The following is a 144,179-nucleotide window of genomic DNA, read 5'->3' as shown; positions in this document are numbered from 1 at the left end:
TCAATATATACCATTGCACTGCTTGAGAAAGTTCCACACTTGGAACGAAACGTTGCCTTTTCACTATACTGTATATATATGTACAGTATATACTGTATATATATATATATATATATATATATATATATATATATATATATATATATATACACGTATATAAAAAATCAGGATGGTGGGCCATCCAAATCTTGCACCGGGGCCCAACTGACTCCGATCAGACCACTGTTTAGGGCCACACTGGCATCAACTATAAATCACAAGGTGCTTGAACATTATATTGCTTTTTGGGTGGTTTAGTGGAACAATTGTTATGTGGACTGATGGCAATTATATGGAGCCTGGTAACCACAGTATATAATTAATAGGAGGGGAAGGACATCTCATAATGTGAGTCAAATCATTCTGTATTTGCACAAGCTATTAAAATGTAAAAAACACATTTATGTATCTACAAGTGACATGGACGCCAGAACCCATCATATATAAAATTAGATGAAGGCCCGCCATACTGGCTCCATTTATGTGGCCTAGCAGAGCTGATTGTGCACAAATCTCTTGGTTTGCTTACAGGAACGTTTTACCAAAAGACAGAGGCAAGCTTGTGAGGAGCCATAGCACTCCGCAAAGGAAGGGCGGCAGCACCTCCTTATAAATTAAGCACCACTAGAATCAAATCAAATGGCACAGTTTAAACTTACCTGAGGGCGATAAAAAGATGTTCCTCTGCCGAAATACAGCGCCTAATTGTTGTGTTTAGGAACTAAAGGCCAGGATGAAGCTCCTCCAACAGGCGATCATTGGTTACAAGGTGCATGCGGCAAAATGAGAACAATTTGTCAGGGTTGCGCTGTAGCTCCCCATACAGCCAGTAAGAAGTGGCCATTAGAGACCCGTTGGCTAAGCAGAGGATAAACCCATAGGTTGAAACGCCTCCTTGGATCCACATCACCCTGCGTAGATCTCCAAATCACCTTGATACCACCCAGGTCTGAAGAACCCGCTCACCAGGGGTGAAGGATAAATTAGCCATATTGAGAGCTTGGTCAATACATCAGACCAACAATGAGTATTCACTCTGGGATATCCCAACATAATGGATGTGGTCTAATCCTATGACCTTATTGGGGTTGTTTTTATAGGGTTAGGATCATAGAGGACCTTCATTTTATAGGAAATTGAAGCAAAACAGACTAGAAAATCAGACTAGAAAAATTGCACTCAGGGATACTGGAGGCTGTGACTCTGTTCACTCATGTGTTCAGGCTAATGAGGAAAGGGCTTTACATGACAGTAGATAAAGCTGAAGTCTTTCTGTAAAGCTGAAATCCCCCAGCATTCCCTGCCACTTCAGTGTCTGTGCGGAGCTTACTCTGATCATTTGCATTAATGAGATGTCATCAGCCTCTGTACATTCATCTGATATAGGAATAACAAAATACCTTTCTGCGTTACAAGAGCTCATCTGATTGGGAGCCATCAATCCATCCAGCTTTCTGATTGTTTCCAAAACTTACCAGCAGAATTATAAATGCAGTTATTCACGTTTGAATCATCATCATAATAATAATAGAATGTGCTACAGTGGTTTCTACCTCTATTTCCTTGGTCCATTTTGTCGACCGAAGGACTTGCCAGTTTTTTACAATAGTATCAGCAGGAAATTATCATTAGATGACTAGTAAACCTGTTGCCAGGTAATCCAACATAGCCCCCACCACTGATTGGCAGCTTTCTGCCTATGCACAGTGTAGACAGGAAGCTGCCAATCAGTGGTGTGGGTGGTGATATACAGAGCTCAGCATTCAGAGAACCGCTAGATCTGCCGCAGATAAAACAGTGATGTTATTAAGTAGTAGCAATAAAATACAGCACTCCTGGTAATTGTAGGTCCCCGGATAGGATCCCAATCTGTATCAATCAAATAGTAGAAAGAATCCGTCACTCTGAGGTGAGTAGAGTGAAAAACGTGAATCTTTTATTGCAGTGGTCCATATGGACAGTGTGTATTACATGTAACGTTTCCATCATCAAAGACCTTTGTCAAACATATACTGTAGAGGTAACTGAATCGCCCTCCCTGGGCTATGGGGGATACTCGGAGCCGGGCCTTGCAGATGTCGCGGGGATGCAGTCGTGGCCTTGGCCCGTTCCGTGCCCAGGGCTGTCACATGAAAAATATGGGCAATTGGATGAGTGGTTGTTTGACTTCGCCACCTGTGGTTTCTGGTGAAGGCCACGAGCGCTGCAACAGTCCTCTGAGGCTGATGTTATGGCAGCTCAGTTTGGTACTACTCCCCACAGGCGGAGTAGGCCTCAGGGCAGTGATCAATGAACGATCTGTGTGGAGGTATGGTGGGTGCAGTGCCGCGCAGGAATAAACAAGCGGAGGCGGTGGATGAAGTCATCCTGGTCTTTACTCACTTTAGATGTACTTTCAGCCGCAAAGCTTCTCTCTGCTACACATGGCGTACTGCGGCCACCGGGTAGGGGGTTCAGCACTTCCCAGGTAGATCAAGGGCACCTGTCAAGACCCCGCTGGTGTGTTCCTCTCCTTTTTCTCTCCTCCCGCTTGTGTTCCTCCTTGGGATCCACTAAGCCGCCGGGCTTTTCCAACAGTGACGTGAAGTACACAGTCAGATATCGGGAGCCGGTCACCCCTCTTGCAGAAGGAATCCCTCTGGCTAAGCCAGAGTGAAGAATACAGGTGGCGACTCCGCTCCGTCCGTATTCCCCTGGGATCCTTTTGCCTGTGGAGCCTATCTCCTCTGCTCCCCTCCAAGGCCTTCTTAGAACAGGACCCTGACCGGGCAGAGAAACTGGTTAACCCTGACCAGCTCCTCGTCTCAAGGCCAGAGAACGAGGACCGTGAATCTTCAGCCAGCTGCAGACTCTTGCTGGACCCTGACAGAAGACCACAATCAAAAGACCTTGAACTAAAGATGGCCATTTATTATATATGGTTCTATAAGTGCTTCCTGTAAGTGTTTCCTCCACCCTCACCCACTACTTGGTTCCCCCTATCTTTGGTTACCCCCCATCTCCTCTATCCCGGGCCAGGGCAGCACCCTGGTGCATTTAGGCCCCCTACAGGACAGGAGTGGTGTAGTGTTGAGTGCGAAGTGGGGTTCTGAGTGATGCTCCATCCTTACTTGGGAGAGGAGATACCACATCTCTATCTGACGTGCAGTACCCCTGTGGCGACTGAACCCTCAGGGGCGCCACACAACAAATAAAAAAACAAAAGACTTAACATCAGAAATATAATACAGAACATGAAACTATAAAGATAGATATGACGTAATGCTTAAGTGAGGACCACAAGATCTGGCAGATACAGACACCAAGTCTATGAGCAATGGTGAAAAATATATATGTATTGCAGTTTGTAAGAGCCACCAAACAATATACATGAAGACCAGGGTTGGAGGTAGGCAGGTCCCTAACTCCAAAATATATATAGTGTAGAAGATACTATGTCTCTATGGGGAAATAAATATGCAGGGTACAACGCAAAATAGAAATAAGCAATACTTAACATGGGACTATAAAAAATGAAACAGATGGTACATAGAAGGTGGGGGGATTGAATGGTGGTCACAAAGAAGCCCCAAGTCCAAAGTCCACTGGAGAGTCCTGATCTAGAACTAATTTATCCCAAACTGTAAAATAAGATACAAAGCGGAACCTTATCATATACAGTACAGACCAAAAGTTTGGACACACCTTCTCATTGAAAGATTTTTCTGTATTTTACATTCACACTGAAGGCATCAAAACTATGAATTAACACCTGTGGAATTATATACTTAACAAAACAGTGTGAAACCACTGAAAATATGTCTTATATTCTAGGTTCTTCAAAGTAGCCACCTTTTGCTTTGATGACTGCTTTGCACATTCTTGGCATTCTCTTGATGAGCTTCAAGAGGTAGTCACCGGAAATGGTCTTAGAATAATCTTGAAGGAGTTCCCAGAGATGCTTAGCACTTGTTGGCCCTTTTGCCTTCACTCTGCGGTCCAGCTCACCCCAAACCATCTTGATTGGGTTCAGGTCTGGTGACTGTGGAGGCCAGGTCATCTGGCGTAGCACCCCTTCACTCTCCTTCTTGGTCAAATAGCCCTTACACAGCCTGGAGGTGTGTTTGGGGTCATTGTCCTGTTGAAAAATAAATGATTGTCCAACTAAGCGCAAACCGGATAGAATAGCATGCCATTGCAAGATGCTGTGGTAGCCATGCTGGTTCAGTATGCCTTCAATTTTGAATAAATCCCCAACAGTGTCATCAGCAAAGCACCCCCACACCATCACACCTCCTCCTTCATGCTTCACGGTGGGAACCAGGCATGTAGAGTCCATCCGTTCACCTTTTCTGCGTCGCACAAAGACACGGTGGTTGGAACCAAAGATCTCAAATTTGGACTCATCAGACCAAAGCACAGATTTCCACTGGTCTAATGTCCATTCCTTGTGTTCTTTAGCCCAAACAAGTCTCTTCTGCTTGTTGCCTGTCCTTAGCAGTGGTTTCCTAGCAGCTATTTTACCATGAAGGCCTGCTGCACAAAGTCTCCTCTTAACAGTTGTTGAAGAGATGTGTCTGCTGCTAGAACTCTGTGTGGCATTGACCTGGTCTCTAATCTGAGCTGCTGTTAACCTGCGATTTCTGAGGCTGGTGACTCGGATAAACTTATCCTTAGAAGCAGAGGTGACTCTTGGTCTTCCTTTCCTGGGGCGGTCCTCATGTGAGCCAGTTTCTTTGTAGCGTTTGATGGTTTTTGCAACTGCACTTGGGGACACTTTCAAAGTTTTCCTAATTTTTCGCACTGACTGACCTTCATTTCTTAAAGCAATGATGGCCACTCGTTTTTCTTTGCTTAGCTGCTTTTTTCTTGCCATAATACAAATTCTAACAGTCTATTCAGTAGGACTATCAGCTGTGTATCCACCAGACTTCTGCACAACACAACTGATGGTCCCAACGCCATTTAAAAGGCAAGAAATCCCACTTATTAAACCTGACAGGGCACACCTGTGAAGTGAAAACCATTTCCGGTGACTACCTCTTGAAGCTCATCAAGAGAATGCCAAGAGTGTGCAAAGCAGTCATCAAAGCAAAAGGTGGCTACTTTGAAGAACCTAGAATATAAGACATATTTTCAGTTGTTTCACACTTTTTTGTTAAGTATATAATTCCACATGTGTTAATTCAAAGTTTTGATGCCTTCAGTGTGAATGTACAATTTTCAGTCATGAAAATACAGAAAAATCTTTAAATGAGAAGGTGTGTCCAAACTTTTGGTCTGTACTGTATGTCAGGCCACTAACGGATGGAGCAGAACATGAGGAATGGGTGGGAAAGCAGGAGGGGTAGTTTTATTGTCATAAAAAAACAGAAGAGAGAAAGAGGTGGAAAATGAAACCATGCTAGGAGCAGATAAAAAGTGTAGAGGAAGGGAAAAAAACATAGGAAAAGACTTAATAAGAGGAAAGAAAAATACAATAAAAATGAAAATGAAAAAAAATAAAGGAAAAAATAAAATTAATAAAAAATAAAATAAAATAAAAAAATAAAGATGAAAAAAGGGGAAAAATAAAGATAAAAGATGAAAAATAAAGAAAAATAATGAAAAATGAACCATAAGGAATAAAAAATAATAGGTTATTCAGAAAGAATAAATAATAATAATCAAAGAAATTAAAAAATATGTAGCAGCCCGATGTGCTCCAGGTTCCTAAATACATGGGATGATGAGATTCCTGATATAAAATGGATCAAGAAGACTGTCCTCCTGTCTTGAATAATAAATACTTTGATCTCTGTAATATTCACATAATTCCGATACTTCAATGTCCTATATATTAATACTAGATGGTGGCCCGATTCTAACGCATCGGGTATTCTACAATATGTACGCGGCCGACCGGGTGCATCCAGCAAAGCGTTGTTTAAATTTGGCGCCAAAATCGCTGATTGGTCGCGGCCGGCAACCGCGACCAATCAGCAAAACGGTGTTTAAATTTGGCGGCAATATCGGTGATTGGTTGCGGGTGGCGGCCGCGACCATTCAGCGAACTGTGTTAGTGAGGACCGGAGAGCTTGTTTAAATTTGGCGCTAAAATCGCTGATTAGTCGCGACCGAGACCAATCAGCAAAACGGTGTTTAAATTTGGCGCCAATATCGCTGACTGGTCGCGGCCAGCGGTCGCGACCAATCAGCAGAGCGGGGTTTAGATTTGGCGCCAATAATGCTGATTGGTGGCGACTGCGACCAATCAGCAGAGCGGTGTTTAAATTTGGCGCCAATCTCCCTGATTGTTCGCTGCTGGCGGCCGCGACCAATCAGCAGAGCGTTGTTTAAATTTGGCGCCAATCTTGCTGATTGGTAGCGGCCGCGACCAATCAGCAGAGCGGTGTTTAAATCAGCGAACCGTATTACTGAGGACCGGGCAGCATCGCCGTCCCTCCCTTCACACTTGCCGTCGGGAGATCAGCGGCCCAAGCTGCTGATCTCCCGACAGTAGCCGCATGGAGGTCAGCGGCGCCGCCCGTCGGGGTACTTGTGCTGCCAGCAGCGGGGAGATGAGCAGCTAGCGCCGCTCATCTCCCGGCTGCATCGCCGCTGACTTCCGTCCGGCAGATGAGCCGCTAACGGCCGCCATCTTTTTCTGAAATCCCGCGTCGCTGATTGGCCCAATCAGCGACGTGGGATTTCCTGGACAGACAGACAGGATAAGACGATTATATATATTAAATATTTTACTGTATTGCAGTTATCTATTGTTAAACGTGTGATACAATACCTGCAACATTGTTTTAAAATGGATATTTACTGATGTTTATAACAGGATTCGGATTTCTATCTTATTGCTGTATGTTTGTAACATTTATTATAAAGAATTCTTCAAGAAACGAGTTTAAAAAAAACAATAATAATTCTGCACACATAGATATTCTCATAAGAAAGACAAAACCTCACTTTTATTTTCCTAAATATTCAGGGTTCAGGTTTATTAACGTTTTAAATTGACCGACTGCACTGGAGTTGTTCAATATTAAAATGAATAATCAAAAATGCAAATTGAACACACAGTGCATATATATATATATTTATTTATTTATAAGCAAAAGTTTGGTTCAGCATCCTCCAAATTTGATATCTATCTATCTATCTAATCCAAAAATATGGAGGCAGCACACAGTTGAAGAAATTTTTTTTTTTATTATTTAATAGCCCATGTGGCGACGTTTCGGTCCAGTATTGTGCACCTTTCTGAAGCTACATGGGCTATTACATAATATAAATTTTTCTACTTCATCTGTGTGCTGCCTCCATATTTTTGGATTATATAAGAGGACTGGTATATAACAGGGGGCTTTTCACCTAAACTTTTTGCTTGTGCTGTTTTTTATCTTTTTTCTTATCTATCTATCTATCTATCTATCTATCTATCTATCTATCCATCTATCTCATTGTGAGGTGAGATCAGAATGAAAATGATGTCACAAGTGATGTGATGACATCACCGCATTCTATATCCCAGTGTTCCGGCCTAAGGGAAATCACTGCCTTACAGACTCCCAAGGGTGAGGCAGCCCCTTTTGTTTTTCGTCACGAACGAAGCAAAAATTGATTATAAAATGGATAAAGAGAGAAGAAGAGCCCATAGAGATCGGGTTCTCAGTGAGAGGAGAGGATTAAATGAAGAGCAGGTACCATTGTTCGCTATTGGGCGAAAAGGCTTTATACTACCGGACGTGGACACTGACGCCTCAGAAATGGCGTCCAAACGTCAAACTCTGGACAAAATGAGAAAGACCAAAAGACATGAGATCCTTACAGAGAGAAGGAAAATGGAGACCCTCACGGAGTCTCACTCTGCAGCCTCCGCTGAGCTTCAGAGGGCCATACTTATCGCCTTGAAAAAACTCGGAGATCTGGTCCCTGAAATACGGAGGAGGAACAAAGATGCCATCCTCAATAAGAGGAGAAACATCAGCGCAGAGTTAGAGCTGGAAGAGGTTCTCCAAGAGACACCGAGACAAGTGACATCCTCCAGATCTGAAAGTCTGGAGGCACCGAAACTACAAAGAGTGGCAGCCCAGAAGAGGATCCGGAACAGCAGAGACTGGGTTGTCCAATGTAGAAGACGTCTCATCTACGCTAAATCCATTATAAATGGGAATGGTGCATTGCGGAGGTCGAGGTCATCAGCTGAAAACATCTCCATCCCAGAGAACAAACAGCTGAGTGTTTCTCCACCAAACACATCACTGGATACAGATGGACCAGGTAAGATGGATCTGCTCAGTGTAATAAGACTGGGGGTGAGGAGGATTATACTCCTAATATTATGTACTGGCATCAATTATCAAAAGTGCAGAAAAACAGTCCTTGTTGCCCATAGCAACCAATCACAATGCAGCTTTCATTGTTCCATAGAATGTTAAGAGATGGAATCTATGTTGTGATTCATTGCTATGGACAACAGGGACAGTTTTGCTATTGGACAGTTTTGATAAATGAGAGCCCAAATATTAGACATTTCCTGCTCATTTACATAATGCCATTTAAAATTATAATATTTTCTCTGGAGCTACATTTGTTAACCCCTTATTGACCAGGCAACCTTTTTTTTTCTCCCCCTCCTTTGAAAACCCATAACTATTTATTTATTAATTTTTCTGGCAATGTAGCTGTATGTGGACTTGTTTTTTTAGTGGCCGAGCTGTAGTTTTGAACATTATTTATTTTACCATTCAATGTTCTGGAACACGGGGAAAAAGATTTAATCTGTGGTAAAATTGTGGAAAAAAAGTGATTCCGCCATTGTTTTTTTCTAGATGTTCATTGAGTGATAAAAATGACCTGACAAAATGATTCTCCATGTCAGTTACAGCTATGATACTGCTGAACTTGCATAGGGGTTTCTAAAAAATACTTAAGAATTTTATTTAAACAAATGCTTTGTGTGGCCATGTTCTGAGACATTGGAACTGTGTGATTGTGATCGCTGGATGGAGATGTGTGAGGGCTTGATGATTTTTTGCGTGGTGAACTGTAGCTTTTATTGATACCTTTCCTGGGTAGACAGGACATTGTGATATCTTTTTATTGCAATTTTTTAGGTGGATACAGCGCCCCCCAAAAATGCAATTCTAATGTTTCATTTTTTTATCATGTTAGTGTTCACTGTTTGCAATATTTAATTTTATATTTTTGCAAAATCGGACTTATGCGGATGTCGTGATACAAGATGTGCTTATAAATATGATTATAATTATGTCAATTTGGTGATTCAAATATTTTTTACATTTTCCCTCTTTTTTAAACTATTTTTTTTTTATTTACTTCACTTTTTAGTTTCCTTGGGGGACTTAAACCTGTGATTTTCTGATCGCTTGTACTATATACTGTGGTAGAACTGTATATAGATAAATTGACATTCTCGTATGAAATTAAGCCAGGCTGGTCTTAACACTAGGCCAAAAGTGACAGACTGGGGCTTTCAGCAGTAGGCCCAGGTAGTCATTTTAAACAATTGACCCCCTGCAATAGTGTCCTGGGGGGTTAATAGGTGCTGGTGCACTCAAATCGGCAATAGCTTCATTTAAATATCACTGTCAGCATTGAAATGGTTAAACTACAGTAATTGGAGTGTGCTCCAGTCGCTGCAGTTATAGGCAAGTGGCAGCTATGTAATACAGCCAGCATCTGCCTGATATGGTGCATGCTCAGCTAATGAGCCCGCTTCATACATTTTATGCACAACATGACAAACATTTCCATTATGTGTTCGCAAAGGGTTTAATAAATCTTGTATTTTCTCAGCAGATGGAGGCCTTATGATACCCCCTGACATAGCAGACATGCCAGCAGAAGACCACGGTGATGCTAGAATCTGTATTTCACCCCTGAGAGAAGTGGTCAACACTAATAATACTATTGACTTTGACAGCCTTGACTTCCAGAAAGTTCTTGGAAAGGGAGGCTTCGGAAATGTAAGTGTGAATTTATCCTCCACCATGTTCATCAATGTATCCTGCACCAGATGCACAGGAGGGTTGTACATATTCATTACAGGATTCTCATATGTAATGATATATGAGATAAACTAGTGAACTACTACACACTAATAGATGGGAGTTTGGTCTGATCTGTTGTGATTTTTCTCCAGGTCATCTTGGCATTAGATCTGGTCAATGAAGGACTTCAGGCCATTAAAATCATGGACAGAAGTTATTGTAGAGAGGACATATTCTCTACAGAGCTAGAAGTCCTGAGAATGGCTGCCGGATGCCCCTACCTAATGACTATGCGGGGGTTTATGGAATCACCATTGGAGTATGTGATAGCCATGGACTATATGGCCGGAGGAGACCTGTTTGACCACATGGCAGATTCAATGCTGTTTAACACAAGGACAACAAGGTAAATGTCTTATACTGAATATTAATAATCCGTTGCCCTCGCACTGTAGTCCTAGAGCAATGGACAACGACAACAGGAGAAAATAATGACATGAAAAGGACACGTGTGTGATCTCCTCATGTTCTCTGTATGATTGTGCATGTAACCACTGATCCATCCTTTCTACTCCACAGACTCTTTGCGGCAGAGATGGTGTGCGGACTCCAGTTCCTGCATGAACGCGGCATCATACATCGGTAATCATTTCACCTTCATAAATCTGTCACCTGTGACTCTCTGTTGTCTCCTTACATATCTATTGTAGAAAGTTCTTTCCATGAATTGTCCTCACAATCAGTATCTGCTCCTTCTCCCTGCAGTGACCTGAAGCCAGATAATATCCTCCTCCAAGACACCGGACACATCAAAATCTCCGACTTTGGCTTAGCAGCCATGAATGTATTTGAGGATGGCATAGTGAAGAACAAGGTTGGCACTAAGGGTTACATAGCGCCCGAGGTAAGGAACATCTCTGTGTGATTGATGCCAATAGTAGGATTGAGGGATAATCTGATCCCATTGTATCCTGCTGATATCTAATCACAGACCGGTCCTCATAGTCTCTGTGTGTAAATCCCCTTCCCGGTATATTAAGCTCCTCTCCAATCTCATGTTTCCACAGATAATGGACAGTAAAGGCTACAACCATCTGGCAGACTCCTTTTCCTTCGGCGTCATCTTATATATAATGAGTGTAGGTGACCAGCCATTCTATTGCAAAGGCACAATGGATGAATACCACCAGTCTCTGCGTGATGACATCCCTTATTTTCCACCTGGGATCTGCTGTCATACCATGGACATCATAAAAGGGGTGAGTAAGATCAGATGGATAAGTATGATGGGGGGATTACTAAATGAGATAGAAGATAAGATGGGAATAGTCCATAGACATTGTGTAAAAACTTGTCAGTAATAATACATAATATAATGACTAATGGTCTCTATCATTTTCTAGCTTCTCTGCAAATCTCCATCTGCCCGATCTGCCATTACATCATCCATCAGATCGCATCCGTTTTTCTATTCTATAGACTGGAGCGATGTGGAGTCCGGCAGAGCCGACCCACCATTCCCATATTGCTATGTAAGTACAGCACATACAGACATCCATAGTGTTATCACTACCCAGTAACACACTTACCCACTATACACCTTATCGCTATATCCCCCTAGTACTGTATATACTGTATGTGAGGGGCTGATTCTCAGACGTGTATATTTCTCTTCTTACAGCAGGAGTATTAGGCTGATAAAAATCAGCCCCATTCCAGCAACATCCAGGAATGAAGATTTACATTAATCGGATGAGACAATTACACTGGACTTTCTTATTTACCGGACTGTGACAAACCTACCAAGCTTCCACCACATAACATCCAAGTAGATTTGAGCACCAAACATCCAGGGATTTATTCCGATCGCCATATTTGGGGTCAGGAAGGAATTTTTTTCCCTTGATATGAGGATGATCCAGCAACGAGTCCTCAGGGTTATTTTTCGCCTTCCTCTGGATCAACATAGCAAGTAATTAAAGGCTGAAATTGAAGGACTTCTTTCAGCCATACTTGCTATGTTACCATCTGGACGACTCATCTACAATGTGGTGGTAAGGAGACGACTACAAGATATGGACATAAAGAAGGAAGCGGCTGCTCCTTCTCCTACTTGGCCATGTACAGACACAAGGAAGCGGCTGCTCCTTCTCCTACTTGGCCATGTACAGACAGAAGGAAGCGGCTGCTCCTTCCTCTACCAGGCCATGGTCAGACAGAAGGAAGCGGCTGCTCCTTCACCTTCCTGACCATGGTCAGACAGAAGGCCATATGGCTAATCGCGATGCTGAAGGAATCCAGGAAAACTCCAACTATACAGATCACAAGTCACACATTCCTGCTCTTCTCCTCTCTCATGTGTGATCCAGACCTGGATGTCCAAAAGCGGCAAAAGTGTAAGCCGAGGCCTGAGGAGCGGAATCATCTGCTCCTTTCTATAGAAAGTCACTGTATCTACACACTTTCTTTTATCATCATTGCAAATTTGTAACAACTTTATTGCACAAATATATATATATATGTATATATAAAACATCTAAGTGTCTTTTGTGCGTTTGGTTAAATTCTTCTCATATACAGACCTGCTTTTTGTTATTTTTATTAATATCATGATAAGGACAAGGTATTTTGGTGCCTTAGGCAAATGAAGCTTATGGTGACCCCCACCAAAGGAATAGGCAAGAAACTGAGGTAACAGGACCCCTAATACTGCACCTCCTCCCTCCGATCAGTCCGATAATAATCTCTGACGACCACTTCCACTCAAATTATTACTTTTCTCACCAAAAAAATACCAGCACAAGTAAAAAAAATGTGGCGTACTTTAGGGATGAGGCTTAAAAGGGAGCGCAATGTCAAAGTTCTATATAGAATCGTTCATTGTTTGTGGACCAATTACACATTACAAGGGACAAATAGCGATATTCATCCCTGATATTCTATATTTTACATGTCCTACCCAAGGATACTGATGGAAACTAATATAGCTGTTAGTATAATGGAGGCCGTGGGTTTCAGTTAAGGTCATGTGACAGATGCAACTTGTAACAAAACTGATGGCGTTTCTAGTGCCGTATTCCTGTGTGGCGCCATCCTGTAACAGAGAACACACCGGAAGTAGCCTGCGTCTTGTTGGAGTTACCGGCAGGGGAGGGAGCTGATTACAGCTCTTTTGCTCCTGTCCTGGGCAGCGCTCAGATTGTCTTAAAGAGGCAAATACAATTCAGTGCAGAGAGGGAGCGACAGGCGGTGAGCGGTGTTAGTGACTCACTGAATGCCTGTGACTGGAGGAAGGGGCCGAAACAATGTCATTTTTTTTTTTAAACTGAGCCCCCTCGGGGAGACAAGGGGTAGCGCCCTAGGCTAGTGCCTACCCTGCCTACCTGTCGAACCAGCCCTTATTATGAATCATGTTTGATAATTTTTTTGTGATCTTTATTAATTCATTCTTCGTTCACTTTTTTCCTAATAAATACTATAATCAATGTAGTCTTGACCTATATTTATATCTGTATATGGGCACTTTGTGGTGGTAACAAATCCACATTGTATCAATTTTTCAAAGACCCCGGTGCTGTCATCTTTTTCATATGTTTTTATTATTTTCGAGGAGCTTTTCCAGCCTAATGGCAATGTGCCCAGGGCATTCTGGTTAATACCAGATGAAGGGGAACGCAGTCTCCATTATTTGATTGGACTACACATGATAGGATGAGATACACAGCTCAGCAGACTGTATTATTTGATTGAACTACACATGATAGGATTAGATACACAGCTTAAAGGGAAACCGTCACCAGAAATAACGCTATTAGCCTGCACATATGGGGTTAATCTGCAGGATAACAGCGTTATTATGCTGCCCGGCGCCTGCACTCAGCCAAATACGTGCAGAATCAAAGCTTTCCTGTATTATAAAAACACATTTAAAATACAGCTTCAACATCTGCACCAAAAACACATCAAATAAGGGAGAAAATTCATAAAAAAGGCAGCGAAAATGCAATAATGAGTATTTACTCTCTGTGTGAACTCGGCCTTAAAGACACCAAAAAAGCCAGATGTCATATAGTGATGCTTATGTAAAAATGAAAGAGTTCTGATTAATGTGGCGTCCCTGCAGGTCCAGTTGCCACAGAGGTACTGCATCTCACCCAGAGGTGTGGTACCCCACTCTTAGGTAAGGATGGAGTACTACCCAGGACCCACACATCTACATCCAACACTACACCACGCCAGACCAGCAGGCGGTGCAATATGCACTTGTTCACTGCGGAGCCCTGTCCCTGGCTGGAAGGGGGGGAACCAAGAGAGGGGGAACCATGTAGTTTGTGTGGATGGAGGAAGAAGTTCAGTAGAGCACAGACTTGGAGTCAGGAGAAAGAGTTGAGTGGAGAGGAGTCTGTGAGAGCTCAGGAGGAGCTCTGCTCAGGAGAGCAAGGAGGAGAGAGAGAGAGAGGAAAGAAGAGAGGAGCAGTGAGGAGGGTTCCAGGAAGACAGAAGGGATCCCAGAGGCACGGCGAGTGCAGAGGCAACCCGTGACCCCGAATTCACGCTGACGTGGAGGGATCAGGCTGCAGAAGGGGACCGGCCCCAAACTAGTTGAGAACAACCACTCTCAGCTAGCCAACCGGAGGCAGCAGCATTTTCAAGGTGTTGCAGCCAAAATCCACAATTACATCGCCGAAAAGGTGGCCGCATAGGGTCCAGGGGACTGAGAGCACGTCGCCCGACAAGACCCGAGGCCACTAGCTTGGGACACTGATTGTGAGGTGCAGGGCAGGAGGGTGAGAGCCAGCGCAGTGAGACGACCGAAAAAGGTACATAGAACGGGGTCCCGTGTAAGTGCTCCTGAGATACCTGAGGGTTTGCTGGACCCCTACCCCGGAGGACACAGGACGATGTTACACACCGGTAACTGTAACCTGGAGTCTTGAACAACTGTGAGTGAAACCTGAAGACCCACTGTGTCCTTGAATAATTGATGCGCCATCAACTGCCCTGCACTACACTGCACCGACAACATCTACCTCATAAAATCACCATCTACACTGCCCTGGAGCTAAGCTCTGCCTGTGGAGAACTGAACCAACTTTGCTGCGTCACCATCGGCTCCAGTGGATCTGCACCGCAGCGGTAGCCCTATATAGCCGCATACCACAGGTGGCGTCACAAAATATTATTCTCCAAAAACTTTATTCCCGTTTTACTTTTCCTTTAATTGACCGCTCTGGGTCGCGGACCGGGTCACCGCCACCATGACATCCCCAGCATCGACCGACCCGGCTACCGAGTACCCCACGGCCCAGGGGGCGCTTCAGATACAACTAAAAATGACAAAAATAAATCCAAGTCCCAATTTGAGATGAGCGGATCGATTTGCAAGACTCCGGTTCATGTTCCAGGGCAGTGGCACCTGGCAGGTAGACGGGAGGCCTGCGGATCTCTTACATTCGGAGTCTCTAGGACAGCCTTTGATTTGTCATGACTGTTATGACATCATCAGTCTGTAAAAAGTTGACTGTAAAAGTTTGAAGTTGTGAAATAGGACCTGCTGTACTATGAATGTTATGTGTTGTATTTAAGTTGATTTTCTCCCCTAGAATTAATGCAAACTTTTCCACTCTGATTCCTGCAGAATTTTAGAGAAAAACCTCCTTATAAATTGGAGTTGTATATACAGTTGACACCAGAAGTTTACATACACTATATAAAAAGACACATATGCATGTTTTTCTCAATATATAACTTGAAATCAGAATAAACCTTTCCCATTTTAGGTCAATTAGGATTACCATAATTTTTAATATTTGCCAAAATGCCAGAATAATGAGAGAGAGAGAATGTTTTAAGGCATTTTTATTACTTACTACAAAGTCAAAAGTTTACATACATTGCATTAGTATTTGGTGCCATTACCCTTAAACTGAATGACTTGGGTCTGACTTCCACAAGCTTCTCACAATAGTTGGTCGGAATTCGGGCCCATTCCTCCTGACAAAACTGGTGTAACTGATCCAGGTTTGTAGGTCGCCTTGCTCACACCTGCCTTTTCAGCTTTGCCCATAAATTTTCAATAGGATTGAGATGAGGGTTCTGTAATGGCCACTTCAAAACATTGACTTTGTTATCCTTAAGCCACTTTGTTAGCATTTTGGCAGTATGTTTCTGTAACATACCTGGCGGAGTCCTTGCATAGTGGTCCATCTCCCACTGTGCAAGAGCGCGCACTTGATCTCCAGTCCAGTCTGCTAGCCTGGCTTCCCTCCATGCTGTTTGCTTGCCTCTGTGTCTGCTGCTTAAGGGCGGCGCCCGATCACTTCCTGTTTCTTGTACCTGCTGCAGGCACACCCCTTGTGTGTTCTCAGCCTATTGCTGTCTGTCATATGCTATTTAACCCATCTGCTCCAATGAATCCCTGCCTGAGCATTGTGTTTCATTCAGTGTGGTCTTTCACTCTGATTGTGCCAGGTCCCCTTCTGTGTTCTCTTGTCTGCCTATCCTGGAGGCTGTATTTCCAGGCCTGTCTGAACACGCTCCTTGCCTGTTCGTCTCGCCTTCTAGGGGCCGCATACCTAGACCCGCTCCTGTATCTTGTCTGTCCTGTCTGAACACGCTCCTGGCCTGTTCCTCCCACTTTCTAGGGGCTGCATTCCTAGACCCGCTCCTGTATCTTGCTACTGTGTCTGTTCTTGTCTGTATACTCTTCTAGCCTGTTTTCCCGTGTTTCTCTACGTCCGTACCTTTCCTTTTTCTGCACAGTCTGAACTCGTACCTAACTCCTGCTCGTTGTCACTGTACTCCCGGTTGTGAGTTTGTGGTCCACTCGCTACTTCACTGCAAGTACCCTGTGGGTATCTGGTTCTGCCTTTCCCTTCCTGTCTGTTCCGTGTGAACAGAGCCCTGTTCTAGCCTGCTCTGCCTTTGCTCACTGCTCCGGCGGTTCTAGCCTGCTCTGCCTTTGCTCACCGCTCCGGCAGTTCTAGCCTGCTCTGCCTTTGCTCACCGCTCCGGCGGTTCTAGCCTGCTCTGCCTTTGCTCACTGCTCTGGCGGTTCTAGCCTGCTCTGCCTTTGCTCACCGCTCCGGCGGTTCTAGCCTGCTCTGCCTTTGCTCACCGCTCCGGCGGTTCTAGCCTGCTCTGCCTTTGCTCACCGCTCCAGCGGTTCTAGCCTGCTCTGCCTTTGCTCACCGCTCCGGCGGTTCTAGCCTGCTCTGCCTTTGCTCACCGCTCCGGCGGTTCTAGTCTGCTCTGCCTTTGCTCACCGCTCTGGCGGTTCTAGCCTGCTCTGCCTTTGCTCACCGCTCTGGCGGTTCTAGCCTGCTCTGCCTTTGCTCACCGCTCCGGCGGTTCTAGCCTGCTCTGCCTTTGCTCACCGCTCCGGCGGTTCTAGCCTGCTCTACCTTTGCTCACCGCTCTGGCGGTTCTAGCCTGCTCTGCCTTTGCTCACCGCTCTGGCGGTTCTAGCCTGCTCTGCTCTTGCTCACCGCTCCGGCGGTTCTAGCCTGCTCTGCTCTTGCTCGCCGCTCCTGGCAGTTCTAGCCTGCTCTGCTCTTGCTCGCCGCTCCAGGCGGCCTTGTCCTGCTCTGCTCTTGCTCCGAGCGGCCTTGTCTTGCTCTGCTCTTGCTCGCCGCTCCGGGCGGCCTTGTCTTGCTCTGTTCTTGCTCGCCGCTCCAGGCGGCCTCGTCCTGCTCTGCTCTTGCTCACCGCTCCGGGCGGCCTCGTCCTGCTCTGCTCTTGCTCCGGGCGGCCTTGTCCTGCTCTGCTCTTGCTCGCTGCTCCGGGCGGCCTTGTCCTGCTCTGATCTTGCTCGCCGCTCCAGGCGGCCTCGTCCTGCTCTGCTCTTGCTCGCCGCTCCGGGCGGCCTCGTCCTGCTCTGCTCTCGCTCACCGCTTTAGGCGGTCTTGTCCTGCCCTGCTCTCGCTCGCCTCTCTGGGCGGCCTCACTCTGCTGTGTTTGTCCGCCACATCTGTGGTTCTGTTCCTGAGTCCCACTGTGTACTGGGTCCTATCCCGCCTGTGTTCCTACCTGCTAGCGCCTCCTTGTCTGCACTCTAGCCGTGCTTGCCTGTACCCCCCTGCCTGCATAACCGCCTGTCTGCATACCAGTCGTGCCTGCCTATACCCACCAGTCTGTGTGCCAGCCTAACCTGTCTGTTCCTGTATTCCCCTGTGTCCGGGGTCTGTCCTGGAGTAGCACCTGGTCCCTCTGCTCGGTTCCTCCTTGGTGCACTGGCGTCGTATGCCGTCGTGCGACCCTGGTCGGATCGGGTGAATACCTAGTTATGCCCCTCCAGGCATTCACTCTCCGGCATGGTCCAGTGGAATCGCACGCACACGCCGCTCAGCCCGGGCGTGTGCATTACAGTTTCAGGTCATTGTCCATTTGGAAGACCCATTTCTTACCAAGCTTTAACTTCCTGGCTGATGTCTTGAGATGTTGCTTCAGTATTGTCACATGATCTTCTTTTCTCATGATGCCATCTATTTTGTGAAGGGCACCAGACCCTCCTGCAGCAAAACAACCCCACAACATGATGATGCCACCCCCGTATTTCACAGTTGGGATGGTATTCTTAGACTTCCAAGCTTCTCCCTTTTTCCTCCAAACTTAACGATGGTCATTATGCCCAAAAAGTTCAATTTTAGTTTCTTCAGACCACAGGACAAGTTTCCAAAAATTAAGGTCTTTGTTCCTGTGTACATTTACAAACATTAATCTGGTTTCTTTATGTTTCTTTTGGAGTAATGACTTCTTCCTGGCAGCATGGACTTTCAGCCTATGTTGATACAGTACTCGTTTCACTGTGGATATTGACACAAACTTATCAGCTTCTGCCATCATCTTCACAAGGTCTTTTGCTTTTGTCCTTGGATTTATATTCACATGTTGGACCAAAGCACGTTCATCTCTGGGACACAGAACCCATTACCTTCCTGAGCAGTATGAATGCTGGACATTCCCATCTTGTTTGTACTTATGTATAATTGTTTGTACAGATGAGCGAGGCACCTTCAGGTATCTTGAAATTGTACCCAAGGATGAGCCAGACTTGTGAAAGTCCACATTTCTCTTCCTGATATCTTGGCTGATTTCTTTACACTTTCCCATGATGCTACACAAAAAAGAAGTGTGTTTCAGGTGTGCATTAAAATACATTCACATCCAAATTGTTTTTGCTCTTAATCCTGATTATTTATATCTATAACGCCACTGCTTAAAACCGTGGTCAGACGTGATATGATATTACTTCTGTAATAATCGTGACATTTTTTGGAGCATGCCAAATTTTACCCTCCATTTAAAGTCTGCAAGTTATGTGTTGTTCAACATATTCACACTTGGTCGCTGACCAATGCCACATCTATAAGGCCACTGCCTAAAACCATGGTCATCAGACATTATCCGATATTACTGCTGTAATAACCATGACATTTTTTGGAGCATGCCAAATTTTACCCTCCATTTAAAGTCTGCCAGCTGTGTGTTATTCATGCTATTCACACTTGGTCTATGACCAATACCACATCTATAAGGCCACTGCCTAAAACCATGGTCATCAGACGTCATCTGATATTACTGCAGTAATCATGACATTTTTTGGAGCGTGCCAAATATTACCCTCCATTTAAAGTCTGCCAGTTGTGTGTTGTTCATCCTATTCACACTTGATCGCTGACCAATACCACATCTATAAGGCCACTGCCTAAAACCGTGGTCATCAGACGTCATCTGATATTACTGCAGTAATCATGACATTTTTTGGAGCGTGCCAAATATTACCCTCCATTTAAAGTCTGCCAGTTGTGTGTTGTTCATCCTATTCACACTTGGTCGCTGACCAATACCACATTTATAAGGCCACTGCCTAAAACCGTAGTCATCAGACGTTATCCGATATTACTGAGGAGATAATCGTGACATTTTTTGGAGCAAGCTACATATTACCCTCCATTTAAAGTCTGCCAGTTGTGTGTTGTTCATCCTATTCACACTTGATCGCTGACCAATACCACATCTATAAGGCCATTGCATAAAATCCTGGTCATCAGACGTGATCCGATATTACTGCAGTTATAATCGTGACATTTTTTGGAGCGGGCCAAAAATTACACTCCATTTAAAATGGGCAAAACGCTTGGCAAGGGACAGTGAAGTGGACGTAATGGTGATGGTGCACGCAAAGGCCTATGCCGTGGGCAAGCTGAAATTATGTCTGCTGAGTGAGCACAACAAGCACCCACATCATGGTCACCCTATCTTCCTGTCCCACTTTGTAGGGGGCAGCGGAACCCCACACTTAAAGCCAGAGCAGTGTGAAAAGGTTGTTGGTTGGATAGCATATAATGCTTCCAGTCACTTTGCCACCACCACCACCGTCTTTCACACTGTCCAGTCTCAGTAGCCATGAGTATGGACCACATATTCCTCACCCTGATCCTCCTTACTCCCACTATGCCGAGTGCCCAGAGACAACTGATCCCACACTTGAACGCTCAGAAGAGCTGTTTACTTTCCCATTTATAGATTTGGGCCTCTCTCCTGGCCCGTTTCAAGTGGGGCAAGAAGAGATCACATGTAGCTATGCCCAAATATTTGAGCAGCCATGGTTACATAAAGGCGACGGTCGAAAAGTGCAATTACTGTCGCAAGAGGTGGATGATGATGATGAGACACAATTGCCAGCGAGTCAGAAGGAGGCCCAGGGTGCATACGGGGAAGACGAGGTGGGACATTTATCACGAGGAAAGTTGCCAGTCCAACTGTTAGGTCTTCCAGAGTCTGGCTCTTTTTTAAAAACTGTCCAGTTAACCCAAAAAAAGGCTATTTGCAAAATCTGCCATGCCAGTGTAGCACCCTGAGGATTCGGCTGCTACAGGGGTATTGCACCTCACCCAGAGGTGTGATATTCCACTCCCGGGTAAGGATGGAGTGTGGAACTGAGCTCAGTAGGCTGCATGCACTACATACATCCCATTTCCGGGGGACAGACCAATGGTACTCCCACTAGAGAAATGTGCAGGTACGACAGCGTCTGTCCCTGGCTGGAGTGGGAGGGGGGTGGAACATCCCAGTAGTGTAGGGGCAGATAGGGGGAGCAGTCTGGGTAAAGCTAGGAGCTCATTGGGTGCTGGTCACCTGAGCTCACACATAGAGGGAGTATATAAGGTGGGAACCATCTTAGAACGGGGTCTTTTGTAGAGGTTTGGTCAGACAAGCAGAGCAGCTCAGCCAGCTCCAAGGCCAAGAGAGAGAGAGAGGAGAAAAGAAGGACCCAGAGGGGGAGAAGAGGGAACTCCAAGAACCCAAAATTAGACCAGCGGGTGAAGAGTTGGCACAAGGGTACCGGATCCCAAGCTGGTGGAGGGCACTAATCCTCAGCCAGAGACCGGAGGTCGTGGGCAGGATCTGCCACGACCACCCACTAAATCCACCCGGAAGGCAGACCAGGAATAGGGTCAGGGAACCCAGAGACAAGGGTTTACCAACAAGAGGCCCGAGGGAGCCGGACTTAGGTGGATCCCTGGTGGGGAAGGCCAGAGAGAAGGAACGTCAGAAAGGGAGCTCAGGATCACGCTCCAGAATTACTTGGGAGTTGGCCGAGTCCAGGACCTGGTGGACGCAGCACGGCTCGGGCGGTCACTCAAGGCCGGAGTGACCAGAACAACAGCAGTAAGTAAAGACCCTGAACTGCACAGCCCAACTCTGAGTCTCATTACCATCCTCCCTGCACCTCCACAACCACCATCCTCTACACCTGACCCCCTGAGGCTATACCCCTCCCGTTGGGGGTTATACTATCTGAGCTGCACACACATCACCAGCCTCAGCGGACCCTGCTGCAGCGGCGGCCGTATTGACCGCAATTCAACGGGTGGCGTAGTCGACATAAAAGAACATCTAGTAACATCTATAAGGACTGCCACACACTGAGCTTGACACCCTGGGCACGGACCGGGTCACCGCCACTCGGAGACTACAACCCCCATCCGATCCGGCTCCGGGTATCCCCCAAACAACACTGGCCCAGGGGGCGCGTCAACTTTGGCGTAGTCGGCAGGATAACGTGCCCGCAACAACCGGGTACTGCGTGCCTGAAGAAAAGTACACCGTTACCTTAAAAAGAAGTCTCCCGCCGGCACCGGAGGGTCCCCGCCAACGGACCCCATCACAGGTCGTTTCCCGCCGGTTGTCCGCCATTTGCAGCTTTTTCCCGCCATCCATGGAGTTTCCCGCCACTGGGAGACGATTCCCGCCATTTCCAAAGATTTCCCGCCTTGGAAGAGCGGACGCCATTATGGGCGTGCCAGAGGGTGGCAAGAGGCCACCTCCCATCGTGGGCCAGGTCGAAGAATGGCGCCAAAAGCGGAAACCGCGCCCACCAACAGAGACTGTGATGCTGGAAGTGTCCATCAGCGTAAGAGAACTGCCCCTGGAACTGACAATCACAAAGTTGCCCCGGGACCACCTTCAATGTGGGCGGAGACTGAAGAAGAGAACGAAGATGGGTGTCGCCTGGAGCAGTCTGGAGAGAGCGCACCCGGAGACAAGAAGTCTGGAGAGGAGTCCAGAGAAAGCCTACCCGGAGATGGAGGGAGAGTCAGGCAGCACCGACCCAGTGGTCAGGAGCCTGCTACAAGCCACAACCCCACTAGGCCTAGTGGAGGTCCTGGCACAGCTCCCCCGAGACCGGGAGTGTGCACAGACTGCGCTGGAGGGCCTCGCACGGAGGATGGCCCGGGTGCAGCGAGAGACGTTGGCGGAGTGGAGCCGAGAGATGGCCCAGCGGACCGAAACCCGTCAGCGGAGCACGCCACCCGAGACGAGGAGACAGACCGCCTCTGAGGATGGTGCAGGAGGACTGAAGGCCGGAGACGGCGCCGAGAAGGGAGCTGAACGGACGGAGGCAGGTAAAGGGGACGTCACTACCCCGAGCCGAGAAACCGTGAGCCTGCCCCAGCTCCCCGTCGCAGAGCCCGAATTTCCCCCTGCCGTGCCCGTCGCTGCATCGTCACCGTGCCAGACTAGGCCTCAAGTAGAAGCCGCGGCCGCGACCCCTGTGACGTCACACGCCTCGACCCTGAGCGCGACCAAACAGGAAATACCATCGGCCTGGTCGCAAGGTCTAGTACCTCCGGGCGCCGCAATTCCAACAGCGCCCCCTACCTCCGCGGAGCCACCGGCCTGGTCGCAGGGCCGAGTACCCCCGGGCGCCGCCGTCCTTACGGTGCCCTTTACCTTTAGGGTGCCCCAAGCCTGGTCGCAAGGCCTGGTCAACCCGGGCGCCGCTACCATCAACGCGCCCTCAACATCTCGAGTGCCGCACCTGGGCGAAGATCTATTTGCCCAGCACACGTGCCCGGATGGGCAGCCCTTTGTATGGCCCCAGGAGTACTACCAACTGGAACTCCAAAGAGCAAGGCCCCTGTGCGAGCCCCTGATTCCGGCTCCGAAGCCCGTCAGGAGAACCCCGCTCCCGCTAGAAGAAACACAATTCGAGTGGGACCCCACCGGAGGAGACCTCATGGGGTTCACTCAAGAAACGCGGGCAGCTGCAGCAGAGCGAGTGGAGTGCTGCCGCCAGCAGTTGGCAGCCTTTGAGCAAGAGCGGAAAGAGAGGCGGATCCGTGAGCAGCGGCTGCAGGAACAGAGCGCAGGGCAGAAGAGCTGGACCAGGAGGAACCCCCGTGCAGCTCATGGTCCCCGTACCACCGGGACTGTGATTAAATTCAACCTGCAGCATGGGTGTGGCTTCATAAGAGACCATCATACCCCCGGCGACGTCTTTGTAACCCGCAGAGACGTAGAGAGCCATCTGCCGGAGGGACACAGAGGTCGTGACCTGTATGTAGGGGACGAGGTCACCTTCACCCGGCACAAGTGTGCCAAAGGACCCTACGCCCTCCATGTGCATCGCCTGACGGAGGAGGAGCTGCGGTGTGAGGAGGAGCAAGAGGACCCGGATGGGTCTGAAACTGAAACCAACCAACAAGAAAGAGCAGGAGGACGCCGTCGTTGAAGTACGGTAGAGAGAGACTGTATAAAGTTGCCCGTCGGGGTACCAAGAACTGTTGCTGATTTAAATATGTCCCCGTTGGGACAAGAGTGAACTGTTAACCCGTGTGTCCCTATTCCCATTACCTGGCCGAGGACTGAGAGCGGCCATACCTCCCTTTGTATATAGTTGCGCTTCCTAAAGCGCCCCCTACTGGTTTTATAGGAAAGCCGAGTTTTTCAAGAAAAGACTGTCGCACTTTACCCGGTCACAAGTTGCACTGTGACCGGAGGAACCAGAAGCAAGAATGTTATTTATGAAAAGTTTTATATGAAAAGTTTTATGCAGATAGATATATGATGTTTTATATGTTTATATGTTTATGTTTATGAAAAATAATTGTATGTTTTGGATGTTTTTGTCTTTAACAGCCCGAGGACGTGCTGTGATTTACCAGGGGGGAATGTAGCACCCTGAGGATTCGGCTGCTACAGGGGTATTGCACCTCACCCAGAGGTGTGATATTCCACTCCCGGGTAAGGATGCAGTGTGGAACTGAGCTCAGTAGGCTGCATGCACTACATACATCCCATTTCCGGGGGACAGACCAATGGTACTCCCACTAGAGAAATGTGCAGGTACGACAGCGTCTGTCCCTGGCTGGAGTGGGAGGGGGGTGGAACATCCCAGTAGTGTAGGGGCAGATAGGGGGAGCAGTCTGGGTAAAGCTAGGAGCTCATTGGGTGCTGGTCACCTGAGCTCACACATAGAGGAAGTATATAAGGTGGGAACCATCTTAGAACAGGGTCTTTTGTAGAGGTTTGGTCAGACAAGCAGAGCAGCTCAGCCAGCTCCAAGGCCAAGAGAGAGAGAGAGAGAGAGAGAGGAGAAAAGAAGGACCCAGAGGGGGAGAAGAGGGAACTCCAAGAACCCAAAATTAGACCAGCGGGTGAAGAGTTGGCACAAGGGTACCGGATCCTAAGCTGGTGGAGGGCACTAATCCTCAGCCAGAGACCGGAGGTCGTGGGCAGGATCTGCCACGACCACCCACTAAATCCACCCGGAAGGCAGACCAGGAATAGGGTCAGGGAACCCAGAGACAAGGGTTTACCAACAAGAGGCCCGAGGGAGCCGGACTTAGGTGGATCCCTGGTGGGGAAGGCCAGAGAGAAGGAACGTCAGAAAGGGAGCTCAGGATCACGCTCCAGAATTACTTGGGAGTTGGCCGAGTCCAGGACCTGGTGGACGCAGCACGGCTCGGGCGGTCACTCAAGGCCGGAGTGACCAGAACAACAGCAGTAAGTAAAGACCCTGAACTGCACAGCCCGACTCTGAGTCTCATTACCATCCTCCCTGCACCTCCACAACCACCATCCTCTACACCTGACCCCCTGAGGCTATACCCCTCCCGTTGGGGGTTATACTATCTGAGCTGCACACACATCACCAGCCTCAGCGGACCCTGCTGCAGCGGCGGCCGTATTGACCGCAATTCAACGGGTGGCGTAGTCGACATAAAAGAACATCTAGTAACATCTATAAGGACTGCCACACACTGAGCTTGACACCCTGGGCACGGACCGGGTCACCGCCACTCGGAGACTACAACCCCCATCCGATCCGGCTCCGGGTATCCCCCAAACAACACTGGCCCAGGGGGCGCGTCACCAGCATCATCAGGGGCAGCAAAACTACCAGCCTGACCACCACCAGCAAGCTCAGGCACATGACAGCAAAGCACCCGACTAGTAATGCCAGAGTCCAGAAACAGTGTCTAAGGGTGACAATACTGCCTGTACCGCTGTTGTGCGTGCACGCCAATCCTCTGTCCATGGTGCAGGCGAAGATGCCTCCCGCCCTGCACCTGTAGTTTGACACTCACAACCACCACCATCAGCAACCACGTGCACATCCTTGTCCCAGGGCTGCATTCATTTGTCCCTGCCCCAGTCCTTTGAACGCAAGCGCAAATATGCAGCCAACCAACCACAGGCCATAGCACTAAACTGCCACATTTCTAAAATGCTTGCACTTTAAATATTGTCTTTTAGGCTCGTGGAGACGCAATCTTTCTTCAACCTCATGGTGGCGGCCATCCCTCAGTACTCGGTTTCCAGCTGCCACTATTTCTCCCTGTGTGGTGTCCCTGCCTTACACAAGCACGTGTCCCAGATCATTAGCCGTGCCCTCAACAATGCAGTTACAGGGAAGGTCCACCTAACCATGGACACATGGACAAGTGCTTGTGGCCAGGGACGATACATCTCGCTGATGGCACACTGGGTTAATAGGGGAAGCCGGGACCCAGTCGGACGGAACACATCCTCCTGACGCCAAGGATTGTGGGCCCTGGGTCAATCAGGGTTGCCCCTACATTATAAAGCTCCTGCACCTCCTCCTCCTCTTCAGCCTCCATCTCCGAAATTACCACATCAGTAGGAAGCTGGAAGCACTGCAGTACTGCATCGGCCAAGTGGCAACAGGCTGTGCTGAAGCTGATATGCTTATGGGACAAACCGCACACCTCTATGGTGTTGTTGACAGCTTTAACAGAGCAGGCAGAACTTTGGCTGTCACCGCTGCACCTACAGCCAGGCATGGTGGTGTGTGACAATGGCCAGAACCTGGTGGTGGCTCTGAAGCTTGGCAACCTCGCACAAGTACCATGCCTGTTCCATGTGCTCAACCTAGTGATTCAGCGGTTTTTCAAAACTTACCCGGATCTGCCGGAGCTGGTTGTCAAAGCAACCCCACAACATGATGATGCCACCCCCGTATTTCACAGTTGGGATGGTATTCTTAGGCTTCCAATCTTCTCCCTTTTTCCTCCAAACTTAACGATGGTCATTATGCCCAAAAAGTTCAATTTTAGTTTCTTCAGACCACAGGACAAGTTTCCAAAAATTAAGGTCTTTGTTCCTGTGTACATTTACAAACATTAATCTGGTTTCTTTATGTTTCTTTTGGAGTAATGACTTCTTCCTGGCAGCATGGACTTTCAGCCTATGTTGATACAGTACTCGTTTCACTGTGGATATTGACACAATCTTATCAGCTTCTGCCATCATCTTCACAAGGTCTTTTGCTTTTGTCCTTGGATTTATATGCACATGTTGGACCAAAGCACGTTCATGTCTGGGACACAGAACCCATTACCTTCCTGAGCAGTATGAATGCTGGACATTCCCATCTTGTTTGTACTTATGTATAATTGTTTGTACAGATGAGCGAGGCACCTTCAGGTATCTTGAAATTGTACCCAAGGATGAGCCAGACTTCTGAAAGTCCACATTTCTCTTCCTGATATCTTGGCTGATTTCTTTACACTTTCCCATGATGCTACACAAAAAAGAAGTGTGTTTCAGATGTGCATTAAAATACATTCACATCCAAATTTTTTTTTGCTCTTAATCCTGATTATTTATATCTATAACGCCACTGCTTAAAACCGTGGTCAGACGTGATATGATATTACTTCTGTAATAATCGTGACATGTTTTGGAGCATGCCAAATATTACCCTCCATTTAAAGTCTGCAAGTTATGTGTTGTTCAACATATTCACACTTGGTCGCTGACCAATGCCACATCTATAAGGCCACTGCCTAAAACCATGGTCATCAGACATTATCCGATATTACTGCTGTAATAATCATGACATTTTTTGGAGCATGCCAAATTTTACCCTCCATTTAAAGTCTGCCAGCTGTGTGTTATTCATGCTATTCACACTTGGTTTATGACCAATACCACATCTATAAGGCCTAAAACCGTGGTCATCAGACGTTATCTGATATTACTGCGGTAATCATGACATTTTTTGGAGCGTGCCAAATATTACCCTCCATTTAAAGTCTGCCAGTTGTGTGTTGTTCATCCTATTCACACTTCGTCGCTGACCAATACCACATTTATAAGGCCACTGCCTAAAACCGTAGTCATCAGACGTTATCCGATATTACTGAGGAGATAATCGTGACATTTTTTGGAGCAAGCTACATATTACCCTCCATTTAAAGTCTGCCAGTTGTGTGTTGTTCATCCTATTCACACTTGATCGCTGACCAATACCACATCTATAAGGCCATTGCCTAAAACCCTGGTCATCAGACGTGATCCGATATTACTGCAGTTATAATCGTGACATTTTTTGGAGCGGGCCAAAAATTACACTCCATTTAAAATGGGCAAAACGCTTGGCAAGGGACAGTGAAGTGGACGTAATGGTGATGGTGCACGCAAAGGCCTATGCCGTGGGCAAGCTGAAATTATGTCTGCTGAGTGAGCACAACAAGCACCCACATCATGGTCACCCTATTTTCCTGTCCCACTTTGTAGGGGGCAGCGGAACCCCACTCTTAAAGCCAGAGCAGTGTGAAAAGGTTGTTGGTTGGATAGCATATAATGCTTCCAGTCACTTTGCCACCACCACCACCGTCTTTCACACTGTCCAGTCTCAGTAGCTATGAGTATGGACCACATATTCCTCACCCTGATCCTCCTTACTCCCACTATGCCGAGTGCCCAGAGACAGCTGATCCCACACTTGAACGCTCAGAAGAGCTGTTTACTTTCCCATTTATAGATTTGGGCCTCTCTCCTGGCCCGTTTCAAGTGGGGCAAGAAGAGATCACATGTAGCTATGCCCAAATATTTGAGCAGCCATGGTTACATAAAGGCGACGGTCGAAAAGTGCAATTACTGTCGCAAGAGGTGGATGATGATGATGAGACACAATTGCCAGCGAGTCAGAAGGAGGCCCAGGGTGCATACGGGGAAGACGAGGTGGGACATTAACACGAGGAAAGTTGCCAGTCCAACTGTTAGGTCTTCCAGAGTCTGGCTCTTTTTTAAAAACTGTCCAGTTAACCCAAAAAAAGGCTATTTGCAAAATCTGCCATGCCAGCATCATCAGGGGCAGCAAAACTATCAGCCTGACCACCACCAGCAAGCTCAGGCACATGACAGCAAAGCACCCGACTAGTAATGTCAGAGTCCAGAAACAGTGTCTAAGGGTGACAATACTGCCTGTACCGCTGTTGTGCGTGCACACCAATCCTCTGTCCATGGTGCAGGCAAAGATGCCTCCTGCCCTGCACCTGTAGTTTGACACTCACAACCACCACCATCAGCAACCACGTGCACATCCTTGTCCCAGGGCTGCATTCATTTGTCCCTGCCCCAGTCCTTTGAACGCAAGCGCAAATATGCAGCCAACCACCCACAGGCCATAGCACTAAACTGCCACATTTCTAAAATGCTTGCACTTTAAATACTGTCTTTTAGGCTCGTGGAGACACAATCTTTCTTCAACCTCATGGTGGCGGCCATCCCTCAGTACTCGGTTTCCAGCTGCCACTATTTCTCCCTGTGTGGTGTCCCTGCCTTACACAAGCACGTGTCCCAGATCATTAGCCGTGCCCTCAACAATGCAGTTACAGGGAAGGTCCACCTAACCACGGACACATGGACAAGTGCTTGTGGCCAGGGACGATACATCTCGCTGATGGCACACTGGGTTAATAGGGGAAGCCGGGACCCAGTCGGACGGAACACATCCTCCTGACGCCAAGGATTGTGGGCCCTGGGTCAATCAGGGTTGCCCCTACATTATAAAGCTCCTGCACCTCCTCCTCCTCTTCAGCCTCCATCTCCGAAATTACCACATCAGTAGGAAGCTGGAAGCACTGCAGTACTGCATCGGCCAAGTGGCAACAGGCTGTGCTGAAGCTGATATGCTTATGGGACAAACCGCACACCTCTATGGTGTTGTTGACAGCTTTAACAGAGCAGGCAGAACTCTGGCTGTCACCGCTGCACCTACAGCCAGGCATGGTGGTGTGTGACAATGGCCAGAACCTGGTGGTGGCTCTGAAGCTTGGCAACCTCGCACAAGTACCATGCCTGTTCCATGTGCTCAACCTAGTGATTCAGCGGTTTTTCAAAACTTACCCGGATCTGCCGGAGCTGGTTGTCAAAGTACGCCGTCAGTCTGCCCATTTCGGAAAGTCAGCTACAGCTTCCACCACACTCGCTGTGCTTCAGCAGCGCTTGCAGCTTCCAGCTCATCAACTGGTGTGTGATGTCACCATACAGTAGAACTCAACCTTGCATATGTTGGGGAGGATTTGTGAGCAGCAGAGGGCAGTCGTTGAGTACCAGCTTCAATACGCCTGTCGGTATTCAAGTCAGCCTCCACACATAAGAGCTGATGATTGGGCATAAATGTCTGACATCTGTGCCATCCTCCAAAACATTGAGGACTCCATCAAGATGGTGAGCGGCGATGACGTCACCATCCTTCTTCTCTGTCTAATGAAACGCTTGTTGCTCACAATTAAAGAGGAGGCATTGCAGGCGGAGCATGATATGGAGCAAGGAACTATACAGGTTGATGCTACACAGCCTAGCCTCATCTCATCTCAATGCAGGTTGGGTGATAATGAGGAGAAGGAGGAACAGGAGGAGGAACAGGAGCTGGTTTCATGCGCTACAGATGTTACTACCCACACAACATTCATACCGCCTGGTCAGCGTGGATGGCGTGAGGAGAGGGAGAATGAAGAGGTGGAAAGGTGGAGGATGAGGAGGAGGAAAGCATGGACAGTCGTCCTCTTTGTCAGGAAAGGGAAGTCTTGGCTGTTGGCAGTCTGGCTGTTAGAATCTATGTTGTTTTACTATCGGCCATCTTGTTGTGGTTTGCTGGCTTCTAGTCTTTTCCTCTGGTGCTGGGTGTCTTGGTCACGTGATCTCTTTACTCTTTATTACTTAGCACCTGTCTCCCATTCCATGCTGCACATCAGTGTTGTTACGCTTGTGCTCTGGCTAAGTAGCCTTGTTAAGTTCTTTGTGCTTTGGACAATTGATTGCTTGGGACTTCTTGTTCCACCAGTTTTGTTCCCTTTTATCTTCGTTTCTGCAACTAACTTTTCTGTTAGGAGGTCTCCAGTTTTGCTCCCAGTCCTTAGATCTTTTAGGGACCCCTTTTCCCCTTCCTTCATGTCTTCGTTTGAGTTCAGTGCAGGAGTTTAGGTGCGGCTATTCATAATAGGGCACCCACTCCAGCGTAGGGTTAAGCTGAGTCTCAGTGAAGGGACAGCTTTTCCCTCCTATTCCTTAGTTCTAAGTTGCAGTACATAACAGTATGTCCCGCCCTCTTTAAAAAAAAAAAAGTTTTGTTTTTTTTTCTCCTCTCCTCTTCCTGGGTTATCTTCAGTATGTGTACCATCCAGGAGCTTGCTCAATGCTTGAAAGGATTGACTCTGGAGGTTGCCGATCTTCAGCAGTACATGAGTAAATACCCTGCAGAATGCTATGAAGAACTTAAGGTAGGATTACCTGAGTGTTTCTCGGGTAAACAACAGAATTTTTTTTCATTTAAAAACGCTTGTTTGTTGTATTTTCGGCTCAGACCTAAATCTTCTGGGAGTGAACTACAGTGTGTAGGCATTATTATTAGTGATGAGCGAGCACTAAAATGCTTGGGTACTCGTTGCTCGGGTCGAGCACATTGTAATACTCGGGTGCTCGACCCGAGCAACGAGCCCAATGTAAGTCTATGGGAAACTCGAGCATTTTTCAGGCGGCTCCACCCGGCGGTCTGCAGAGGGCCTAAAAATTTCCCAAATCGATGGGAACAGTGCCCAAATGACATGGGAACAGCATGGGGAAGACCCCTGGAAGCATTTCTGACTCCCAAGTCACTGCTGTCAACAACGTTGTCAGAGTATTACGCCACTTTTACGGACTCACAATAAAACATACAAAAACAAAACCAAAATGGATTTTCCTGGGAAATATATTAAGGAACATCCTTTCCAGGGTAATGACTTGTATATATGGCAAAATAAATAACCAAAACCAAAAATACTCCTCCACACCTTGGGCTATGTTCACACGTAGTTTTTGATGCGATTTTGCACTTCTGCATTGCTTTCAGCAAAGACAAATGCATACACTGGGAAATGTCATTTTAACATTTTACAACCTTATCTGGCCATGTGGTGTGTGACACATCATCAGACACATGCATACAGTGCTGAAAAGACATGGGACCAGCATGGGGAAGACCTCTGGAACCATTTCTGACTCCCAGGTCACTGCCTAAAAGTGTGCCCATCATAAGTGATTCTTGGCGCATGCGAAGATGCCTCCCGCCATGCACCTGTCGTTGCAGACATCACCGTCCACGTCCTTGTCCCAGTGCAGCATTCAGTTTTCCCTACCCCATTCCTTGGAATGCAAGCGCAAGTATGCAGGCAGCCACCCACCCACAGGCTGCAATACTATACTGCCAAATTTTTGACAGCTGCTTGCACTTGAAATGTGGCCTTTTAGGCTCGTGGAGGCGGAAGCTTTTCATAACCTCATGCCTGCGGCGGCCGGGTGTCCATACTCGGTCCCCAGCTGCCACTGTTTCTCCCGGTGTCGTCTCCGCCTTCCACAAGCATGGGTCCCACAACATTACCAGTGCCCTCCCCAGTGCACTTACTGGGAAGGACCGCCTAACCACAAACACGTGGACAGGTGAATGTGGCCAGGGACGGTATGGAGCCACTCCACAGCTTTTTTTGCTGAGAGTTGTATTTAGCTCGGCGAAAGGTCTGGCATAGAGGGAAACCATATCTATTCTGGGTGTCATTTCTCCGTCACCAGGTTCCGGACATTGATACACACGACCATGCCTGGCTGTATGTTCAGCGGTGAGAGCCACAGATCAGACTGCTGTGTTACAGCTTTCAACAACTCTGCAGCGCTGGGCGGTTTGTCAATTAAGTATTAAGCATGTTATCTTCAGCACAGCCTGTTGCTGCTTGGCCAAGACAGTGCTGCAGTGCTGTCAGCTTGTGACTGATGTGGTCATTTCGGAGATGGAGGAGGAGGTGCATGAGCTGAACAATGTGATTACATTGTTGCTAAATTGGTGACGCTGTTTTTTATACTAAAGAAAGATCCTATTGTTTTGTTTTTTTTTATGTATTTTTTTTTATGACAAATGCATTCACCGGGAAATGTCATTTTAACATTTTACAACCTTAGCTGGTAATGTGGTGTGTGACACATCATCAGACACTTCCTGTTTTATTTATGATGGAGGGACTCTGAAAGTCATAAAGCCTATTTTTATAGGGACATCAGACGGCCCTTACTATTCTTAAAAGGCCAGCAGTCGGCCCTAGCTATTGTTAGAGAGCCATCAGCCGGCTATGCTTTGTTGTTCCCATTATTAACAAGTGGGTCTCCTATACTGTTATAGCTTATCCAGTGACTGCAAGGGCTGCCAGAAATTTGGATGCAACCCAATACCCCTTTGAAGAGACATAGAGGAGGGTCTCAGTAAAAAAATGTTCCCATTATAAAGGATCGGGTCTCCTATAAGTGGTAATGCCCATGCTGTGACTGCAAGGGCTGCCAAAATTTGGGAAAAACCCCATTAAGAATTTAAAGACACATAGAGCAGGGCCACAGTAACAAGGTACGACATGTTCCCATTAGAAAGGAGAGGGTCTGCTATACAGTTATAGGGTATGCAATGAGTCCAATGGCTGACAATTTTAGGAAAAAACCCACTAAGAATTTAAAGACACACAGAGCAGGGCCACAGTAACAAGGTACGACTTGTTCCCATTAGAAAGGAGAGAGTCTGCTATACAGTTATAGGGTATGCAGTGAGTCCAACAGCTGACAATTTTAGGAAAAACCCCACTAAGAATTTAAAGACACATGGAGCAGGGCCACAGTAACAAGTACGACATGTTCCCATTAGAAAGGAGAGAGTCTGCTATACAGTTATAGGGTATGCAATGAGTCCAACGGCTGACAATTTTAGGAAAAACCCCACTAAGAATTTATAGACACATGGCCCCGGAGCTGGGCTCACTGAGTGACAGGACACCGCTCCTGAGCTCAGCTCCGGGGCCCGCTCGCTGGTGCGGCTCATTATCCCTGGCTCCTCAGCATCAGCGGTAAGAGAATTAAAGCTAGGGACACATAGGACATGTGAGTATAAGGATTTTATTATTTTATTCTTATTTTTACAGGTGGACACTGCGGGAGCAGACACTACTACCCTCATCATTGTCTCCTGCTGGTGCTGATCGCAGCACCGGTAGGAACCATGATGAGGGCAGTGTTCAGCACCCCGCGCATGGGAACAGTGCTAACTGTACAGTGATTCCCAGGCACCGTTCCGTGTGATCTTGATGCTGCTCAGGGGTGGCACATGGTTGCCACATGTGACACACAGGGAAACATGAGACACGGATATCTCTGGTACCGGTTTATACCGAAATATACGGACATGTGAAACCGGCCTAAATCGGCTGCGAAAAATCCTCCGAATAAACAAACTGCTCAATCGTCAGGTGAAATGATCTTTTGGAATGCACACAACATTATCATTCTTGGCACAAGACTTGTGCTGCCGAGAACAATGACAGCCAATGAACAATCGTCTAATACAGATCATTCAGAGTGTATCTGAAGCGCAGTATTCCTGTGTAAATTGTCTATTAACCCCTTAGTGACTGAGACAATTTGGACATTAATGACCAGGCCAAATTTTTGAATTCTGACCAGTGTCACTTCATGTGGTAATAACTCTGGAACACTTCAATGGATCCCGCTGATTCTGAGACTGTTTTTAGTGACATATTGTATTTCATGATAGTGGTAAAAAATTTTGATACGACAATTTGGTGAAAATGTTGAAAATTTTGCAATTTTCAAACTTTTAATTCCTATGCCTTTAAACCAGAGAGTTATGTCACACAAAATAGTTAATAAATAACATTTCCCATATGTTTACTTTACAACAGCACAATTTTTAAAACATATTTTTTTTTGTTAGGAAGTTAGAAGGTTTAAATGTTGACCAGTGATTTCTAATTTTTCCAACAAAATTTACAAAACTATTTTTATAGGGACCATATCACATTTGAAGTGACTTTGGGAGGCCGATATGACAGAAAATACCCAAAAGTGACACCATTCTAAAAACTGCACCCCTCCAAGTCCTCAAAACCGCATTCAAGAAGTTTATTAACCCTTCAGGTGCTTCACAGGAACTAAAGCAATGTGGAAGCAAAAATGAAAATTTTTTCATAAAAATTTTACTATAGCCCCAATTTTTTTATTTTCACAAGGGTAACAGGATAAAATGGACCACAAAATTTGTTGTGCAATTTCTACTGAGCATGTTGATTCCCCATATGTGGGGGAAAACTATTGTTTGGGCACACAACAAGGCTTGGAAGGGAAGGAGCACCGTTTTGACTTTTTGAACGCAAAAAAGACTGAATCAAGAGTGGATGCCATGTCACATTTGGAGAGCCCCTGACATGAAAAACAGCAGAAACCCCCACAAGTGACAGCATTTTGGAAACTTGCCCCCTCAAGGAATAACACATTTAGATGTGAGAACAAATTTTTTTTTTTTTTTTTACAAAAACACTGTTTTAGCACCAAATTTGGACCCAACAATTTGTTCTGCAATTTCTCCCGCATGTGGCAGAATTCTATATGTGGATATACACTACTGTTTGAGCACCCGGCAGGGATCAGATGGGAAGGAGCGCTACTTGGCTTTTAGAACGCAGATTCCTTTTGAATAGATTATGGGCTCCATTAGTTTAGCCCCTGAGGTGCCAAAACAGCAGAACCCCCACCCCCAGGTGACCCCATATTGGAAACTCCACTACCTAAGGAATTCATCTAGGGGTGTAGTGAGATTTTGAACTCATGGATGCCTCACAGAATTTTATAACATTGAGACATGGAAATTTGTCCTCAGTAGCGATCTGGGAGTCAGAGATGCTTCCAGGGGTCTTCTCCATGCTGTTCTCCTTCCATTCAGCACTTTTACCATCCATTTCATCATTTTCAGTGCCCCCCAGACCTCCTTGTAGGGTCTTCTGGAAAAATGCTTTGATTTCTCATTGACGCTCATTATACTCGTTACTTGAAATGAGCATCCAAGCATTAGAAATTGTTTAGGTCGAGTAACGAGCATCTGAGCATTTTAGTGCTCACTCATCTCTAATTTTTACCTGTGGATTTTCAGCATTTTATGCAATGCAATGCAATTCTGACTTTAAACTCTGAATGTCCACAAGAAAATTGACATGTTGAGGATTTCAAACACACACGGCTGGTCAGTTTACGCTATGTAAAAAAAAATTAAACAGTGGACCCCAGGATGGGGGACATTATACAAGGAAGGGGCCTAGGATGGGGGTTATTATACCAGCAAGGAGCCCAGGATGGGGGACATTACACCAGGAAGGGGTTAAGGATCGGGATTATTATACCAAGATGGAGGTCATTATACCAGGAATGGGCACAGTATACCAGGAAGGGGTCCAGGATGGGAGAAATTATACTAGGAAGGGGCTGGGAATTCTGGGACATGGTTATACAATGGAGGACATTATAACAGGAAAGGGTCCATGATGGTGTCAGGATGGTGTACAATATTACAGTAAGGGGCCCAGTACAGGAGACATTACACCAGGAAGCCCCCATGATGGGGGACATTATACTAGGATGGATGACATTGTTACACGAAGGTACCAGAATGTGGAACATTATTACAATAAGGGGTCAAGGACAGGGGACATTATACCAGGAAGAGGCTCAGGATGGGGGACATTATTACTGGAAAGGGCTCAGGATGGAGGACATTTTACCAGAAAGAGTACAGGACAGGGGACATTATACAACCCCTGGCAAAAATTATGCTTGGTCTGAAAAAAATTACCCTTACTGAGTACCACATTTTTAATCTTGATTTCTTTTAGTGTTTCTTAAAGCCCTAAAGTTGCCATTTGAAATGACTTTAGTTTTGTGCCATGTCTGTGATCTGCTTTTTTTCAACAACATTAAACAACTGAATGAACATCCTCCGAGCCCGGTGATTCCATAATTTTTTCCAGGGGTTGTAATAGGAAGAGGCAAAGGATGGAGGAAATTATACCAGGAAGAGGTGTAGGTGGAGGTGACGCGCCCCCTGGGCCATGGGGTACCAGGTGCTGGGCCTATGGATGCCGGTATGGGGGATATCACGGTGGCTGGCCCGGTCCGTGACCCAGGGTGGTCAGTAAAAGGGGGAATATGTATAGGGGATTTGGAAAGTTCTGGAGCCGTCCTCTGGAGCTGGTGTTACGGCAGCAGGGATGGTGTGGCTCTCCACAGGTAGAGCTAGCTCCAGGGCAGCGTGAGGTGTAATGGATGGTGGTGCAGGGAGAGACGGCAGGATGGTCCCGGAGGAAAGAAGGACACTCACACGGGGGTAAGCTTCTGTACCTTTACTGGTGATGTTGCAGGCACGGTCCAGGGTACTCCGGACAAAGGCGCACTTTTGGACACTCCCTAGTGAGCGGGTATAGGGCCTCCTGATCCGTGGCTTTACTCGCTAAGTTTCTGACCTGCCTGGAGCTTGGCCTAGCTTGGTTGCTGTCTCTCTTTTGCACCTGCTGACCTGGTGGTAGGGCCTACTCTTGCAGATCACTCTCCCTGGATGCTGGGGCCTCCGTGACTCCTAGCCCTGGTACTGCAATCAGTATTTGGTGAACCTGGGACCTGTAGTCCTCCAGGGGTTCCGGTGGTTCCTACTGGGTATTGAGGGTCCCTGTAGGCGCGGACCCGGTGTCCGGTATATATCTCGGGGTGAGCCTGGTAAGCTCCTCTGCCCCCTTGGCTACTTCTTCCTTCTCCTCTATCCTTCGGCCACACTCAGGGCCCTCACTAGGCCTTCACACGTGCTGTAGGCCTTGGCTCGCTAAGCACAGCAGCCAGCTTGCTGCCTCTTCGCTGCTCTCTGAGCGTCAGCACGCTCTCTGCTCAACTCTGAGCTCTGTCCCTCTCTGTGTCTGAGAGACTCACTAACTAGACTGAGCTGCCTGGCTCCACCCTCCCTTTATATATCCCTGAAGGACTCCCTCTGGTGGTCTGAGGTGGTAGGGTGGAGGTGTGTGAATGTGTGAGGGCCTCTTGTGGAGAAGTCCATCCATGCACCCTTCTGGGTTCTGTGGCACCAGTGCACAGCAGGGCGCCACAGAGGGACATTATTACAGGAAGGTGGTCAAGATGGGGGACAATATTAAAGAAAGCGGCCAGGATGGGGAATATTGAAAAATCATTGCAAAATGAGCAGAAATGCAGACATGCATTGCACACTTAGGTATAGTTGTGAGAAGAACCAAATTTGTTTATATTATGTGATGTATTGGAATTTATGAATGTGTCTATCATAATGCAATGGCAATCTGAACTGTGGGTACAGTATAGAAAGTATAGAGTAGTAAAGGCACAGACAAGTGATGCGAACAAAGGATGATTATTTCCTCCATCAACAGATGACTTATGAAATAATAATAATAATAATGAAACAATTTATATAACATAACCATTATATCCCTAAATGTATTACACTGTAGTAAAACAGATAACCTTTCCTAAGGCTAGGGTCAAACAAGCATATATGTCTCATCCAAGGGAATTGGGTCGATTAGACAAATCACACTCTGATAAAACTCTAATTAGAGTTTTATCAGAGCATGATCATAGTGTGTTCCGATTCTGTTGGATGAGAAGATGGAGAACAAAATTTCTCCATCTTCTCCATTATGTCAGTCCATGAAAATCGGACTGCACTCAAATGTAATCTGAGTGCAGTCCAATATTTTCCTTCGACTCATAGACTTGCATTGCCAAGTGCGCTCCGAATTTTGGATCAAACTAGGACATACTGCAATTGTTTTCCTCGGACTAGCTTTGTCTGAGAAAAAAATCTGACATTTGCACAGCCCTATACAATAATAATGATCTAAGTGCGATCCTATGTTTTGTTGGATCACACTAGGACTGATAATACGGTTGTCTGCTCAAGCCCTTAGAATAGGTTATCAATGTAAGAGTGATTGGGGTCTGACACACAGAAGCCCCACACAGGGCCAATTGTAGCTTTTCTGCAATCTAAAGGTCCGTTTACATGAACTGGCCAGTGGCACTATATGACCGCTGATCAATAAACTAAGTATCAATGGTTGTTTCAGTGGCAGTTTACGCAGGCAGACCAAAGCAAACGATGAAAACTGAGTGATCGATCATAGTTCTCGGCAGTGTGAGACCTGTTTATCCAGGACGATGCCAAGCTGAGAATGATGATCTTTTGTTTTGCACAAAATATAATTTCCCCCGATGAATGAGTGTTTTACTGATTTATGGAATGATTGGCAGCCTGATTACACGTCAAGATAACAGTGAAACCAGCGTTTTGAACAATGCTTGCTCCTTACTAAGTGGTTTGTCCCTCACTTAGGGGCATCTCCATTTAGACTGTGATTGATTCTTATAATTGTTATTATTGTTTTTGCCGTTTTCATTTAAGGTATTTATTTCTATCATAATTCTGGATGATTACATCGATATGAAATGTTTTGCTGTAGTTTAATCATGGTTCTTTGAATTTCCCCATCATGTCTGGAGTAAGTAGTGACATTTGTTGTCCTATATTGCAGCCCTGTCTGCCTGTGAGATGGAAGCTGAGAGGAAGCTGCAGACATGTCAGTTATAAGCGCACACAGCTCTGCAGTGAGATCAGGAGAGCAGAGAGCGGCCATCACACATCACACTGGGAACTCCCCTTCATGTGAGATAAGGAGGCAGAGTTATCTTCCAGGCAGCGTCGTCCCCAGAGCCAGGAAGAGGTCATTTACATAAAGTGATAAAAGATGATTTATCAACAACAAGGCATCAGATATGAGGCATACAGGCATCACTCTCCTCTGCAGTCCATAACCTATATGCCCATATTAATAGTTTACAGCAGGCCAGAATTGCTAATCTGGCGCACCGGGCATTTTCCCAGTGGTCCACGGATGTGTGCATTGTAGTAGGCCACGGGGCCCGCTGATCCGGCCACCGGCCTGCTGATCCGGCCACCGACCCGCTTTTCTGGCCGCTGGCCCCTTAAATCTGGAGGCACAGCCGGGATTGGGGCGCTCTGCGCCTGCACGCAGGGTTCACTATTTGAACCGCTGCATGCGTCACATATAAGAACACATCAGCGTTCTCTGTGGGAGGAGAGCGCGATCCTCTCTCCCGCCTTTACAACACCGGCTGCAGCTGTTGGTGCAGCGCAGCCCGGTGCCGTACCGAATCAGGAAGCGGATCTCTGCAGCTCTGCTCCTACCTGGGTGAGTACAGTGGCATGATGATGTATGCTGTTGTTTAGCCAGTAAAAAACATGTTTCTGGTACCCAGGGGTGGGGGGTGGGGGATGACCTCTGGGGCTGGGGGCTTACATATGGGGCTAGGGGCTGACCTCTGGGGCTGGGGGATTACTTATGGGGCTGGAGGCTTACTTATGGGGCTGGGGGCTGACTACTAACTTCCGGGGCTGACTGATGTGTTTATGGATCTGTGATACATATTCAGCAGTTGCTGTGTGTCCTATGTGATGTATATGTGTCTCCTGTGATGTGTGTTTCATAATATAGTATAATGTGGTCTTAATTATAATGTAAAGTTGTGTATATACAGTACAGACCAAAAGTTTGGACACACCTTCTCATTTAAAGATCTTTCTGTATTTTCATGACTATGAAAATTGTACATTCACACTGAAGACATCAAAACTATGAATTAACACATGTGGAATTATATACTTAACAAAAAAGTGTGAAACAACTGAAAATATGTCTTATATTCTAGGTCCTTCAAAGTAGCCACCTTTTGCTTTGATGACTGCTTTGCACACTCTTGTCATTCTCTTGATGAGCTTCAAGAGGTAGTCACCGGAAATGGTTTTCACTTCACAGGTGTGCCCTGTCAGGTTTAATAAGTGGGATTTCTTGCCTTATAAATGGGATTGGGACCATCAGTTGTGTTGTGCAGAAGTCTGGTGGATATGTGTCACCCTGGCCTGGATGCCACAAGTGTAATTAAAGCTGTGTCTGAGAGCAAGGGGGAGGTTCTTTAGTCAGGGGAACATTAGCATGCAGTACCTCCTGTCTCAGGCCAGTAGGGGGAGCAGGCTGCCCCTATAAAAGCTGTTACTGGGGGCAGGGTTAGAGAGAACTGGATGGCCTGTCTCAGCACTGAGACTTGTCCCAGAGCAGAGCAGGGACAGAAAGTTGTATTGCACCTAAGAGGAAGTGTGGCAGGAGGAGAGCCACAAGCCAGAGACAAGAGGCGAAGAGAGCCTGTCTTGGCAGATAAAAGACTTACTTTACCAGACTTTGGTGTCTGAGGCTGGGAGGATTCTACATCCTCCAGCAGATAACCAGTCCGCAAGGGACTGTATATTCCTTGGCCTAAGAAGCCTGGAGGCCCTGCCACAACCGAAGGGACCAGTAAAGCCGTACAAGGCTGGGAGCAGAAAGGAACCCACGTCGCAGGCCAAACAGGTGAGAATACACGGAAAGCTCGGAAACGTGGGCTGTTACCCTATAACGAGGAGATAGCCAGAAGGAGCGCAGAAAGCACGGTAGGCCTACACCCTCACCCTGACCAGGGCCAATTTCCCCGTTGCTCTCAGACATCCAGGTCCCCTCCTAGCTGGGACTGTTTATGAGTCAGTTTACCTGTTTCAGTAAAGACCCTGGACTGCAACCTATTGTCTGTGTGCTCCTTCGCGCCTCCAGCACTACCAGTACTGGGACTCTCACCACCATCACTCCCACCATCCACTACACTGCCCTGGGCCGCACTCTTCCCGTGGGGAGTCACACCATCCCAGCTGCACACATCATCAGCCCCAGCGGTCTGCCTTGCAGCGGCGGTTCCTAATGACCGCAAATCCACGGGTGGCGTAGTCGGACATAATCAACAACACATAACGGACTACCACTGGCCTGACCACCCTGAGCCATGGAACCGGGTTGCCACTACTACTCCCATCGTTCCCCCTATTGCCCGGATCCGAGTGCCCCACGGCCCAGGGGGCAAGTCAGATACACAGCTGATAGTCCTACTGAATAGACTGTTAGAATTTGTATTATGGCAAGAAAAAAGCAGCTAAGTAAAGAAAAACGAGTGGCCATCATTACTTTAAGAAATGAAGGTCAGTCAGTCCGAAAAATTGGGAAAACTTTGAAAGTGTCCCCAAGTGCAGTTGCAAAAAACATCAAGCGCTACAAAGAAACTGGTTCATATGAGGACCGCCCCAGGAAAGGAAGACCAAGAGTCACCTCTGCTTCTGAGGATAAGTTTATCCGAGTCACCAGCCTCAGAAATCGCAGGTTAACAGCAGCTCAGATTAGAGACCAGTTCAATGCCACACAGAGTTCTAGCAGCAGACACATCTCTTCAACAACTGTTAAGAGGAGACTTTGTGCAGCAGGCCTTCATGGTAAAATAGCTGCTAGGAAACCACTGCTAAGGACAGGCAACAAGCAGAAGAGACTTGTTTGGGCTAAAGAACACAAGGAATAGACATTAGACCAGTGGAAATCTGTGCTTTGGTCTGATGAGTCCAAATTTGAGATCTTTGGTTCCAACCACCGTGTCTTTGTGCGACGCAGAAAAGGTGAACGGATGGACTCTACATGCCTGGTTCCCACCGTGAAGCATGGAGGAGGAGGTGTGATGGTGTGGGGGTGCTTTGCTGGTGACACTGTTGGGGATTTATTCAAAATTGAAGGCATACTGAACCAGCATGGCTACCACAGCATCTTGCAGCGGCATGCTATTCCATCCGGTTTGCGTTTAGTTGGACCATCATTTATTTTTCAACAGGGCAATGACCCCAACACACCTCCAGGCTGTGTAAGGGCTATTTGACCAAGAAGGAGAGTGATGGGGTGCTACGCCAGATGACCTGGCCTCCACAGTCACCAGACCTGAACCCAATCGAGATGGTTTGGGGTGAGCTGGACTGCAGAGTGAAGGCAAAAGGGCCAACAAGTGCTAAGCATCTCTGGGAACTCCTTCAAGATTGTTGGAAGACCATTTCCGGTGACTTCCTCTTGAAGCTCATCAAGAGAATGCCAAGAGTGTGCAAAGCAGACATCAAAGCAAAAGATGGCTACTTTGAAGAACCTAGAATATAAAACATATTTTCAGTTGTTTCACACTTTTTTGTTAAGTATATAATTCCACATGTGTTAATTCATAGTTTTGATGCCTTCAGTGTGAATGTACAATTTTCATAGTTATGAAAATACAGAAAAATCTTTAAATGAGGTGTGTCCAAACTTTTGGTCTGTACTGTATAGTGTAGAGATGTTATATGGTATGGTGCTGTGTACATAGTGTAGTATATAGTTTGGAATCCACACTATATACACTGGCACATCCCTACACTATAGAATATATATAGTATATAAACAGCTCGACTCTATATTCTTTTGCACAGTATATAGTGTGGAGCTGGGTATATAATTGATTGTAGAATATATTGTGGAGCTGTGTATGATTTGTATACTTCCCCTGCCCTGTATACATGGTGTCATTCTCAGTATCTGCTCTTATTTTGTTTGCGTGTGTGTGTACATACATACACGCATAATATAATAATATATATATCTCAACAATCTGATTAATTGTCAAAAAAATGGAGGACTCTTCTTTATTAGCCCATGTGGTTATGTTTCAGATTCATGTTCTGTTATGGAACTGAATTGTCGTCATAGAGGCTGGCATCTGCAGGGTACAAATGTATATATACACTGCACAGTACCACTCATCCTGTCCTGTATATATACACAATGCACAGTACCACTCCTCCTGTCCTGTATATATACACTGCACAGTACCACTCCTCCTGTCCTGTATATATACACTGCACAGTACCACTCCTCCTGTCCTGTATATATACACTGCACAGCACCACTCCTCCTGTCCTGTATATATACACTGCACAGTACCACTCCTCCTGTCCTGTACATATACACTGCACAGTACCACTTCTCCTGTCCTGTATATATACACTGCACAGCACCACTCCTCCTGTCCTGTATATATACACTGCACAGCACCACTCCTCCTGTCCTGTATATATACAATGCACAGTACCACTCATCCTGTCCTGTATATATACACAATGCACAGTACCACTCCTCCTGTCCTGTATATATACAATGCACAGTACCACTCCTCCTGTCCTGTATATATACAATGCACAGTACCACTCCTCCTGTCCTGTATATATACACTGCACAGCACCACTCCTCCTGTCCTGTATATATACACTGCACAGCACCACTCCTCCTGTCCTGTATATATACACTGCACAGTACCACTCCTCCTGTCCTGTACATATACACTGCACAGTACCACTTCTCCTGTCCTGTATATATACACTGCACAGTACTACTTCTCCTGTCCTGTATATATACACTGCACAGTACCACTCCTCCTGTCCTGTATATATACACTGCACAGCACCACTCCTCCTGTCCTGTATATATACACTGCACAGTACCACTCCTCCTGTCCTGTACATATACACTGCACAGTACCACTTCTCCTGTCCTGTATATATACACTGCACAGTACTACTCCTCCTGTCCTCTATATATACACTGCACAGTACCGCTCCTCCTGTCCTGTATATATACACTGCACAGCACCACTCCTCCTGTCCTGTATATATACACTGCACAGTACCACTCCTCCTGTCCTGTATATATACACTGCACAGTACTACTCCTCCTGTCCTCTATATATACACTGCACAGTACCGCTCCTCCTGTCCTGTATATATACACTGCACAGCACCACTCCTCCTGTCATGTATATATACACTGCATAGTACCACTTCTCCTGTCCTGTATATATACAATGCACAGTACCACTTCTCATGTCCTGTATATATACAATGCACAGTACCACTCCTCCTGTCCTGTATATATACACTGCACAGCACCACTCCTCCTGTCCTGTATATATACACTGCACAGCACCACTCCTCCTGTCCTGTATATATACACTGCACAGTACCACTCCTCCTGTCCTGTACATATACACTGCACAGTACCGCTCCTCCTGTCCTGTATATATACACTGCACAGCACCACTCCTCCTGTCATGTATATATACACTGCACAGTACCACTTCTCCTGTCCTGTATATATACACTGCACAGTACCACTTCTCCTGTCCTGTATATATACGCTGCACAGAACCACTCCTCCTGTCCTGTATATATACACTGCACAGTACCACTCCTCCTGTCCTGTACATATACACTGCACAGTACCACTCCTCCTGTCCTGTATATATACAGTGCACAGTACCACTCCTCCTGTCCTGTATATATACACTGCACAGCACCACTCCTCCTGTCCTGTATATACACTGCACAGTACCACTCCTCCTGTCCTGTATATATACAGTGCACAGCACCACTCATCCTGTCCTGTATATATACACTGCACAGCACCACTCCTCCTGTCCTGTATATATACACTGCACAGCACCACTCCTCCTGTCCTGTATATATACACTGCACAGTACCACTCCTCCTGTCCTGTATATATACACTGCACAGCACCACTCCTCCTGTCCTGTATATATATGCTGCACAGCACCACTCCTCCTGTCCTGTATATATACACTGCACAGCACCACTCCTCCTGTCCTGTGCATATACACTGCACAGCACCACTTCTCCTGTCCTGTATATATACACTGCAGGTCTTTTTTTTATTGATAGAATAAGTACAGTACATGACAGAACAATAATACATTACAGGACACCAAACATATGAACAAAACAAGACGACAAATCACAGAAAATAGAAACAAAATAAATCCCCCCAGGAATATATACATATACAAGAAATAAATATTATAAAACCTATAAAACCTCCGGCCCAGCTTCATTCATACTACTATATACAATCCCACACAACGCTCACACTGTCCTATTCACACATAAAACACCGTCCTATATACAAGATTATATACAATAAAATGCTAGAAACACAAAACACTAAACCTAATATAACGTATATACAACCGGAAACTAACACTAACCTACTGGTCCCACTGCCTGACCTTACAGTCACACCCTTACCGCACCTCATTCACACCACAGAAAACCAAAAATAACAATATATACAATAGTGACATGAACAATTTTAAACCTTTTTTTGTTTTGTATATTTTTTTTTTTTGTATTTTTTTTTTAATATTTTTTTTGTAATTTTTTAATATATATATAAAACACACACCTACACTAACTATCCCGCCACCCCTGATCCAGCTCTGGCCACAAAGTTCAGGATTACTCCGAGCTAGGATCAGACCCCAAAGTTTTTCCCCAGGCGGGGCCTGGACCAGGCCAGATCAGTCCTCTTATCACCGCTGATGAAGAACTTCCCCAAATCCCCCACCCAACCTAACTAAAACCCCCTATTATACATTATATACAATATATACAGAACACAACCTACACACTCACCATCCAAGGCTCAAGTTCGATGCCGGCAAACCTTCTATTCAGGAGACAGAAATACAAAACAAAAATCTAGGGTGGAAAGACATCAGCCCACCACCAGGATATAGGAGTACTACCGGACTAAGGCACCCTGAAGGAAAAGCCCCTCCAGAGACGGGCCGCCCTCCGGGCACCCAGTCTTTCATACTCCAGAGAATGTACCTTCACCAGGTCACCTAGGATGTTCCTACAGACTTCATCTACATGGAGGATTTTACTCTGCGTCGAAACTAAAACTCGTGCGTTCCACGTGAAATACCTGACCACTGCGCTGACTATGAATAAAGTGTCTCGGTCCCTTCTCCCAAGGTCTCCGAACGCTCCATAGGCCCACCCGGGGTAGGACAGACTAGCCAGCCGCAGCCAACCAATGGAAGTCCCCACCCTGTTGTACACCTCTGTATTAAAGGGACAATGAAGCAGGAAGTGCTCCATGCTTTCCAGCACGTTAGCACAAGCCTCACGGGGGCAATTCCTGTCCTCGGAGCTCCTGTACTTCAAATTGTCCCTCACATACAGCTTACCATGGAAGCAGCGCCAAGTCAAGTCCCAGTACTTCTCGGGGATCCTGCTAGAATTTAACAAACTCAACCCAACCTCCAGATCCCGACTTGGGCAGTCTTTGAGGGCCAATGGACTCTGAAAATGAGAAACCAAGACCCTCATATCGAGGAGTTTCCTCGGGAGGGACCTCACCTCCCACATTCCCAGACCCCACCGGCGGATTATTTTCAGAAGCGGGGTAACATAAGCCGGGAGATGCCCGTGTGGTGTGCGAAGATCCTTCAATCTTCCCCCTGTCTCCCATTCCTGGAAGAAAGGCTGAAACCATCCCTTGCAGGAGAATACCCACGGAGGAGCCCTCTCTTTCCAGAGGTTTGACACGTTCACTTTCAAGAAGGTGTTCACTAGGAACACCACGGGGTTCACCATATTCAAACCCCCTAGTCTCCTCGTGTGGTAAGTGACCTCCCGCTTGACTAGGTTCAGTCTGTTACCCCATAACATCTGGAAGAACAGACTGTAGACCCGTGTCCAGAGAGGCTCTGGCAAGACACAGACGCTGCCCAGGTAGATTAGCAAGGGGAGCAGGAAAGCTTTGCACAGGCCAACCCTTTCCCTCAGGGTCAAAGAACATCCCCTCCATTGGTCCACTCTTTGGGCGACACCTTTGATTCTGCCTTCCCAGTTTTTCGTGGAGTAATCACCCTGGCCGAATTCGATGCCCAGGACTTTGGCATGTTCTTGGGGTTCGGGGAGGGTGTCCGGAAGATCAAACCCGGGATCTCCGCCTCCCAGCCAGAGACTCTCACACTTATCCTGGTTGACCTTGGACCCGGATGCTCCGAGTAGCGCTCCACTCGCTGCCTCCCCTTGCGAAGAAACAAATACGGTGACATCGTCCGCGTAGGCCACCACCCTCAGGATAGCCTCCGGTGCCGCCCCGCCCATCCGCACCCCCGCCAACGGTCCACAATCGATCCTTCTGAGGAAGGGATCGATTGCAAACGCGTAAAGCAAAGGGCTAAGAGGACAGCCCTGACGGACACCGGATCCTACCCCGAAAGGTCGTCCAATCCACCCATTCACCAGAGGGAAAGTCTCAGCCCCTGCATATAAGGTCTTAAGCCTGTCCACAAACCCTCCAGGCAGACCATACCTCAAAAGAGTGGACCAGAGGTACTCGTGGTTAACCCGATCAAAGGCTTTTGCCTGATCCAAGGTCAGCAAGAACCCCTTCCAGAGGCCCGCCCTGCCTTGCTCCACGGCCTCTCGGACACCTAGAACAGCACTAAAAGTGCTACGGCCAGGAATGCAACAGTGCTGAACCTCCGAAAGGAGCCGGGGTGCAAACTTCACCAGCCTGTTGAAAAGTATCTTAGCCAAAATCTTCCTTTCCACATTGAGAAGTGCTATGGGACGCCAGTTCTCAATGCGTTACGGATCCTTACCCTTTGACAAAATGATCAAAGCTGACCTCCTTAACGATCTCGGCAGAGTGCCCGAGGAGAGACACTCGTTAAGCACCTGAGTCAAGAGGGGGACCAAAGAGTCCCTAAAGGTCCTAAAGAACTCGGATGTTAAGCCATCCGGACCTGGCGACTTTTTGGGCCTAAGCCCATCGATCGCCAGTCTCACTTCCTCTTCTTTGATCGCTTCTGCCAAATCGCCCAGCGAGAGGTCAGCCCCTGGCTCAGGAACAGATTCAGTCAGGAAAGCCGACATCCCGTCACGATCAAGCTCCCTCTTTCCCAAGAGGTGCGAGTAGTAGGAACTGACGACCTCCAAGATCACTGACCTGGACCTTCTCAGGGACCCCGTACTGTCCACCAGCCCCGTCACTATCTTACTATTCACTGACATCTTACAGTTTCTGTAAGGGTCGGGCGAGCAGTACTTCCCGTAGTCCCTCTTGAAAACCATAGATGCGTGCCTATCGTACTGACACCTCTTCAGCAAGGACTTCACTCTGGAGATCTCCTCGCGGCTACCTCCAGTCAAGACAAGATGCTCGAGTTTCCTTCTCAGGCTCTGATACAGGCGATCCCTGTTCAGGCTTCTGAAGTTCGAGAGCTGCCGGAAGAATCTCGCCACCCGATTTTTGAACATCTCCCACCACTCTGACTTAGTGTTACTTAGGCCCAGCAATGGTACCTGGTTCTGAAATAATTCCTCAAAAGAACGTCTTACAGCTTCTTCCTCAAGGAGTGACGAATTCAGCTTCCAATAACCTCTTCCCATCCGAGGAGTCTCTGTAACGTTCAAGAAAACATAATCAAACAGTGATCGGAGAACTCCACCTCCACAACCGACAACGGTGAAGAGACGGCCTCCTCCTTCAAATAAAACCTGTCTAGCCTAGACCTGCACTGACTACCTCTAGAAAAGGTGAATCCCGTGTTGCCCGGGTTGTGCCGGATGTGGACATCCACCAGGCGAGCCTCACTCACTATCCTGTTTAACGCGACCCAGTCATAAGACAGCCGGTCTCCGGAACCTCCTCTATCACAGGATCTCGTGACATTGTTGAAATCCCCTCCGAAGACCACCTGCCGACTCGAAAATAAAAAAGGTTTGATCTTCAGGAAGAGACATTTGCGGCCCCACTTGGACTGGGGACCATAGATGTTAATGAGCCGAAGCTCTTGTCCCCCCATGGAGACATCTAGGATCAAGCATCTCCCCATTTCTAATTCGATCACTCGTCTGCATTCAACCGCTGCGGTCTTAAAAAGGACCGCCACCCCGCTATACGGCTCCGCCGCAAGAGACCAGTAGGAGGGCCCATGCCTCCACTCCCGCCTTGCTTTATGCAAGGTTGATATATCGGTCAACCTGGTCTCCTGCAAAAATAAAATGTCGGCGTCAAGTTGGCCGAGAAAATGAAAGGCCGTGTACCTTGCCGCATCTGACTTTATGCTGAAAACATTAATAGTTGCCAACGTCAACGGGGTGGGTGCCGCCATCATGAATGGTTGAATTAGATAGCCTTTTTCTTCCCACCACTGACAGTCCCAACCTCTTCCTCCGATAATGACGGGTTTTTAGTGCGCTTAAGACAAACAGACTCGTCCATTCTCTCCTTACATACATTCTTGCCCCCGTCTGGTGGTCCTGGGTTAGTCGTCCCCCCAGAGGGCTTTGTATTTGCCCCCGAGAGGAAGACCCAGCCATCTCCTGAGCCCCAACCACCTTGTCCGCAACCTCCGGCCCCGGGTCCCCATTTCCCCCCTGCAGAGGGAGGTCCTGGAGAGCCCCGAACCGGTTGGAGAGATCCACCAGAGGGGGGGCGGCTGAACCCTCCAATGGCGCTTGGATCACGGCCAGAGAGTCAGAGGGGTCGCACTCCAAAGAGGCAGCTCGAGACCTGGTCCCCCTCCTACCTCTGGCCGTTTTCCTGTTACCCTTTTTCTTTTTCTGTGACCACTCCCCCTCTCCCTCATCTAGACTGTCACCAGAAGAGGGTTCCTGGGAAGACGTGGCGTCCTCTCGCTCTTCCCTTTCAAGTCTCTTGACCTCCTCGCTCAATTCACTGTCTTTAGGATCCTCAGCTGCAAGTGAAGTACCTGGGTCAGAGTTTAGGGACATTACTCCCTGCCCCCTGTCCCCACGGCGCTGCTCCTGCCGCCTGATGGTGGATGGCGGCAGCTTGCTCCTCACCGGTTCCCTGCCTCCCCGCCTCTACTGGTCCCTTCACCGGCAAGATTAGTCCTGGCTTTCGCCTGTCCCGCACTCGCCGCTTTCAGGACAGCATTGGCGAAGGAACGTGGAGAGCGACTGAACGGGTGACCGAGGTCACCACACAAGTTACACCTAATCCTGCGACAGGCAGCAGCAAGATGACCAAGGTCCCCACACAGTGCGCATTTCTGGGTGGTACACTGCGCACTGAAGTGTGTGGGGCTACCGCACCTGTGACAGACCTTAGGCTGCCCCCGGTAGAAAATCAAGATCCTATCCCTCCCCAAAAAGGTTGAGGAGGGGATATGGGTAATAGTGTTTCCCGAAACCTTCAATCTCACCATGAAGGTCCAGGCTCCTGACCAGATACTATGGCCATTCAGATTCTTTTCGGGAATATTGGTGACCTCTCCGTATCGACTCACCCAGGTCGTAATGTCCATACAGGAAAGCGACTCGTTACTAGTCAAAACGGTCACTTTCCTGACTGAATCTTGGCGGGTTATTGCCAGGGGAAAGAGACCATGCCATTCGGGGTGACTCCGAGCCAGCTCATGGCGAGACCAGAAAAGCTCAAGGCCCTCCGGTCTCATGAAGCTGACATCGAAGTAGGAGGTCCCGTAGGGATGGATCAAGGCAAAGATGTCATATGCCGCAAAGCCCATCCCCAGCAGGAGCTCAACCACCTTCCACCTATCAGGACAGGCATCCTTGCTTACCCACTGGAGACGGACCACGTTCCTATGGTTACTCCTCTGCCCCGTTGTCGACAGAGACCAGACAGTCTCTGCCCCTCTATCTCGGAAGGCTGAAAGACCATGTCTCTCTATCCAGAAAGACAGATCAACCTCCCTCCCCTCTATAGTGATGGAGCTCTCCCCTCTCCTCAGGGCGTCCAGGAGCTGCTGTTGCAAGTCACCATCCCCAGGGCCACCAGACGAGGGCGCACTACTACCCCCAGCACTGACAGCTCCTGAATAGCTTTGGGCTGAAGCCCCCGCCAATGCTGGGGGGGGCAGCGGGACCAGCACCTACTTTCCCCCCACCAACACCAGTGCTGCTCCCACCATTCACTTCACTACTACTCCCACCATTCGCAGGACCATTACTCCCATCATTCACTCCACTACTTCTCCCACCATTTGCTGCATCACTACTCCCACCATTCATTCCACCACTACCCCCACCATTTGCTACATCACTACTCCCACCATTCCCACTACTCCCAGCATTCATTCCACCACTACCTCCACCATTTGCTACACCACTACTCCCACCATTCCCACTACTCCCACCATTCACTCCACCACTACTCCCACCATCTGCTCCACCATTACTCCCACCATCTGCTCCACCACTACTAACATCATTCACTACACCACTACTTCCATTCCCTTTACTTGTCACCCCATTACCTCTGCTGTTCTCTGCACCTTCCACAGTCACCTCCATTCCTTCCTCCCTTGTGTCTGGTGTCTCTGCACTCACACCTGCTGGGCCGGGGGAGGGGAGCACTTCCAGGGACTCCTTTCCCTGCAGCACCACACCCTTTTCCCTTTGGTTGCTGCTGGCTTTCTGCAGGTCGTCTCCTGGAGCGCCCTGCCCCCCTACTGCAGCATTTTGGTCCTTGTGCTGGGCAGACTGTTTGTTGGGCACCGCTGCCCGCCCTGCACCCACAGACTTTGGGGTCTTAGTGTCCTTTTTGGGCGCTGGGGCACACTGCCCCCCTGTCGCAGCAGTGTGCCCAGTGTTCCCCGCAGATGTGTTTTTCACATCCCTCCCGGCCCCCCCAGCCCCGGTGATAACTGGCTTAGCCGCAGAGGGCAGGGAGGGAAACTCCACAGAACTTCCTATGTCCGGCGCTGTGAGTACCTCCACAGCCTCGCCCTCTGCACTGTTCCCTGCACAGATGGCAGCATCGCCGGACATCCTTCTTCTCTCCCCACCTTGCCTCTGCCTCGAGCCCACTGCAGAGCCCGTGTCTTTAGGTTTGGTGGGGTTTAAACAGAAGGTGGCAGGCACAACATCAGACATTGGTACATACTTGTAACTCACCACCTCCTGTGCGGCTCCTCCGGTCTTCCTCTTCCTCCTCTTGGTCTCCTCCACTGGTTTGTTCTCACCGAAGGAAAACCGCGTCAGGTCCACTGGAAACTCCAGCAGTCGGACCTCCCTCAGCAATCCTCCTTCCTCCTCCTCCCCCAACACTCCAGCCTCTGCTGTCGGAGTCCTCTGCCCTGCAGGGAGACCACTTGGGCTCCGGCTCTGCCCCTCACTGGCTCCAGCAACTGAAACTCCAGTCACCTCTTCATCCTCCTCCTCCTCTTCACTAAGGACGCCGGTTGGCGGTTCTCCTGAGGTGTTTAACCCCTTCATTTCTGAGAACCACCGCTGGTTCTTAAACCTTTCCAGGAAGGGACCTGCGCTTTTCTCAATCCCCTCCCGGAGGAGCACTAACCTGACCACCTCGTCTCTGAGGGCTTTAAACCTCTGGGAGGTCGCGGGTCTTTCGTTGTTGGACGCCCGGGTGTTCAGGACCCAGGCCTCCCTCAGCTCCTCTTTCAGCTGGGTTAGTGCTTTGCCGGCGTCCTCGTACTCTCGCAACGTGGCGACCACTCGGGAGGAGAAGGAACTTGTGGACTCGCAAGAGCTCATCTCCCCCCAGGATCTTGCTGGGCTCTTGTTCCTGGGGCCTGGGGTGCCCCGGTCTCCCTCTCTGGGCGGGCGGTGAACAGTCTCGGGGTTGGAGTAGGTGGATGTACTCTTCCTCACCCTTCCCGATCTCCTCACTCCCTTCTGGGCCGGTTGTTGAGGCTCCTTCTCCCCCGCCGACATAGACCGGGGGATAGGAGGCTGGGAAGCCATGCTGGGAAGCCAAGTTTTTCCGGAGCCCCATAGAGAATGAATGGAGCAGCAGTTGATCCCTGACTTTCCACTCCTTCCCGATCAGACGATGGCTCGCAGCGGTCAGACCCCACGATCAGTAAGTGATCACCGAGCCTGTGGATAAGTGATAACTTGTTTTCTACAGACATCCCCTTTAAAACACTTAACCCCCGGGGACGTATTAGTACGCATATTTGCGTACCCTCCGTTCAGTGAGGGCTGCTGCGCTGAGCCCTCACTGAACGGAGCACATGTCAGCTGATTCTTACAGCTGACATGTGCCAGTAACAGCCGAGGGTGGAATCGCGATCCACCCGCGGCTGTTAACCAGTTAAATGCTGCTGTCAATCTCCGACAGCAGCATTTAACGCGCGCTTCCGGGTAGCGCGTCATAAGCCCCGCCCACCGGCGACCCCGTCACGTGATCGCGGGTCGCCGATGGGCGTGCATGACAACCCAGGGTCTGCAGCAGACGCCTGTGGTTGTCATGATCTTGTCGCTATGAGCGCCACCTAGTGGTCGGCGCTCATAGCACAGGACCATTTCTGCTGCATGCAGGGGACCTGCTCGTCCCCTGTATGTAGCAGAGGCGATCGGACAGTTACTGCTTCTAGTCTCCTATGGAGACTATAGAAGCATGCAAAAAGTAAAAAAAAAAAGTTTTTAAAAATATAAAAAAAAATAAAAAAATATAAAAGTTTAAATCACCCCCCTTTCGCCCCATTCAAAATAAAATATATAAAAAAAAAACCCACATACACATATTTGGTATCGCCGCGTTCAGAATCGCCCGATCTATCAATATAAAAAAAGAATTATTCCGATCGGTAAACGGCGTAGCGAGAAAAAAATTCTAAACGGCAGAATTACGTTTTTTGGTCGCCGCAAAATTGCAATAAAATGCAATAACGGGCGATCAAAACATCGGATCTACCCCAAATGTTATCAATAAAAACGTCAGCCTGGCACGCAAAAAATAAGCCATCAACCAGCCCCAGACCACGAAAAATGGAGACGCTACGGGTCTTAGAAAATGGCGCTATTTTTTTATTTTTTTTTTTACCAAATTTTGGAATTTTTTTTCACCACTTAAATATAAAAGAACCTATACATGTTTGGTGTCTATGAACTCGAAATGACCTGTAGAATAAGAATGGCAGGTCAGTTTTAGCATTCAGTGAACATGGTAAAAAAAATAAATAAAAAACAACTGTGGTATTGCACTTTTTTTGCAATTTTACCGCACTTGGAATTTTTTTCCCGTTTTCCCGTACAGGATATGATAAAACTAGTAATGGCGTTGAAAAGTACAACTCGTCCCGCAAAAAATAAGCCCTTACATGGCCATATTGACCAAAAAATAAAAACGCTATGGCTCTGGGAACAAGGGGAGCAAAAACGAAAATGCAAAGACGAAAAATGCTCCGGGGCTTAAGGGGTTAAGTAATGGAGCATGCCAGCAGAGAAGGTGGGAGGAGGCGCTGGTTACAGGGGAAACTTTACCTCTGGAGGCCGCATTTAGGGCATGTGAGGGGCGGACACTTCCCATATTCATCATTACTGAACCCCCGCTCTGTGCGGTTCTTATCTGAGCTGCAGGAGACGCAGCAGTTACTAATCAGCCGCTCTCTGTTCACTTGCAGCCGTCCGAGCTCTGCTGTGCCTGTTAGGGGTGAAGTTCGGGTCCTTCGAGGCATCTACTATGCAGCCTGCACAGCAGATCACAGCCCGAGCACAGAGTCTCCGGGTAAATCTCCACCTTGTGAGTTGCTTCTTGTGCAGCAGCCCCATGCAAGTTGCTCTGCTCTCCTCGGCCAGCTCCTGCTGAATACTGAGCTCCTCTGCCCAATCTAGGAGCTCAATAGCCCTGATCACGTCAGTGGTAGCCCAACGCTGCTGGATCAGATTTACAAATGGCAAACTAATCAGCCCTAGGTATTTCTAATATGTGCAGAGCAGGCGACATAAGTCTGACCGGTGTCCTCATAGACCTTTCCTCAGCCGGGGTCTAATAGGAGCAGTAAAATGGCCGTCATGGGGTCCATTGTTAGATCTCAGCTGCCATAGAAACTCATTGGCACCATGATCATGCCTCCCTCTCCTGTCTAAAGTGCCTAAATGCTGTGGAAGCCCCCTACTGTGTCATACAATAGATTAAGCTGCCAGGATCAAGGTTGGCTCCACTGTGGGCAGCTGAGGCAGGAGCAGGACTGTGTTACACAGCCACACTTCTGCCGCAGATCTTGTAAGGACCTGCCTGATGATAATGTGTCCTATAGAGCAGGTCTTGGTACCGGACTGCCCTGTACATATTTACCACTAGCTGGGAACCAGTTACTTACAAGGTCTAGTTTCGAATGTGTTTCCAGGATCTGTAGTTATCAGCATTTTATCCTTAAGGCCGAGTTATAATATCACTGTAACACTCTCGCCCTGTACCTGTATACCTGCCCTGTGTGCTGCACAAAAGTATATAACAAAATGTGTGTACACAGATATCTCCTGAATGGTATTACTGCTAGATCTCCTGTACATAGAAATATGAGGTTCTTAGCGCACATTTTGAGCAAATTGTGCGAGCCCATCTGCCAACGTCAAGGCGACCTCTTCAGATGGGTCCCTACACTATCATTACACTAACTTACTAACTGGGACTAGTTTTTTGTATTATTATTATTACCACCATTTTTACTATTTATTATTATTGCATTAATGCAATTAATTGTAACTGTTATAAAACGAATTAAAAAAATGTAATTCTATTTTTTTTTTATTAATCTTGTGATTCTAATAATGGTATTACTAAAATCCCTATGCCTAAAGCTGTTGATCCAGAAGAAGGCAAAAACCCCAGGACACCTTCAGCCAATTTGTGTCACAGGGGAAAAATTCCTTCTTGACCCCGGGAAAAGGCGATCAGTCCTAGGACCCTGGATCAAACCTAATAATGTTATTACAAGTTATATAATATTACACTAATTATTGTACTACTGGAGTTATTTTAATTTGTTTCTATAAATCTATTTGATATGGTTATTATTACATTGTGCTATCTTATTACAGTATTATTCTTCTTTCCTTTCACTACTAATACTGCCCTATACCTACAGTGTTGATCCAGAAGAAGGCAAAAACCCCAGGACACCTTCAGCCAATTTGTGTCACAGGGGAAAAATTCCTTCTTGACCCCGGGAAAAGGCGATCAGTCCTAGGACCCTGGATCAAACCTATTAATGTTATTACAAGTTATATAATATTACACTAATTATTGTACTACTGGAGTTATTTTAATTTGTTTTTATAAATCTATTTGATATGGTTATTATTACATTGTGCTATCTTATTACAGTATTATTCTTCTTTCCTATCACTACTAATACTGCCCTATACCTACAGTGTTGATCCAGAAGAAGGCAAAAACCCCAGGACACCTTCAGCCAATTTGTGTCACAGGGGAAAAATTCCTTCTTGACCCCGAGAAAAGGCGATCAGTCTTAGGACCCTGGATCACACTGCTATTCTACCTACTACTATTACTACTGTTATTTTATTACTTTCTTACTATTATCACTAGTATTATTACTCATATTACACTAATACGGATATACTACCACTATATTACTACCATCCCTTTCCCCCTAGGGATCTTAAGGTGCAGTTCTGTCCTCCTCCTCCTATTCTGTCCTCTTCCTCTTCCATCCTCCTCCACTTTCGTCCTCCTCCTCTTCCATCCTCTTCCGTCCTCCTCCTCTTCTGTCCTCCTCCTCTTCCGTCCTCCTCCTCTTCCGTCCTCCTTCTCTTCCGTCCTCCTCCTCTTCTGTCCTCCGCCTCTTCCGTCCTCCGCCTCTTCTGTCCTCCGCCTCTTCCGTCCTCCGCCTTTTCTGTCCTCCGCCTCTTTCGTCCTCTTCCTCTTCCGTCCTCTTCCTCTTACGTCCTCCTCCTCTTCGGTCCTCCTCATCTTCCGTCCTCCTCCTCTTCCGTCCTCCTTCTCTTCCGTCCTCCGCCTCTTCCGTCCTCCGCCTCTTCTGTCCTCTGCCTCTTCCATCCTCCGCCTCTTCCGTCCTCCGCCTCTTCCGTCCTCCTTCTCTTCCATCCTCCTCCTCTTCCGTCCTCCTCCTTTTCCGTCCTCCTCCTCTTCTGTCCTCCTCCTCTTCCGTCCTCCGCCTCTTCCGTCCTCCATCTCTTCCGTCCTCCGCCTCTTCCGTCCTCTTCCTCTTCCGTCCTCCTCCTGAGACGTAATAAATAGCATTAAAGCTGCAGTAATTATTTATATTATATATACACACTGCTCAAAAAAATAAAGGGGACACTCAAATAACACATCCTAGATCTGAATGAATGAAATATTCTCATTGAATACTTTGTTCTGTACAAAGTTGAATGTGTTGACAACAAAATCACACAAAAATCATCAATGGAAATCAAATTTATTAACCAATGGAGGCCTGGATTCGGAGTCACCCCCAAAATTAAAGTGGAAAAACACACTACAGGCTGATCCAACTTTGATGTAATGTCCTTAAAACAAGTCAAAATGAGGCTCAGTATTGTGTGTGGCCTCCACGTGCCTGTATAACCTCCCTACAACGCCTGGACATGCTCCTGATGAGGTTGCGGATGGTCTCCTGTGGGATCTCCTCCCAGATCTGGACTAAAGCATCCACCAACTCCTGGACAGTCTGTGGTGCTACGTGACGTTGGTGGATGGAGTGAGACATGATGTCCCAGATGTGCTCAATGGGATTCAGGTCTGGGGAACGGGCGGGCTAGTCCATAGCTTCAATGCCTTCATCTTGCAGGAACTGCTGACATACTCCAGCCACATGAGGTCTGGCATTGGGCACAACCCCCATCTGTGGACGTCTGGCCCTCATCCCACTCTCATGGAGTCGGTTTCTAACCGTTTATGCAGACACATGCACATTTGTGGCCTGCTGGAGGTCATTTTGCATGGCTCTGGAAGTGCTCCTCCTGTTCCTCCTTGCACAAAGGCAGAGGTAGGGGTCCTGCTGCTGGGTTGTTGCCCTGCTATGGCCCCCTCCACGTCTCCTGGTGTACTGGCCTGTCTCCTGGTAGCGCCTCCAGCCTCTGGACACTACGCTGACAGACACAGCAAACCTTCTTGCCACATCTCGCAATGATGTGCCATCCTGGATGAGCTGCACTACCTGAGCAACTTCTGTGGGTTGTAGAGTCCGTCTCATGCTACCACGAGTGTGAAAGCACAACCAACATTCAAAAGTGACCAAAACATCAGCCAGAAAGAATTGGTACTGAGATGTGGTCTGTGGTCTCCACCTGCAGAACCACTCCTTTATTGAGTGTGTCTTGATAATTGCCAATAATTTCCATCTATTGTCTTCCATTTGCACAACAGCATGTGAAATTGATTGTCAATCAGTGTTGCTTCCTAAGTGGACAGTTTGATTTCACAGAAGTTTGATTTACTTGGAGTTATATTCTGTTGTTTAAGTGCTCCCTTTATTTTTTTGAGCAGTGTATATTTTCTCATGTCATGTATTTACTACTAAAAGTAATTTTTTACATTTAGGTTTCATTAAGTGTTTTACACCGACTATTACAGACTTATTGTTTCCCTGCACATTCAAGTTTTGTGTTTTCTTTGGGCATAGATCAGCTAATAGGCACTCAGGAAAAAAAACAGATTAAAGATCTACAAACTCTCCCTTAAGACTAAGGAGCTCACTGATAGATTCTCAGTTAGCTAATTTTGCAGCCAGCAATAGACAGTGCAGCACAGATGCTACAGAAGGCAACATTTTTAATGAAACTCAATTACAGAAATCGATTTTAGCCCCAAATACTTGCATTAAAGTAAAAAAAATGGCCCCAAAGCTGGACAACCGCTTTAACTCCTTACCAACATCTGCCGTACATGTATGGTATAAGTCAGTAGCGGGTGTATGGAGCAGGGTCAGCTCGCCCCGTACATGGCAGATAATGGCTGTGACAAACAACCAGGACCTGCCTCTAACAGCTGCAAGTGGAGCGAAGATCTGCCCACCACTGTTAACCTGTTCAGTGCTGCTGTCAATCTCTAACAGCAGCATTAACAGTGCGCCAGCATTGGGACGCGTCGTTCCATACGCCCACCGGCGCTCCTGTGACGCGATCATAGGGCGCCGATGGACTGCTATGACATCCGGGGGTCTGCTGAAGCCTCCGTGCCTGTCATCATAAAGCTTCATTTGGGCTGTAAAGAAGACCGTGGTTTTGCTATATGGAGCATTACTGTGGTATCGCTGTATATAGCACAAGCAATCAGATGATGTATACAAATACAGTGAAAAAAAGTATATATATATTTATTAAAACCCCACACGTTCAACTCACCTCCCACTAAAAATAAAGATAATAAAAATATTCACATTTTGTGGTTTGGTCTCTTTCAGAGAAATACAATCTATCAAAATATAAAAAAAAAAAACGATCAGTGAACACAGAAAAAAATTCAAAAAGACAAAATTGCATTTTTTCGTTCGCCTCAATACTGCAGAAAATCCTGTAAGAAGCGATGACCATGACATATGTGTCCCAAAATGTTATCAATAAAGTCCTCTTGCCCTTCAAAAAATAAGCCCCCACACAGCTCCATCAACCCGAAAACTGAAAATGTTACGGGTCTCAGAAAAAATGGTGACAGCATCAAAAAAAAGTTTTTTTCTTTTGCCAAAACTATTGGAGAAGTTTGGTCTTGCTGTAATCACACTGAGGAGTAGGATCCTATTACCAGGTCATTTTTACCACACAATGTGCGCCGTTAAAACCGTTCCCAGAAAAACAATGTCAGGCTTTTTTTTCGCACTTTTACTGCACTTGGAATGTTTTTCCCGTTTTCTAGGACTATGTGGTAAATGAATGGTGTCATTTATAAGGACAGCTCATCCTACAAAATAACAAGACCTCACACTATGTGGACAGATATCAAAAAGTTAGAAAAGTTGGAAAAAGCGGAGGAAAAAACAGAAAAAAAACATAAATTGGTTATGTCGGGAAGGGGTAAAGCTGAAGAAACGCATGTAAGAGCAGAATATGGAGGAAGGTCAGATATCACAGACTGGTGGATACTACCTGCTCCATCGCTGGCAGAATACTCCACCCCCATGGTGTCCGCTGATATCTTCTCTTGTAGCAACGTCTCCAAACTCTATAAAACATCGGGAACAGTCAGCAGAGGGTTTGATGATTGGCTCATATTGGCGATATACTCAGGGGCATTACTGGGGCCAGGGAAGATTGGGAATGAATAGCGTATTGACTCTTAGAGATGTGATCTCTTCCATTAAAGGGGATGTCTAGTTGGAACAAGTTATCACTGATCTCTGGATAGGTGATGACCTGTCCCAGTGGGAGCACCCCTTTATTATGTGGTATATATGGAGGATGTGATATCATGCTGAGTTCTAGCAGTATTACACTTCGGTCCGTTCTGCGTGCATCTGGGCCATTCCCTATGGAGGAGCGGAGCTGGGGGTAAATATCAGGATCTCGTCGCTGGATCCATCCAGATGGGAGATGTAACGAGTGCGGCGCCCCCCACTGGTGTCTCAGCGTATTATGTGTTGGGGAATAATAACTTATTGTCTGGTAAATGTGCTGATTCCTGTGAGTTGTGGTCGCTGAGTGCGTGTGATGGGATGTGGCTCCGTCCGTTATATTATATCACGTCTTATACCTATAATCTCTCGCTGATCGCAGGTGTCTGTCTTCACACTCAGATGAGAAGGAACAAACTGACGATATAGGACTTTTTTTTTTTTTTCCAAATTCAAACCGAGCAATCCTATTGGCCGAGTATGAATGCAGTTACCATGGTGACAGAAGTATCAGCAGATTTAAAGGGACAAAACACTAATATTGTACTAAAGTGTATTTTATTATATATTTCACATAACTGACTGGGTACACCTTGGTGCGGGTGGGATGGCTTTTTTTAAATCAAAAACCATGTTTACTAAGTACCCTTTATTATATATATTCACTATTGCTTTTTACTTACTTATAGCAGGGTATATGCTCATATTGTTTCTATCCTAAGTTTATCTATTTTCTAATAGAGACATGACCAGTCCTCTTTAGAATTTTATAGTGACCCCATTGAGGTCATGGACTGATATTGGGGATTGCAGAGTTGGGGCAAGGTGACAGGTGACAGTAAGTGACATCAAATGAAGGCTATGGTGCATACACAGTAAATCAGTCGTGTTATTCCACAGAAATGCTGTTCTATAAGGCTGTGTGCCCACGTAGCATTTTTCAAGCGTTTATGCTGCGGAATTTCCGCAGCGGAAACGCTTGTAAAACGCTAGGTAATCCGCACCCCATGGTCCCCAAGGGGATTCCGCATGTTCTATGCACATGCTGTGGATTTTTCCGCAGCGTTTATGCTGCGTACAAAAATCCGCAGCATGTCATTTAATTTTGCGGAAGTGCAGCGGAATTCCCGCCATTGACTTGCATTGAGACGCACAGAAACCGCGACTGTACATTTTTACAAGCGGCTTCTATGCGTCTCTATGTGCGGATGGTACCCAGTTCTGGAGGAGAGGAGACTCTGATCCAGACCTGGGTACCATTGTACCTGTAAAAAAAAGAATAAAATAACAAATAAAGTTTATATTCACCTGTTCGGCGTCTTCTCTCTGAATGCCAGCAGCGCTGAAGGACCTTCGGTGATGTCACAGTCATGTGACCGCAGGCCCTTCACCGCTCTGTCTCGCGATATGCCGGCAGCCGGGAACCAGCCAGGAAGCAGCGCTGCAGCCACGCCGGGGCCTCGGGGGTGAGTATAGCTTTATTTGTTTTAATTTTTGCGGTTCACACTGTATAAATCCATGCTGTTTCCATGGATTTATACAGTGTGACCTAGTTGTCAAGCACTTTCCAAGTGATGCTAATCGCCTGGAAAGTGCTTGTCAATCTGCATGCGGAAATGCATGTGAATCCGCATGTGGATCCGCATGTATTCTGCAGGAAAAACGCATGCACAATCTGCATGCGTTTTTTTCTGCCAGGGAGATGCAGAAATGCTGCAGAAATTTTCTGCTTCATTTCTGCATCGTGGGCACATAGCCTAAAACACAAAATATCTTCATATGGTGAGGAGTTGTGTTGTGTTTTCATCATTTACATTCTAGCGTGGTGATCACATAAAATGTAAAATTCCTATGAAATAATTACTGAATGACAGTAGCCTGTATCCCTGGAGGACAAGTAATTTACCGCTTCACCAGGTTTGATGTTCTAATGCATTTAGATGTTTCAGTATTTGTATATATGTATATATATATTTTTTCCCCTCTTAAGGGTATTCAAGCGCAGACAGTGACCAACTTCTTCCTCGCCTTTGAAGCACAGCTTTCAATTATTCCTGTCGTAAACAAGGTAAAAAGCTTAGAGCCGAACACTATCAGACTCCTTCAGTCCCGCAGCAGGTAAATCTGTGAACATCGCCGGCACTCCTGCTGTTCCTAGCACCGATCCCTCTATGAGCGGCTGTGCAGTAATGAAGGCAGGATTCACCCCAAACTTGCTCGTCTTTTTTTTCGATTTCCAGTTCTGGTAATTAGTTATACACATGTATATATCCAGTGGTCAACTCAAAACCTGTGTATGGAAAATGAATTGTTTGCTGTATGCATCGCATTTGTAGCATGCACACTGTTCATTTCAATATGGAGCGGAGTAGGAGGAGACTTTCATTACTGTTCCCTTTACTTCCTCCCTGCTGATAGGAAATGCCATGCTGTTTGCTTGTGTCCTGTGATTACAGCAGCCTGCAACAGTTTTCAAGCGTGCACTTCCCGGCTCAGGCATCAAGCAGTAAATGATAAAATTAAAACGCTGCTATCCCTTTGTTAGTCACTTTTTTATCTTCTTCCCCCTTCTACGAATGCTGTAGTCCGTTATTCTAGAACTGCTCTGAAAATGGTTCTCTCTGGAGTGTTGGGATTTGGGTTTAGGGTGGGTTAGGGAATTGAAGTTCAGATACTTTGCTCATGTTTTATACTATGGAATTACTATGTCATGTATGTTATTTGAAAGATGGAAAATTTGTATTTGGAGTTTTTCAATAAAAATTATTTGATTAAAAAAAAATCATGAAATTAAAATTCCTCCCGTTCTTGAGAAAGAATAGGATTTTTACTAAGAGGTAAATTGCACGTTCCTTGTTTTACAGGCACTTTACATTTTTGCTAGTTTTGTGCGATTACACAATCCCTTCTAAAGGCCAGTGCCAGTTGTACATCTCTCCCTAAACTCTTGCTCAGCACTATATTTTATGCCAGTTTTATTATATGGTTTCTAGATTTTGTCCAGCTTTGATAAATAATTAGTATTTATACTTTTGCTTTTAGGCTGCGTGCCCACGTTGCGGATTACAAGCGTTTTTGATGCGGAATTTCCGCAGCGGAAATGCTTGTAAAACGCATGGTAATCCGCACCCCATGGTCCCCAAGGGGATTCCGCAAGTTCTATGCACATGCTGCGGATTTTTCCGCAGCTTTTATGCTGCGTTCAAAAATCCGCAGCATGTCAATTAATTTTGCGTTTCCGCAAGCGGAATTGCCTTGTGCAATGCATTAAAAACGCAAGGCAATTCCGCATGTGGAAAACGCGAGATAAACGCATGAAAAACGCGCGATAAACGCGTGCGGAATTCCGCATGCGTTTTTCCGGGAGAGGACTTGCAGAAATGAAGCAGAAATTTTCTGCTTCATTTCTGCAACGTGGGCACATAGCCTGAGGCTGAGTTCACACGATGCGTTTTTCATGCGTTTCCGTGGCGTTTTTGCAGTTGCGTAAACGCCGCGGAAACGCATGAAAAACGCATGGTAGAAGGGCAGCAATGTTCCCCAATTGAAATCCGCATGTGCAGGTTTGCCTTGGTTAAAACTGCACAATCCTTTACTGGACTGGTCTACTAATGAGATTAAGGGTATGTGCACACGATGCAGAAATGCTCAGGATTTTTTCCTGAGCGTTTCTGCATCTCTCTGGCAAGAAAAAACGCATGCGGATTGTACATGCGGTTTCCTGCCAGGGACATGCGGAAATGAAGCGGTCTTCACTTTCATTTCCGCATGCGGGTTGACAAGCGCTTCCCAAGCGATTTTAGCATCACTTGGAAAGTGCTTGTCAACTTCACACTATATAAATCCATGCAGCCGGCATGGATTTATCTAGTGTGTAAATGTCAAAAAATAAAAAATAAATCTATACTTTACCCTCTGATGGCCCCCGGTGTCCTGCTTCATCGGTCCCGGCTGCCGGCAGTGAAGACTTTAGGACCTTCCGACGTCAGCGTCACGTGACCCGTCACATGACTCTGACGTCAGCGAAGGTCCTTCATTCAACCGCGAAGTGCCCGGGAAGCCGGCAGGACGCAGCGCAGGCCGTCAGAAGGTGAGAATATATATATTTTTTATTTTATTCTTTTTTTTTTAATGGTACCTGGGTCTGGATGAGAGTCCTCTCATCCACACCCGGGTACCATCCGCACATTAGACCGCATGAAAAGCGCATCAACATATACAGTGATGTGGATTCCATGCGGTCTAATGCAAGTCAATGGCGGCAAAAGAGCAGCGTTTCCGCAAAATTAATTGACATGCTGCGGATTTTTGACAGCAGCGTTTACGCTGCGGAAAAATCCGCATCATGGGCACAGCACATGCGGATTTCCATTGGGGAACATTGCTGCCCTTCTACCATGCGTTTTTCATGCGTTTCCGCGGCGTTTACGCAACTGCAAAAACGCCGCGGAAACGCATGAAAAACGCATCGTGTGAACTCAGCCTAAGTCTTGGAGTCCTAAGTGCTATGATAAATGTTGTAATGGTCGCATTGCGGCTGTGGAAAAAGGGAAATTACCTGTACCTATTCAGGATTTTTGGAAGGTTTTTTCAGAGGAGGAGTCGCAAGTTTTACCTCCTCATAGGGACTATGATTGCACCATTGAGTTTGTTTCTGGAGCTACTCTTCCCAAGAGTCGCTTATTAAATCTGACTATCCCTGAAAGAAAGGCCTTGGAGGAATACATACAGACGAGCTTGGCTGCTGGTCACATTAGACCTTCTAAGTCGCCTGTGGCCGTTGGATTTTTCTTTGTTAAAAAAAAAGACGGTGGTTTACGTCCATGTCTGGACTTTCGTGAAATTAATAAGATAACCGTACGCAATTCCTACCCATTGCCGTTAATTCCAGACTTGTTTAACCAGTTAGTGGGGACCAAGTGGTTCTATAAAATTGATCTCCGGGGGGCATACAATTTGTTACGAATGAAGGAGGGTGATGAATGGAAAACTGCTTTTAACACTCCGGTAGGTCATTTTGTGAATCTGGTGATGCCCTTCGGTCTTACCAATGCACCCGCGTTTTTTCAGAACCTTATTAATGACATCCTGAGACCTTTGATTGGCAAGAATGTGGTTGTGTATTTGGATGACATTCTGATTTATTCACCAGATCTGGATTCCCATTGGCAGAGCGTACGTGAGGTGTTGCAGTTATTGAGTGATAATTCACTTTTTGCTAAGCTGGAGAAATGTGAGTTCGCTGTGCAGAGAATTAGTTTTTTGGGCTACATTGTCTCCAGCGAGGGCTTTGAGATGGACCCGGTGAAAGTTCAGGCTGTGCAGGAATGGCCTAGGCCTATTGGTTTGAAATCGATACAGAGATTTTTGGGTTTCGCCAATTATTACAGGAAATTCATTAAGAATTTTTCTATAATTGTTAAGCCACTGACTGATCTCACCAGGAAAGGTGCGAATACGGTCCAGTGGACTACTGAGGCCATTGAAGCTTTTGTGTATCTCAAGGAGAGGTTCAGTTCTGCCCCTATCCTTATGCAGCCTGATGAGACCAAGCCTTTTTTGGTCGAGGTTGATGCTTCTTCGGTGGGGGTCGGTGCAGTTTTGTCTCAGGAGAACAAGGATGGAGTACATCCCTGTGATTTTTTTTCAAAAAAATTTTCAGAAACCGAACTTAATTACGATGTTGGTAATCGGGAATTGTTGGCTATTAAACTTGCGTTTGAACATTGGCATCATTTCTTGGAAAGTGCTAAATTTCCTGTTCAGGTTTTCACAGATCATAAGAATTTGATCTATCTGGATGCTGCCAAACGCTTGAATGCCCGTCAAGCTAGGTGGGCACTTTTTTTTTCTCGGTTTAATTTTTCTGTTACCTATATCCCTGGTACTAGGAATGTTAAAGCCGATGCTTTATCTCGCAGCTTTTCCCCCATGGTTGGTACCGAGGAGGAGGAGAGCATTTTACAGGAAGGAGTTGTGGTAGCAGCATTAGACTCTGTTTTGGAAGAAGGGATTCTGAAAGCCCAAGAGGATGCCCCATCTAACACTCCTCATGGGAGATTGTTTGTGCCTAGAACCTCTAGGAGAGATTTGTTTGTGGGGTATCATGAGTCTTGGTTGGCAGGTCATCCAGGAATTTCTGGGACTAAGAGACTTATCAGTCGCAGTTTTTGGTGGCCCAGGTGGCAGAAGGAAGTCATCAAGTGGGTGCGTCAGTGTACGGTGTGTGCTAGGTCAAAGGCTTCCCATACCCCTGCTGCGGGGTTGCTTTGACCTCTGGAGGTTCCTAGTGCGCCTTGGACGCATTTGGCAATGGATTTTATTACTGACCTTCCTGTGTCCGAGGGTTTCACTGACATCTGGGTGGTCGTGGACCGTTTTAGCAAGATGTGTCATTTGGTTCCATTCATTAAGCTACCCTGCGCTAAGACTCTCGCTAAGGCGTTTGTTAAGGAAATTGTCAGGCACCATGGCGTTCCCACCGACATTGTTTCTGATAGGAGACCTCAGTTTGTTGCTCGCTTTTGGCGTGCTTTTTGTGACAGGTTGGGAGTCCATTTGTCATTTTCGTCTGGTTATCATCCTGAGTCTAATGGACAGACTGAAAGAACCAGGATGTGGAACAGTTTTTGCGTTGATTTGTGGCAGACAATCAAGAGGGGTAGTCTGAGTTTCTGCCACTCGCAGAATTTGCTCTTAACAACCACACATCCTCCTCTGCTGGGTGTTCTTTTTTTGTTGTACTGGGAGACATCCGTCTTTTGGTTCGTTCTCCAAATTGCGGTCGGCGGTGCCGGAGGAGGAGAATTTTTCCGGTGATTTGGAGAGAGTTTGGACTAATGTACGTTGTAACCTTCAAGAGGCTAACAAAAAGTCCAAGAAGTATTTTAACAGGAAATGTAAAGAGGTTTTGTTTACTGTGGGTGACATGGTTTGGTTGTCCTCAAAGAATCTGCGATTGAGGATTTCCTCTAAAAAATTGGGTCCGAAGTTTGTGGGGCCTTTTAAGGTGCTTCAGGTGGTTAACCAGTCTGCTGTTAGGTTGGAGGTTCCCTCCTCCTGGAAGATTAATCCTGTGTTTCATGTTTCCTTGTTGAAAAAGGCTGATGTATCGGATAGGGAGGCCACTGTCACAGTTCCTCCGGTGGTGGAAGACGGCGAATATGAAATTTCTCGTATCCTGAATTCCAGAGAGCATAGAGGGAGATTGCAGTATCTCGTCGCTTGGAAAGGTTTCGGTCCCGAGGAATAACTCCTGGGTTAAGGCGGATGATGTCTCTGCCCCTAGACTTGTCAGAGCTTTCCACAGGAGATTTCCAGATAGGCCTGGGCCTGGAGGATCCGGAGGATCCTCATAAAAGAGGGGGTACTGTTAGAACCCTCCTGTTTGTTTTTGTTTCTATCTTGTGTTTTGCGGTCACGTGACCATCTTCCTATTTATTCCAGCTCCGCCCTTCTGGCCTTGCTAGACTTCAGTGTTGTTTAGACTGTCTTTCTAGCCAGGTGCTTTTGTGCCTATCTATCTCTAGTTTGCTTGGTCCTCTGGACCTCTAGTACTTTTGTCAGTTTTTCTTTTGCTCTGCAACAACTTCTGTTAGGAGGTGTCCCATTTTTGTCCCAGTCCTTAGTTCTTTTAGGGACCCCTTCCTTTCTCTATAGGTCTCCGTTCAGACTAGCCGAGGACGAAGGCGGGCCTGTTCACAAGGAACAGGTTGCCTGCTACAACGTAGGGACTCAGCTTAGTCTTACTGTGGGGACAGCTCTCCCCTTCTTTCCCTAGTTTATGTTGCAGATCATAATAATCTTGGATCTACTCATACTTAACAGACAGAACCTTCAGTGTTTCTCACTCACACACCAACTCCTCATCTCGCATCCTATCTGTCAGTGTTCCCCAAGGTTAAGTCATAGGACCCCTGCTCTTCTCCATCTACACCTTCGGCCTGGGACAGCTCATAGAGTCCCACGGCTTTCAGTATCATCTCTATGCTAACGACACACAGATTTACCTCTCTGGACCTGATATCACCTCCTTACTAACCAGAACCCCAAAATGTCTGTTCGCTATCTCATCCTTCTTCTCTGCTAGATTTCTAAAACTTAACATGGATAAAACAGAATTCATCATCTTTCCCCCATTTCACTCAGCCTCCCCATCTGACCTATCCATCAAAATCAATGGCTGTCCACTTTCCCCAGTCCCACAAGCTCGCTGCATCAGAGTAACCCTGGACTCTAACCTCTCCTTCAAGCCACATATCAAAGCCCTTTCCTCCTCCTGCCGACTCCAACTCAAAAGCATGGATCCGCATATTCCTCAACTATGAATCTGCAAAAACACTAGTGCACGCCCTCATCATCTCCCGCCTCGACTACTACAACCTCCTGCTCTGTGGCCTCCCCGCTAACACTCCCGTACCCCTCCAATCTATCCTAAACTCTGCTGCCCGACTAATCCACCTGCCTTCCGCCTACTCCCCGGCCTCTCCTCTCTGTCAAATGCTTCACTGACTCCCCATTGCCCAGAGACTCCAGTTCAAAACCCTAACCGTGGCATACCAAGCCATCCACTACCTGTCTCCTCCATACATCTGTGACCTAGTCTCCCGGTACACACCTACACGCAACCTACGATCCTCACAAGATCTTCTTCTCTACTCCCCTCTTATCGTTTCTTCTCACAATTGCATACAAGATTTCTCCCGTGCATCCCCTACTCTAGAACTCTCTACCCCAAAACATCAGACTCTCGCCTACCGTGGAAACCTTCTAAAGGAACCTGAAAACCCACCTCTTCCGAAAAGCCTACAACCTGCAGTAATCATTGCTCCACCACACCGCTGCATGACCAGCTCTACCCTCACCTACTGTATCCTCACCCATCCCTTGAAGATTGTGAGACATCGCAGGTAGGGTTCTCTCTCCTCCAGTACCAGTTTGCCATTGCGTTTTTGTTCAAGATTTTTGCAATTGTGTTTGCTATGTATACCCCCTTTTTCACATGTAAAGCACCATGGAATAAATGGAGCTAGAATAATAAATAATAATAATAAAGTGCCACACACAGTGTCCTGGTATCTCATCCATGCTCTTTCTATTTTATCTTTCATTTGCAGAGATATAAGCAATGAAAGTATATGGCGCCTAATGAGTTAAAAAAAATTAAGTCCAAGTAGATGTTATCAGAGTTTTCACTGGGGGTGCGAAATTCTTCTCCCTGCATGATGCTGACCAATTATAAGCAGACGACAACACTGAAAAGAAAGATGATCACATCCCCACCATAGCTTAGAGCAGATTTCTCAGTGTCTAAGATGTAAGGATACAGACCTGGTCTCCTGGGCTAACCTCCTGCATGATTAGAGCACTCAACTGACTAATACCTTTCAGTTAAGGTCTCTGTGGGTGAAGGGGCAGCACAAGAGAGTTTAGTTGTGCAACATTACAAACCTTTCTAACAGCTTTCCTCCTCTTATGGCACTGTCAGCTCTGTTGTTCTGCGCCTATCCCAAACTGCCTGTCCAGAAATGAGAGCACAGTGTCAGTATCACACTTAGATCCATTGTGCTCAACTTGTACTCATTCTGCAGTGAGATTAGAGCAGACTGTCATTGCATTTCACCATAGAAGTAACCCAGAATACACTGCTCCTGTGTGAGGTGTAATAACAGCCTAATATCACTGCAGAGAGAATACAAGTTGCTTGAGCACAGAAGACATAAGTGTGATACTGGCACACTCCATAATCAGAAGAGTCAATAAAAGGGTTTGTAATGTGACACAGAGAAACTCAGCTGTGCGGCTCCTTCCTTGTCTAAGAGCTGTTACCTCTGCTTTCTAATCATGCAGAAGGTTAGACCAGGAGATCAGGACTCTCCATCATTACACATCTTAGGCTAGGTTCCCACGATGAGCTTTTGGTGAGTTTTTGATGTTGCAGAATTTCTGCACCCATTAAGATAGGTTACTTGCATTATTTCTAAAATATGCAGCGTAAAAACTCACTAAAAACTCATAGTGAGAACGTAGCTTTATACCCTAAGAAACCCGCTTTGAGCTATGGTGGGGGCGTGTTCTTCTTTTCTTTGAGTGTTGCTGCTTGCTTATGATTGGTCAGCATCATACAGGAGAAATCTGCAGCATATTTAAGGATTTCTCACAAGCCTCATTCGGGTAAATGCAAAAAGGTAAATAAAATTACCAAAATTTCCACAACAAAAGTGTAGCTCTACCTACAGCGTATTCACACCCAGACTATAAGATTATGGCCGGTCTCTGGGTGGGTGTTTTTTTACACAGTAATCAGAACCTACAACATTGTGGTGCCGTGCATTACATGGGCTATACTAAGGGAGTGCCTGTCAGCATAGAGCGAATACGTCCATATACCGAGCAGCAGAAAGTGTAAGAGAAGAACTATAGAAGGATGGACCATAGTGGAGCATTCCGGACTGGAGCAACATAAGGAGCCAGAAGGCTTCCCCCCGGTATTCCATGCTATGTGCTTCTTATAAAGTGACATCTCTCCATAGACCCCTCTGTGAAGACCACCCCCTTATCCAGATGATACATTCTCACTTCCACCATATATAATGCAGACTGGCCATTTTATTTTATTTCATAATATCCCCAATTTTGGGTCGTCAGCTGTAAAAGAAGAAATGCTTTACACCAGTGCTGGGAACCTATGGCAGCGTGCAGAGGGGGCAGCAGAGCCCTCCTGGGGGGCACCATGGCCGCAGCACTAGCGCTACTGGATCGGGCCGGCGGGGAGAACTCTGAGCCGCCGAGTGCCGGCACCAGCTCCGCTACTGCAGCTAGATGTGCGATCTCTCTCGGACGGAAACACATCGAGCTGAAGTGTATTGCAGCGCACGAACTAGCCAGGCCCGTGCGCGGCAATACACGCTGCCGGCCAATCAGAGGCCAGCGGCTGCCGGCCAATCAGAGGCCAGCATGACGTCGGCCGGTCAATCAGAGGCCAGCATGAATTCGGCCGGACAATCAGAGGCTAGCGGCTTCCGGACAATCAGAAGCGGCTGCCGGCCAATCAGAGGCCAGCATGACGTCGACCGGTCAATCAGAGGCCAGCGTCTGCCGGCCAATCAGAGGCCAGCATGACGTCAGCCGGCCAATCAGAGGCCAGCGGCTTCCTTCCAATCAGAGGCCAGCATGAATTCGGCCGGCCAATCAGAGGCCTGCGGCTTCTGGCCAATCAGAGACCAGCATGACGTTGGCCGGCCAATCAGAGGCTAGCGACTTCCGGACAATCAGAAGCGGCTGCCGGCAAATCAGAGGCCAGCATGACGTCGGCTGGACAATCAGAGGCCAGCAGCAGCTGGCCTCTGATTGGCCGGCAGCGTGTACTGCAGCGCGCACGGACCTGGCTAGTACTTGCGCGGCAATACACTTCAGCTAGATGTGCCGACTACAGGAGAGGACGCTGCGCGGGAGAAGAAGGTAGGTGAGGAGGAGGGTTTATTATGTTTTTTTTTTTTTTTTTAATATGGGATGCACAATGGCTGGGGGGGGGGAGAGGGAGCATATATACCAGGATTGAGGGGAGGGCCAGCATATATACCAGGATTGAGGGGAGGGCCAGCATATATACGAGGATTGAGGGGAGGGCCAGCATATATACCAGGATTGAGGGGAGGGCCAGCATATATAACAAGATTGAGGGGAGGGCCAGCATATATACCAGGATTGAGGGGAGGGCCAGCATATATACCAGGATTGAGGGGAGGGCCAGCATATATACCAGGATTGAGGGGAGGGCAGCATATATACCAGGATTGAGGGGAGGGCCAGCATTTATACCAGGATTGAGGGGAGGGCCAGCATATATACCAGGATTGAGGGGAGGGCCAGCATATATACCAGGATTGAGGGGAGGGCCAGCATATATACCAGGATTGAGGAGAGGGCCAGCATATATACCAGGATTGAAGGGAGGGCCAGCATATATACCAGGATTGAGGGGAGGGCCAGGATATATACCAGGATTGAGGGGAGGGCCAGCATATATACCAGGATTGAGGGGAGGGCAGCATATATACCAGGATTGAGGGGAGGGCCAGCATATATACCAGGATTGAGGGGAGGGCCAGCATATATACCAGGATTGAGGGGAGGGCAGCATATATACCAGGATTGAGGGGAGGGCCAGCATTTATACCAGGATTGAGGGGAGGGCCAGCATATATACCAGGAATGAGGGGCGGGCCAGCATATATACCAGGATTGAGGGGCGGGCCAGCATATATACCAGGATTGAGGAGAGGGCCAGCATATATACCAGGATTGAAGAGAGGGCCAGCATATATACCAGGATTGAAGGGAGGGCCAGCATATATACCAGGATTGAGGGGAGGGCCAGCATATATACCAGGATTGAAGGGAGGGCCAGCATATATACCAGGATTGAGGGGAGGGCCAGCATATATACCAGGATTGAAGGGAGGGCCAGCATATATACCAGGATTGAGGGGAGGCAAACCATATATACCAGGATTGAGGGGAGGGCCAGCATATATACCAGGATTGAGGGGGGGCAGCATATATACCAGGATTGAGGGGAGGGGCAGCATATACACCAGGATTGAGGAGAGGGCCAGCATATATACCAGGATTGAAGAGAGGGCCAGCATATATACCAGGATTGAAGGGAGGGCCAGCATATATACCAGGATTCAGGGGAGGGCCAGCATATATACCAGGATTGAGGGGAGGGCCAGCATATATACCAGGATTGAAGGGAGGGCCAGCATATATACCAGGATTGAGGGGAGGCCCACCATATATACCAGGATTGAGGGGAGGGCCAGCATATATACCAGGATTGAGGGGGGGCAGCATATATACCAGGATTGAGGGGAGGGGCAGCATATATACCAGGATTGAGGGGAGGGGCAGCATATATACCAGGATTGAAGGGAGGGCCAGCATATATACCAGGATTGAGGGGAGGGCCAGCATATATACCAGGATTGAGGGGGGGCAGCATATATACCAGGATTGAGGGGAGGGCCAGCATATATACCAGGATTGAGGGGAGGGCCAACATATATACCAGGATTGAGGGGAGGGCAGCATATATACCAGGATTGAGGGGAGGGCCAGCATTTATACCAGGATTGAGGGGAGGGCCAGCATATATACCAGGATTGAGGGGAGAGGGCCAGCATATATACCAGGATTGAAGAGAGGGCCAGCATATATACCAGGATTGAAGGGAGGGCCAGCATATATACCAGGATTGAGGGGAGGGCCAGCATATATACCAGGATTGAAGGGAGGGCCAGCATATATACCAGGATTCAGGGGAGGGCCAGCATATATACCAGGATTGAGGGGAGGGCCAGCATATATACCAGGATTGAAGGGAGGGCCAGCATATATACCAGGATTGAGGGGAGGCCCACCATATATACCAGGATTGAGGGGAGGGCCAGCATATATACCAGGATTGAGGGGGGGCAGCATATATACCAGGATTGAGGGGAGGGGCAGCATATATACCAGGATTGAGGAGAGGGCCAGCATATATACCAGGATTGAAGAGAGGGCCAGCATATATACCAGGATTGAAGAGAGGGCCAGCATATATACCAGGATTGAAGGGAGGGCCAGCATATATACCAGGATTGAGGGGAGAGCCAGCATATATACCAGGATTGAAGGGAGGGCCAGCATATATACCAGGATTGAGGGGAGGGCCAGCATATATACCAGGATTGAAGGGAGGGCCAGCATATATACCAGGATTGAGGGGAGGCCCACCATATATACCAGGATTGAGGGGAGGGCCAGCATATATACCAGGATTGAGGGGGGGCCGCATATATACCAGGATTGAGGGGAGGGGCAGCATATATACCAGGATTGAGGGGAGGGGCAGCATATATACCAGGATTGAAGGGAGGTGCAGCATATATACCAGGATTGAGGGGAGGGCCAGCATATATACCAGGATTGAGGGGAGGGCCAGCATATACACCAGGATTGAGGGGAGGGCCAGCATATATACCAGGATTGAGGGGGGGCAGCATATATACCAGGATTGAGGGGAGGGCCAGCATATATTCCAGGATTGAAGGGAGGGCCAGCATATATACCAGGATTGAGGGGAGGGCCAGCATATATACCAGGATTGAAGGGAGGGCCAGCATATATACCAGGATTCAGGGGAGGGCCAGCATATATACCAGGATTGAGGGGAGGGCCAGCATATATACCAGGATTGAAGGGAGGGCCAGCATATATACCAGGATTGAGGGGAGGCCCACCATATATACCAGGATTGAGGGGAGGGCCAGCATATATACCAGGATTGAGGGGGGGCAGCATATATACCAGGATTGAGGGGAGGGGCAGCATATATACCAGGATTGAGGGGAGGGGCAGCATGTATACCAGGATTGAGGGGAGGGCCAGCATATATACCAGGATTGAGGGGAGGGCCAGCATATATACCAGGATTGAGGGGAGGGCCAGCATATACACCAGGATTGAGGGGAGGGCCAGCATATATACCAGGATTGAGGGGGGGCAGCATATATACCAGGATTGAGGGGAGGGGCAGCATATATACCAGGATTGAGGAGAGGGCCAGCATATATACCAGGATTGAAGAGAGGGCCAGCATATATACCAGGATTGAAGGGAGGGCCAGCATATATACCAGGATTGAGGGGAGGGCCAGCATATATACCAGGATTGAAGGGAGGGCCAGCATATATACCAGGATTCAGGGGAGGGCCAGCATATATACCAGGATTGAGGGGAGGGCCAGCATATATACCAGGATTGAAGGGAGGGCCAGCATATATACCAGGATTGAGGGGAGGCCCACCATATATACCAGGATTGAGGGGAGGGCCAGCATATATACCAGGATTGAGGGGGGGCAGCATATATACCAGGATTGAGGGGAGGGGCAGCATATATACCAGGATTGAGGGGAGGGCCAACATATATACCAGGATTGAAGGGAGGGCCAGCATATATACCAGGATTGAGGGGAGGGCCAGCATATATACCAGGATTGAGGGGAGGGCCAGCATATACACCAGGATTGAGGGGAGGGCCAGCATATATACCAGGATTGAGGGGAGGGCAGCATATATACCAGGATTGAGGGGAGGGCCAGCATATATACCAGGATTGAGGGGAGGGCCAGCATATATACCAGGATTGAGGGGAGGGCAGCATATATACCAGGATTGAGGGGAGGGCCAGCATTTATACCAGGATTGAGGGGAGGGCCAGCATATATACCAGGATTGAGGAGAGGGCCAGCATATATACCAGGATTGAAGAGAGGGCCAGCATATATACCAGGATTGAAGGGAGGGCCAGCATATATACCAGGATTGAGGGGAGGGCCAGCATATATACCAGGATTGAAGGGAGAGCCAGCATATATACCAGGATTCAGGGGAGTGCCAGCATATATACCAGGATTGAGGGGGGGCAGCATATATACCAGGATTGAGGGGAGGGCCAGCATATATACCAGGATTGAGGGGAGGGCCAGCATATATACCAGGATTGAGGGGAGGGCCAGCATATATACCAGGATTGAGGGGAGGGCCAGCATATATACCAGGATTGAGGGGAGGGCCAGCATATATACCAGGATTGAAGGGAGGGCCAGCATATATACCAGGATTGAGGGGAGGGCCAGCATATATACCAGGATTGAGGGGGGGGCAGCATATATACCAGGATTGAGGGGAGGGCCAGCACATATACCAGGATTGAGTGGAGGGCCAGCATATATACCAGGATTGAGGGGAGGGCCAGCATATATACCAGGATGTGGGTGAGCACATTCTTTATTTCTTCAGTCTCTTACCCCTGCTCCTGTCTGTGGTTGCTCTATGCTGCCCTCGCCTGCTCTTTGTATCAGTTGTTTGTATCAGTAAAACCTCAATATTTAGGATAAATTGCCGTGTTGGCACTTGGCGATAAATAAGTGGGTTTTGGATTGCAGTTTGGGCACTCGGTCTCTAAAAGATTCACCATCACTGCTTTAAACCAATCAATGTGCAAATATCAACATTTTTGAGAAAATACAATACATTTGATCAGATGTCAAAAAATATTCCAGAAAAAAAAAATTGTGATCAGAAATCATAAAGAAAAATTAACTCTTTAATACCATTTTTACCAAAAATACATTGTAAAAAAAAAGAAGTGTAATTTTCTACAGTACAATATTTATTTCTATTTTTCTCAAATGAATTGTCATTTTAGGCCCCCCAAAAATTGAAAATCAATGTAAAAAGTGTATTTTAATACAATAAAAAAAATCAGGGTAATTGTTCAGTTGTATTGCCAGTTTTACAGCACGACCCGTAGCGATTTACGATCCCACAGTCCGATGAGCTACAATCTTCCTGAGAAAGGATTCATCAATGTATCAGATGCTTTCTTGCATGTTTCTACATGGAGCAATACACATATGTTCCATGTCCCTTCCTCTAAGAAACCTTCAATGAACCCTGATAGGATCTACAGAGAATAGACAAGACGTCCTTTACAGTGTTACACACTTACTCCATACTCAGTCTAATTTCATCATTCATTTTACTTTCTGCTTATAAATGCATTCATTAAAATAATGAATATCTGCATTGAGGACAGTAGAAGAACGAGTTTGTGTTTGTTCATCAAGATGCATTATCTTGGTCTCGTCTTGGCACTGTTAACTGTTGGTAGGTAGGCAGAGTACTGGAGAGGTTGCTCCCGTCGTTCAGAGCGTTGCTCCGGTGCGGTGTTCTGTTGGTAGACTGACCGCTTTGTTGGTTTGCTATCAGGTGGTGAATCATATCGGTTATGAGATTGAGTTTATGATCCATTTGAGTTACCTACAAATATATGAAAAAAAATTCAAACAAAGAAAATAGCATAGATACAGACCACACTCCATACACATTTCACACTACCCATGAGCGCTGCCTGATATTGTAGCTTATCCCTAACCAAATCAATGGGGCACTGAGTTGCAATACCAGACACACCCCATGGACAAGAGAGGCACAGTTTTGGGGAGAAATAAAGTAGATTGATCCTTTAATGCAATATTGGTTAGCCATTTAGACATTGTTGTTTTAATTGAAAACTATAGTTGGTGCGATTCGTTTCGCAGCACTGGGTCCATCAGCCACGTCAGTAATCTTTGGATGCTGGACAGGAGCCTCAAGACCTGCCTTCTACCTTCCAAGATCCCTGCTTCTCTTCTGATTAGCTGCATCTTTATGGTTACAGCATGATGCATATGTGACATTGCATCAGGCCGGCTAATCAGTAGAACAGCTGTGGATGCCGGGATGTAGGAGGTGGTTCTCAGGGCTCCGATGCAGCCGTCACAGATTATGGATGTGGCTGATGGACTGGGTCCTGCGAATTGACTCGCACCAACTCTATTGGAAACCTTTGTCAGATTGAACTACTTAATGAACTCAGAAAGAGCTTTCTGTCCACATCCATGAAAGTAGTAGCCAACACTTAAAGGGGTTTTCTACTACTCGGACATCTCCTTCTCCATATATATATTTTTGCCCTCAGTAAAATAATAACACCTATACTCCCTTCCAGTGTTCCAGCCGTGTCGGCATTGGCTCTCGTTGGGATCACGTGACATTGTTATGTCAAGTGATCCCTGCTGCCAATCAGCGCTGGCTTCACTCTTCCTGCCTCCAGTTATAGCACATACCTGTACATCCGGAGGAAGTAAGAGCAGCAACATCTCTCACTTCCTCTGGATGTATGCAAGTTGGCCAAAGGCGGGGAGAGTAAAGTCAGCACTGATTGCCCCTAGGAATCATGAGACATAATGTCATGCTGTCACACAAGGTGTGGGAAAGACTAAGTGCAACACAAAGGGAAAACGGAAAGGGAACCCAGACTAGGGAAAGTGGGGAGTGGAGAACTCCTAGGCTGATCTAGTGTCACCCTGTCTCCACTAATGTCCCTTTATTGGTTCTTCACCAATCGCCGCACGCATACCTCAGCCTGTCTATCCCTGGCATTAGGCTCAGTCTAGGGAACAGAAAGGATGAGCACTAGTTGATCCCCACTGAACACTAAAGACAACAAGGGGGGACAAACAAGGGAAAATCGCTTAGCTTTACTCGACTCCAGACAAATGCGCACACGTTCTCTAGCACCAGAGAGATAGAAGTACTGCTCTTGCTCAAGCCTTCACAAGGGGCAATGAATATCGCTGGCACCTCCCTCTGGCTCACAACAGGTATTTATACATCCAGGCCAGGGTGTTAATTAGCCCGAGGAAGCTAGCCCCTGGGTCCTAGAGATACATATTCTAAGAAGTTGTCTGTAAGGCCAAATGAAGAGATCTCCTGCAACCAACTGCAGGATGACTGTCTGTCACTTCTGACACACCCATGACACAATCAATCCCCAGGAGAGCCAGTGCAGACACCGCTGGAATAGTGCTGGCACTGGAGGTGAGTATAGGTGTTATTATTTTACTGGGGGACACACATATGGATTGAGAAGGAGTTGTCTGAGTAATGGAAAACCCCTTTAAGCCTCCATACACAATAGACTAAGCTAATAGTCTAAGGGGACATCCAGACTCTTCCCTGACAGATGAGGTCAGAGGAGGTAAAATTCAAACTGCCTGACCCTTAATGCCTGACCCTTTTGTTATTCAGGTGATAAGCTGCTGCCAGAGCCGTTTGGCAGTGATTTTCACAGTTCTCCACTTTGAAAACACATGAACATTTAACCAAGCCAAACCTTCTCGTGTATGAGAGTTGGGAGAGGTAGTGGATGGCCGAACCAGCAATCAACTTTCAGTTATTGTGTGTGGCCACCTTAACTTGTGTGTGCAAGTCACAGATGACCACAGGTATTTAGACTCTTTGCAGTGTATGAGCAGCGCTGTAGAATTGGTGTCTGGATGCACCATTATGTATTTTACACTTTTTCAGAGAGTGAGGAATATTCTGTATGTAGTATGTGGTAATTGTCTGTATATCCTGTACTCCATGTGTGTATGTGTAAGTAGTAGCTGTGCATAATATAAATATATATGGTTTTATCTTATTTTCTTACCTTGTCCTCGACACGGTTCAATCTTGACCCAATTGTATTAGAGCCTCGATCTTTCACTTTATCTGGAAATAAATAAAAGTAAAAAAAAGTCATTTTTAAATTTACTATTAGAAATTAGCATTTTTTGGGTCCACTGGCATTCAACCAAATTTGTGAAGCCGTTTACGATTTACAGTTCAGAGAATATAACATGAGAAACGATTTACCTATTCTTCCACAAAGCGATGAAATATGGCATCCTTATTCTGGACAACCTCTTAAAAAAAGGCTTTCCCATTGTTACAAATGACGGCATGTTGCTTGGATTTGCCATCATATGGTGTCAGATTATTACCATTACTATTGTTAATTTCTCTAAAACATAGCATTTATTCCATTTCATAGTGGTAGGAAGTGGAATCTATCCAGAAAGAAACAGTGAGGGCTTCCCCAATGACTGGTCCAGTCTGTAAGAAAGGAAAAAAATCACTGGTGTAATCAAAAAGTATTTTTATTGAAGAGAAATTCTACCCAAAACTTGCAAACTGTCTCTTCCAGTGCCACCTATTGGAAGTAGCAATCCTAAAAGTCAATATCAACCTTTTAACAAGCCTTTCCACATGATTTAGGATAAATGGGAAACTAGAATCTCAATTTGCAGCCATGGTGTTTCGGGGTGTTGCCCCTCAGCAGTGCAAAGCATGAGATCTGATTTAGCTGTGTGAGAGACTTCAGAAGGAAAAACTTTACCCCTTAGATCCTAGTGAGGAGAGTGAAATGCCAGAGTAAGGAGGCTTATAAACCATGCAATGGCTCCCCGGGGAGCTTACGAGCCTCCTTACACTGGCATTTTTTAGACAAATCATCTTACTTTTCCTCTAAGGATTCAATTTTCTTCCTTTTTTTCTATTATTTTATCACTGTTGATGACTCCCACTGATTTGCTATAGCAATGAGATGTGCACATATATACATATATACAGCTGAAACCAGAAGTTTACATACACTATATAAAAAGACACATATGCATGTTTTTCTCAAAATCTGACATGAAATAAGAATAAACCTTTCCCGTTTTAGGTCAATTAGGATTACCATAATTTTTAATATTTGCCAAATGTTAGAATAATAAGAAAGATAATGTTTTAACCACTTCGCTCCAGAGCCTGTTTTTGCCTTCGTGACCGGGCCAATTTTTTCAATTCTGACCACTGTCACTTTATGAAGTAATTACTCTGGAACGCTTCAACGGATTCCCCTGATTCTGAGATTGTTTTTTCGTGACATATTGTACTTCATGATAGTGGTAAAATTTCTTTGATATCACTTGTGTTTATTTGTGAAAAAATCGGAAATTTGGCAAAAATTTTGAAAATTTTGCAATTTTCAAACTTTGAATTTTCATGCCCTTAAATCAGAGAGATATGTCACACAAAATAGTTAATAAATAACATTTCCCACATGTCTACTTTACATCAGCACAATTTTGGAACCAAAATTTTTTTTTTGTTAGGGAGCAATAAGGGTTAATAGTTGACCAGCGATTTCTCATTTTTCCAACAAAATTTACAAAAACATTTTTTTAGGGACCATATCATATTTGAAGTCACTTTGAGGGGTCTTTATGACAGAAAATACCCAAAAGTGACACCATTCTAAAAACTGCACCCCTCAAGGTGCTCAAAACCACATTCAAGAACTTTATTAACCCTTCAGGTGCTTCACAGGAATTTTTGGAATGTGGAAGAAAAAAATTAACATTTAACTTTTTTCACAAAAATGTTACTTTAGACCTAATTTTTTTTATTTTCACAGGGGTAACAGGAAAAAATGGACCCCAAAATTTTTTGTGCAATTTCTCTTGAGCGCGCTGATACCCCATATGTGAGGGAAAACCACTGTTTGGGCGCACTGCAGGGCTCGGAAGGGAAGGAGCGCCATTAGACTTTTTGAATGTAAAATTTGTCTGAATAATTAGCAGACGCCATGTTGCGTTTGGAGAGCCCCTGATGTTCCTAAACAGTGGAAACCTCCCACAAGTGACACCATTTTGGAAACTAGACCCCTTAGGGAACATATCTAGATGTGAGGTGAGCACCTTGAACCCCAAGGTGCTTCACAGAAGTTTATAATATTGAGCTGTAAAAATAAAATTTTCACATTTTTCCCACAAAAACGTTTTATATCCCTTAATTTTGCATTATCATAAGGGTAATAGGATAAATTGCACCATGAAATTTATTGTGCAGTTTCTCCTGAACACGCCGATACCCCATATTTGGAGGCAAACCACTGTTTGGGCGCACGGCAGGGTTTGAAAGGGAAGGAGCTCCATTTGACTTTTTGAATGTAAAATTTGTTTGAATAATTAGCGGACGCCATGTTGCATTTGGGGAGCCCCTGATGTGCCTAAACAGTGGAAACCCCCCACAAGTGACACCATTTTGGATACTAGACCCCTTAGGGAACTTATCTAGATGTGTGGTGAGCACCTTGAACCCCAAGGTGCTTCACAGAAGTTTATAATATTGAGCTGTAAAAATAAAATTTTCACATTTTTCCCACAAAACCGTTTTTCATCCCTTAATTTTGCATTATCATAAGGGTAATAGGATAAATTGCACCATGAAATTTATTGTGCAGTTTCTCCTGAACACGCCGATACCCCATATGTGGAGGCAAATTACTGTTTGGGCGCATGGCAGGGTTTGAAAGGGAAGGAGCGCCATTTGACTTTTTGAATGGAAAATTTGTTTGAATAATTAGCAGACGCCATGTCGCATTTGGGGGGCCCCTAATGTGCCTAAACAGTGGAAACCCCCCACAAGTGCCACCATTTTGGAAACTAGACCCCTTAGGAAACTTATCTAGATGTGTGGTGAGCACCTTGCACCCCAAGTGCTTCACAGAAGTTTATAATATTGAGCCGTAAAAATACAATTTTCACATTTTTCCCACAAAAAATGTTTTTCATTCCCTAATTTTGCATTATCATAAGGGTAACAGGATAAATTGCACTGAGTACGCCGATACCCCATATGTGGGGGAAAAGCACTGCTTTGGTGTACGGCAGGGTTCGGAAGAGAAAGGAGCGCTATGTTGGCTGGGATAGGTGGCAGACACCATGTCACATTTGAAGAGTCGCTGACATGCCAAAACAGCAGAAACCCCCACAAGTGACCCCATTTTGTAAACTACATCTCTCAAGGAATTCATCTAGGGAAGTAGTGAGTATTTTTTAATTTTTAAATTTATACCATTGGGCAGTGAAAAAAGCATAATTATATTTTTACCACAAAAAAATGTTTTACCCTCAGATTTTACATTTTCACACAGGGCAATGGGTAAAAATGGTGCCGAAATGTGTCACACAATTTCTACTAAAAGTGGCAATACCCCATATGTGGCTGTATTGTACCGCTCAGCCATACGGCGAGATCTGGGGGGACGGAGTGCTATTTGACAATTGGAGAACAAATTATTGTAGAATAGGCATTTGAATTTGGGAGCACAACATTTTCTGAATTTCTTTTGGGGGGCAAGGGCCATTTCGCTTTTCCAGAGCCTTTCTGCTACCAGTAACTTGGAAGTCCCTTATATTTTTAACAGATGACGGACCTGAGTGGGGACTAGCTTTTTTTGAGGACTGAGTTGAAGCTTTTATTGGGAACATTTTACGTAACATTTATCCGGCGCTCTAGGCTGAGCACTTACATCGGGGTTTCCATCTAAATTTCCAAGTGATGTAATTCAGATGAAACCCCTGCGGGATCCATTCACTATAATGAGGCAGCAGAGTTACTCTGGACTCCGTCTGGCCTCTGTTTAGCGGTGTCCTTTTTTTCAGAAGTGCACAAAACTGTGGCCAACCGCACTTTTATGCACGCCTAAAACAAATGACACCGTGGGATCCCAGGCCAGACGGCATCCACAGTGGCCTATATCTGCCTCATTAGAGGGAATCTTCCGTCATGGGTTTTGTCTGAATCACGTATTTCAGAGATTTACACGGAAACTCTTGTGTAAGCGCTCAGCGCAGAGCGCAGGATAAATGTGGGCAGAGCCTTACTGCGATCTTTGGGAGAAATAATAAACAAATCAGTAGCCGGTGAAGAATTGGTTTTATTTATTTTTTACTCCTTTCCTCGTGTGATATAACTGATTAGATTACTTTATTCTTCGGGTCGGTGTGATTACAGCGATACCAGAATCATATCGGGTTTTTATGATTGACAGCTGTCACAGACTAAAAGACGCTTTTTTTTGCAAAATCTAGTTTTTGCATCACCATATTTTGAGAGCTATAATTTTTCCATATTTTGGCTGACAGAGTCATGTGATGGCTTGTTTTTTGCGGGACGAGTTGACATTTTTATTGGTACCATTTTTGGGTACGTGACATTTTTTGATCGCTTTCTATTCCGTTTTTTGGGAGGTAAAATTAACAAAAACCAACAATTCAGGAATTGTTTTTTGAGGGTTTTTTTTTATGCCGTTCTGCGTGTGGTAAAAGTGATCAGGCAGCGTTATTCTTCGGGTCAGTACATTTACAGCGATGCTACACTTACTGTATTTTTTTTATTTTTTGGCGCTTTTACACAATAAAACAATTTTATGCTTTATTCTGAGCGCTATAACTTTTTTATTTTTCAGCTGATGGAGCTGTATGGCGGCTTTTTTTTTGCGGAACAAGATGACGTTTTCAGCGGTACCATTTTTATTTCTATTTTGCTTTTTGATCGCATTTTTTTCCACTTTTTGTTTGGCGATATGATGAAAAAGCATATTTTTTTGCCCCGTTTTTTATTTATTTTTTTTACGGTGTGCACAGAAGGAGTTAATTAGTGTGACACTTTTATAGCTTGGGTTGTTTCGGACGCGGTGATACCAAATATGTGTACTTTTTTTGGTTTTGTAAAAATATACGGATTTATTGGTTTAATATTTTATTTATTTTTTATTTATTTTGTGATTTTTTTTAACAGTTTAAAAACTTTTTTTAAACTTTTTTTTACATTTTTACTTAGTCCCTGTATGGGACATTAATTTTTATTTTTCTGATCACTGATCTCATGTAATGTAATAGACATGTATTACATTACATGAGATCTTTGCTGACTGTTTCACACCGTGTCTCCTGCCAGGCTTCAGCTGCAGGCTGAGCCAGGCAGGACACCATATATGGCAGATCTGGAGGTGGTCATGTGACCTCCAGCTGCCATAGCTACCCCAGGTCCTGGAAGGTATCAGGGGTCGTCGGAGAGGTAAGTAAGACGACCCCCTCTCCTCTGTCTATCTTCTATATGCCGCGATCACTATAGATCGCGGCATATAGAACATAGCAAAGGGTTAACATCACTGGGACCTGATCCAATCAGGTCCCGATGATGTCCCCTGTCAGAGCTAACGCTCTGCACCGGAATCGCAGCGCTTGCAGGACCCTGGGGGTCCTGAGCGCTGCGAGACCACCCACCGTTTTTAAACGTCGGCGCTGCACAGAGCCCAGCAAGCGCCGACGTTTATCTACAGTGGGCGGTCGGGAACCGGTTAAATAATTTGCCTGCTCCAGTGGTTTTGGGGTTACCTTGGTTAAAATTGCACAATCCTGTACTGGACTGGTCTACCAATGAAATTAAGTCTTGGAGTCCTAAGTGTTATGATAGATGTTGTAACGGTCGCATTGCTGCTGTGGAAAGAGGGGAATTACCTGTACCTATTCAGGATTTTTGGAAGGTTTTTTCAGAGGAGGAGTTGCAAGTTTTGCCTCCTCATAGGGACTATGATTGTACTATTGAGTTTGTCCCTGGAGCAACTCTTCCCAAGAGTCGCTTATTTAATCTTACTATCCCTGAGAGAAAGGCCTTGGAGGAATACATACAGACAAGCTTGGCCGCCGGTCACATTAGACCTTCTAAGTCACCTGTGGTTGTTGGATTTTTTTTTGGAAAAAAAAAGGACGGCGGTTTACGTCCATGTCTGGACTTTCGCGAAATTAATAAAATTACAGTACGCAATTCCTACCCACTGCCATTAATTCCTGACTTGTTCAACCAGTTAGTGGGGGCCAAGTGGTTCTCTAAGATTGATCTCCGGGGGGCATACAATTTGTTACGTATGAAGGAAGGTGATGAGTGGAAAACTGCTTTTAACACTCCAGTGGGTCATTTTGAGAATCTGGTTATGCCCTTTGGTCTTACCAACGCACCAGCTTTTTTTCAGAACCTTATTAATGACATCCTAAGACCGTTGATCGGTAAGAATGTGGTGTTGTATTTGGATGACATTTTGATTTTTGCGCCGGATCTGGAGTCTCATTGGCAGAGCGCACGTGAGGTATTGCAGTTGTTAAGCGACAGTTCACTTTTTGCTAAGCTGGAGAAATGTGAGTTTGCTGTGCAGAGAATTAGTTTTTTGGGCTACATTATCTCCAGTGAGGGCTTTGAGATGGATCCGGTGAAGGTTCAGGCGGTGCAGGAATGGCCTAGGCCTATACAGAGATTTTTGGGTTTCGCCAATTATTGCAGAAAATTCATTAAGAATTTTTCTATAATTGTTAAGCCGCTGACCGATCTCACCAGGAAAGGTGCGAATACGGTTCAGTGGACTACTGAGGCCATTGAAGCTTTTGTGTATCTCAAGGAGAGGTTCAGTTCTGCCCCCATCCTTATGCAGCCTGATGAGACCAAGCCTTTTTTGGTCGAGGTTGATGCTTCTTCGGTGGGGGTCGGTGCTGTTTTGTCTCAGGAAAACAAGGATGGAGTACATCCCTGTGCTTTTTTTTTCAAAAAAATTTTCTGAGACCGAACTTAATTACGATGTCGGTAATCGGGAATTGCTGGCGATTAAACTCGCATTTGAACATTGGCGTCATCTCTTGGAAGGTGCTAAATTTACCATTCAGGTTTTTACTGATCGTAAGAATCTGATCTATCTTGATGCTGCCAAGCGCTTGAATGCCCGTCAAGCTAGGTAGGCACTTTTTTTTTCGCGGTTTAATTTTTCTGTTACTTACATCCCGTGTACCAAGAATGTAAAAGCTGATGCTTTATCTCGCAGTTTTTCTCCCATGGTTGGTACCGAGGAGGAGGAGAGCATTTTACAGGAAGATGTTGTGATAGCAGCATTGGACTCCGTTTTGGAAGATGGGATTCTGAAAGCCCAGGAGTATGCCCCATCTAACACTCCCCATGGAAGGTTGTTTGTGCCTAGGAACTTTATGAGAGATTTGTTTGTGGAGTGTCATAAGTCTCGGTTGGCAGGTCATCCAGGAATTTTCGGAGACTAAGAGACTTGTAGGTCGCAGTTTTTGGTGGCCTGGGTGGCAGAAGGAAGTCATTAAGTGGGTGCGTCAATGTACTGTGTGTGCTAGATCTAAGTCTTCACATGCTCCTGCTGCGGGGTTGCTTTGCCCTCTGGAGGTTCCTAGTGCTCCTTGGACGCATCTTGCTATGGATTTTATTACTGACCTTCCTGCCTCTGAGGGTTTCACTGTTATCTGGGTGGTCGTGGACCGTTTTAGCAAGATGTGTCACTTGGTTCCCTTCATCAAACTGCCCTTCGCCAGGACACTCGCTAAGGCTTTTGTTAAAGAAATTGTCAGGCTCCATGGCGTTCCTTCCGACATTGTTTCCGATAGGGGACCTCAGTTCGTGGCTCGTTTTTGGCGTGCCTTTTGTGACAGGTTGGGAGTCCATTTGTCATTTTCGTCTGGTTATCATCCTGAGTCTAATGGACAGACAGAAAGAAAGAACCAGGATGTTGAACAGTTTTTGCGTTGTTTTGTGGCTGACAATCAAGAGGGGTGGTCTGAGTTTCTGCCACTGGCTGAATTTGCTCTTAACAACCATACATCCTCTTCTGCTGGGTGTTCTCCTTTTTTTTGTTGTACTGGGAGACATCCGTCGTTTGGGTCATTCTCCAAATTGGTATCGGCTGTGCCGGAGGAGGAGAATTTTTCCGATGATTTGGAGAGAGTTTGGACTGATGTACGTCGTAACCTTCAAGAGGCCAACAAAAAATCCAAGAGGTACTTTGACAGGAAACGTCAAGAGGTTTTGTTTACTGTTGGTGACATGGTTTGGTTGTCCTCTAGGAATCTGCGGTTGAGGATTCCTTCTAAGAAATTGGGCCCGAAGTTTGTAGGTCCGTTTAAGGTGCTTCAGGTAGTTAACCAATCTGCTGTTAGGTTGGAGGTTCCTACCTCCTGGAAGATTAATCCGGTGTTTCATGTTTACTTATTGAAAAAAGCTGATGTTTCTGATAGGGACGCCACTGTCTCTGTTCCTCCGGTGGAGGAAGAAGGTGAATATGAAATTTCTCGCATTCTTAATTCTAGATGGCATAGAGGGAGATTGCAGTATCTCGTCGCTTGGAAGGGTTTCGGTCCCGAGGATAACTCCTGGGTAAGGGCGGATGATGTCTCTGCTCCTAGACTTGTCGGAGCGTTTCACAGGAGGTTTCCTGATAGACCTGGGCCTGGAGGATCCGGAGGATCCTCATTGAAGAGGGGGTACTGTTAGAACCCTCCTGTTAGTTTTTTCTATTTTGCTGGTCACATGACTTTTTGCCTATATAATCCAGCTCCGCCCTCCTGGCCTTGCAGGACTTCAGTGTTACATTTACTCTTAAGCTAGCCAGGTGCCTTGTACCTTACTCTGTAGTTTGCTTGGTCTTTTGACCACTAGTACTTCTGTTTGTTTGTTTGTCTTTGCTCTGCTACAATTTCTGCTAGGAGGTGTCCAACTATATCCCAGTCCTTAGTTCTTGTAGGGACCCCTCCCTTATATCTATAGGTCAGCGTTCGGACTAGCCGAGGACTTAGGCGGGTCTGTTCACAAGGAACAGGTCCCCCGCTGCATCGTAGGGAATCAGCTTAGTCCTATGGTAGGGACAGTTTTCCTTTCTTTCCTTAGTGTTTGTAGCAGTTCATAACAGCTCCCTGCATTCCACCGGTATGGGGCCACTCAATATTCCCACCGCGTGAAGGAGGAAGACTTAACAACCATCATGATCAATCCCCTACCTCACCACAGCTGGGCCAAGACCCAAGATAGTGACCCTGCAGTCCGCATGGTGAAAGACCTGCTGACCCGAGAAGACGTCCGTCTAGATCCGGATGCCCCAGAGGAAGCCAAGCAGCTATGGAAAGAGAAGAGCAGGCTGTTCCTCTATGAAGGTAAGCTGTGCAGAAGACTCGTCAACCACCGGACGCACGAGCTGACCTGGCAAGTCGTCCCAAGGCGAGATGCAGCTATGGTCCTGGAGGCTTACCATGACAGAGCGGGGCACTTCGGCTGGAAGAAACTGGAGTTCCTGCTAAGAGGACGGTTCTTCTGGATCAGCATGAGAGGGGCTGTAGAGAAGTGGTGCAGAGACTGTGGCCTTTGTAATCTAAGGAGGAAGGACCGCACCAGCCAGAAGACACCCTTGAGGCCCATCGTCACCAAGCAGCCTCTTGAGCTGGTAGCTCTGGACCACGTCAAATTGGCTCCAAGCCGGTCAGGATACGTTTATGCCCTGACAATCATGGACCACTATTCCCGATTTCTAGTGGTGGTCCCGGTAAAAGACTTGACAGCTCAAACGGCGGCCAGAGCCTTCCAGCAAACCTTCTGCCACCCACACGGGTATCCAGAACAGGTCCTAACAGACCAAGGTCCTGCATTCGAGGCCAAAATCTTCCAAGAGTTCTGCAACCTCTATGGCTGTAAGAAGATTCGGACAACGCCTTACCACCCACAAACCAACAGGATGTGTGAGAAAATGAACAATATAGTCATTGATCTCATGAAGACGTTGCCCCTGGAGGAATGCAGCCTGTGGCCAGAAAAACTGCCGGACCTGATAGACTTATACAACCATATCCCGGTGAATGCTACAAACTGCACCCCGGCTTACCTGATGAGAGCCAGACCAGGTAAGCTGCCCATAGACCTGGAGATGGGAGTCCTAACACCCAAGGACACCTCCCCAGATGCGGACTGGGATACGGAAAGGCGACTGCAGTACAAGAAGGTACAGGAGAGTGTGGAGAAGAGCCTGGCCCAGGCGAGACAAAAGCAAGAGAGGCTCTTCAACCAACACGTCCCTGCTTGTCCCCTGGAACCTGGTGAGCAGGTTCTGAAGCGAAAGAGAAGGCTACACAAGCTGGATGACCAGTGGGAAAGGGAACCCTACACAGTACTGCAGTCTGATCACGACAACCCGAAGGTGTGCGTGGTCACTAAGGATGGAGGAGAAACCACTAGTACCGTCTCCAGAGACCACCTAAAAATGTGCCCCGAGCAACTCCGTAGTGCAGAAGAGGATCAAAGTGACCTTGAACCCGCAGAGGACAAGGAAGAAATGATCAGCACCATTCTCGGAGAATTCCCTCAGTCCTGGACTCGAATAAACGGTGCCATAGTGGTACCCGTCCTGCATTTCCTGCAACCGGCTCAGCAACAACCTACACCAGAGCAGGAAGGTGGAGAAGAACAAGCAGTTCCAGAGGCAGAAGGGCCTGTACCAGCAGCCCAGGAGAGTCAACCCTCTGCTGACAGTGAGCCTGCCATGCCTGCGGTAAGCCAGAGGACCCGCAGACAGCTGCCTGCCCTGCCTGTAAGTTTAGCCAGTGACTGCACCGCGAGCGCTAGTGAGAAAAACCAGGTTAGACCACCACCAGACAGTGGGTTACGTAGGTCAACCCGAAGCACTAAGGGGCAAATGCCAGCTCGCTGGAAGATCTAAGTGGATAATGTATGTATTTAATGTGTTATGTTGTACCCTGGTTATTAATTATGTTTTTCTAGTTTTTCTAGCTCATGGACTGACAGGTTATGGACGATGAATAACCGGAACTATCATGTAGATAGTTGCAGTTGGTGCCTCTTGCGAAGACGGCCACGGAAGAAAAACCTGTCTGGCGTGGCCCCGTGTGGTCCAAAGTAGGTAGTTTTGCCTTGCAGCCACGCCCAACGTTTGGGGTTTGCTTTGGACAGGTCCCCACATCGCTCAAAGACTTCGCCTTGTTGGGTGAAATGGACACCCGGTCGCGGAAGCGCCGTTTCCTTAAGGACAAAATGCACTTGTACATATGTTATGTTGTTGTTTATAACCTATATTTGTGTTTCCTGTTAGTCCCGGAGTACTAAGTTTTACTAGGGGGGAATGTGTCACCCTGGCCTGGATGCCACAAATGTATAATAAAGCTGTGTCTGAGAGCAAGGGGGAGGTTCTCTGGTCAGGGACCATTAGCATGCAGCACCTCCTGTCCCAAGTCAGTAGGGGGAGCAGGCTGACCCTATAAAAGCTGGAACTGGGGGCAGGGTTAGAGAGTTCTGGACGACCTGTCTCTGGAGTGAGAGGTGTCCCAGAGAAGGGAGAGCCAGTTCAGCTGAAGCTGAGGAGGTCGTGTGGCAGTAGAGGAGCCACGAGCCAGGGACGGAAGGCGAGGAGAGCCTGTCCTGGCTGAGAGAGAAACTGATCTACCGGACTTGGTGTCCGAGGCTGTTAGGAATCCAAGTCCTACAGCAAATAACCAGCCCGCAGGGGACTGTATGTTCCTTGGCCTAAGAAGCCCGGAGGTTCCGCCACAGCAGAAGGGACCAGCAAAGCTGCACCAGGCCAAGAGTAGAAAGGGACCCAAGTTGCAAGCCATACGGGCGAGAAGACACGGTGAGCTCAGGAACGTGGGCTGTTACACCACAAGGAGGGAAATAGCCAGAAAGAGCGCAGAGAGCATGGTAGGCCTTCACCCTCACCCTGACCAGGGCCAGCTTCCCACTTGTTCTCAGACATCCAGGCCCCCTCCTAGCCGGGACTGTTTTTGGGTCGTCTCACCTGTTCTAATAAAGACCCTGAACTGTTTAAGAGGCCTCCGTTTCCTGGCTATTGCGGTCAGAATCATCCCCTCCATCATCCATCTATATACTGCCCTGGGGCCACACTCCTCCCGTGGGGAGTTATACTACTTAGTGCTGCACACCTACATCTGCCCCAGCGGTCTGCACTGCAGCGGCGGTTAACCCTGACCGCAATCCACGGGTGGCGTAGTCGGACATTTAAAACCCTACAAATAGACTGCCACAACATTTGGTATGACCACCCTGAGCCATGGACCGGGTTGCCACTACTACCCCCATTATTGCCCTATTGCCCTATTGCCCGGTCCCGGGTAACCCACGGCCCAGGGGGCGAGTCATATCCATAAGATAGGGCATCAATGTATGATCGGCCGGGGTCCTGCACGCAGCACCCCTGCCGATCAGAAGTTATCGGTGCTGGCGGCGGCGGCCACCGGCCGGAAGTACTTGCCTGCGGTGTTTGGCCATCCATCTGTAGTGGCCGCCGCGGGGTACTGCACATCCGCCTCCCATTCAATTGAATGGCAGTTTGATGTGCACTAACAAGTGCCGACCACTACAACATGGCGACCAGTCACCGGAAGGTAAGCACTTCCGGCCGGCGGCCACCGCTGGCACCGATAACAGCTGATGGCGGGGGTGCTGTGTGCGGGACCCCGGGCAAACATAAATTGATGCCCTATCCTATGGATAGGGCATCAATGTGAAAGTAGTGGACAACCCCTTTAAAGCACAGTGGCCATGAGGTTTCTATAAAATCCCATCCACTTTGCTTGAACTGCAAAACACTCTGTTTTTGCCACAGCAAATAAATATTGTCAAAAACAAACCGAAAGCTCATTGTGGGAACATAACCCCCAAGAGTACTATGGGGCCTGTGACTTCCTCCTCTATCATTCTTCCTCAGCGTCTGACGTCTCAGCACAGCGGGCCTGATGACATCACTACATGGCACCCACTGCCCTGAGATGTGCAGGCGCTTCAGAATGCATGCTGCATAGACCGGAGCAGCGGGGAACAAGGAGGAGAGGTGAGTATTTTTTTTTTTTTAAATCAATGAGCACATTTTGGTAGTCATAGTAATGTATAGAGGACCATGGGGAATTCATTATACTGTATGGAGGACGATGGAGGTGCATTATACTATATGGAGGACTATGGGGAGTGTATTATACTATATGGAGGACTATGGGTAGTGCATTATACTGTATGGAGGGCTATGGGTAGTGCATTATACAATATGGAGGACTATGGAAGTGCATTATACTACATTGAGGACTATGGGGAGTGCATTACACTACGTGGAGGACTATGGGAGTGCATTATACTATGTGGAGGACTATGGGGAGTGCATTATACTATATGGCGGAATATGGGGTGCATTATACTATATAGAGGTCTATGTGGAGTGCATTATACAGTATGGAGGACTATGTGGATTGCACTATACTATATGCAGGACTATGTATGTGCGTTTTTACCTGCAGATTTTCGGCATCTAATGAAAATCTATGGGGAAAATCCACACATAAAACTCAGCATACTCACAAGAGAAATTGACATGATGTGGATTTGATACACACACCGCAGCTCAGTTTACGCTGAATAAAATTAAAGCACAGTGGCCATGAGGTTTCTATAAATTCCATCCACTTTGCTTGAATTGTAAAACACTCAGTTTTTGCCACAGAAAATAATTAGTGTCAAAAGCAAACCAAAAGCTCATTGTTGGAACATAGGCCACGCGAGTACTATGGGGCCTGTGACTTCCTACTTCGTCATTCTTCCTCAGCATCTGACGTCTCAGTACAGCGGGCCCTATGACATCATTACATGGCATCCACTGCCCTGAGATGTGCAAGCACTTCAGAATGCTTGCTGCATAGACCTGAGCAGCGGAGAACATGGAGGAGAGGTGAGTATTTTTTTTTTAAATCAATGAACACATTGTGGTGGTCATAGTACTGTATAGAGGACTATGAGGAGTGCATTATACTGTATGGACTATATAGGACCATGGGGAGTGCATTATACTATATGGAGGACTATGGGGAGTGTGTTATACTATATGGAGGACTATGGGAGTGCATTATACTATATGGCGGATTATGGGAAGTGCATTATACTACATGGAGGACTATCGGCAGTGCCATATACTGTATGGAGGACTATGGGGAGTGTATTATACTATATGGAGGACTATGAGGAGTGCATCTTACTGTATGGAGCACTATGAGGAGTGCATTTTACTATATGGAGGAGTGCATTATGCTATATGGAGGACTATGGAGAGTGCATTATGCTATATGGAGAACAATGGGGAGTGCATTATACTATATGGAGGATTATGGGAAGTGCATTATAGTATATGGAGGAATATGGGGTGCATTATACTGTATGGAGGACTGTGTGGATTGCATTATACTATATGCAGGACTATGGGGAGTGCATTATACTATATGGAAGACTATGGGGAGTGCATGATACTATATGGAGGACTATAGGGTTCAGCACACTATATAAAAGATTATGATTTTGCATTATACAATATGGAGGAATATGGGGCCCATTATAGTATATAGAGGGCTATGTGGGGGCTATTATAATATTTCGAGGGCTATGTGGGAGCCTTTATACTTTGTGGAGGGCTATGTGAGGGCCAATATACTGTATGCAAGCAATTATACAGTGTGAAGGTTTGAGTGGGGACCATCATACCATGTGGAGGGCCGTGGGGGTCATTGCACTGTTTGGTTGTACTGTTTGGAGAGCTAGTGGGGGCCATTATACAGCATGGCGAGGTGTGGGGCCATTATACTGTATGATGACCTATTATACTTTATAGAGGGCTGTGTGGGGGCCAAAGCTGGGGGATCACACTGTGTCACGGTCACCATACTTTGCCGGGGGAGTTGAAGTCGAGTACAGTAGGGTCATCATTATGTGCATGTCCAGGGTACTGTGAAAGAATTCACATACTGTGTTTGTTGGGCACTTTTGTTGGTATCATACTTTAAACATGCAATGAAAGAGGAATCTGGGGCTTCAGTAGGAGGAAAATTACTTTCTAAAGGCTGGAAAGTTGTGAGATATGCTCTTCTGTGACCCCGTCGAATGTTATTTTTTTTGTTGGGTGGGGGGCAACTAGCACTTCTGCTATGGGATCCCATGATTTCTATGTACACCCATGTCTATGGGCCTGTTTACATGCCAGTGTATTTTCACAGTCTTGGGGCTCATTCACCTGTTAGTTTCTGTGCTATTTTTTATTTTTTTCACAGGTAGCATGTGTACCTATGACAGTCTATGGGGATGCTCACATGTCCATGATTTTTCATTGAGATATGTTTTATATTGATTCAAGTGTCAGATCAAATTCATCAATGAAAGTGTCCGGGTCTGTTAAAAGATGGGCCAGAACTCGGATGAAGTTTGTCCGTTTTTGACTGACCGATGGGAAAAGTACTGATGTAATTCTGACCAACCTAAGGTAAAAATCACTGATTAAACTCGCTCCATTTTTCTCGTACATGAAAAAACCTGATGTCTGAATGAGGCCTAAGTGGTCCACACAAAATTATATACAGTATCACCAATGCAAGTCTATTAGGCCGCAAAAAATGTGGACAGCATTTGGATGTCATCTGTGTGCCAGTCATGAAATGGACTGTTGGTTATGAGAAGGGGGAGAAACATTCATCAGTTTTATTTTCAGCTGAGAAAAGCTAATGAACCCTGACCAAACTGTGATGAAACTGATCAAAAACACTCATCACACTTACACCATTTTTGTGAGTAGAAGACATATCACTGTTGTATAATTCAGCACTTTACACACTACAGGGTTAACCCAACAGATTAGCTATGTAGCATCCAGAAGGCGGGAGGAGAAGAGTTAATATAAAGCTCAGTCCCAGGTTTGCCTTTAGAGTAATTAGCTTGGAGGAGCAGAGCAGCATGGAGCAGGGTGATGGCTCCACATTCCCTCTTATCCCTCAAGGAGGAGGATAGGAATTTGTCCTGATCCTCCTCTGCTGCAGCCGGCTGTGCAGGATGGGAAAGCATGAAGATGATGGGAATGTGCACTACACGGAAGGAAGATGTGTAAGGTAACTGGAACAATGAGGCCCACAGGGGAGTTATTGCCCTGTATGGAGGGGAACATACTATAGGTAAAACTGCCACCAATGGATAATGACCGATCAGTAAAGATGAGCAAGACTTTTGAAACTTACATTTGCAGAGTTTTCCCAGGAAATTCCATTCTCTGCAAATGTCTTCCAAAGCCTCTACTTGCCCTGAAAACCATGTATGACGCCATTCCCTTTTTTCCTTAACACACTAATCCCCTTCACTGCATTGATGTCGCCTTCTCTCTCTGTCTGTTTTCTATCATGTTTCATGGCTTTCTCTCCCTATTTCTATGGCTAGGCTGTGAGCTGTGATGTACTTTTCTCTATCCAGGTTCACCACAAAATGGCTGCTTCCTTTCCTGCTTCTGCTTTTATACTTGCTATAATAGTCCTTCTTAATTGTCTGAGCTATACTATGTTAGGCCTCATTCACATGTGCAGGGTTTAAACATGTACGTGAAAAAATGGTACCGGTGTCCTCAGCTTTCGATCAGTGTTTTTCACCGATGGATAAAGAAATTACAAAGCTTCTCCTATACAATGTTAAACTTGTACAGGACACTGATGGCACACTGACCGACCCATAGACCACTATTGGACCTCCGTGTCATCCGTGCTGCCGGAAAAAAAATGGACATGGCTCTGTGTGTTCTGTATGGACACAAGGGGTGTGTAAAAACACTGGTGTGTGAATAGCACCATACATTGAGTACACATTCTATCCATTAAAACTGCTACAACTCGTGCGTGCAATGCAGATGAGACCTAATATGATGGCAGCAAGGCATTCTGGGAAAGCCCGTCTTCTCTGACTGATGCAATCTTCTGCAATGTCTCAAAAGGTGACATTCATTTTAGGCACAAAAATTCAACATGAACTTGATTCCCGTTGAATCGATTCGCTCAGATCTAGTCATCAGAAAATGTTTAAATTAGTTTGTTTTCCGTGTGTTTTTTTAATGTTTTCATACTTTCTTCTCACAATCTTGCAGTTCTCACACTGGCCACCAGGGCTATTTTAGACATTTACTTCTGTCCTTTCTGGAAGAATTTTCAGCAAAGCTTTTTATCAGAGGCCGGATTACAATGACCGGTAACATACAGCTGATAACGCAGGTTCCACCAATCACAGTTGATGTCACACCTGACCTTACTCCCCTCCCCTTCACCCAATGATCTTTGTACAAGCTCATTGGACGCTTCAATGCAAAACAGAGGCCCTGACTTCAGACCAGTGGTGTTCATGCTAATCTTGATGAGGTCGGTGTGCTAGAGTCATGCAGAGGTCAATGAATCAGGACTATCAGAGAACTAGCGAGCGCCTTGTGTGTCTCCATGTGTGCCTTGCCAATAATCTTACTCCAGTCAGTGACTGGAGTAAGATATGTCGCACAGAGAATGCCACAGCTTATAAAATTTTGCTGGTGCCCACTTTATCAGGGCTGGGTGAAAATGGAGTGTGAACGCTAAAAAGTCACAATTTCAGCCCAGCTTCGAGTTGCGCTAAAACTTTGTGACTTTTCAAAGCTTTTTACACTAGTATTCTGGCTTTGAATGAGGCCCATAGTGTCTAAGTGAGTTTATTGCTGTTAATGTAGATTTCCTGAAAGAACAGGACATATGAACATAGAATAGCCTCAGGGGTCAGTGTAAAAAATTCTAAGATTTCTAATTTTAAATATAAATTTTGATATGGGAAAATATTGCCAACTTTTTTGAATGCATTTAAAGTAAACTTTTTTTATGATGCCTCCCCTTTAATTTTGCTTATGAAAATTTGGAGCTCTGAATCTGAAAAACTGAGCACCAACTACTATGAGGGTTTACTGTTAGAAATGAATGAAAGGCAGATAAATTCATTATAACATTTAATGTTTTATATGAATTTGACCCCTTTGCATATATGGGCGTAACTGTACGTCCGCGCTGAGGTGAACGCATGTGGAGGCGGCTCAGGAGCTGAACTCCTTCCACACGTGTCTGATGCAGACTGAAATAAAGGGGTTGTCCATTACTCAGACAACCCCTTCTTAATTACGGTTTCAATCATGTGAAATAGCAGCTATGCTCTCCTCTGGTGCGGGCGCCATTCCAGTGATGTCGGCGTCTGGTCTCCTGGAGCATGCATGACATATCACGGGAACCCTGCAGCCGACGCCATTCCAGTGATGTCGGCGTCTGGTCTCCTGGAGCATGCATGACATATCACGGGAACCATGCAGCCGACGCCATTCCAGTGATGTCTATGTCTGGTCTCCTGGAGCATGCATAACATATCACGGGAACCCTGCAGCCGACGCCATTCCAGTGATGTCTGTGTCTGGTCTCCTGGAGCATGCATGACATATCACGGGAACCCTGCAGCCAACGCCATTCCAGTGATGTCTGTGTCTGGTCTCCTGGGGCATGTGTAGCACCCCGAGGGTTCGGTTGCTACAGGGGTATTGCACCTCAACCAGAGGTGTGATATTCCACTCCCAGGTAAGGATGGAGTGTGGACCAGGGCTCAGTTAGCTGCACACGCACACACTCCCCATTTCCGGGGGAAAGCTCGATGGTGCTCCCATTTTTGCAGGCACAACTGACCATGTCCCTGGCTGGAGTGGGGAGGGGGTAGAGAACCCAGTGGTGTAGGAGCAGAAGGGGACGGTTTCTGGAGCATAGGAAGGAGCGCATTGGGTGCAGGTCACCTGAGCTCAGCACAGAGAAGCAGATATAAGGTGAGAGCCATCTCAAGTCTAGGAGAATAGTAGGAGTAGTAAGAGAGAGAGCTGACAGGGAGCAGCAGCTCAGCCTGAGCTCAGCTCCATGAGGCAGGCCTAGAGAGAAGGCCGGGGCCAGAGAGAAGAAGAGAAGAAGGAAGGAAGGAGAAGAGACAGAGGAGTGGAAGGGCTCCAGAAACAAGAAGGCAGGAGGGATCCTAAGAGTGCAGAACGGCCAGCAACCATTGCAAACCCCATTATACCGGGTGAAAGGGTCAGGCCGTGGAAAGGTACCGGATCCCTAAGTTGGTGGAGGCGAATCTACCCTCAGCCAAGAACCGGAGGTTGTGACCATTTATTGGTGCGACCCCCCGCTAAACCTGCTAGGGAGGCACCATATAGGATAGCGGGAAGTGAAGGCCAATGCTTACCCGACACGGTCCGCGGTAGCCGGACAGAAGTCAGGACACTGGTGGGGCACGAGAGGCCAGAGAAAGGACAGAAGGGGGTCCTGTGCCATACTCCTGAATTGCCTGGGGGTTGACCGAGCTCCTCACCTGGTGGACACAGCACGGCTCGGGCAGTCCTTGCTGACAGAAGTGACTTGGATATCAACTGTGAGTAAAACACCCTGGACTGCATCATTGGACTCTGTGTCATTTATGCTGCGCCTGCACCATCACCCCCAGCATTCACTTTCACTGCCCTGAGGCTACACTTTTCCCATGGGGAGTTATCCTATCCCTGTGCTGCACACTAATACCAGCCTCAGCGGTCTGCCTCGCAGCGGCGGTTATCTCTGACCGCAATCCACGGGTGGCGTAGTCGGACATTCACAAAACTATAAATAGACTGCCACAGCATTTGGTCTGACCACCCTGAGCCACGGGATCGGGTTGCCACTACTACCCCCATCAGCACCGTACACTAGAAGGCCTAGTTCCGGGTACCCCACGGCTCAGGGGGCGAGTCACATGCATGACTAATCATAGGATCCCTGCAGCCAATCAGTGACTGTGACTCACCCCCTGGGCCGTGGGGCACTTGGAACCGGGCTTCAGTGTGATGATGGGGGTAGTAGTGGCAACCTGATCCCGTGGCTCAGGGTGGTCAGACCAAATGTTGTGACAATCTATTTGTAGGGTTTTGAATGTCAGACTACGCCACCCGTGGATTGCGGTCAGGGAGGACCGCCGCTGCAAGGCAGACCGCTGAGGCTGATGTAGATATGCAGCACAGGGATAGGATAACTCCCCACGGGAAGAGTGTAGCCTCAGAGCAGGTAATAGGATGCTGGGGGTGATGGTGCAGGCCGCAATAATAAAGGTCCAGAGTCTACTTCAAACAGTCCAGGGTCTTTATTGTAGGTGGTACTTATGACCCAACAGGAGTACAGGGTAGGAATGGGCCTGGGTGTCTGAGAACATTCAGGCGAGCCCCACTGGTCAGGGTGAGTGGGTAGGCCTACCGTTCTCTCTGCCCTTGCTGACTATCTCCCCCTTTAGTGGTGTGATAGCCCACGTCCCTGAGCTGGCAGTGTACTACACCTGTATGGCTTGCGACTCGGGCCTTAGGTACCTGTTGCTTCTCTGTGCTGTACCAGTCCCTCTGTGTGGCGGAGCCTCCAGGCTTCTCAGGCCAAGGGACCTAAAATCCCTCGCAGGTAGGTTATCTGCTGCCGGGCTTGCAACCCTGACAGCCTCGGATCCCAGTGTCCGGTTATGTAGTTCTCTCTCTCAGGGTCCCTTCTGCCTTCTTGTTTCTGGAGCCTTTCTACTCCTCTTTCTCTCCACCTTTCTTCCTTCCTTCTCCTTCTCCTCTTCTCCTTCCTGGCCCCGGCCTCTTCTCTAGGCCTGCCTCGTGGAGCTGAGCCCAAGCTGAGCCTCAGCTCCCTGTCAGCCCTCTCTGGCTGAACTTCTTCCCTCTCTGAACTAACCGACTGAACACTCTCCTAAGATGGCCCCCACCTTTTATCTGCTTCACTGTGTCTGAGCTCAGGTGACCTGCAACCAATGAGCTCCTTCCTATGCTCCAGAAACTGTCCCCTTCTGCTCCTGCATCACCGGGTTCTCTCCCCCCTCCCCACTCCAGCCAGGGACATGGTCAGTTGTGCCTGCAATAAATGGGAGCATCTGCGAACTGTCCCCCGGAAATGAGGAGTGTGTGTATGCAGCTAACTGAGCCTTGGTCCATACTCCATCCTTACCTGGGAGTGGAATATCACACCTCTGGTTAAGGTGCAATACCCCTGTAGCGACCGAACCCTCTGGGCGCTACAACTGCATCACTCTCTCATCCTTTGAACAGAACTGACAACCAGAGAGCAGCAGCAGATTACACTTCTTTAGGGTGTCCCTTTCGTCTGAAGGAAGTGAGAGTGAAATGGCTACTGACTGCGTGATATGAGGTCACTCGAGTCCTGGGAGACTAAGCGCAGACTTGGGTAGAACAGCAACAGCACAAAAGGTGATTATAGCTGTTTTATATGTAGGAAATATTGTGATTGAGAGCTGTTTGAGTAGTGGACAACCCTTTCTATATAGCTGACATTTTATCTCTAACAGTCGCAGTCAGAGCTTCGTTTCGGCCGCAGCTGTTAACCATTTAAATGCCGCTGGCTCCCACTGGCGCTCTGGGATGAGGCCGATGAGTTAAAATGAAAGCTGGTGGCATGCTGAAGGTCCCTGTCTCGACTATATTTGAACTGATCTGAATCAGAGCTTTGAAGGAAACTGGTATTTTCACTATATAGCATAATAATGTGGTATTGCACCGTGTCATAGAAAATATTGCAATTTCTGAAGCCACTAGTAAAGGAGCATTCCTTCACCCCTCTCACCTCCTTTTGCAATAGGACAAAAGAGGGCAATCTAAGCAGCCCATATGCAGAATGCCCAGTTGACAAGTAGGAAAATTAGATGTAGCTGGATAGTGAACTATGGGGGAAGGCATCGGCGAGATCTTACAATATCCCACCGCTGCCACCAATTTGTCAGGGATTTGCACACACAGACTATCCTGATTACTCACTATGTAGTTACCGGCAAGCAAGCCGTGAGCGTATGGCGTACACGCCTCCGAATTTCAACGCATTGAATGTGTATATGCCCCCAAACGATCATTGCCAGCTTCACGATAACCCAATTAATAGTATTCACTGCCACCACCGATCAGTTCTAAATACAGGCCTGATCGGACTCCTGCTTTCTGGTAGCGTATGGCTTCGGGGGAGGAACGATTACAGAACAGAAGAAACAGGACTAATACATTTTATATTTAATCCAAAAGGAGGCAGGGTTTATGAAAAAATATACAAAGGATTTTACAAAGAGGGACAGTACAATACATATACAGTTACACAAAATAAAAGGTATTAATGGAAGAACTTACTAGACAGATCAGAGACTATTCAATTTACCTGGAGGAGAGGTGCTCCAATGGACTGTTATGGAGCAGGACCTGTGCTTACAAATATGTATCTCACGGCATGAGTATAGACCCATATTCAGCTGGATCTTTTATGCTGAAGGGGTGGCCCTGCCCACACACTCCCCTGTGATGACCTCACGTGGGCTCATCTCTGTCCATCATGGTTTTATGAAATCTATAATTTCTGAAATAACTTCTCACTGGTTGATCACAGAAGTTAGCAAGTGATGCCATCTTTTTTTAATGTGATTTTGCCTTGAGAAGAATATTGAAAATTTAACCCCATGTCAATCATTGTGCCCTGTTTGGCGGGATTATAGAGGTCTACAGCATACAGTTGTAACTGGACACTTCTGCAGCTAAGAAGGGAGGGGGCAGAGAGACAGCGAGTGACAAATGTGTCACAGCAGCTCTCAGCCAAGAAGCTGCCACAGCAAGACCCCCTTTGGACCCCAGCCATGCAGCATGCCCTTTGTGTCAGATACAGTATTCCCATAACTCGGTATTGAATTATAGCATGTCCTAGTTATTCATAATCTAGATTTTCGAGATCCCAAGAGAATGGGAAATGTCACGGTCATAGAAATATTGAGAATCTCTTTCTCCCCCTCCGAAATCCCACTCACTATTCCCTCCTCCCCTATCTACCATTTGTCAAAGGAGCAAGAGCTTACACTCTTCCCAATTGCCCATATGCAAATAGCGGGATCCACCAAGTGTTCAGGCTAATCACCATATAAAATGGAGACAGGAGTGATGAATTGACACCTGGGTGAAAAGGATACAGCTCCTAGAATTCCTTTGAAGCTTAGCTCATCTCCATTTGCACATGTATTCAAGCTGCAGTCTGGTAGGCACTGAAATGAAATATGGAATATCAGAGTTTCTATAACACTGATTGTGATAGGATACATATTTTTAGTGGCAGGGTTAGCTAAGGAACAATATACATATTTTTCCTTATCTGAGAACAGTACGGGTGCGCTATGATGCAAGAAGGCAGGAATGACCAACCGAAGATATGTCATGTCTAGTCTCTAAAGAAAGGTAAATTTGTAATAAGAAATGTGATATTACATGGAAACTTCTGCGATCAACCAGCGAGGAGTTATTGTGGAAGTTAGAGATCTTAATAAAACCATGAAGTGGTGCCAAGCCCACAGTGAAGTCATGACAGGGGAATGTGTGGGCAGGGCCCCTTTCAGCATAAAAGTTCCAGCTGTAGTTGAGAATATAGTCATGCCGGGAATTATATATTTTATAAGCAGAGGTCCCATTGTCTGTGTAGAACTGTACCAATCTGACCTTACACGTCCTCGAGGGGGTGCGGAATGTCACGATGGTGCAAATGACAGATCCGTACCACGTGCTCCGTCTCACGTAATTGTGACGTCAGGCAGGTGGTGGGGTGTGGATTCATCAGTTCCGACAGTGGTAGGATTCTGTGGGGTCCCTCCTGCTGCCAATTTCTTTGCATTGGTGGCAAGCGGTGGGATCAAGATAATAGTGTGTGTGTGTAACGCATACTCAGACACTTAAGATCAGCTCAGCACTAGACAGTCCGAGTGCAAATACTGTAAGGTGTGTGTGGGTGCATCAGGTGGCAGTTCGGTGTCACTGACCATAGAGGATGGCCAGTGGCACCAGGGCCAAAACCAAGGAGATGGCCAATGCACCATATGGTGTTGAGGAGGTGGAAGACCACGTTACTCTAAGAGAAGGGGAGTCCAACTTAGGCCCCCCAGAGAGAGATTCACCAGTGGTCGGTCCCGCAGTGGGCTACCCACCACCTGACCCCCTCATACAAGTTTCCCTAGCGAGTCTCCAGGTTGGAGACAGGGCCACCTATGAGACCCTCATGGCAGAACGTCAGCGGGAGCACGAGCACCAGAAAGATGTGTTCCAGCTCCAACTGCAGGCCCCAGCCAGTCGCAAGTCCCCTGAGATCCGAGTCCCGAAGCTATGGACGAATGACTTCTCCCTTCTGCACAAAGGAGGGGGCTTGGACACTTTCTTGCTGGCATTTGAAAAAAACTGCCATCAGTACCATCTGCCTGAGGAACAGTGGGTCTGGTTCCTAACCCCTCAGCTTAGGGGTAAGGCCCTGGAAATCTTTGGGTACTTGCACAGTGAGACCACCCTGAGCTATGAGGACTTCAAGCAGGCTCTGGTCTGGCAGTACAACTTGACTCCTGAGTCATACCGGAAGAAGCTCCAGAGTATGCAGTGGTGTCCTGCAGACTGCTGGGTCGATCACATGTGGGCCCTAATGAGAGCAGTTGATCCTCGTCCCAGAATCTGTCCACTGTTTTGTGTGTGAGTGGGGGTGGTGGGAGGTCCCTTGACAACTTTCAGACTGTTACCATAGGCCACGCCAGAGCAATGGGACTGTGAGACACCGGTGCTGAGATGACCCTTGTGCGGCCCGAACTGGTGTCACCCTAGGATTTGATACCTGATAAAACTTTCGCCGGCTCCGGGATTGGAGGCATCAAGCCGGCGCTGTCCATCGCCAAGGTGTATGTGATCAATTCTGCATGCTGTATGAAGTTGTATTCAAACGTTCAAGTAAAGTTCTTTTTTATAAAATGGAGTGGAAGTTCCCTAATGTGTGTGCGGTGGTTCCTGAGGTGGAAGAACCGAAGACAGCAGAGATCTGCGACCAAAACGTGAGTGTTACACACCACATACAGAGCACAGGAGAATTGGGACATGTGTCTTTATCAGGGAGCCAGAGTGTGGGAACACAGCAGCCCCTCACCACAACTACCACCCTGAGCCCCTCACACCTCTCTCCCCATGGGGGACGAGATCAATCAAGTCAGCTGTGATGAGGCCTCAGAATGTGGCCATACGGCAGGCTGGAGAAATTTGTCCTGTGAGGTTGTTGCAGAGGGGGCAGACAAGGGGCAAACAGCTGCAGAGGGCGGGGCAGTTCCAGGAGAGATAGGGCTCCCAGGTAAGGCCGCATGGTAGGGTTCCTCCACAACCAGGATGTTAGAGGGCCAGGGTAGTCCTTTTAGACCAGATGCTTGGTCAGAAGCAGAGGAGAAACGGGCGCTACCCGCGGTCTCAGCGGCCATAGCCACTGTTACTTGCAGTGGCGGCACCCGGGCCCTAGTGGCCCCTCGGGAGTCCGACGGCTTCTACCCTTCCGACCAAGTGGCTGCCGGGTCAGACGGAGGCCAGGAGACGTGGCAGGTTTGTCTATTCTGGCCATGTCCAGTCAGGGGTTTCAGGTGGCGTTAGAGACTGACAGCCTGAAGCCTCGTGAGGAGCGGGCGGCACAGCCTCCCTCGAACTCGGTCCTCCAGTGGGTGGTCTGGGACCAAGGATGGCTATACCGGGTAGCAGTCCAGCGAGGCTCACCGGAGGCGTGGCCCAGGGATCGACAGTTAGTGGTACCCTATCCGTTCAGGGTGGAGTTTGTTGCAGATGGCACACGAAATTCCGATGGCTGGACATCTAGGGATCCATAAGACCAAGGCCAGGCTAGCCCAGCATTTCTAATGGCCAAGGTTGGGGGCTGAGGTAACTGTCTACTGCCGTTCGTGTTACACCTGTCAGAGGGTGGGGAAGGTGGGGCGGTGGCCCAAAGCCCCACTGGTAACTCTGCCCATCATCGAAGAGCCTTTCAGGAGGGTGGCTGTGGATTTGGCTGGCCCGATGGCCACTCCCAGCAGCTCAAGGAAACGCTTCATACTGATGGTAGTAGACTATGCCACCCGGTACCCGGAAGCGGTAGCCTTGTCATCCATTCGGGCAGACAAGGTGGCTATCGCCTTACTGAAGATGTTCTCCCGAGTGTGTTTTCCCCAGGAAATGCTCACCGACCGGGGAACCCAGTTCATGTCGCAGCTGATGGAGACCCTCTGTAAGCAAATACAGGTGCAAAATCTGGTGACCAGCCCATACCACCCACAGACCAATGGCCTGTGCGAACTGGCACTCTGAAGCAGATGCTTAAGATGTTGGTTGACTCCTAGGGGCACGACTGGGCGCGGTACCTCCACACCTGCTCCTTGCCTACCGGGAGGTTCCACGGGCCTCAACGGGGTTCTCCCTTTTGAGCTCCTGTACGACTGGCGTGCGCGGGGCGCCTGGCTCTGGTGAAGGAGGTCTGGGAAGGGGACTTGGCCTCCCCTGGAGTGTCAGTCATTGAATGTCTTACGCTTCCATGACAAAATGCAGGCCTTGGCACAGCTGGTGCACGACAATGACGCGAGCCCAGGCCGACCAGAAGTGATAGTACGACCAAAATGCTTGTGAAAGGACCTACCAGCCCTCCATGTGCTCGCCAGAGGTAGCCTGACCGCCATTAGGTACCGAGATGAGATCCTCAGACCCCTTGTGAGACCTTATGCTGGTGCCCTGGGTGAAACCTAATGCAGGACAATGCCAGACCTCATGTGGCTGGAGTGTCAGCAGTTCCTGCAAGATGAAGGCATTGAAGCTATGGACTGGCCTGCTCATTCCCCAGACCGGAATCAGATTGAGCACACCTGGGACATCATGTCTGGCTCCATCCACCAACGTCACGTTGCACCACAGACTGTCCAGGAGTTGGAGGATGCTTTAGTCCAGGTCTGGGAGGAGATCCCACAGGAGACCATCCGCAACCTCATCAGTAGCATGCCCAGGTGTTGTAGGGAGGTCATACAGGCACGTGGAGGCCACACACAATACTGAGCCTCATTTTGACTTGTTTTAAGGACATTACATCAAAGTTGGATCAGCCTGTAGTGTGTTTTTCCACTTTAATTTTGGGGGTGACTCCATATCCAGGCCTCTATTGGTTAATAAATTTGATTTCCATTGATGATTTTTGTGTGATTTTGTTGTCAGCACATTCAACTTTGTACAGAACATAGTATTCAATGAGAATATTTCATTCATTCAGATCTAGGAGGTGTTATTTGAGTGTCTCCTTTATTTTTTTGAGCAGTGTAGTATAAATATGCTCCAAGATAATTCTGCAGTATTTCACAGTCAAATCCAATGGTAGTAAAATATAAAAAATAACCTTTATTCAATATTTTAAAAAGATTTTAAGTGTCCAAAATCCGTCACAAATTTCCTAAAATTATCCTAAACATAGGACTATTGTGTATGGTTTTAATTTATCTCACCGGCTAACCATTTATATATATTGTCTTGTTGGGAGGCCAGGGATTAGTCCCAATTCCTAGGGGTATCTCTTTATTTATATGTATAACTCCCTTTTCAATTTGGCCTCTGGCTATTAGAAATCATGCCATCTCATTTCTCCTCATTGTGAGTCTGCAGTCTGATAATGGCATTAATAATATTCATTTTACCATGTCCTGTGCTATTCTCTTCAGAACGGCTTTATAGTGCTGCCGTCATATACCGGTGCGGTGCTTGTTTCTCCTGATCTAGGAGCTTTATATTGAGGTAGCCTGGCTAATCATCTCTTGTAGTACTTTCTATAGAAATGCTCAGCCCTACGCGTTTCATCATTATGAGACTCTCATCAGGGGCTCACAGTCTATGATCTTTTTTGGTTTGATAGTACGATAGTTTTGTAATAAACTTATCGGCAGGGTTGCCGGCAGCGTCTGGCGGCTAAACCAGCGTGACTTTATAGGAAAGTTGGTGCCCCCTCTTGTGCGCCCCCCCTTCTGTCATCCAATCGAGTGACTCGGGTGCGTTGCAGGCGTATCATGTTGCGATCATATAATCATGCAGGGACTCGTCTCATTCTTCCAGTAGGATCTTTTTCTCACAGATGTCTTGGCTGCACTGCGATCTCACAGTATTAATATGTCTTTTATATCTAGGGAAGGAGACTGGTATATTGCATTGCATCTTATAATGTAGTCTCTACGAGTTTGTTGCGATATGAGTTAATAGTGTTTGTTCGTAGTTTGTCATTTGTTTGGTTTACAGACAGATCTGCCTGTTTCATGTGCTACCTCGTCCCACCTACACTTACATCGATGCAGAACTTCCTTTCATCGTGACAAATGCCATCTGGCTATGTCACTGCTTCCGCACCAGCAAACGCTTGCGGACGTCTATTTCCTCAAAGTTCATTTCATTTGATCGTATCAATATGTCCATAATAGACATTGGGATGACTTTTATTCTGATTGTATCGATGTATCTGTATTATTAAGTCTTCAGATGAGTATTTTATAATATAAAAACAAAGGAAGAAATTCTGATGAAATTTGTCCTATTGTTATTAAACTTCAATTTGTTCAAGAGGTCATTTTTAGTGTTGAGCGAGCATGCTCGACACTGCTCAGTACTCGCCCGAGCATCTCACTACTCGGGATGTTCGGAGAGCACCGAGCATTTCTGGGTTACTCGGGCGGGAGCTCGGGTCTCCGCCCTGCATATTTGGCGCTCTTTACCGAGCCAATGAACATGCAGGGATTGCCAGCCAGTCACTGTAATGCCGCAGCCATGTTGTTTGTGGGCATTACAGTGATTGGTTGGCCGCATAGCGTCACCTCGAGTATTTAAAACCGGGCGCCGCCATCTTGGAAACAGTCGCTCCGGATCAGACAGTGTAGAGACAGCGCTGCTGATTTAGGGAGAGATATAAACTGCGAAATAGTTAGTGTAGGGTCTGTAAAGGCTGCCAGATCAAACAAACAGTCCTTCTCAGGACTAATATCCATCCCAGATACCAGGCAGGCAGGCTGTATAGGAGACACAGTGGTTATACCAGCAAACGCTGCATTACAGTCCTGTGTGCTCCTGTTGCTGAAATTGCTGGACTTAGCTCCAGGTCTCAGGGGACAGGAAAAATCCTTTTTTTTTTTTTTTTTTCCTCCTTCACACTGTACAAATACCCATCTTATTAACCTTTTGTTCCCCCCCCCCCCCCCAAAAAAAAAAAAAAAGCGTGTCTGATTTTTCAGACACAAATATATCTGTTGAAAATAGTCAGGTGTAGGCTAGAGAAACAGAAGTGGTGTTTTGCACTTCCACGGTTCAAACCTCTGTATTATCCACTTTGGCCCATTTGTATCTAAAAAAAAAACATGGTTTGAGTGTGTCGCTCACTGTTCAGCCGCAATTATATCTATTTAAAAAAGTCTGGTATACCCCAGTAAACAATAACTGTGGTTTTGCCATCCCACGGTAAAAAATCTCTATTCAGGTTTTAGTAGTTTTTACGTAAAGAAAAACAGTAATAGTTTCTCCCTGATTGTTCAGATTGTTTAAAAGAGTCGGGTGTAGGCCAGAGAAATAGAACTGTGGTTTTCCTCTTCCACGGATCTAATCTACTTTTTATTACCCTTTTTCCATTGATAGTGTGAGTGTAAGCTATTTTACTTCCTTTACAATGGGCAAGGCGCGTGGCAAGGGACGTGGAACTGGACGTTCTGGTGATGGTTTGTGCAGAGGACGGGGCCGTGGCCAAGGTGAAAACGTGCCACAACCAACGCCACATCTTCTCGCTCCCACTTCTTGACCGAATTATTAGGGAAGCACAGAACAACACCAGTATTGAGAACTGATCAGTGTGCACAGGTTATTAATTGGATAGCAGATAATACTTCCAGTTACATGGGCACCACCACCTCCGCTCTGTCTTCCACACAGTCAGCTCTTAGTAGCCGTGAGTCTCGACCGCATACTCCTCCTCACCCTGATGCTCCTTCCTCCCACCATGCTGAGTGTCGTCAGACAGCAATTGATCCCACACTTGGACACTCTGAAGAGCTGTTCACTGGTCCATTTCCATATTTGTGCCCCTCGCCTGATAAGCTTGTGGTGGAAGAGGAGATCCCATATTGCGATGCCCAAATATTTGAACAGCCACGGCCAGAGGAAGTCGACGCTGCCAATTTGTCACAAGAGGTGGACGATGGCGAGACACAATTGCCAGGAAGTGAGGAGGAGCATCGTGGTGCGCAAGTGGAAGAGGAGGAGGTGGTGGATGATCTAGTAACTGACCCAACGTGGCAGGAGGACATGCAGAGTGAGGCCAGCAGCACACAGGGGGAGGGAGGCAGAGTACCTCAACAGGCAGGAAGAAGCAGTGTGGTGGCCGCAGACAGAAGGCGGGCAACCGTTCCCCGTAACACCAACACGAGGGACGTTGCCAGTACAAGCGGTAGGTCTTCCAGAGTCTGGAATTTTTTTAAAGACTCTGCTGATAGCCCCAAAAAGGTCATATGTTCCACCTGCCATGCCAGCATCAGCAGGGGTGACAAAACTACCAGCCTGACCACCACCAGCATGATCAGGCACATGGCAGCAAAGCACCCGACTTTGTGGGGCGAAACCCAGGGTCCACGACCAGTGTCAGCGGGTGTCACCACTGCTTCTTCTACTGTTGTGCGTGCAATAGAACCCCCTGTTGTGTGTGCAAGGCAATCCCTTGTCCACACTGCATGTAAAGATTCCCCCTCCTCTCAGTCTTCACTTGTTATGGCAGTTTCTCAAGAAACAGCATCCACGTCCACGTCCCACCGCAGCGTTCAGTTGTCCATATCCCAGACCTTTGAACGAAAGCGGAAATTCGCAGCTAACGCCCCACAGGCCACAGTCCTAAATTCGCACATTTCACGACTGCTTGCATTGGAAATGCTGCCTTTTAGGCTGGTGGAGATGGAATCCTTCTGCAATCTTATGGCGGTGGCCGTCCCTCGGTACTCGGTCCCCAGCCGACACTATTTTGCCCGGTGTGCCATCCCCGCACTACACAAGCACGTGTCCCAAAGCATCTGCCGTGCCCTCAACAACGCAGTTACTGGGAGAGTCCACCTGACAACAGACACATGAACAAGTGCTTGTGGCCAGGGACAGTACATCTCTCTGACGGCACACTGGGTAAACATAGTGGAAGCCGGGACCCAGTCGGACCTTGGGACGGAACACATCCTCCCCACACCAAGGATTGCGGGCCCTATGTCAGTCATAGTTGCCCCCATAGTTTATAGCTCCTCCTCCGCCTCCATCTCCGCCTCCATCTCCGCCTCCATCTCCTCCTCCATCTCCATCTCCTCCTACTGTTCAGCCTCCTCCTCCATCTCCTCCTCCTCCATCTCCATCTCCTCCTCCTGTTCAGCCTCCTCCTGTTCAGCCTCCTCCTCCATCTCCATCTCCTCCTCCTGTTCAGCCTCCATCTCCATCTCCTCCTCCTCCTCCATCTCCTCTTCCTGTTCAGCCTCCTCCTCCATCTCCTCCTCCTGTTCAGTCTCCTCCTCCTGTTCAGCCTCCATCTCCATCTCCTCCTCCTGTTCAGCCTCCATCTCCATCTCCTCCTCCTGTTCAGCCTCCATCTCCATCTCCATCTCCTCCTTCTGTTCAGCCTCCATCTCCATCTCAGATATCACCACATCAGTTACAAGCTGGAAGCACTGCAGTACTGCCTCCGCCAAGTGGCAACAGGCTGTGCTGAAACTCATAAGCTCAGGTGATAAACCTCACACTGCTTGTGAGTTGTGGACAGCTGTGAAAGAGCAGGCAGATCTGTGGCTGAGACTGCTGAACCTACATCCCGGCATGGTCGTGTGTGACAATGGCCGTAACCTGGTGGCGGCTCTGAGGTGAGATCACACACGTACCATGCCTGGCTCATGTGCTTAACCTCGTGGTTCAGCGGTTTCTTAAATCATACCCCGAGTTGCCAGATCTGCTCGTGAAAGTACGCCGCCTGTCAGCTCATTTTTGCAAGTCTGCTACAGCTTCCGCCGCCCTTGCTGTGTTGCAGCAGCGTTTGCAGCTTCCAGCACACCGACTGGTGTGTGATGTCCCACACGTTGGAACTCTACCCTCCACATGTTGCAAAGGATTTGTGAGCAGAAGAGAGCAGTTGTGGTGTACCAGATACAACAAGGCCGTCGATGTTCAGGTCAGACTCCACACATAAGACCTCAGGAGTGGACCTGGATGTCTGACATATGTACCATCCTGACAAACTTTGAGGAGGCCACCAAGATGGTGAGTGGCGATGACGCCATCATTAGTGTCAGCATCCCACTTGTCTGTCTTTTGCAACGCTCTCTGCAGAGAATTAAAGAGGAGGCATTGCAGCCAGAGTATGATGAGATGGATCAAGAAGCCGTAGTGGGCGATTACACACAGCCCAGCCTCATCTCATCCCAACGTGCATTGGGGGACAGAGGGAGAGGAGGAACAGGAGCTGCTATCAAGTGCTGTAGATGGTAGTACCTGTACAAGTGTTATACCGTCGGTTCAGCGTGGGTGGCCTGAGGACAGGGGGGAGGAGGAGAGCATGGTCAGTCGTCATCTTGGTGAGGACAAGGAAATCTTGCCCATTACCAGTCTAGCACGCATGGCTGACTTTATGTTGCGCTGCCTTAACTGTGACCCTCGCGTTGTCAAAATGTTGGGTGACAGTCATTACTGGTTGGTGACACTTGTAGACCCCCGCTACAAGGAGAACTTTCACTGTCTTATTTCTGAGGTGGAGAGGTCTACAAAAATGGGCCTGTACCAGAAGGCCCTTGCTGCAGAACTGTTAAAAAAAAAAAAAAAAAAAATTCCCATCTGAACACGCTAGCGGCAGAGGTCACAGTTCGTTGACCAACCAAAGCGTACAAGCGAGAGAGAGGCAACTCCAATCTAGTAGAGGCAGGGGAACACTGTCAACGTTCTGGGACAGTTTTCTCAGACCCTGAGGCGTGGGGTACTCTCACAAGGAGTGGAAAGTTTCAAAAGATGGTGAGGAAGTACCTTGCCGACCGTACCAGCGTCCTTCGTGCCTTTTAATTATTGGGTATCCAAGCTGGACACTTGGAATGAACTCGCTCTGTACGCCTTGGAGGTCCTGGCCTGCCCTGCCGCTAGCATGTTATTGGAGCTTGTTTTTAGTGCCGCTGGGGGAATTATAACTGATGAGCACACTCTCCTGTCAACTGACAATGCTGACAAGCTGACCCTTATCAAAATGAACAAGGGCTAGATTGGGCCAGACTTCTCATCACCACCAAGTGACAGCAGAGTAACATAAAGTCAAATCCACGGTGTTATTTCGGGAGGTGTATTCCCATGCACCACTTCACACCCACACATGGGTATACGCTTCCTCATTTCGGCTGTTTTATGTTCTTCTCCTTATCCTCAGCCTCCACCACCACTATACCACCAGGGTGACCGTGGTCCGTGTTGCCATTATTGAAAGTTTCTCCGTCCTTATTTTTGTCAGCTTTTGCTTGGAAGGCATAAGCAAAGACTGTGGGAGACCCACTCCCCAATAATGGGAATACTATTTTTAAGATGCTGTACTGTCTGGCTCTTGTAAGGGGCATTAAAAGCATCTTGTTATACCACTCTGACCTCCACGTCTCTTGTAAGGGGCATTAAAACCGTCTTGTTAAGCTACTGGGACCTCCACGAGTCTTTGAACGGGCTCTGCATTTCCTCCTAATTTTTTGAAGCTTTTGCTTGGAAGGCATAAGCAAATACTATGGGAGACCCACTCCCCAATAATGGGACTTATGTTTGTAATATGCTGTACTGCATGGCTCTTGTAAGGGGCATTGCAAGTTCCTCATAATTTTTGGAAAGCCTTCCATTCACTGCTTAGGCTAACAGTGTACAGGAGACCCAGTTGGTATAAATGGAAAAAACTGTTTAGTTAAGGCCCTCTGACCTCCATGTCATTTCCAAGGGGCATTGGAGTGCCTCAAAATTTTTGGTAGGCATTGCACTCACTGTATGCCCTATAACTGTGTAGCCGAACTGCTCCTTTTTGTTACAGAAACATATCCTACAAGACATATGTGGTTGACTGGCCTGATATTGATGTGAATGGTCCCTGTTCCTCCTTCTCCTTTGCCACTACCTCATCCATCATTTTTCACCTGAAGCTTTGTTTTAATGGGAGTCATAGAACTGTGATAGTAGCAGGAAAACATCCAGAAATCCTCGGAGGAGGTAGGATATGCGTCAAAACGCTGACCACCTCAGGCCTAGCCGCTACTACATACATGCGCTTGCATTCCAAGAAAACAAAGCAGATGCTAACTTGTATCATCATCATCATGGTCCTCACCTTGGCACTCTCAACTCCCCTGATGGAGAAGCCAGGGCCCACCAGAGGAGTCTGGTTCTCTGGTGGTCTCGTCCAATGCTGCCCTAAAGCAGGCCGGGCTAAGAAAAGTGTGTGGGGGGAAGTTGACAGGAGAAATGGGGGCGGCTGGGGACCGTTTATGCAAGCAAGCAGTATGGTATTGCAGCCTGGGGGTGGGTGGGTGGCAGGCTGCATACTTGCGCTTGCATTGCAAGGAATGGGAGAGGTACAATTGAACACTGCCCTGGGACAAGGACTTGAACGGGTATAGTTGCAAGTCTGCAACGACAGGTGCAGGGTGGGAGGCATCTTCGCATGTACCATGAACAGGGGTTTGGCATGCACACACTACAGCGGAATAGGCTGTCCTTCCCACTAAATGCACTGGGGAGGGCACAGGTAATGTTTTGGTATACGCGCTTAATCTTATGTATAAGGTACAGAGGGACAAATAGGGGCGGCTGGGGACTGAGTTTGAATACCTCGCTGCCGAAGCAGCCATGAGGTAGTGGCCAGCTTCGGCCTCCTCCAAACTAAAAGGCCCCATTTCAAGTGCAAGCTAGCAGTATGGCATTGCAGCCTGGGGGTGGGTGGGTGGCAGGCTGCACATTTATGCTTGCATTCCAAGAAAACAAAGCAGATGCTAACTTTCATCATCATCATGCTCCTCACCTTGGCACTCTCAACTCCCCTGATGGAGAAGCCAGGGCCTACCAGAGGAGTCTGGTTCTCTGGTGGTGTCGTCCAATGCTGCCCTAAAGCAGGCTGGGCTAAGAAAAGTGTGTGGGGGGAAGTTGACAGGAGAAATAGGGGCGGCTGGGAACGTTTATGGACACCCGGCTGCCCCCAGGCGGCTGGGGACCGTGTGTGGACACCCGGCCGCGGGGCGGCTGGGGACCCAGTGTGGATGCCCGGCTACCTGGCGGCTGGGGACTGAGTATGGATTCCAGGCCGCCAACGCAGCCATGACGTGGTGGCCAGATTTCGCCTCCATATGCCTAAAAGGCCCAATTTCAAGTGAAAGCAAGCAAGCAGTATGGTATTGCAGCCTGGGGGTGGGTGGGTGGCAGGCTGCATACTTGCGCTTGCATTGCAAGGAATGGGGGAGGTACAATTGAACAATACCCTGGGACAAGAACTTGCACGGGGATAGTTGCAAGTCTGCATCTTCTGACGCGGCAAGGATCATTTCTGATGGGCACACTTTTAGGCAGTGACCTGGGTGTCAGAGATGCTTCCAGGGGTATTCCCCATGCTGTTCCCATGTATTTTCAGCACTGTATGCATGTGTCACACAGCACATGGTCAGATAAGGTTGTAAAATGTTAAAATGACATTTCCCGGTGAATGCATTTGTCACGGTTGAAAGCAATACAAAAGTGCAAAAACTTCTAAAAAAATGCTACTTGTTAACATAGCCCAAGGTGTGGAGGAGTATTTTTTTGGACGGGGTTATTTATTTTACCTTATACACAAGTCTTTACCCTGGAAAGGAAGTTCCTTAACATATTTCACAGGAAAGCAGTTTCCGTTTCATTTTTGAATGTTTTATTGTGAGCCCTTAAAAGTGGCTTAATACCTCTGACCACGTTGTTGACAGCAGTGACCTGGGCATCAGAAATGCTTCCTGGGGCGATCCCCATGCTGTCCCCATGTCATTTGAGCACTGTCACTATCGTTTTGGGCACTTGTTAGGCTTTTAAAAGACGGCCGGGAGTGCCATGCCAAAAATGCTCAGGTCTCCCATAGACTAACATTGGGCTCGTTGCTCGGGTCGAGCACCCGAGTATCACGGCGAGCTCGGCCCGAGATTTGAGCACCCGAGCATTTTAGTGCTCGATCAACACTAGCGTGCACAGCTGCTGGTCCTCAAACCGGGTGGACCAATCGAAGCCCGGCGCGCCGTACACCCACTCAGGTGCCGGAGGTGGAGGCTCCGCGAGGGAACCCAGCAGAAGGTTCCTGACTTCAGTGCCTGGGAGTGGAGGTTCCGGGAGGGCAACAAGTGGAAGGTCCTCAGTCAGTGCCCTGGGGTGGAGGTTCCGGGCTGAGCAGCTGCTCCAGGGAGGGCATGGCGGGGTACGGAGAGTGTTGGTGTAGGAAGCCCAGGAGCAGGTCGGCGCTTGCAGCGTCTGGGACAGGGGATTTCTTCCCACCTGCTCCTGTGCTGCACACGGCCTCCTGGTATTCAGCGGGTTCCGCTGGGTTGCCGCTGCTGGCATCCTGTGCTGCTCTACACCGTGCTGCAAACTTCTCCAACAGCTCGCTCCTCCACTTGGTAACTGCTGCTTGCTGGGCCTGGTCCACTTGTTGGCTCAGCTCCAGAATCTCACTCTGGAGGAACTCCGCGTCCTCCGGGGATAACTTACTGGCTTCTCCCTCCAGGGTGAGGGGGGTCGCTTGCCACGGCAGCAGGCCAGAGGCGGAGGCTTGATCCTGACTTCCGTCCATGTTGTCTGCCGGGTGCGGTCTGTCTAGACCAGGGTTCCCCAACTCCAGTCCTCAAGGCCCACCAACAGGTCATGTTTTCAGGATTTCCTTAGTATTACACAGGTGATAATTGCATCACCTGCACAGGCAATAATTCCATCACCTGTGCAATACTAAGGAAATCCTGAAAACATGACCTGTTGGTGGGCCTTGAGGACTGGAGTTGGGGAACCCTGGTCTAGACTGGTTAAGACCACACCCTGTCTCCATTCCTTCTTTCCTCCTCCTCCTCCTCCTCTTTCGGGGTCGGTCCCATGGCAATCTGCTGTCGGTCACTCCTTGTGACGGCCTCCCTGCCTTGACGGACACATCTATGCGGACAGTCACAGTTGCAAGGGGCAGGGTATGCTTTTGGCGCCATTCTGGGACCCGGCCCACGATGGGAGGTTCCATACTGTTGTCTTTGATCACGCACATAATGGCGCCCGTTCTTCTGGGGCGGGCACCACATCAGTATCATTACACAGTTCTTTAGGCACACTTCACCCACCGATAACGGGTTGGTCACTTATCTTGTTCATGACTCCAGAGCTGACGCGCCCCCTGGCAGCTGGGCCTATGGATGCCGGTATAGGGGATATCACCGTGGCTGGCCCGGTCCGTGACCCAGGGCGGTCAGTAAAAAGGGGAAGATATTGGAGGATCTGGGGAAAGTGTTTGTGACGCCACCTGTGGAAGGCAGCCAAAGGGAGCTGCCGCTGCGGAGCAGTCCTCTGGAGCTGATGTTACGGCAGCAGGGATGGTGTGGCTCTCCACAGGTAGAGCTTGCTCCTGGGCAGTGTAAGGCAGTGAAAGTTGCACTGGGCGTTGTAGTGCAGGGAGGGAAAGATGGCGCAGATAAAGAATGGACTGAGGCAGTGCGATGCAGTCATCCGAGTCTTTTCTCACAGTTCTTATGACAGTTCCATTGGTGCACTGTACAGTTGTCAGCCTCCCCACGTCGCGCTGCGTTCACCAGGCAGGGGTTCAGCACTTCCTCAGGTAGATTAGGAGCACCTGACAGAACTCCACTTTCTGTGTTCCTAGCTAGACAGTCTTCACACTGGGTCTGTCTCCCTCCTGCCCTGTGCTTCCCACTCTCAATCCCATTTGGGTGCTCTGAAGCCCCTCCTGTACGTTGGAGTTCCCGGACCTGCTTGTCCCTCACGGGGATTAGAATGAGGCTTCAGCAACTGACTATATAAGCCAGAAGCCTCCCAGCCAAGACCTGGAGTTACACGGCTGGACCAGGGGTCCGTCCCCTTCCTGCAGCTTACGATCCCTGTCTTCTGACAGATGCGGGGCATACGGGTGCCGTCCTGCACTCGCCGTACCCCCTAGGATCCCTTCCTTAGATCGGAGCCTACTCCTCTGCTCCCCTCCTGGGCCTCTAGCACTGGGCCCTGCTTGTGGAGCAGAGCTCCTAAAGAGACTCTGATCCCTGACTGTTCTCCACTGACTCCTCTACCGAACTCTCCTGCCACCCTAAAATGGCTCCCCTTTATATACCTACTACTATAGTGCTCCCTTAAACTACTTCCTCCACCCACACCCACTACTGGTTCCCCCTACCTCTGGGTTCCCCCTACTCCAGCCTGGGACAGGGCTCAGCAGTTGCGCTCATGCATGTTGCCCCTCCAGCCGGCCTGGAGCAGTGTAGTGTTGAATGCGGGTGTTGGGGTTCTGGGCAGCACTCCCTCCTCACCTGAGAGAAGGAGACTCCACACCTCTGGGTGAGGTGCACTATCTCTGTGGTGACTGAACCATCAGGGGCACCACAATTACAAGTCCCATTGTTTTCTGTTTGATTAAAGTGGGCTAATATCTGGCTAATCTAGCTGCCCTAACAAATGTTCAGTTCAAATACCCGCTCCTTGTTCTCTAGGCACAAATTGCTTAGAGGCAGGCGATTACCCTCCTCCCCACAGAACACATGAGAACTCATCTGTATGTTGGGAGAGATGGCTGCTAGCCAAATAGTGTATGGCCAGGCCACAGCTATGCCACAAGGACTTGGCTGACTCAGTTTCAGTAGAGATGAGCGGTGTTCGACTCGAACTGTTCGCCAATCTCAACTTCGAGCTGTTTTGGGCGGTGTTCGAGCCGTTCGGCGAACACGAACAATTTGAGAAAAATTCGGCTGTTCGAGGTTATGTTCGATAACTGTTCGTGCACCAAAATCATAACTGGATTTTTTCTCAGTAATGCTGAAAATTAATGTAAATACGCAGTTTGAGTGTACAGCGGGGTGGGGGGAGGGGCAGGGGATGGATCTCTGCATAAATAATGAAGATCTCCATTTTTTTTTCTCTTTCCCGCATTTACAGTAGGGAGGTGCAATCTGTCAGCCTATCAGCAGCGCACACACGGAGCGAACTGCTTTTTTTCACACAAGCAAGGGCATGTCATTGGCAGTGTATGTCACATGTCCTTGCCCTATAAGACCCAGCCATTTTCCCCGTCACCACCATTTTCTCACTGCTGCAGCTGCGTGTTAGACTGCACTGCTGTTGCTGTGTGCGCTATACTTTGTGTTAATTTCAAGCCAATTTTCGCACAAATCTACAGATAGCTTGGGAGTAGGGAATAGTTGTGATTGCAGTCCTTTTGAGGACTAGGTTACATCAGTTCCTATCACTTTTTGCCAGGCAGGTCTGTACTAGTGCTGTGCAAGTTTTTTTCACAGCATTTGGCTAAATCTAGCAAAGCAAATCCTTTTTGGCCTCTTGCAGTGTGTGTTAGTCAGTGGAGTAGCCTATCTGTGTTGCAAGCTACACCACCTGTGTATAGAATGCAAATTTTTTTACTGCACCTAGTGAAGGAAAACCTTTTGGGCATAGCATCATTCTATTAGTCCATCTATACTTACCTACACCAGGTTGGAAATTCAAAATAATTTTTATCTGCATCTTGCTCTGAAAAAAAAATATTTTGGCTTGTAGCAGTGTGTGGGACTTGTTCTATTAGTCCATCTATACTAACCTCCACCAGGTTGCAAATTCAAAATAATTTTTTTCTGCATCTAACCCAGCCAATACTTTTGGGCTAATACCACAGTTTGGCCACTCAGCTCTGCTCGGTTCCCATTCATTGTTTTTGTGCAAACAACTCCAGAGTTGTCAATTAGTTAACCACCAAAATGAGTGGAAAAAGGCCTGCTGCTTGTGGAAAGGGGAATAGGCATGTTGGGAAGGGAAAGAAAGGTTGTATCCATGGGGTAGGTGTTAAAGCAACAGTAACATCTGCTGAAGAAAGACAATCTTCCAGCCAAACTAAGATGTCTACTTCTTTTAGCGGACAATGTGAGAAGATCCCTTTCTTACGGCCACGCCAATCGCTACAAATTCCAGATGAGGCACAAAAACAGCATGTGCTTCAACAGATATCAAGTGCTCCTTTAAGTGGGCTCTCCTCCACCTCAACTTCAACATCACAAATACTCCAGTCCTCAGAGGTGTCACCCCAATCGCACTTGCTTCCTCACAGCTCCCAAGTCTCCAGCTGCCAGTCTTAGTATGGGGTAACACAGATGGTGGAGTCTGCAGAGCTGTTTACTCATACTATAGCCTGGGAATTAGAGGTCGGCTGCAGAGCTTCTGTGAATCCAGACGAGGAAATGATCTGCACTGATGCCCAGAATCTTTGAGTCGGATCCAGGACCAGAGGCAGAAGGTTCTGACCATAATGTAGACCCTCGTTCCCAAACTGTAACTCCTGTTGGTGGAGACAATGAGGAAGACGATGATGAGACTCATATACCTGATTGGAGCGACAACTTTAGTTTTTTGTCAGGGCAGGAAGAGGTTGGCTCTGAGGACGACGGGTGTGATAACACACAGGGTGATGATGATGAGGTTGGAGATCCCACTTACTGTCAACCCACAGTTAGCCAGTCTATGAGGTCAGCAGAGGAGGTGGAGGAGGATGCTAGTGACGACGAGGTCAGGTTGCGCCTTCCTGGACAGACGTAGTACTGGAAGCACGTCAACAACTGCATCCTCAAACACAACTCTGCCTCTGACCACAAGTCGTGGTGGCTCTTCAGGTCGCATGGGTGCTAAGCCTTGCATAGCCTGGGCATTTTTTCAGATCGATAAGGATGACCCAACTTGTGTTATCTGTAACATTTGTCAGCAAAAGCTAAGTAGAGGCCAAAAAATACATAGTTTGAGCACTTCATGCATGAACCGGCACATGGATATGAAGCATAAATTGCAGTGGGAAGCTCACTGTGCTACAATGCGGCCTAGCCGGCCGGGCCAACCGCCGTCTGCCACATCTTGTGCATCCGCGGCCTCTTCATCCTCTGTGACTGGGGGGACAGCAGTCACACCTGTTTTGGGACGCAGACCTGCCACCTCTTTACCTGCAACAGCCAGCGTGATTGGCAGGTCATCATTTTCTTTGGAGGTGGAAACACCAGCTGGTGTTCAGCGCTGTCCGACATCGATAGCACCACCTTTGGATCAAGGCAACCTAACATGTCCGCCTGCATCTTCCTCACGGACCGGCAGTTTGCCGGGGACACCCTTCTCAACCTCGTCTAAGCACAACAGCCAGCCCTCGGTCCCTCAGATGTGGACAAGTAAAAGACCATTTCCTCCTAGCCATGAGAAAGCAAAGAGGTTGAATTTCACCATCTGCAAGCTTTTGGCTACAGAAATGCTGCCTTTCCGCCTGGTGGACACAGAGGATTTTCGAGACCTTATGTCTGTCGCAGTGACCCAGTACCAGATGCCCAGTCGGCACTACTTCTCAAAGAAAGGTGTGCCTGCGCTCCTCCACCAGCATGTTGCACACAACATCACCGCTTCTTTGAGAAACTGTGTGTGACAGGGTGCATTTCACCATAGACACTTGGACGAGTAGGCATGGACAGGGGCGTTACATGTCGCTGACTGGGCTCTGGGTAACTATGGTGACAGCAGGACAAGGGGCTGCTGTCCAAGTCTTGCCGTCCCCATGAGTTGTGCGTCAATCCTCTTTATCTCGAATTTCCTCCACTGCTTCTGCCTCCTCAACCTCCTCTCGGTCCTCCACCTGCACCCAAAGCCTGTCTGGTCATTCCACAAGCTTTCTAACTGCGCAGAAGGGATCCTGCACACCTCCTTACTATGCTGGCAGCAGGGCTCAACGTCATCAGGCGGTTTTTACTTTGAAATGTCTGGGAAATGTGAGTCACACAGCTGAGGAGTTGTGGTCAGCTCTGGAGAACCAATTTCATGAATGGTTGTCTCCACTGGACCTGAAACCAGGGAAAGTCGTGTGCGACAATGCTGCAAACCTGGGTGCGGCCCTTTGCCGAGGCAATGTCACACGCGTGCCTTGTATGGCTCACATGTTGAACCTGGTTGTCGAGCAACTTTTAGCCCACTATCCCGGACTAGATGGCCTTCTGCAGAGGGCACGGTCGCTGTGTGCTCGCTTCCGCCATTCGCATCCCGCAGCTCAGCGACTTACATCTCTACAGAAGTCGTTGGGCCTGCCACTTCACCGGCTAAAATGCGATGTGCCTACCCGGTGGAATTCAACTCTGCACATGTTGCAGCGACTGTGGCAGCACCGACAAGCCCTGGTGCAATACGTTCTGACGTATAGCCTGGGCCAACGAGATCCAGAGGTGGGGCAAATCACGCTGGAGGAGTGGTCTCAGATCAGGGACCTATGCACCCTTCTGCACAGTTTTGAAATGGCGAAGAAGATGTTTAGTGCTGACGATGCCATTATCAGCATGACTATTCCGGTGATTTACATGCTGGAGCACATGTTAAACAGAATTCGGAGTCAGGTGGTGGCAGAAGAGGAGGTGGAGGAAGTAGAGGAGGAGTTGCATGAGGAAGGGCTAACATCTGCAAGGTCCAGATGGTCGGCAGCACCAAGGCGGCAGGCATGTGAGGGTGGGGGAGATGGTTTTACCAGGGCGCATGGTAGCAGCCAAACTAGTGAGGAAGGTGCAGGAGTGGAGGACGAACTGATGGAAGACTCATCAGATGAGGGAGACCTTGATCACATTTCTGTTGTGCGAGGTTGGGGGGAGAGGGCAGAGGAAGGAAGCATGATTGTTACCTCGCCACCAACACAACAGGGACTTGGTGCTCCTGGATGCGCAAGACACATGAGTGCCTTCTTGCTGCACTACCTGCAACATGACCCTCGAATTGTGAGAATTAGAAATAATCCTGACTACTGGGTTGCCACACTCTTAGATCCCCGGTACAAAAGTAAATTTGCAGAAATTATTCCTGCCATAGAAAGAGATGCACGCATGCTGGAGTATCAGCAGAGACTGTTTCAGAATCTTACATGTGCTTTTCCACAAAACACTAGTGGTGCACGTAGTGAGTCTCACAGTTCCAACTTGCCAACCGTGGGACCGTCGAGTGTTCAGCACTCAAAACTTAACAGAACCACAGTATCTGCTGGTAACATCAATTTTGCGGAATCATTTCACCACTTTTTTAGCCCATCCTTTGCAAGGCCACAGGAGACAAGAAGTCTGACACATAGTCAACGCCTAGAGACGATGGTACAGGAGTATCTCCAAGTAAACATTGAAGCCATGACTGTGTCACTGGACCCTTGCTCTTTTTGGGCTTCCAATCTGGATAAATAGCCGGAGCTTGCCACTTACGCCTTGGAGATCTTGTCATGCCCCGCAGCCAGCGTTCTGTCTGAACGTGTGTTCAGCGCTGCTGGTGGTGTGCTGACAGATAAGCGCACGGGGCTCTCCACTGATAATGTAGACAGACTCACGTTCATAAAGATGAACAAATCATGGATCCGAAACGACTTTTCTACCCCTGTGTCATGCTGGGGAGAGTAAAAGCTTGATGATTTGTTAAAATCACCTCACCAACCGTTATAAGCTTTCAAATTACTAATCATGTTTATCTGTATCTTGGCTGGAAAATAATTTGGGCCTTGTAGCAGTTTGCAGTACTAATTCTATTAGGCCATCTATACTAAGCTCCACCAGCTTTCAAATTACTAATAATTTTTTGCTGCATCTAGCCCGGAAAATAATTTTGGGGCTCCGAGATGCGCAAGACACATGAGTGCCTTCTTGCTGCACTACCTGCAACATGACCCTCAGATTGTCAGAATTCGAAATAATCCTGACTACTGGGTTGCCACACTCTTAGATCCCCCACACTCTACGATCAACCTTTTCATTTTAATAAAGAGCAAAAAAATGGTCATTTTTGAAATTATAAGCATTAGCCGGTTATTACAAACTGTAATCAAACAGTTTTCAGCTCAAAAAACTTTATTCTAGGTGATGTTACATTTGCACATAGGACCCCTTGTTCGAAAGGAGCTTCTGAACTCTCTCGTCCATTGAATTTGTCAGGTTTTGGATGGTTTCTGCTTCAATTGTTTTGCATGAGGACAGAATACCCTCCCAGAGCTGTTGCTTAGATGTGAACTGCCTCCCGCCATTATAGACACTCCTTTTGATGATGCTCCAGAGGTTCTCAATGGGGTTGAGGTCAGGGGAGCATGGGGGTCACACCATAACTTTGTCCCCTTTTATGCCCATATCAGCCAGAGATGCAGATGTTATGTGCAGCATGAGACGGTGCATTATCATGCATGAAAATGATCTTGCTGCGGAATACACGGTTCTTCTTCTTGAACCATAGCAGGAAGTGCTGTTTGAGAAACTCCACATACATTATGGAGTTCATATTTACCCCTTCAGGGATCCTAAAGGGGCCGACAATCTCTCTCCCCATGATTCCAGCCCAAAACATTACTCCACCTCCTCCTTGTTGGTGCCGTAGCAGTGTTTGCATGGGGTGTCCATCAACCAGCCATCCTCCACTCCATCCATCTGGACCATCGAGCGTTGCACGGCACTCATCGGTGAACAAAACAGTTTTGAAGTCAGTCTTCATGTATTGTTTGGCCCACTGTAGCCCTTTCTGCTTGTGTACATTAGATAGAGGAGGTCGACAGGATAACTTACGCACAGCTGCAAACCTCTGAGGACCCTGCATCTTGTTGTTCGGGGGATGTTGGAGGCACCAGCAGCTTCAAAAACTTGTCTGCTGCTATGACAAGGCTTTTTTGCCGCTGCTCTTTTAACCTGACGTAATTGCCTGTAGGAAAGAGTCCTCAATTTTCCCTTATCAGCACGCACACATGTGTACTGTGAATCAGCTTCATACTTCTTGATTATGCGATGATCAGGATGAAGTGTCTTGGCAATGTTGATTGTAGTCATGCCTTGACCTAAACAATCCACAATTTGTTGCTTCTCAGCAGCCGACACATCCTTTTTCTTTCCCATTTTGGCAGAAAATGTAGGCTGCTTAATAATGTGGGACAGCCTTCTTAAGAAGTCTTGCCTTTCATTGGACACCCCTGCCAAACTAATTAGCACAGGTGTCTGCAATTGCTTACAGTGATATAAAGAGCCCTGACACACATCACCATCAATGAGTTTAACTGACAAACAAACAAATTCTTCCCTTATCACTCCTAAACACTTTTTGCATAATAATTTGGAACACCGTGTACATGTGCTTTTCCACAAAACACCAGTGGTTCACGTAGTGAATCTTACAGTTCTAACTTGCCAACCGTGGTCTGTATGGAGTTGTTCAATAAAGGGCCCAAAATTAAGATAACCTAGACGGGAGAGGTCTCTATGAATACGAATTCCTAAGTATTTGATACCCTGTGAGGGACAGGCAAAGGGAAAGTTGGACTGGATGGAATCCTGTATGGATTTGAGGAGAAAGACATCGAGGGCCTCAGACTTCGCTGCATTGATTTTAAAATTTGACCATGTAACAAAGTGATCTATTTCAGCCATAACAGCAGGGATGGATATATGTGATTGAGTGCTATATACTAGCACATCATGAGCAAATGCAGAGCACTTGTACTCTGTGCCTGCCACCTCAATCCACCTAATATTGGGGTTATGGCGAATTGATGAGAGCAGGTGCTCCATCACTAGGATGTATAAGAGAGGGGACAGAGGACATCCCTGCCTTGTCCCATTGGTGATTATGAAAGGTGATGAAAATATTCCATTCATCTTCAGCCTAGGTGACGTATTGCGATACCGGGCTGTGATTTTGCCTATGAAAGGGTCCCCTAGATCCCTACCCCAAGCTTTTTAAGAAAATAATATATGGCGTACCAGGAGACTCTATGGAATGCTTTCTCAGCATCCAACGAGAGTATCTAATTACAAATTTTTAACTGTATCTAGCCCAGGAAATACTTTGGACCTAGTAGCAGTGTCTGCTAGTCAGCGGATTATCCCAACTGTTAAGCAAGCTGCACCACCTGTAGTTTGGACACTTAATTTTTTCAAAGGAAATGCCTCGGGCCCCCGGGACACTCAGTGAAGAGCATCGGGGAGGCACCCCAAGGCACAGGGCCTGGGACTGGCGGTAGGACGCCTTGCGGTGGACCGCCGAGCTCGATCTTATAAAAGCTTTTTAACTGCAGCAGCTTTAGTGGACGCTACTAGAGCTGGAATTCCCGCGGCTGCTGGCAATCCTTGTAAAAGGATTTAAAGTGTACTCATTCAAATTAGAGAGACAATTTAAATTAAAAAGCTTAGACCTGTCTCCACCGCAGGGGGGCTCGCTCGACCCACCAGCGGACAGGCACCAGTATTGGGAGAGGGTGCTAGCCGTCAGGGTCCACCGCAGCTCTGGCACAAACCCGGCGTCACGGAGGTCGCACGGGCAGGAACGGACTGGCCGTGTTAGCTTCGCATTTTTTTGGCTTTAGAAGGGCATGACATGCCTATATCTGTGTCTCCCCCTCCTTTTACTCCTCCACCTCTTTTCTTTTCGCATGACTATTTGTACTTGTCACTTTTCCATGTGTTAGTTGTGTCTACTGAGCAGTTTGTCAGCTTTTGGACACCTTTTGAAGGTGTTTTCTATGTGTTTTTGTTTGCCTGCCATTGGTTTTAACAGTGTTCGAAGGTGTTCGGCGAACATACGGGTGTTCGACGAACCGAACTCGAACACTACGGGGGTGGCTCAACACTACTTTTCAGATCCTATATGGAGAACCTAATGGTAAACCCTGGATAAATGAAGCTTGTGACCTGGTTCCTGTTCCCCACTAGGTTTCTGGCACTTCTGATAAGACAGACGAGCAGCAGTACCCCGACACTGAGAAGTTTGTTCCCTACAATCCTGCAGGTAACTTTTCCACACTTTGCTGTACCTATTGCCTGCCATTAGCCACTGGCCATTACATTTAATTTTGAGCATCAGAATCAATTCTAATACTTGCATCTGAAGCTGGATGGGGTTAGTGAATTTGTCACCAGGATTTTGCTGCCCCATCTGAGAGCAGGGTGATTTAGGGGCAGAGATCCTGATTACAGTGATGGATCGCTTGGTGCAGTTCAGAGTAAGGCTATGTTCCCATGCTGTGGAAATGAAGCAGAAATTTTCTGCTTCATTTCTGCATGTCCTCTCCCGGATAAACGCATGCGGAATTGCCTTGAGTTTTTAATTGCACTGCAAAGGCAATTCCGCTTGCGGAAACGCAAAATTAATGAGCGTGCTGCGGATTTTTCCCCGCCGGAAAAACGCTGCGGAAAAAAACGCAGCATGGGCATTGAACTTGCGTAATCACATTGGGGACCATGGGGGGCGGATAACATAGCGCTAAAAAAGCCTTTACGCTGCGGAAATTCTGCAGCATATCCTCTTGAAAAACGCTTCGTGGGCACATACTCTGTGTCTGCTGCAGATCTAATTCTCTGAATGCTGGGCTCTGTATAACCCCACCCACACCACTGATAGGCAGAAAGCTACCAATGCACAGTGTACAGAGCTATTCATCAGTTGTGGGGACAGGGTTGGACTACATGGCAGCAGCTTTACTAGTCCTCTGGTGGCAGTCTCCTGCTGGTGGAGGATCACTTATCAAAACTACATCAGTCAGCCCAGAGAGCAACATGTCGTTGGAATTGGGGATCTTTGTCCACACGTTGTGCTGTGCTCAGATCAGGTGGCAATAAACCTAGTGACATTCCCTTTGTCAGGCAAAATGTATTTTTGTCCTAGTTTTAAAAATGTTGAAAGGACAGCCAGAGATGTCTTAAATCTCCGTCCCCTGTTCACTTGGAAGGGACCTCCATAGAACTCTACTCTTGCTTCCCCCAAACAAGGAATTTTTATAACCGCCATAAACCTCAGCCCAGGGCAAGCATACTGGTTTACACTGGATTTCCCCTCCAAAGCCCTATTGTGTAACTGTACAAACTTTTAATGTCAAGTTTAATAATGCACATGACTGTCACAAACACATGGACCACATTTTTGGGATGCTCGCCTTTTTCCAGTTATGATGGTGTATCTTTCATAACTGGGAAACCACCAGAAACCTAGGAAATGGTTTCTGAGCTTCTGAACGTCATAGAAATATTATATTTGATATCAATCTCCGTCAATATTGGTGACGGCAAACTTGCCTTTGGAAGTGCATTGAGGTGAAGGGTGTATTGCTGGAAAAGGGGAAAAAACAAAACAAAACCTCTTTAAATCTCTTAATTTGCGAGTGTGAACGAGCGGAGTGTGACCAGAGCGTAAGTGCGAACGAAAGTAAGTGTGTGACTTATTTTTCAGTGACTTGGATTCAGGAAGTTTGGAAGGCAGGACTTTGGACTGAATTGCTGTCTGTATTTCATTAATTCTTTGCTTTTCTTTTTACTTAACATTCTGTCTATTGCAATCCCCATTAGGAAATGAGCTCCATTATTGACAATGCTATCCAGTGTACATCTTGCCACATGTAGGCAATCCTGAACAGCCGGTCGTGGTTGCTTACTGCTGCGCGAGATGTGAGCACGTTGTGCGTTTGGAAGCCCAGATACTGGATCTAAATGAGCAGCTGGCAACACTGAGATCCATTGACAACATGGAAAGGAGTCTGCTGCTCACTGAGCAGCCGCTCACTGGGGTAGATGTGGGGGAGGGTGGTAGTCTGGAGCTGCAGGACAGTGAGGCCGTTAGTTGGGTGACAGTTAGAAGGGGGGGTAGAGGGAAGAGTGCAAGGGAGGCTAGTCCTGATCTGGCACACCCCAATAAGTTTGCAAAGTTGGCAGATGAGGGGAGTGATGGTACAGGGGTAGCACTGCTGCAGCAAGGCATGTATCCTGAAAGCCGGAGGAGTGTCAGCTCCAGTAAAGAGGGAAATAGGAGAGTAGGGCAGGCCAGGCAGGTGCTGGTAGTGGGCGACTCAATTATTAGGGGAACAGATAGGGCAATCTGTCACAAAGACAGGGATCATCAAACAGTGTGCTGCCTAGCTGGCGCTCAAGTCCGGCACATCGCTGATCGGGTTGACAGATTACTGGGAGGGGCTGGTGAGGACCCAGCGGTCATGGTGCACATTGGCACAAATGACAAAGTTAGAGGTAGGTGGAAGGTCCTTAAAGATGACTTCAGGGAATTAGGCTGCAAGCTGAAAGCAAGGACCTCCAAGGTGGTATTCTCTGAAATACTACCGGTACCACGTGCCACGCCAGAGAGGCAACGGGAGATTAGGGAGATAAATAAGTGGCTCAAGAACTGGTGTAGGAAGGAGGGATTTGAGTTCCTGGAGAACTGGGCCGACTTCTCAGTTGGCTACAGACTCTACGCTAGGGACCGGCTGCACCTTAATGGGGAGGGTGCAGCTGTGCTGGGGGAGAAAATGGCTAGAAGGTTGGAGGAGTGTTTAAACTAGGGATTGGGGGGGGGTATTCATTTTATAGGTGGGGAAGATAGTGCAGATAGTGACCTGGGCACAAATAAATTGGGGGTGGGGTTAGAACAGCCAATAAAGTAAGAAGGAATAGAGGTACAGAGAGATACATAAAATGCATGTACACTAATGCCAGAAGCCTCACCAACAAAATGGAGGAATTAGAATTAATTTTGTTGGAAAATAATTATGACATGGTAGGAATATCTGAGACGTGGCTGGACGAGAGCCATGACTGGGCAGCTAATTTACAGGGCTATAGTCTGTTTAGAAATGACCGTACAAACAAGCGAGGGGGGGGGGTGTTTATATGTAAAATCATCCTTAAAACCTGTCTTGCGGGAGGATATATGTGAATCTAATGAAAATGTAGAGTCCCTGTGGGTGGAGATAAGGGGAGGGGGAAAAAATAATAAATTACTGATAGGGGTTTGTTATAAGTCTCCAAAAATAATGGAAGTAGCGGAGAATATCCTCGTAAAGCAAATAGATGAAGCAGCGACTCAAGGAGAAGTCATTATTATGGGAGACTTCAACTACCCTGAAATACGTTGGGGGACAGAAACATGTACTTCAAGCAAAGGTAATAGGTTTTGACAACTATGAGAGACAATTACCTTTCACAACTGATTCAGGACCCAACAAGAAGGGGGGCACTGCTAGACCTAATATTAACCAATAGGCCAGACCGCATATCAAATATACGAGTTGGGGGTCACTTGGGTAATAGTGATCACAAAATAATACATTTTCATGTAACCTTTAATAAGATGTGTAGTAGAAGGGTTACAAGGACACTAAACTTCAGGAAGGCTAATTTCCAACGGTTGAGAGATGATCTTAGTGCAATAAACTGGGACGATATCCTGAGACATAAAGCTGCACAAAGCAAATGGGAGACATTTATTAACCTCCTGAATAGGACCTGTGCACAATATATACCCTTTGGGAATAAACATGCTAGAAATGGGAGGAAACCACTATGGCTAAATAGAGCTGTAAGGGGCACAATAAGTGACAAAAAGAAAGCATTTAGAGAACTAAAGCATGTAGGTAGTGATGAGGCATTAAATAAATATAGAAAATTAAATAAATTATGTAAAAAGCAAATCAAGGCGGCAAAGATTGAGGCAGAGAGAATCATTGCCAGAGAAAGTAAAAATAACCCCAAAATATTCTTTAACTACATAAATAGTAAACAACTAAAAAATAATAGTGTTGGCCCCCTTAAAAATAGTCTGGGTGAAATGGTGGATGAGGATGAGGAAAAAGCCAATATGCTAAATGATTTTTTTTTCAACCGTATTTACACAAGAAAATCGCATGACCGAAAACATGATTAGTGATAACAAAAATTCTCCATTAAATGTCACTTGCTTAACCCAGCAGGAAGTACGGCGGCGTCTAAAAATCACTAAAGTTGACAAATCCCCAGGCCCAGGTGGGATACACCCGCGAGTACTGCAGGAATTAAGTAACGTCATAGATAGACCATTATTTTTAATCTTTAAAGATTCAATAATAACAGGGTCCACACGACTGGCGTATAGCAAATGTGGTGCCAATATTCAAAAAGGGGACAAACTGAACTTGGAAATTTATCGGCCAGTAAGCTTAACCTCTACTGTGTAAAATCCTGGAGGGTTTCCTAAGAGGTGCTATAATAGAGTATCTGAAGAAGAATAACCTCATGACCCAATATCAACATGGATTTACGAGGAACCGTTCCTGTCAAACTAATCTGATCAGTTTTTATGAGGAGGCAAGTTCGGGACTGGACCAAGGAAATGCAGTGGATGTTGTGTATATGGACTTTTCAAAAGCTTTTGATACGGTTCCACACAAAAGGTTGATACATAAAATGAGAACAATGGGGATAGGGGAAAATATATGTATGTGGGTTAAGAATTGGCTCAGTGATAGGAAACAAAGGGTGGTTATTAATGGAAAACACTCAGACTGGGTCTCAGTTAACAGTGGGGTACCACAGGGGTCAGAATTGGGCCCCCTTCTTTTTAACATATTTATTAATGACCTTGTAGGGGGCATACAGAGTAATATTTCAATATTTGCAGATGACACTAAACTCTGCAGGGTAATCAATACAGAGGAGGACAATTTTATATTACAGGAGGATCTATGTAAACTAGAAGCTTGGGCTGATAAATGACAAATGAGCTTTAATGGGGATAAATGTAAGGTAATGCACTTGGGCAGAGGAAATAAAATGTATAATTATATACTTAATTGTAAAACACTGTGCAAAACTGGAACTGAAAAAGACCTGGGTGTATTGGTGGACGACAAGCTCACGTTTAGTGGCCAGTGTCAGGCAGCTGCTGCAAAGGCAAATAAAATAATGGGATGCATTAAAAGAGGCATAGATGCTCATGAGGAGAACATAATTTTACCTCTATACAAGTCACTAGTGCGACCACACTTAGAATACTGTGTACAGTTCTGGTCTCCGGTGTATAAGAAAGACATGGCTGAACTAGAGCGGGTGCAGAGAAGAGCGACCAAGGTTATTAGAGGACTGGGGGGTCTGCAATACCAAGACAGGTTATTACACTTGGGGTTATTTACTGTGGAAAAAAGAAGGCTTAGAGGTGATCTTATTACTATGTACAAGTATATGAGGGGACAGTACAAAGACCTTTCTACTGATCTTTTTACTCTGAGGCCTGAGACGGGGACAAGGGGGCATCTTCTACGTCTGGAGGAAAGAAGGTTTAATCATAATCACAGACGGGGATTCTTTACTGTAAGAGCAGTGAGACTATGGAACTCTCTGCTGCATGATGTTGTAACGAGTGATTCACTTTTTAAATTTAAGAAGGGCATGGATGCCTTTCTTGAAAAGTATAATATTATAGGTTATAAATACTAGATTCCTTGATAGGGCGTTGATCCAGGGAACTAGTCTGATTGTCGTATGGAGTCGAAGGAATTTTTTTCCCCAATGTGGAGCTTAGTGTTTTCCACATGGTTTTTTTTTCCCTTCCTCTGGATCAACATGTTAGGCTATGGGTTGAACTAGATGGACTTAGTCTTCCTTCAACCTTAAAAAAAAAAAATAAAAAAATGATGTATTCATCTTGGATGTGGGGCTCCCCCATACCAAGATATGGAAGATGAAGGATTTTTATGTCTTGTGCAGCTGGGTGGGTTCACAAAACAGAGCCCCCGCGTGAGGTAAACAACATGGGTGTGTCCTAGTGTTTTGCCTCCTTACTAAAAACCAGAATGTCCATGTTGGCTCATTCCAACCCAGGGACGTCAGATGCAAGCACTCCTCGCTGCATGGAGGAATCACACCTAATTTCCGGGGAGCCGTCCCGCCACAGAATCTGAGACCATCACCTCGTGGCGCAGGTTTTGCTATTATTTACCCCTTTTATTTTAATAACTGTTTTATGCATATATGTAAATTGTCTTTTATAAAATCTTGTATATCTTTTGTAAACACTGCCAACTTTCGGGAGTAAATTATTATTTACCAGCTTCGTTCTTCTTGTCCTATGTCGAGCAAACACGTTCCTCACCCGCTAATTCACGTTACCTAACTGGTACCCGATCCACCTGTTAAGAGATCGGTGGTGGCAGCATACGGTGTATTTATGTGATATTGTGGTTGAGGGTGGTGGGATTGAGGTATATATACGTTCCTGGACGGAACTGGTGGTATATATACGTCCTGTCACATCACGTGCCACAATAGTCGACATAAATGAGAGCAGCTGCGCCCTGTTGCTTATCCTCAGTCAATACCGTGTTTGACCAGCAGGATAAGGGGGCGCCAGAGGGCTGCAAAGTCTGACTAAGTTTTCCTGACACCCTTTAAATGCAGTTTAGGGCCATCTCTGTTGCACTCTTACTCTCTATTAGCTGCAGTGTCCCATCTGCCTAATGCTGCCACAGATCTCATGGCTGCAGTATCCAGATCTTCAGCAACTTGCTGACATCGTGTCAGTTAATCCAATGAGTGTTTGCAGTGACAGCAATGTCTGTTAGCTGGGTTTCTGATGCTGCTCAGTTGTGGAGGAGAGCAGACAGATGTCAGTGTGGTGTTCGGAGGCTCCTGAGGCCCCTGCACATGACTTCATGAGTGCCAGAGATCCAGCATGTGATCTTGTGATCTTGTGGTCTTGGGCTCCAGTATACAGGTGGGACTTTGCAGCTATTTGGGGGGGCGGGGGAGAAGGGCACAACACTGACGTGTGCAGTGAAGGTGGTTAAAGTTCATTGACGCTAGATGACTCATTTTGGTGCGTTGACCCCATAGGCAAACTAGGAATGTCAAAGAACCAATCAAGAACAACCGAACAAAATTGTCAAATTATGCATAAATAGGAAATTAAAAAACCTATAATAAATACACGGTTAAGTAAGACACCCTAGAGACAGGCACTCACACCAATGTACATACAATAGTTAAAATCGAAAAATATAGAATAGATGTATACTACCAGGAGTAGTTCTAGAACCACCCACCAGGGGTAGTTCTAGAAGCGCCCACCAGGAGCAGTATTAGAACTGCACACTAGAAAGTTCTAGAACCGATCATGGCACCAGGGGTAGTTCTAGAACCGCCCTCCAAGGGTAGTTATAGAAGATCACATCGGCATCAGGGGTAGTTGTAGAAGTGCCCACGAGGGGGGTAGTTGTAGAAGTGCCCACGAGGGGGGTAGTTGTAGAAGTGCCCACGAGGGGGGTAGTTGTAGAAGTGCCCACGAGGGGGGTAGTTGTAGAAGTGCCCACGAGGGGGGTAGTTGTAGAAGTGCCCACGAGGGGGGTAGTTGTAGAAGTGCCCACGAGGGGGGTAGTTGTAGAAGTGCCCACGAGGGGGGTAGTTTTAGAAGTGCCCACGAGGGGGGTAGTTTTAGAAGTGCCCACGAGGGGGGTAGTTTTAGAAGTGCCCACGAGGGGGGTAGTTTTAGAAGTGCCCACGAGGGGGGTAGTTTTAGAAGTGCCCACGAGGGGGGTAGTTTTAGAAGTGCCCACGAGGGGGGTAGTTTTAGAAGTGCCCACGAGGGGGGTAGTTTTAGAAGTGCCCACGAGGGGGGTAGTTGTAGAAGTGCCCACGAGGGGGGTAGTTGTAGAAGTGCCCACGAGGGGGGTAGTTGTAGAAGTGCCCACGAGGGGGGTAGTTGTAGAAGTGCCCACGAGGGGGGTAGTTGTAGAAGTGCCCACAGCACTGCGGGTAGTTCTAGAGCTGCACACTAGGAGTAGTTTTAGAAGAGCTCACCGGCACCAGGGGTATTTCTAGAACTGCTCACTAGAGTACTTCTAGAACCACCTACCAGGAGCATTATTAGAACTGGACACTAGTAGAAGTTCTAGAACCACTCACAGCACCAGGGGTAGTTTCAGAACCACCCACCAGGGGTAGTTCTAGAACCGTCCACCGGCACCAGGTGTAGATTTAAAAGCGCCCACCAGGAGCAGTATTAGAACCGCACACTAAAAGAAGTTCTAGAACTGCTCACGGCAACAGGGGTAGTTCTATAACCGCCCACCAGGTGTAGCTCTAGAACCGCCCACAGACACCAGGGGTAGTTCTAGAAGCGCTCTATGGGTAGTTCTAGAACTGCATATTAGCAGTAGTTCTAGAACTGCACATTAGAGGTAGTTCTAGAATCGCCCACCTGCACCGGGGGCAGTTCTAGAACCGCACACGAGGAGTACTTCTAGTAGCGCCCACCAGGGGTAGTTCTAGTAGCGCCCACCAGGGGTAGTTCTAGTAGCGCCCACCAGGGGTAGTTCTAGTAGCGCCCACCAGGGGTAGTTCTAGTAGCGCCCACCAGGGGTAGCTCTAGTAGCGCCCACCAGGGGTAGCTCTAGTAGCGCCCACCAGGGGTAGTTCTAGAAGCGTCCGCCGGGGTTAGGTCTAGAAGCGCCCACCAGGAGCAGTATTAGAACCGCCCACCACGGGTAGTTCTAAAAGCGCCCACCAGGAGCAGTATTAGAACCGCCCTCCAGGGGTAGTTCTAGAAGCGCCCACCTGGAGTCGTTCTAGAAGTGCACTCTGGCACCAGGGATAGTTCTAGAGGCGCCCACCGGCACCAGGGGTAGTTCTAGAACTGCATACTAGGAGTACTTCTAGAACCGCCCACCAGGGTTAGTGCTAAAAGCGCCCACCAGAAGCAGTATTAGAACCGCTCACGGCGCCAGGGGTGGTTCTAGAACTGCCCGCCAGGGGTGGTTCTAGAACTGCCCACCAGCACAATGGGTAGTATTAGAACCACAATCTAGAAGAATTTCTAGAACCGATCATGGCACCAGGGGTAGTTCTAGAAACGCACACCGGCACCAGGGGTACTTCTAGTACTGCACACTAGGAGCACTTCTAGAACCGCCCACCAAGGGTAGGTCTAAAAGCGCCCACTAGGAGCAGTATTAGAACCGCACACTAGAAGTTCTAGAACCGCTCACGGCACTGGGGGTAGTTCTAGAACGGAACACTAAGAGTACTTCTAGAAGCGCCCACAAGATGTAGTTCTAGAAGCGCCCACCTGGAACAGTATTAGAACCGTACACTACACTGCGGGTAGTTCTGACTGGCCACCAGGGGTAGTTCTATGACTGGCCACCAGGGGTAGTTCTATGACTGGCCACCAGGGGTAGTTCTATGACTGGCCACCAGGGGTAGTTCTAGAAGCACCCATCGGCACCAGTAGTTTCAGAACCACCCACCAGGGGTAGTACTAGAACTGCCCACCAGTACAATGGGTAGTACTAGAACTGCCCACCAGCACAATGGGTAGTACTAGAACTGCCCACCAGTGATAGTATTAGAAGCGCCCACCAGGAGCAGTATTAGAACCGCAATCTAGAAGAAGTTCTACAACCGATCATGGCACCAAGGGTAGTTCTAGTACTGCACACTAGGAGTACTTCTAGAACCGCCCACCAAGGGTAGGTCTAAAAGCGCCCACCAGGGGTAGTTCTAGAAGCGCCCATCGGCACCGGGGGTAGTTCTAAAAGTGCCCACCAGGAGCAGTATTAGAACTGCACACTAGAAGTTCTAGAACTGCTCACGGCACCAGGGGTAGTTCTATAACCGCCCACCAGATGTAGCTCTAGAACCGCCCACAGACACCAGGTGTAGTTCTAGAACTGCACACTAAGAGTACTTCTAAAAGCGCCCACCAGGGGTAGTTCTAGAAGCGCCCACCGGGCACCAGGGGTATTTCTAGAACTGCTCACTAGAGTACTTCTAGAACCACCTACCAGGAGCATTATTAGAACTGCACACTAGTAGAAGTTCTAGAACCACTCACAGCACCAGGGGTAGTTTCAGAACCACCCACCAGGGGGAAGTTCTAGAACCGTTCACCGACACCAGGTGTAGATCTAGAACCGCCCACCGGCACCAGGGGTAGTTCTAGAACTACATACTAGGAGTACTTCTAGAACCGCCCACCAGGGGAAGTTCTAAAAGCGCCCACCAGGAGCAGTATTAGAACCGCACACTAAAAGAAGTTCTAGAACTGCTCACGGCACCAGGGGTAGTTCTATAACCGCCCACCAGATGTAGCTCTAGAACCGCCCACAGACACCAGGTGTAGTTCTAGAACTGCACACTAAGAGTACTTCTAAAAGCGCCCACCAGGGGTAGTTCTAGAAGCGCCCAGCGGAGGTAGCTTCAGAACCGCTCACCGGCACTAGGTGTAGTTCTAGAAGCACCCCCTAGGGGGAAGTTCTAGAACTGCACACTAGGAGTAATTCTAGAAGAGCCCACCGGCACCAGGGATATTTCTAGAACTGCTCACTAGAGTACTTCTAGAACCACCTACCAGGAGCATTATTAGAACTGCACACTAGTAGAAGTTCTAGAACCACTCACAGCACCAGGGGTAGTTTCAGAACCACCCACCAGGGATAGTTCCAGAAGCACCCTCCGGCACCAGGGGTAGTTCTAGAACTGCATACTAGGAGTACTTCTAGAACCGCCCACCAGGGGAAGTTCTAAAAGCGCCCACCAGGAGCAGTATTAGAACTGCACACTAGAAGAAGTTCTAGAACTGCCCACCAGGACTAGTTCTAGTACCACTCACGGCACCGGGGTAGTTCTAGAACTGCATACTAGGAGTACTTCTAGAAGCACCCACCAGGTGTAGTTCTAGTAGCGCCCACCAGGGGTAGCTCTAGAACCCCCCACGGGCACCAGGGGTAGTTCTAGAACTGCATGTTAGCAGTAGTTCGAGAACTGCACACTAGAGGTAGTACTAGAACCGCCCACCTGCACCAGGGGTAGTTCTAGAACCGCACACTGAGTACTTATAGAAGCACCCACAAGATGTAGTTCTAGAAGCGCCCACCTGGAACAGTATTAGAACCACACACTACGGGTAGTTCTAGAAGCGCCCACCAGGGGTTTTTCTAGAAGCGCCCATCGGCACCAGTAGTTTCAGAACCACCCACCAGGGGTAGTTCTAGAAGTGCCCACCAGCACAATGAGTAGTACTAGAACTGCCCACCAGTGATGGTATTAGAAGCGCAATCTAGAAGAAGTTCTACAACCGATCATGGCACCAGGGGTAGTTCTAGAAGCGCACACCGGCACCAGGGGTAGTTCCAGTACTGCACACTAGGAGTACTTCTAGAACCGCCCACCAAGGGTAGGTCTAAAAGCGCTCACCAGGAGCAGTATTAGAACCGCACACTAGAAGTGCTAGAACCGCTCACGGCACCGGGGGTAGTTCTAGAAGCGCCCATCGGCACCGGGGGTAGTTCTAGAACCGTCCATCGGCACCGGGAGTAGTTCTAGAACTGCACACTAAGAGTACTTCTAGAAGCGCCCAGCGGGGGTAGTTTCAGAACCGCTCACCAGCACTAGGTGTAGTTCTAGAAGCGCCCACCGGGGGTAGTTCTAGAAGCGCCCACCGGGGGTAGTTCTAGAAGCGCCCACCGGGGGTAGTATTAGAACTGCACACTAGAAGTTCTAGAACTGCTCACGGCACTGCGGGTAGTTCTAGAACTGCACACTAGGAGTACTTCTAGAAGCGCCCGTGAGGGGTAGTTCTAGAAGCGCCCATCGGGGGGTAGTTCTAGAAGCTTCCATCGGCAACGGGAGTAGTTCTAGAACTGCACACTAAGAGTACTTCTAGAAGCGCCCACCGGGGGTAGTTTCAGAACCGCTCACCGGCACTAGATGTAGTTCTAGAAGCACCCACGAGGGGTAGTTCTAGAAGCACCCCCAGGGGTAGTTCTAGAGCTGCACACTAGGAGTGGTTCTAGAACCGTCCACCGGCAGCAGGTGTAGATCTAGAACTGCATACTAGGAGTACTTCTAGAACCGCCCACCAGGGGAAGTTCTAAAAGCACCCACCAGGAGCAGTATTAGAACCGCACACTAAAAGAAGTTCTAGAACTGCTCACGGCACCAGGGGTAGTTCTATAACCGCCCACCAGATGTAGCTCTAGAACTGCCCACCAGGAGTAGTTCTAGTACCGCTCACGGCACCGGGAGTAGGTCTAGAACTGCCCACCAGGGGTAGTTCTAAAAGCGCCCACCAGGGGTAGTTCTAGAAGCGCCCACCAGAGGTAGCTTCAGAACCGCTCACCGGCACTAGGTGTAGTTCTCGAAGCGCCCACGAGGGAGTAGTTCTCGAAGCGCCCACGAGGGAGTAGTTCTCGAAGCGCCCACGAGGGAGTAGTTCTCGAAGCGCCCACGAGGGAGTAGTTCTCGAAGCGCCCACGAGGGAGTAGTTCTCGAAGCGCCCACGAGGGAGTAGTTCTCGAAGAGCCCACCGGCACCAGGGGTATTTCTAGAACTGCTCACTAGAGTACTTCTAGAACCACCTACCAGGAGCATTATTAGAACTGCACACTAGTAGAAGTTCTAGAACCACTCACGGCACCAGGGGTAGTTTCAGAACCACCCAACGGCACCAGGGGTAGTTCTAGAACTGCATACTAGGAGTACTTCTAGAACCGCCCACCAGGGGAAGTTCTAAAAGCGCCCACCAGGGGTAGCTCTAGAACCCCCCACGGGCACCAGGGGTAGTTCTAGAACTGCATGTTAGCAGTAGTTCGAGAACTGCACACTAGAGGTAGTACTAGAACCGCCCACCTGCACCAGGGGTAGTTCTAGAACCGCACACTGAGTACATATAGAAGCACCCACAAGATGTAGTTCTAGAAGCGCCCACCTGGAACAGTATTAGAACCGCACACTACACTGCGGGTAGTTCTAGAAGCGCCCACCAGGGGTAGTTCTAGAACTGCATATTAGCAGTAGTTCTAGAACCGCCCACCTGTATCAGGGGTAGTTCTAGAACCGCACACTAAGAGTACTTCTAGAAGCGCCCAAGAGATGTAGTTCTAGAAGCGCCCACCTGGAACAGTATTAGAACCACACACTACACTGCGGGTAGTTCTAGAAGCGCCCGCCAGGGGTAGTTCTAGAAGCGCCCGCCAGGGGTAGCTTTAGAAGCGCCCACCTGGAACAGTATTAGAACCGCACACTACACTGCGGGTAGTTCTAGAAGCGCCCGCCAGGGGTAGTTCTAGAAGCGCCCGCCAGGGGTAGCTTTAGAAGCGCCCACCTGGAACAGTATTAGAACCGCACACTACACTGCGGTTAGTTCTAGAAGCGCCCACCAGGGGTAGTTCTAGAAGCGCCCACCAGCACCAGAGGTAGTTCTATGACTGCCCACCAGGGGTATTTCTAGAAGAGTCCATCGGCACCAGTAGTTTCAGAACCACCCACCAGGGGTAGTTCTAGAAGTGCCCACCAGCACAATGAGTAGTACTAGAACTGCCCACCAGTGATAGTATTAGAAGCGCAATCTAGAAGAAGTTCTACAACCGATCATGGCACCAGGGGTAGTTCTAGAAGTGCCCACCAGCACAATGAGTAGTACTAGAACTGCCCACCAGTGATAGTATTAGAAGCGCCCACCAGGAGCAGTATTAGAACCACAATCTAGAAGAAGTTCTACAACCGATCATGGCACCAGGGGTAGTTCTAGAAGCGCACACCGGCACCAAGGGTAGTTCTAGTACTGCACACTAGGAGTACTTCTAGAACCGCCCACCAAGGGTAGGTCTAGAACCGCTCACGGCACCAGGGCTAGTTCTAGAACGGGACACTAGGAGTACTTCTAGAAGCGCCCACCAGAGGTAGCTCTAGAAGCGCTCATCGGCACCGGGAGTAGTTCTAGAACTGCATACTAGGAGTACTTCTAGAACCGCCCACCAGGGGAAGTTCTAAAGGCGCCCACCAGGGGTAGCTCTAGAACCCCCCACGGGCACCAGGGGTAGTTCTAGAACTGCATACTAGGAGTACTTCTAGAACCGCCCACCAGGGGAAGTTCTAAAGGCGCCCACCAGGAGCAGTATTAGAACCGCACACTAAAAGAAGTTCTAGAACTACTCACGGCACCAGGGGGGTAGTTCTATAACCGCCCACAGACACCAGGTGTAGTTCTAAAACTGCACACTAAGAGGACTTCTAGAAGCGCCCACCGGGGGTAGTTCTAGAAGCGCCCACCGGGGGTAGTTCTAGAAGCGCCCACCGGGGGTAGTTCTAGAAGCGCCCACCGGGGGTAGTTCTAGAAGCGCCCACCGGGGGGGGGGGGAGTTCTAGAAGCGCCCACGGGGGGGGGGAGTTCTAGAAGCGCCCACGGGGGGGGGGGGTGTCCCTGGTGGGCAGACGGGCCCCGATCACCTGTCCCTGGTGGGCAGACGGGCCCCGATCACCTGTCCCTGGTGGGCAGACGGGCCCCGATCACCTGTCCCTGGTGGGCAGACGGGCCCCGATCACCTGTCCCTGGTGGGCAGACGGGCCCCGATCACCTGTCCCTGGTGGGCAGACGGGCCCCGATCACCTGTCCCTGGTGGGCAGACGGGCCCCGATCACCTGTCCCTGGTGGGCAGACGGGCCCCGATCACCTGTCCCTGGTGGGCAGACGGGCCCCGATCACCTGTCCCTGGTGGGCAGACGGGCCCCGATCACCTGTCCCTGGTGGGCAGACGGGCCCCGATCACCTGTCCCTGGTGGGCAGACGGGCCCCGATCACCTGTCCCTGGTGGGCAGACGGGCCCCGATCACCTGTCCCTGGTGGGCAGACGGGCCCCGATCACCTGTCCCTGGTGGGCAGACGGGCCCCGATCACCTGTCCCTGGTGGGCAGACGGGCCCCGATCACCTGTCCCTGGTGGGCAGACGGGCCCCGATCACCTGTCCCTGGTGGGCAGACGGGCCCCGATCACCTGTCCCTGGTGGGCAGACGGGCCCCGATCACCTGTCCCTGGTGGGCAGACGGGCCCCGATCACCTGTCCCTGGTGGGCAGACGGGCCCCGATCACCTGTCCCTGGTGGGCAGACGGGCCCCGATCACCTGTCCCTGGTGGGCAGACGGGCCCCGATCACCTGTCCCTGGTGGGCAGACGGGCCCCGATCACCTGTCCCTGGTGGGCAGACGGGCCCCGATCACCTGTCCCTGGTGGGCAGACGGGCCCCGATCACCTGTCCCTGGTGGGCAGACGGGCCCCGATCACCTGTCCCTGGTGGGCAGACGGGCCCCGATCACCTGTCCCTGGTGGGCAGACGGGCCCCGATCACCTGTCCCTGGTGGGCAGACGGGCCCCGATCACCTGTCCCTGGTGGGCAGACGGGCCCCGATCACCTGTCCCTGGTGGGCAGACGGGCCCCGATCACCTGTCCCTGGTGGGCAGACGGGCCCCGATCACCTGTCCCTGGTGGGCAGACGGGCCCCGATCACCTGTCCCTGGTGGGCAGACGGGCCCCGATCACCTGTCCCTGGTGGGCAGACGGGCCCCGATCACCTGTCCCTGGTGGGCAGACGGGCCCCGATCACCTGTCCCTGGTGGGCAGACGGGCCCCGATCACCTGTCCCTGGTGGGCAGACGGGCCCCGATCACCTGTCCCTGGTGGGCAGACGGGCCCCGATCACCTGTCCCTGGTGGGCAGACGGGCCCCGATCACCTGTCCCTGGTGGGCAGACGGGCCCCGATCACCTGTCCCTGGTGGGCAGACGGGCCCCGATCACCTGTCCCTGGTGGGCAGACGGGCCCCGATCACCTGTCCCTGGTGGGCAGACGGGCCCCGATCACCTGTCCCTGGTGGGCAGACGGGCCCCGATCACCTGTCCCTGGTGGGCAGACGGGCCCCGATCACCTGTCCCTGGTGGGCAGACGGGCCCCGATCACCTGTCCCTGGTGGGCAGACGGGCCCCGATCACCTGTCCCTGGTGGGCAGACGGGCCCCGATCACCTGTCCCTGGTGGGCAGACGGGCCCCGATCACCTGTCCCTGGTGGGCAGACGGGCCCCGATCACCTGTCCCTGGTGGGCAGACGGGCCCCGATCACCTGTCCCTGGTGGGCAGACGGGCCCCGATCACCTGTCCCTGGTGGGCAGACGGGCCCCGATCACCTGTCCCTGGTGGGCAGACGGGCCCCGATCACCTGTCCCTGGTGGGCAGACGGGCCCCGATCACCTGTCCCTGGTGGGCAGACGGGCCCCGATCACCTGTCCCTGGTGGGCAGACGGGCCCCGATCACCTGTCCCTGGTGGGCAGACGGGCCCCGATCACCTGTCCCTGGTGGGCAGACGGGCCCCGATCACCTGTCCCTGGTGGGCAGACGGGCCCCGATCACCTGTCCCTGGTGGGCAGACGGGCCCCGATCACCTGTCCCTGGTGGGCAGACGGGCCCCGATCACCTGTCCCTGGTGGGCAGACGGGCCCCGATCACCTGTCCCTGGTGGGCAGACGGGCCCCGATCACCTGTCCCTGGTGGGCAGACGGGCCCCGATCACCTGTCCCTGGTGGGCAGACGGGCCCCGATCACCTGTCCCTGGTGGGCAGACGGGCCCCGATCACCTGTCCCTGGTGGGCAGACGGGCCCCGATCACCTGTCCCTGGTGGGCAGACGGGCCCCGATCACCTGTCCCTGGTGGGCAGACGGGCCCCGATCACCTGTCCCTGGTGGGCAGACGGGCCCCGATCACCTGTCCCTGGTGGGCAGACGGGCCCCGATCACCTGTCCCTGGTGGGCAGACGGGCCCCGATCACCTGTCCCTGGTGGGCAGACGGGCCCCGATCACCTGTCCCTGGTGGGCAGACGGGCCCCGATCACCTGTCCCTGGTGGGCAGACGGGCCCCGATCACCTGTCCCTGGTGGGCAGACGGGCCCCGATCACCTGTCCCTGGTGGGCAGACGGGCCCCGATCACCTGTCCCTGGTGGGCAGACGGGCCCCGATCACCTGTCCCTGGTGGGCAGACGGGCCCCGATCACCTGTCCCTGGTGGGCAGACGGGCCCCGATCACCTGTCCCTGGTGGGCAGCGGGCCCCGATCACCTGTCCCTGGTGGGCAGACGGGCCCCGATCACCTGTCCCTGGTGGGCAGACGGGCCCCGATCACCTGTCCCTGGTGGGCAGACGGGCCCCGATCACCTGTCCCTGGTGGGCAGACGGGCCCCGATCACCTGTCCCTGGTGGGCAGACGGGCCCCGATCACCTGTCCCTGGTGGGCAGACGGGCCCCGATCACCTGTCCCTGGTGGGCAGACGGGCCCCGATCACCTGTCCCTGGTGGGCAGACGGGCCCCGATCACCTGTCCCTGGTGGGCAGACGGGCCCCGATCACCTGTCCCTGGTGGGCAGACGGGCCCCGATCACCTGTCCCTGGTGGGCAGACGGGCCCCGATCACCTGTCCCTGGTGGGCAGACGGGCCCCGATCACCTGTCCCTGGTGGGCAGACGGGCCCCGATCACCTGTCCCTGGTGGGCAGACGGGCCCCGATCACCTGTCCCTGGTGGGCAGACGGGCCCCGATCACCTGTCCCTGGTGGGCAGACGGGCCCCGATCACCTGTCCCTGGTGGGCAGACGGGCCCCGATCACCTGTCCCTGGTGGGCAGACGGGCCCCGATCACCTGT

The sequence above is a fragment of the Phyllobates terribilis genome, unplaced genomic scaffold (genome assembly GCF_046119375.1).
Source record: "Phyllobates terribilis strain yellow unplaced genomic scaffold, ASM4611937v1 Scaffold_338__1_contigs__length_2061084, whole genome shotgun sequence".
In the NCBI taxonomy this organism is placed as follows: domain Eukaryota; kingdom Metazoa; phylum Chordata; class Amphibia; order Anura; family Dendrobatidae; genus Phyllobates; species Phyllobates terribilis.
Note: the sequence above shows the minus strand (reverse complement) of the source record.